The following is a 144179-nucleotide window of genomic DNA, read 5'->3' as shown; positions in this document are numbered from 1 at the left end:
ACATATTTGGTAATGTTATACACCGAGGTGACTTGTCATCGTTGCGTTGGTTTGAGGGCCCCCTTAATCCTGAAGATTGTGAAATTAAAATATGCTATTCTTCCATTAATTTCCGGGATATAATGCTTGCTACGGGCCGTCTTGCTGTGGAGCTTTATGGTCAGGATCGAATAAACCAAAGCTGCGTGTTAGGTTTCGAATATTCAGGAATCAATACAAAGACTGGTAAACGTATTATGAGCATGGTCGTCAAGGGTGGTGTCGGATCTTATGTGGAAAAGCCTTCGAAACTTATATGGGAAGTTCCGCCACACTGGTCCATGAAAGAAGCGGCCACCGTTCCTGTGGTATACATAACAGTTTACTACGCATTCTTTATGTCGACTGACATACGAAAGGGCAAAACTATACTGATTCATGCCGGTACTGGAGGAATTGGTCTAGCTGCTATTCGTACAGCGTTAGCCTATAACATGGAGGTATTCACTACTTGCAGTACACCCCAGAAGAAGAAATTCCTATTGGACACATTCCCCCAACTGAAAGGTTATTTTTTACTCTAATCAATGAAAGCATACTGAAATTAGCTTTTCTTTTTTTCCAGAATCTCACATCGGCAACTCTCGTGATACATCCTTTGAGGATATGATCCAACGTGAAACTGATGGCAAAGGTGTAGACTTTGTCTTGAATTCCCTGTCCGAAGACAAGCTTCAGGCTTCAGTTCGCTGTTTAGGTCAGTGTGGCCATTTCTTAGAGATTGGAAAATTCGACATGGCTAATGACAGTAAACTGGGCATGAGCTGTTTCCTCAAGGAATTGACATTCCATGCAGTCTTGGCAGATCGTTTATTAATTGCTCCACAGGAGGAAATTGATGTAAGTAAGCCTCTGCCAGTTCTAAAACATGTCATAAAATATTTTAAATTGTACGTAGCACCTGAAAAGTCTAATGGATGCTGACATTGCCAATGGCATTATTCAACCCCTGCCCTCTACTGTATTCCCGGCTCATGAAATTGAACAAGCATTCCGTTATATGGTTGGCGGCAAACATATTGGTAAAGTTTTGATCCAAGTAAGAGAAGATCCAGAGTCCGAATACACACTGCCAGTTAAAGTGCTGAAGCAGGTGTATTTCAAACCAAATCTAAGCTACATAATCCCTGGTGGTCTTGGAGGATTTGGTCTTGAGTTGGCAGATTGGATGGCAACTCGTGGTGCCAAGAAAATTGTATTGAGCTCAAGAAATGGATTGACAAAGGATTACCAGTCATACAGAATTGCGTAAGTATAGACAGACAACTTCCAACAGTCGGAGGTTTAAGAACGTGGTATTCTCTTATTTTTCTACTATAGATTATGGAAGACATATGGATGTGAAATTCACGTTTGCACAGAAGATATAACTACTTACGAAGGCTGTGACAAATTGCTGGCAGAAGCTGAACACCTGGGACCAGTCGGAGGTATTTTCAACCTGGCTGTTGTTTTACGTGATGGAATCTTTGAAAACCAAACCAGGGAGATGTTTGTAGAATCATTTGGACCCAAGGCAAGGGCAACGAAGTATCTGGATGAACTTTCTCGCGAAAAATGTCCCGAACTCGAACACTTTGTAGTTTTCTCTAGTGTATCCTGTGGTCGAGGCAATGCTGGACAGACCAATTATGGCATGGCCAACTCTATTATGGAACGAATTGTAGAGCAACGTATTAAATCTGGCTACCCAGGAAAGGCAATACAGTGGGGCGCTGTTGGAGAAGTGGGTTTGGTTGCAGACATGGCGGAAGATAAAATTGACATGGAAATTGGAGGCACTCTTCAACAACGAATTTCATCATGTTTACAAGAATTGGATACATTACTTAATGCCCCTGATGCAATAGTGTCCAGCATGGTGGTGGCTGAAAAGAGATCTGCGCGGTCAGGTACTGAAAGCATTGTTGAAACCGTTATGAACATAATGAGTATTCGTGATATAAAATCGGTTTCCATGGGTACTACGCTATCTGAGATGGGAATGGACTCGCTAATGGCAGTTGAAATCAAACAGACATTAGAACGAGACTTCGATTTGGCTCTGTCACCGCAAGACCTAAGATCCTTGACGTTCCAAAAATTGACGGAATTCGACGAAGCTCGCAAACGGGATGACACCGAAACAGTAAAAATGATTTTCACTTCAGACAGTCAAAATCAAGGAATTGATATGTTGCTAAGAAACTTGGGTGACGAATCCCACTGTGACAAAGTAACATTATCTTTGGATACAGCGGCAAATGCAACGAAACTCCAAATGCCGCCATGTATTATAATACCAGGTTTGGAAGGCACTGCGGGCAATTCATGGTACAAGATAGCCAGTGTCCTAAACTCGAAAGCACTGCTTTTACAGCTACATAGCTATGCCGAAATGACAAGTATCGATGACATTGCAGAAGCTGCCTTTGAACACATCAAGGTTGTGTTGAAAGTCAATGAGCCATTTTACATTGTCGCTTATTCCTTTGGATCTTACGTGGCTTTGAAATTGACTGCTCTTTTGGAAAAATCTGGTTTCCGTGGTAAATTAATGCTCATAGATGGTGCACCACATTTCCTTACGAAGTTGACGCGACTTCAAATTGGCGAAGACATTTCGGACCTAGAACTTTACGATTACCTCTTCTCTATGATAATATCTCAGATATCCCCGGATAATCTAAAAGAATCGATTGGAGTAGAATTCCATCAACTACCAACATTGGAACAGAAGATGGATAAATTCTTGCAGTATGTTGAACAGCAGGACCTGTACTCCAAAGAGTATTCAAAGACCATTGTGCATGCCATGTTCCGACGCATACGTATGTGTGGCTCATTTGATTTAGATTCAATTGAAAAGCTGAATACGCCAATTACGCTTATACGACCCGCTGAGGTATCATTGCAGGATATTGATGAAAACTATTGCCTGGATACCATTACCAATGATAAGGTGGTTGTGAAGGTAATCGAAGGAAATCACACTACCATGTTGGATAATCCACTGCTTCCTCAATACATAAATGACTTTGATCCCTCAATTGACGATGACAAGAATTTCGAAGGTTATATTCGCGATACGAAATCAGTGAAAATAGTGTAATATTCGATTTTGAAAATCAAAACAATCTATTTACGTGCGAAAATATTGCTTTTTCGATTAATATATAGTGTATCAGAATAAAATGTAATACCTTGAAAATAAATCTATATCTATATGAGAAAAAGATAATTTTTTTAGTTTTCCATCGAAAAACAAGTGCAATGACTCTGATATTTTAGCATTAAGGCCAAATTTGGCGTTTATGTAATGCTCAGAATGTCTACATTAATACAGGTCAATTTTGTTGAATTGCATCCATGTACATCGTCAGTACAACTCAAATAAAAAATGGAAAAGTGGGATGTACGCCAACTTGTCTTGCATCATTATAAGTGTGATATTTTCTCCTTCCATTGACAGGCTTTGTCGTTGGAATACCCCTAGTAAAAGAGGAGATATTCGCATAAGAATAAGACTTTAAATTTTCTCCACATACGTTTTTTGCGCATTCCGAACCCTGAATATTATTCGACCATCGCTAAACTCAATGTGCTTCTTCCTTTCTGGTACCCTTCTCTGGTACCCCTATTCGTGCATTATAAACAAGTGAGCCAAGGCTATAGGCGGGTCGGGGCCGACTATGTGATACACTACACCACTACCCCTGTGCATAAGCTTTTGACTGGTAAAATTCAAAATATTAAAATTGGGATAGCTCAGGTCAATTTTGTTGAAACGCATTTAAGTACATCGCCAGTACAACTTAAATAAAAAAATGGAAAAGTGGGATATACGCCAACCATTAATAGTCTTCTTTATTTGTGAGACCCCCACCAACCCCCAACAATTTCGTGAGGATCCGATCAAAATTCCGACCTGTAGTGTGATTGCACAAAAAAGGAAAAAGGGATGCATTACCGACTATTGCGATATCTCTGTTGTTTGACAACCTTCGACAACCTACTTTACATCGTTGTAAAGGTGATATTTTCTTCTTTCCTTGTCAGGTTTTGCTTTTGATATACCTCTTACAGAAACAGAAATATTCGCTTTGAAATAAAACGTTGACCTTTTCTCCAAATAAGTGTTTTTTCAAATTCCGACCCCTGAATAATATCCGACCATTACCAAAATCAATAGGTTTTTTCCTTTGTGGGACCCCCATTAACACCCAAAATTTCGTGATTACAAAAAAATTAAAAAATGGGATGTATTACCGACTATTGCGATATCTCCGTTATTTGGCCACCTACGCCAACCTGCTTTACATCATTGTAAAGATGGGATTTTCTACTTTCATAGTCAGACTTTGCTTTTGAAAGGTCCCCAACCAAAGCTGTGACATTCGTAATTATTGTTAAAATCGCAAAAGTGAAAAGTTGTGTTCTATTAGTGGCTATTGCGATATCTTCGTTGTTTGACCACCTACGACAATCTACGTTACATCGTTGAAAGTGTGATATTTTCTACTTTCATTAGCAGGTTTTGCTTTTGGTGACGTTGACTTTTTCTCCAAATATTATCCGACCATCACCAAAATCAATAGGCTCTTCCTCTGTAGGATACTAAAAAACCCCCAAAATTTCGTGACGATCCGATCCAAATTGCGACTGTAGCGTGATTACAAGGTTTAGATGGACAGACATAGCCAGATCGACTCAGCTCGTCGAGACAATCAATCAAAGCAACTTATAATACCCTTCCCACATAGTGGTGTAGGGTAGGGCTATAAACCAAAAAATAGCACGTCAGTACCATGTGCGGAATATTGTCCTGATAACGAAAAAGCGTGTTTTAGTTCCATTCGGTGAAAAAAGTTTCCGCACCAACTGCGATTACTAAAGCCCTTTTGAAATTTTTTTCTATTTAAAAATTTAAATCTGTTTTGTTTGAATAAATATTTATAGGAAACAAATACAATTCTCACAGGCAAAGTCATTAAAAACAGCCTGTATCTTTCGCGAATTCGTTGCAAATGACCACATATTGTCTTGTCCGATGGGTATAATAAATACAAACATAAAATTCGCGAGTTTATGAAGAAAAACAAAAAATTACAATATTGTCAAAGGGTCATTGCTCTGAAATGTCGCGCTTTGATAAAAAATTGGTCCGGAATGGTTTGATATTGGTTTTAAATTAGATTAAAACTATTAATAAGTTATTACGAAAAGCGTATATGTCACCATAATAAATACAATTAAATAATGCATTACTGAACTTCAATGTATTTGGTGCGGAAACTTTTTTCGCGATAGAGAAAACATGACATCGTATTTCATAGTAGTTTTTCATTCTCTAAACGGCTATGCGGGGGTATTTTTGATATTTGCAAAAATTGCAAAAAAGTTATAACCCTAGTGTAGGGTATAAAAATGGAAATATGGGATGTATTACTGACTATTGCGATTTCTACGCCTACTTTGCATCAATGTAAAGGTTATCTTTTCTTACTCCATTGACAGACTTTGCCGTTGGAATACCCCTACTAAAGCCGAGATATTCGCGAAAGAATAAAACTTTGAATTTTCTCCACACACGTTTTTGCCCATTCCGACCTCTGAATATTATCCGACCGTCACCAACATCAACAGACTTTTTTCTCTGTGAGCCCTTAATCAACCGCCAAAATTTCGTGAGGATCGGATCAAAATTCCGACCTGCAGTGTGATTGCACAAAAACTGGAAAAAGGGATGCATTACCGACTATTGTGATATCTCGGTTGTTTGACCACCTATACTTTACATACTTTACATCGTTGTAAAGGTGATATTTTCTTCTTTCCTTGTCAGGTTTTGCTTTTGATATACCTCTTACAGAAGCAGAGATATTCGCTTTGAAATAAAACGTTGACCTTTTCTCCAAGTTTTTTGGCCATTCCAATCCCTGAATAATATCCCATCATCACCAAAATTAGTAGGCTTCTTCCTCTGTGTGACCCCCATTAACCGCAAAAATATCGTGACGATACGATCAAAATTGCGACCTGTAGCGTGATTACAAAAAAATTTAAAAACGGGATGTATTACCGACTATTGCAATATCTCCGTAATTTGTCGTGATATTTTCTACTTTCCTTGTCAGGTTTTGCTTTTGATATACCCATTATAGAAACGGAGATATTCGCTTTGAAATAAAACGTTCACTTTTTCTCCAAATAAGTTTTTTGCCCATTCCGACACCTGAATATTATCCGACCATCACCAAAATAAATAGGCTTCTTCACCTCCGGGATCCTCATCAACACCCAAAATTTGGTGACGATCGGATCAAAATTGCGCTCTGTAGCGTGATTAAAAGTGTGTGGACGTGTTTTGATTTCGCTCCTACAAAATTTCCTAATATTTGAATAACAGTCGCCAAAACTATAAACAGGACGTTCTAATCTGTAAAATAAAACACCCTGTATTAATAAGTGCTAAAAAAAGCTTTGTTCAAAGTTTTTCTGTGCTTCTAATTCAAATTACAGTTGAACCTCGATTATCCGTGAATCGATTATCCGGAAACCTCCATTATCCGTGATAGAAAAGAAGTGTTGGACTTTTTTCCATTTCTTCTATTTTTTGTTATAAACTTCATTACCCGGGAGCAAAAACACACTTTGCAATTAATTTGATTAAGCAAACAAACGAAAACTGGAGATTCTCCCGTATTACACAATTTGTGTATTTGTAGTATCACCAAAACTATGGGACAAAGCCAATTCAGATGAATCTGATGATGATATTATGTATCCTTCTAAAATTTGGTGGATTACCGTAACAAATTTAATAAAAATTCCAGATTTTCATATTATTGTACAATATTATGCCATTTTTATTTAAAAATATGTTCAATAACTGCATAAAAGCATTGCCTCCATTATCCGTAATGCCTCCGGTCCCGACCATAACGGATAATCGAGGTCCGACTGTACATTTCTTATTGATAATTTGTCAAAGAAAATATAAAACAAGTAAGAAAAGTCTATAGTCGGACGGAGCCGACCATGGGATTCCCTATACCACTATCCCTGGACAATCGATCTCCACGGAACTTCTTTTCAATGATTGTGAAAATTTAATTATCAAATATCAGAGATGTAATGTATAATACTTATGACCAAAACAAAAAAGTTATCTAGCATGACAAAGACATTTTTGTAGCAGGAAAGGAAAATTTAGTTCACACAAACTAAAATGTAATGAAACCCACTTAGGTAGTACTACTACTTCCGTTAGTGAAATTTTTACCATTTTCACACAAAAGTTTCAGTCCATTTAACCCGCTAAGTATTATCTGACCTTCACATTGGTTTGTACGCTTCTTCTTCATCATAGACTCAAACTTTGTTTAAAATTTTGCGGCTTATTATTTTGACCTACAGAACCGCTACAAAATTGGTTAAAATTTTGTTTTTGGTCCATTTCATCCCCTGAACATTTCACGATCATCACCAAAAACTAATCATTTCTATTCCTGCCCGAACCCGACCTCCTTAAAAAATTCGTTACAATCGGTCCATAATTACGGTCTTAAGCTTGTTTACAATTATTAATGGACGGACACACATCGCTAAATCGCTTTATCTCGTCGAGATATGAATTTTGGCATACCAAATAAGGGGACTAGGACGAACATGTCGTAGTGTTACATAAACTTTTGGAGAGACAATATGTAGCATGGGATAAAAATGCGGTTCTCTACACATAACCCATTATATATTAGGCAGTAGGCCCGTTATCTAGCAAACACTTTATTGCAATTTGCATCAGAGGAAAGGTCAGTAGTTTTTTTCCATTAGGCTACTTTGCGTAATATATATGTCCTCTAGGAATTAAAATATGGACCAAAAATAAAATTTTTATATTTTTCATACAAAAGTTATGGTCCATTTCATCCGCTTAAGAATATCAGATCATCATTCACAATTGTGGGCATCTTTTTCGACCTATACTCTTACCCGGTGCAAACTTTCGTGACTATTGATGTATAATTGGGACTTCTAGCGAGTTTATTATTACACTACAAACAAATAATGGAATACATTAGGCTGTAACTCTGTTATCTTACCATGTACACCAACATAATTTGCATCAATTGAAAGGTCAAGCGCTCCACTTTCAAATATATCTCACTTGTCCGGAATGTCACTTCCAGGAATTAAGATATAAGCTGTATATTAAAAATTTTCACAATTTTCACACAAAAGTTTTGGTCCATTTAACCCTCTAACCATTATCCGATCGCCATCTCAAATTGCAAGCTTCTCCTTTGTGGTATACTCTTACCTTATTTAAAATTACGCGTTGATCGGACTATTATTGAGACCTACAGAGCCGCTAGAAAATTGGATAAATATTATGTTTTTGGTCCATTTCACCCCCTAAATATTTCACGATCATCACCAAGAAGAATAGGGATCTATTCTGATCTGAACCCAACCTCCATACAAAATTTCGTGACGATCGGTCCATAATTGCGGCCTGGAGCGTGTTTACAAAATATAATGGACAGACGGACGGACGGACGGACGGACGGAGGGACGGACGGACACACATCTCAAAATCGCTTTATCTCGTCGAGATATGAAGATTGGTATACCACATTGGGGGTCTCCGACGAATATTTCGCGGTGTTACATGAATTTTTACCAAAACAAACTTATAATACCCTTTTCCACATTGTGGTATAGGGTATAAAAAAAGAAAACCCAAATACAACACAACAAGAAAAAAACAAGTAAGAAAAGACTATAGGCGGACAGGGCCGACTATCTGATACCCTACTCCAGTACCTTTGCATGATCTTTTGGCGAATAATAATACATTTTTTAAACAAGGATACTTTTTCAAGCATCCTCACACGGGTTAAGATGCAGGCAACATATAAAAAATTGCGTGTACTTTAAATTATCTATACCATATCGACCACATTATTGACATCATTTGTATACAAGACCGATCACATACTTTACGTTGAGGGGTCAAAAGTTCCTCTTTTATATAATTTAGTTCCACAGAACTACAATATACCGTTTGAAATGTATCACACAAGATGTATAGTCCATTTGACTCACTAAATATGTAGCTCATGAGCAATATCTAAAAGTAAGGTTCGTCCTTGTCATAAGGTCCCGAATTCCATGCGAAATTTTTTGACGATTGGTATATGATAGCGTTCTGAAGATTCATAACAATTTATAATAAACATACGGGCCGACAAACATATAAACCCAGGTGGGACCAATATTTACTATTGAATAAAACCAAAAGTAGCATAAAAACTTTAAGACGCTGTAGATAAATTAAAATCTTGGATTTTCTCTGTCACGATTCCGACAATTTCTTAACATCTTAAAATGACAATTTGTCGGATGGAAGAAAAAGATATTTCTTTAACAAGTAAGAAACGACTATAGATGGACGGGACTGGCCATGTGATACCCTATACCACTATATCTGGGGACTATATCTCCGCGGAATTTCTTTTCCATAATTGCGACTTGTTGCTGCCGTCCGGTAATATATACATAACATTTTGTACATTGTCATTACTAGAAGGTCCAAGAGCTAAATGGTGTATTCTACACAAATTAAATGAAAATTGGTACCACCCAATGTGTGTCTGGAACCAATATTTCGAGGTGTTAAATGATTTTTTTTTTGTGAAACAAACATAATGCCCTCAACACATTATGGTGTAAGACATGATACATAATAAGATATGGAATGAACTTTTCTGCCAAATTCAGGATTAAGAATTTACGAATGAGTTGTTTTATCCATGTGTGACAGTAATATGATTTATTTACTCGAAATATTAGGAATGCTATACTTAGGCACCAAAATTTCAAGGTATAACATTACGATTGAGCAAAATCAAAAATTATGCAGAAGTTTAAAGACTCCGCATCACCTAGATTATTCCAATTTCCTTCAATGTAAAAACGTAGAATTTCCCTGTCGTGGTTTCTCCACCATGATAGCGACAATTTCTTTATAATGAAGGCGACATTTTGTAGTATGAAATAAAAATGTAGGTTTTTACACACAACAAACAACTAATGCATTATAACAATGAGCAGAAAGTAAAATATCAAGAATTAAATTTTAATTAAGTTAATGGTATCTTCATTGACCTAAACTTTTACCTAGTGCAAAATTTTGTTTGCATTGAACTATAACTACGACATTTTCCTGATTCTAATACACTACGCACTGTGAGATCCCTTCATACATTAGGCTGTAACTCTGCCATCGGACCAACTACGTCGACATATATGACATCAATGGAAAGGTCAATAGTTCCTCTACAAAATATCACTTACTGGACAGCAATAGGTCTTCCAAGAAAAAAGATACAGGCTGTACATTAAAATTTTTTACAATTTTCACAAAAAAGTTTTGGTCCATTTAACCTGCTAAATATTATCTGGTCATCTTCGGAGATTGCAAGCTTCTTCTTTGCCATGAACTCAAACCCAATTTAAAATTTCCCGTCGATTGGACTATTATTGCGCCCTACAAAATCGGGTAAAAATTTTGTTTTTGGTCCATTTCACCTAAATGTTTCAATGTCATCACCAATTAAAATAGCGATCTACTCTGATGTGAAGCCGACCTCCATACCAAATTTCGTGACGATCGGTCCATAATTGCGGCCTGGAGTTTGATTACAATTTATAATGGACAGACGGACACACGGACGGACGGACGGACGGACACACATCGCTTTATCTCGTCGAGATATGAAAAATGGTATACCACATTAGGGGTCTACGACGAATATTTCGCGGTGTTACATGAATTTTTAGCAAAACAAACTTATAATACCCTTCCCACATTGTGGAGTAGGGTATAAAAACAAAACAGTGAGCATTCACCATAAATAAGGAGAGCAAATCGGTGAAATACAGTGAGAGTACTTACATTGAAATCTCTCGCGCCAAACGTCAATAATAATCGACGTTGAAATAAACGCGCTCCTCTAAAAAGGCTTTTTTTACGTTCATAACACATTTATGCCTAAAAGTATACTATCGAAAGCAATCAATATCGATATTACCCAATAGAAAGTGTCATTAAGACAACATTGATGAATCGTGCACGACATTTCTAATTCGTTCACGACCCTTTGCAGACAGCCCTTTAGGATCTTTGACGACTTTTTCACACAAGTGTCCCAGTATTCATGCACGACAACTTGGGCGACAAGGTAAGCGAAGCTGTCGTCGATGACGACTTGGAAGACAAAAACCCGTCATTTCGTTGACGCCATTGTCTTGCTATTTGTCATTAACGACCCTACTAAAGACAATTTCATTTTGTTGTCGTGTGTCAATTTTTTATTTTTATTGAATTATAAAATACATGTACTATGTCAACAAATTTTATCTTAAATTAATTATACTTTATTCCCTCATGTTCTGCATGTCACCACCTTCTTCCAGCTTTACCATGCCTCACTTCTTCCCCAGCCCACTGAGGGGGCAATCTCCTTGACTTTGTGGATTCTGCAAAAAAAAGGATATTATAAATGACTGTTGTAAATAACCACTGATATATTCAAAAATCTTGGGTGCCACCGTGGTGCAATGGTATGCACACCCGCCTTGCACGCAGAAGGTCGTGGGTTCGATTCTCCGGCTAGGCAACATCAAATTTTCAACGGTGGCAAAATACCCCTCAGTAATGTTGGCGACATTTCCTGAGTATTGCAGCCATATAAAACTTCTCTACAAGTGGTGTCTTAAGACACGCCGTTCGGACTCGGCGATAAACTGTAGGTCCCATATCACTGAGCTAATATGAATCGGTGTGCACTCATTAATATGAGAGAAGTCTCCCTTGTTCCGACTAGGATGTTTGTGGAACAATTATTATTATTCGAAAATCTTACTATATACCACGTGCTTCATATTGCGATTTTCAAAGATCGTCATGCCTTCAACCTAAATACACGTATTTAAAGAATAACTACAATTGTTGTTAATGGAATTTAATCTACTTATTCGTACTTACCATTTTTAGTTAATGCACTTTGTATGAATAATAATTGTATACGTCGTGATGCGGTTTCCAAATTTTTTGGTTTTGTAATATGTATTAAATTTATTACAAATAGAAAATTGAATATTTTCATAAATATATGTGCAATTATTTCAAAGCTCGCTTTTTTAGCATTTTTTGAGTTTGTTGCCAAGACACAATGCAAGACATGGTCATGCAAGTTGTCGTACATGACAATTTCATAGATTTCGTCAACGAATCTTCGACGAAAATGTCATCAACGATTCGATTTTCTATTGGGTACCTATATTCAGTCACACACACTTGTTAATAATTACAAAATGACTGAATCTAACGATTTAAATATTACGCAGATGAATCTCTTTGTAGAAAATGAGGGCGTAATAAAGGACACAAGAGCCCCTAAACGTGACAGAGAGAGCTTAAATCTACTTTCTAATGGCAATTGTTCAAAAACACCGAAAATATCCGATTCGCCTTTTCGCCTGGTCCAAATTCTTGATGAGCGTTTCACGAAGTTGAGTGATAGATTAAAGAGTGACGTTAAAACGATGCTAAGAGACACTGAAAATCGAATTCTGGAAGAATTTAATAAGAACTTATCTGTCATCAGAGCCGACTTGGATGATGTCTTGTCGAGAGTCTCAAATCTTGAAAAAAAATCCTGTGAATGTGAGGTCATCAAAGCGGAAATAGTCACGCTGAAGACGGAGTTGCTAAAGCAAGAAAATTCGCATGTGGCCTGCGAAATAAGAGTGAACTGCATTCCATTTGTCAAAGATGAAAACCTAGCCCTCGTCTTTGATAGCATCTGTCGATTAATTAATATCAACACTCCTTGCACAAAATACATTCACCGCTTACAAAACAAAAATAATACCAAGAATGTAAATTCTCCGGATGGTGTTATCATAGTAAAATTTATGTCGCCCTATGATAAAAACTTCTTTCTGAAGTCACTTGCAATCTTCAAGGAAGCCAACAAAAACAAACTTTTCAACTTCAAGATGCTATTCATCTAACAAAGAAGGGGATGATTCAATCAGCATATACATTTCGGGGCCTGGTTTACATCAAAGGTCCCAACTGCAATGATCCAATATGCGTGTATGATCCTAAAATACTTGATCAATTTCGTACAACAGAAACCTTGTCGAGTATGGTGTCGCAAAACCAACAATAATGAAATCCTTACGCTATGGAGATGTTTTTATATTTTCTCTAATATTTTATTAATTTACAAATTTTCAATCTTATTATTAATTACATTTTTACATAAAATATTTTATATATATCAATGTTTATTCTCTTATTCTTCAACATTTTTAATTTCAAAACTTTATTATTAGGGTGGGGCGATTTGTGTGGAAGGAAAAAAACCTTAATTAGCCCTTCGCGTTTCCGATTCCTGGGATTGAACTGAGAAAAAAAGTCCACTGGACCATATATCTACCGTGAAAATCGAGCCTCCCGATTTTGACTTTAAGTTTTTTATTGACGTTTTTTAGATATTTTGGCATATAACAGCCAAACCATTGAGATTTTCGATTCAACACAAAGACAAAAATTGTAGCCAAGACAGTAATTGAAAACTCTCTAATACATTGCAAAAGCACTGGAACGCTCCCTCAGGCAGTTTTGGCCTTGAGAAGGTGCAAACTTTTCGAAAAATGTCGATAAATGACACTGTGCTACCAAAGTGGACCAGAAAAAGATTCAAGTGTTCTGATGCAAAATTATATCGTGTTGGGATGCATGGACAACGACAATGAATTTAGTTCGTTGGGATCACTTCGTTTTATTTTTTTATAACGGTAAAAGTAGTGAAAATCTGGGTTTCTTACATTTTCAAATTTAAACGGACATATCTTCTTTTTTTCACAACGGATTTCTAGTGATCCTTCTTCCTTTTAAAGGGTGAATAACATCTTTAAAACAAGTTATTTGTTTTAATTGGTTAACAAATGGCTAAGTTATAGTGGTTTAAGTCTGAAAACCCCCTCAAAAATACTATAAAGGAAATTCTCATAATTCTGTAAATAATTATTGAACAAAACAAAAAAACATTATATTTTTGAAAATTATGAGAATTTCCTTTATAGTTTTTTTTGAGGGGGTTTTCAGACTTAAACCATTATAACTTAGCCATTTGTTAACCGATTTAAACAAATAATAACTTGTTTTTATGATATTATTCTTACTTACTTACTTAGCTGGCCCATTACAGAACATTTGTTCTATAGGCCGAACTAAGAAGAGATCTCCATTCCTCTCTATTTGTTGCTTTGCACTCTGGAATACCGCGCCTTGTCATCTCATCATCCACTTGTTTGCGCCATCTATTCCTTGGCCTGCCAATTCTGCGTGCACCGCCATGTGGCATGTATTCATACGCCTTTTTAGCGGGTTCATCATCGCTCATTCTTATGATATGGCCTAGCCAACGCAATCGCTGCATCTCGATACGTTTAACAATATTGATGTCGTTGTATAGCAGATACAGCTCGTGGTTCATGCGACGTCGATATTCACCGTCAACGCAGATTGGTCCGTAGATCTTTCGAAGAATTTTTCTCTCAAACACACCAAGCACTGCCATGTCTGCTTGCGCAAGTACCCAGGCTTCGGAGCCATACATCAGCACGGGTAGTATCAGTGTTTTGTAGAGCGTTATTTTTGTTTGACGAGATGTGGCTTTGTTTTTAAACTGCTTACTTAATCCAAAGTAGCATCTGTTGGCCAATACAATTCTTCTTTTTATTTCACAACTGATGTCGTTTGTTGTGTTGACGGAGGTGCCGAGGTAGACGAAGTCTTTTACTACCTCAATATTATAGGAACCAACTTCCACAGTCGGTCCGAGCTCAATGGACGCATTGCGCGTCGACACCATCAACTTGGTCTTCTCACCGTTTACCGCCAGACCCACTTTAGCAGATTCTCCTTCGACCTTTATAAAGGTATCAGTTACTTCTTTTACTGATCGACCCATGATGTCTATATCATCAGCATAAGCAAGTAACATGTGACTATTGGTGTAGATTGTGCCACTTCTTTTGACGTTTGCCTCTCGTATAACCTTTTCTAGCAGGATGTTGAAGAGGTCACACGAAAGGCTGTCTCCTTGTCTGAAACCTCTTTTGGTACCAAACTCTTCGGAGAGGTTCTTTCCTATTTTAACTGAGGACCTCGTGTCAGTTAAAGTCATTTTACAAAGCCGGATGAGCTTTGCGGGAATACCAAATTTAGACATGGCTTGGAATACCTTTGAGCGCAGCGGACTGTCGAAGGCTGCTTTATAATCGACAAAAAGGTGGTAGGTGTCGATCTGCATCTCTTGGGTCTTCTCCAGGATTTGCCGCAGGGTAAATATCTGGTCAATGGTGGACTTGCCAGGTCTAAAGCCGCATTGGTATGGTCCAATAATCTCGTTGACCATTGGCTTTAGTCGTTCGCACAATATCCCTGACACGATCTTGTAGGCAATAGGGAGTAGACTTATGCCCCTATAGTTAGAGCATACAGTCTTATCTCCCTTCTTGTGGACGGGGCACAGGATACTCAGGTTCCAATCGTCGGGTACTCGTTCTTCCTGCCAGATGGTGCTAACTAGCTGATGAATACACCTTATCAGCGTGTCGCCTCCGGTTTTGAACAGCTCTGCTGCCTTATTATTCTTCAGCCGATTTATTGCTGTCTTTACCTCATCTTGGCTGGGCGGTATACATTCAATACCATCTTCTGGGATTGGGACTGTGGTATCTTCGTCGTCTTCGCTGCTATTGGATACCAACAGATTTGAAAAATGTTCTTTCCATATCCTGAGTACACTATCTGTATCAGTTACCAAATTACCTTGCTGGTCTCTACAGGAGGATGTGCCTGTACCAAAGCCATCAGTTTGATGCTTGACTCTTTGGTAGAATTTTCGGACTTCATTCTGGCTCCTGTACATCTCGATTTTTTCACACTCCCGCTTTTCCATCTCTCTCTTTTTCCTGCGGAAAAGACGTTTCTCCTCTCTCCTTTTCTCCCTGTATCTCTCTCGTGCGCTACGCGTTGCTACGGATTGTAAAGTAGCCTTATATGCCGCATTTTTCTCTTCGGTGGCAGCACGACACTCCTCATCATACCATGGATTCCTTGGTGGAGGTCTCTGGTATCCAAGTATGGATTTTGCGGCTGTTTGCATGGAGTGGGCAATGCTTTGCCATTGCGCTGATATGTTATCGGGATGAGGAGGGCTTTGATTAAGCAATTGGGCTAGTTGAGTGGAATATGCTGTGGCTATCTGTTGTGATTGCAGCTTACCGATGTCTAACTTTCGTGTTGTGTCTGTTCGTACTTTGTTTGCTACGTTTAAGCGGGTGCGTACCTTTGCTGCAACAAGGTAGTGGTCCGAATCAATGTTTGCGCCTCGGAACGATCGTACATCCAACACGCTCGATGAATGTCTTCCATCTATCACAACATGATCAATTTGGTTTCTTGTTTTCTGATCTGGAGACAGCCAGGTGCCCTTATGAATATCGAGATGATTAAATCTGGTACTGCTAACTACCATGTTTTTTGCAGCTGCAAAGTCTATCAGTCTCATACCATTGTCAGATGTTTCACTGTGGAGACTGAATTTCCCGACTGTTGGGCCAAAGATATTCTCCTTTCCAATTTTGGCATTAAAATCGCCTAGAATGATTTTAATGTCATGGGCAGGGCAACGTTCATATGTTTCTTCTAAGCGCTCGTAAAATATATCTTTGGTCTGTTCATCCTTTTCTTCAGTGGGAGCATGAGCGCAAATAAAGCTGATGTTGAAGAATTTAGCTTTTATTCGAATTGCAGCAAGTCTTTCATTCACTGGAGTGAAGCTGGATACAAGATGTTTTAGTCTCCGACTAACTACGAATCCACAACCAAACTCATGCTTTACGTCATGGCAGCTATAATACAGTGCGTCACCTTTAGGTGTTGTTGTGACGCCTTTCCCAATCCATCGTATTTCCTGTATGGCAGTAATATCGGTCTTGTACTTTTCAAGTACGTCTGCCAATGCGAAGACTGCACCTTCTCTATAAAGAGTGCGAACATTCCAGGTGCAGATTCGCAGATCATGGTCCTTAAAACGTTTGCGGGGTTCGTCAACTATAGAGGGGTTTGTTTTTCTTTTCTTTCGTTTTTTCATAGTAGGCTGTTTTTTCTAGGGGAGGGTTACTAACCCGACGCCCAAACCCAAGTTTTTAACGTTCTTATGGGTGAACGCGCGGCACATGTTAGCTCACTACCTTTAACGGGTGTTAAAGGCAGTTCCCCAGGTGACACCACGGGGAGGTCAGTGTCCACTTGGGATGAAAGAGGGACCAAGATAAATCCTGGGCTTTGCCATGTTAAAACCGGTCAGGACCGTTCCTTGGTATCTTCCATCCCCTACGTCATGATATTATTCACCCCTTTAAAAGAAAGAAGGATCACTGGAAATCCGTTGTGAAAAAAAGAAGATATGTCAGTTTAAATTTGAAAATGTAATTTTCACTACTTTTACCGTTATAAAAAATAAAACGAAGTGATCCCAACGAACTAAATTGATTGTCGTTGTCCATGCATCCCAACACGATATAATTTTGCGTCAGAACACTTGAATATTTTTCTGGTCAACTTTTGTAGCACAGTGTCATTTATCGACATTTTTCGAAAAGTTTGCACCTTCTCAATGCCAAAACTGCCGGAAGGAGCGCTCCAATGCTTTCGCGATGCATTAGAGAGTTCTTAATTACTGTCTTGGCTACAATTTTTGTATTTGTGTTGGATCGAAAATCTCAATGGTTTGGCTGTTATATGCCAAAATATCCAAAAACGTCAATAAAAAATTTAAAGTCAAAATCGGGAGGCTCGATTTTCACGGTAGATATATGGTCCAGTGGACTTTTGTGCTCAGTTCAATCCCAGGAATCAGAAACGCGAAGGGCTCATTAAGGTTTTCAAATCGCCCCGGCCTATTTATTATATATCTCCGCCTTTTTACGTATGTAGATAATTTTTATCACATTTTCCAGTTATACACAGTGCTGATTTCTGCCCCTCCGGTTTATTTAATAACGATGCAATTGGGTAGATCAAGAAGTAATTCCAGAGACGTAAGTTATAACTTAGTTAGAATCCTAGCTAAGCAAAGAGAAGGATTAAATATATGCCATTTTAATTCACAGAGTCTAGTGAATAAGACTGACAAATTTAAGTACATCTTTGAAAACTCAGGCATAGATATACGGGTATGTGATGAAAACCGAATCGACTCGATTTGCAGAATCGAAATGGTATATAATCGGAGCGCCGTTTATGATATATATAGTTTTGCTTCGCAAAATCCCATTATTTGAATAATATTTTTAAAATCCATTTTCAATTTCATTAAAATATTCACTAAAATTAGAGATATACGATTTTGATTTATGGCAAAACGAGTCGAATCGTTTTCCATCACATACCCGATAGTGTGTGTTTCCGAAACTTGGCTCAACTCTTCAATTCCTTATTCCCGAATCGGTTTAGATGGAAATACTATGTTCCGTTCAGATAGAGAACGTCGTGGAGGAGGTGTAGCTATGCTCTCCAAAAACAATGTTAATGCCAAAGTCCAATGACGGCGATAAAATTGAGCATGTGTTTATTGAAGTCAAATCTGAAAACAAAAAAATTTTAATTGGTTGTATTTATATATCGCCCAAACAATAATATCAGCCTTACCATTCTCTAAGATACTCTTCGAGAGTTAACACTGGGTTATCACGATGTTGTAATCACATGTGACTTAAACTCGAATATACTTGTAGATTCCACTTTGATCAACAAAATGACGGAATTAGGCTTATATACTGCGAATAAAACCACCCCTACCCATTTTTCCTCTACTTCCAACACCCTCCTAGACTTATTCTTTACTAATAATCCCCCTAATATCCTCCTCTATGACCAAGTTTCTGGACCTTGTTTTTCAAAACATGACCTAATTTTTCTCATCTACAACATTGATACTCTCCCTTCTGAACAAATCTATTACTATCGTGACTATAATCGATTGGACTACACGGTGTTAGATAATAAGTGGCATCAAATTAACTGGAATGAAATATATAACTTAAATTCAGTTGATCAACAGCTACAATTCATTCAACAAAGTATTATTTTTCTTTACAATGAGGCCATACCTGTAAAAACTGGTATGGTTCAACTCAGATATTAAAACTCATATTGCAGATAGAGATAGATCATATTACAGGTGGAAACGTTATAAGACATCTGAACTCTATGAGGAATTTCGTTCAGCCCGTAAGAGATTAAATTACCTCATTAATCTTGCCAAAACGGAATATTATTCAACTAGGTTCAATTGTGCATTAGATTCCAAGAGTAAATGGAGAATTATTAACGAAATTGGAATTGGTAAGAACAAGGCGTCTACTCCTTTCCAAGGTGATCCTGATGACCTCAACAAATCCTTCGTCAATATACGCACAATACCTGCTAATCCTTCTTTTCATAACACTCATAACAAAATATCTGATGATAATATACTTGCCGATGGATCTTTTGTGTTCAGATACGTTACTTTCGATGAAGTAATCCGCATTGTTGGAAATCTTAGGTCTAATGCTATTGGCTCAGATGGCATTGATCCAAAGTTCATACATCTACTACTGCCTAACCTTTTACCTTATTTAACCTTTTTCTTCAATACTATTTTGACAACAAGCAATTTTTCCGCCCTTTGGAAACTTGCCAAAATTGTTCCTGTTTCGAAATCACCTAGTGAATACCAGCCTTTTGCAATTTTGCCTTATATATCAAAAGTCTTTGAGAAACTTCTACATATACAAATATCTGAATATCTTAATAGAAATTCATTGTTATCTGATGTGCAGTCAGGATTTAGACACAATCACAGTTGTATAAGCGCGTTACTAGAGGTATCGGAGTCAATAAGGAGTGATATCGACCAAAACAAGACATGCTTTCTTGTCCTATTAGACCATTCCAAAGCCTTTGATACAATCGACCGGTAACCTCTATATTAAATTCCAGCGTTTTTTCAACTTTTCTAATACATCAACAAATCTTATCAAGTCGTATTTGTCTAACCGGTCGCAATCAGTTTACTCCAGATAATCTACATCCAAACCTCTACCTGTACGCAGGGGTGTTCCACAAGGATCCATTTTGGGTCCTTTACTATTCAGTTTGTATGTAAATGACCTACCCAGTCAACTAGACCACAGCAATGTGCACATGTACGCAGATGATGTGCAAATTTTCTTAAGCAATAATGAGTACTATGTAGATCACTCCATTCATAAACTGAATGGTGATCTTGACAAAGTCTGTAAGTGGGCTAGCGCAAATGGCCTTCTCCTTAACCCAAACAAATCAAAATGTCTGCTTATACATAAGAATAAAAAACAGCAAATGGAAAACTTTGATATACTAGTAAATCAAGAAAAAATTGAAATTGTTTCGAGTGCAAAAACCTGGGTGTAATATTTAACTCTGCGCTTAGCTGGTCAAATCACATTAATCAGCTGGTGGGACAAACATTTTCAAAATTACGTGCCTTATGGCTAACGCACTCCTATACCCTCTTCCATATTCGACGACTCTTTGCTAAAACGTTTCCGGTACCTGGCTTGATATACGGATCTGAACTTTATTCAAACTGTGATTCCGTTTGCAGACGTAAATTAAATGTGGCTTTCAATAGCATTATACGTTACGTCTATGGACTGAGAAGCATTCAGCATATGTCCCAGTACTCTCGTTCTCTTTACGGTATCAGTTTCAACTCCTTTCTCCATATGAAATCTTTATTATATCTTCACAAAATTATTGGTAAAACAAATACCATTATACCTTTTTAACCGAATACAATGTGCAAGATCCGATAGGGGAAAGATAATCACTCCTCTTATATGGAGAAGTAGACAATCACAGTGGCATTTCTTTATCAGAACAATCCATCTCTGGAATACCCTACGCCATGATCTGCAGTGTATCAGCAGTGTGTATATCTTTAAGGAAAAGATTTATTGCTATTTTCAACGATTGGATACAGTCGCCTAATATACTTTTTTCGCTATCAATGTATTCATTTATATTTAATTAATATGTTAAATTACCTTTTTCTTTATATAAATTGCATTCAATTCAAATTAGATTTTGTAAAATATTAAGCTGGATATGTATCTTTTTAATTGTAATCCTGCATTTTAATTTATAAGATATTTTCTTGTTGTGCAGGAAGAAGAAATAAATAAATAGATGTGCAGATGGATGGGCAGACAGACGGACACACATAGCCAGATCGACTCAGCTCATTGAGACATTCACTTTGGTATATACACTCTGTTTCATGTCAATAGCGCATTTCAAGTTGTTTTTTGTTACTTGAGTTTAGTCGATATCCGTGGAATAACCTCTACAAAGTTTATATATCTTGTTTTGTAATTATATGAAGTATCTTTCAACAGAAAGTTTGGCTTCGATAACGTACCGTTATATATTTTTTTAATTTTCTTTCAAAAATCCCAAAAGTTGTACGGTTTAAATTGTTTCATCGGAATAGCACATGTTTTAATAACTTGAGTAAAAATGTAAATTTTGAATGCTACTGTTACGATTCTTTTAAATTGGAATAAATAAAAGCTATTTCAAGTTTAAAACGCTAAAATTGGTCGAATTATGACTTTAATACCGGGGAAACAAGACCTTATTGAAAGATGTGGACTTTAATTGTCCATAATACGTTAACGCATAAATTGGCAGTTTCTTCGTAGTTTTATAAAAACTAAAGAAAAACGAAGGATTGAAGAAGGATCTTGCAAAATAAACTTGAAATTCTACTGAAAATGGGGTATTTTTGATCGAGAAACTTCAAATTCCTACGACTTCTATTCCATAATAAGGGTCAATGATGGCATTAAGATAAGTTAATCATTAAAATATCAGGTGATTGTTATCGCTCTGAGTCTGAGCGAACATACTATAAAGAAAAAGCGAGGTCTTTTCTATACACAGAAAGAAACAAAGTGGAATTTCTGTAGCAGGTATAATCTATATATAAAAGAGTAGTGAGGTGAGTGACTGACTGACTGACTGATTCATCAACGCCCAGACGAAACGGCTAAATTTAGTACAATTTGGATTTGGGTGATAGAATAGAGCTGGAATCCTGAAATTTGGAATGAGGGTCACTGATGAAGATTAACAAAGATGGACCAAAGTCGAAAATTACTAAATAGTACTAAATTTAGTACAATTTGGATTTGGGTTAACGGATAGAGCTGGAATCCTGACATTTGGAAAGAGGGTATCTGATGAAGAGCAACAAATATGTTATTGTACATTCAAACCATACGTTTACGAAAAGTACTAAATTTAGGACATATTGAATTTGAGCTGGAATCCTGAAGTTTGGAATGAGGGTTACTAATGAAGAGTAAGAAAGATGTTCCAAAGGGTTTTTGGAAATTCGAATCATAAGTTTACGAAGTGTATTATATGGTACAAAATTAAGTACAATTTGAGTTTGAGAGAACGGATAGAGTTGTTAGTTAGTAGTTTTTGATATTTATTTATACGAGAAGTTCTAAATAGTTCACTAATTTGTTTTAGGGGAACAGATAAAGCTCGAATAGTAAAGTGCGATTGGGATATAGTTGGGATATAAATAGGTTCTTTTTTGAAACTTAAACTTATGTGTAGGAAAAGTATTACATTTGGTACTACTTTGGTATTGTATAAAAGGATTGGATTTAAATTCCAAATTTGTGTATAAGGGTCAATGTTTTTGTTTAGGTAAGGAGTTTTTAAATGCGTACAAAATCTGAAATTATGTAAGGACGTCGCTGAAATAAAGTCCTGAGTTTGAAAAATGAATATTGTTCCATTGATTATATGTTCACAGAAGGCGGTTTCTAAATAATGTACTGAAATCAAGCAGTCAAACGTGAAGTATCTTTTCAACAAAAAGTTTTTTTGTTTTAAACGTTTTAGGAAGTTAAGGACCACGTCTATGCGACAATTTTATGTTGTCAGGGGAAACAAGAGGCCTAAAAAATTTACATTTATGTATATGTTAAGGCATGCACATTAAGCAAATTTTTTTGAAACAAGTTTTCAAAACTTTCATTGTGCATATTCCGAAAATACAGCTGCTTCGCATGCAAAATATGCATACAATCTTCAAAATGCTCCAAATCATCAAAATGTACGTCCTAATAAATGTGAGAGAATTCAAGGTCAAAATTTAAAACATAAAAATGGGAAACTATAGGTATGTTATATTTCTAAAATTCCCAAAGTCGATATGTAGATATAGAAAACGTGGATTTCTATGACCATTTTGAATACCGAAAATTTTACGGGCCTATTCGCGTTCGAAACCGCTGAAAGTAGAACCCTGAATTTTGAATGTACGCTATTGTTATGAAAGGTTAAGATAAAATTTAAATTTTATTTATTTATATTTTATTCCCTTTCCGCATACGAAGTAGCGGGTATTTGCTAGTGAATATTATAAGGAAAAACCAGTAGACAATTCCCGAGCAAAATAATCATTATCTCCAGGTTCTCGATGCCAGAAACTTTCACTTCTTGGTTCTACTGGAAGAGAAGAACTTAATAGACCATCTGTTTTGCCGAGGTGACCGCCTTATGGAATCGGAAAGTACAAAATATTGCAGTACAAAGATAACCTATCTCCAGTTTAGGTCTGTGTAAGAAATCTGACCTATTTTCTTTCTGTGTATGGGAAGGACCTCGTTTTTTTCTTTATAGTATGTTGGCTTAGACTTAGAGCAATAACAATCACCTGATATTTTAATGATTAACTTATCTTAATGCCATCATTGACCCGTATTATGGAACAGAAGTCGTAGGAATTTGAAGTTTCTGGATCAAAAATACCCAATTTTCAGTCCTTCGTTTTTCTTTAGTTTTCTTTTATAAAACTAAGAAGAAACTGTCAATTTATGCCAAATTGTTAACGTATTATAGACAATTAAAGTCCACAGCTTTCATAAGGTCTTATTGCCCCGGTATTAAAGTCATAGTTCGACCAATTTTAGCGTTTTAAACTTGAAATAGATTTTCTTTATTCCAATTTTAAAGAATCGTAACAGCAGCATTCAAAATTTACATTTTTACTCAAGTTATTAAAAAATGTGCTATTCCGATGAAACAATTTAAACTGTACAACTTTTGGGATTTTTGAAAGAAAATTAAAAAAAAAATTACAGCGGTACGTTATCGAAGTCAAACTTTCTGTTGAAAGATACTTCATAAAATTACAAACCAAGATATATAAACTTTCTCGAGGTTATTCCACGGATATCAACTAAACTGAAGTAACAAAAAGCAATTTGAAGTGTGCTATTGATATGAAACAGTGTGTATATGTATGGGTCTACGACCATTATTTTGATGCGTTACAAACTTTTTGGCCAAAGCCAACTTATAATACCCACCTCACATAGTGGTGTAGGGTAGGGCTATAACCAAAAAATACCACGTCAGTACCATGTGCGGAATATTGTCCTGATAACGAAAAAGCGTGTTTTAGTTCGATTCGGTGAAAAAAAAGTTTCCACACCAACTGCGATTACTAAAGCCCTTTTGAAATTTTTTTCTATTTAAAAATTTAAATCTGTTTTGTTTAAATATTTATAGGAAACAAATACAATTCTCACAGGCAAAGTCATTAAAAACAGTCTGTAACTTTCGCGAATTCGTTGCAAATGACCACATATTCTCTTGTCCGATGGGTATAATAAATACAAACATAAAATTCGCGAGTTTATGAAAAAAAATACAATATTGTCAAAGGTACATTAAATGCTCTGAAATGTCGCGATTTGATAAAAAATTGGTCCAGAATGGTTTGATATAGATTTTAAATTAGATAAAAACTATTAATAAGTAATTACGAAAAGCGTATATGTCATCATAATAAATACAATTAAATAATGCATTACTGAACTTCAATGTATTTGGTGCGGAAACTTTTTTCGCGATAGAGAAAATATGACACCGTATTTCATAGTAGTTTTTCATTCTCTAAACGGCTATGCGGTGGTATTTCTGATATTAGCAAAAATTGCAATAAAGTTATAACCCTAGTGTAGGGTATAAAAATGGAAAAATGGGATGTATTGCTGACTATTGCGATATCTCCGTTATTTGGATACCTACGCCAACCTGCTTTACATCATTGAAATGATGGGATTTTTACTTTCATTGTCAGACTTTGCTTTTGGAAGGTCCCAAACCAAAGCTGTGATATTCGTCATTATTATTAAAATCGCAAAAATGAAAAGTTGTGTTCTATTAGCGGCTTTCGCGATATCTTTTGACCACCTACGTTGTTTGACCACCTACGACAACCTACGTAACATCGTTGCAAAGGTGATATTTTCTACTTTCATTAGCAGGTTTTGCTTTTGATATACCCCTTTTAGAAGCGGAGATATTCGCTTTGAAGTAAAACGTTGACTTTTTCTCCAAATAAGTTTTTTTCCCTTTCCGACCCCTGAATATTATCCGACCATCACCAAAAGGCTTCTTTCTCTGTAGGATCCCCATTAACCCCCAAAATTTCGTGACGATCCGATCAAAATTGCGACCTGTAGCGTGATTACAAAAAAAAAAAAAAAATGAAAAAATGGGATGTATTGCCGACTATTGTGATATCTCCATTATGTGGCCACCTACGCCAACTTACTTTGCATCACTGTAAAGATGGGATTTTCTACTTTCATTGTCATACTTTGTTTTTGGAAGATCCCCAACCGAAGCTGTGATATTCGTCATTATAATTAAAATCGCAAAAATAAAAAGTTGGGTTCTATTAGCGGCTATTGCGATATATTCGTTGTTTGATCGCCTACGATAACCTACTTTACATCGTTATAAAGGCGATATTTTCTACTTTCATGACCAGGTTCTGCTTTTGGTATACCCCATATTTAAGCTGAGATATTCGCTTAGAAAAAAAACGTTGTCTTTTTCTCCAAATAAGTTTTTTGCCCATTTTGACCCCTAAATATTATCCGACCATCACCAAAATCAATAGGCTTCTTCATCTGTGCGACCCCCATTAACCCTCATAATTTCGTGACGATCCGATCAAAATTGAGACCTGTAGCGTGATTTCCAAAAAAGTGGAAAAATGGGATGTATTACCGACTATTGCGAAATCTCCGTTATTTGGTAACCTACGCCGACCTAGTTTAAATCATTATAAAGATGGGATCTTCTACTTGCTTTGCTTTTGGAAAGTCCCCAACCAAAGCTGTGATAATCGTCATTATAATTAAAATCGCAAAAATGAAAATTTGGGTTTTATTTGCTACTATTGTGATATCTTCGTTGTTTGATCACCTACGAGAACCTACTTTACATCATTAGAAAGGTGATATTTTCTACTTTTATTGTCAGGTTTTGCTTTTGATATACCCCGTATAGAAGCCGAGATATTCGCTTTGGAAAAAAACGTTGTCTTTTTATTCACATAAGTTTTTTGCCTATTCCGACCCCTAAATATTATCCGACCATCACCAAAATCAATAGGCTTCTTCCCCTCCGGGACCCCCATCAACATCCAAAATTTCGTGACGATCCGATCAAAATTGCGACCTGTAGCGTGATTACAAGGTTTAGATGGATAGACGGACAGACGGACGGACGGACACACATAGCCAGATCGACTCAGCTCGTCGAGACATTCATTTTGGTATATATAAGTATGGCTCTACGACCATTATTTCGATGCGTTACAAACTTTTTGGCCAAAATCAACTTATAATACCCTCACCACATAGTGGTGTAGGGTATAGTCACAAAAATTAAAAGCTGGGTTCTATTGGCGACTATTGCGATATCTTCGTTGTTTGACCACCTACGACAACCTACGTTACATCGTTGTAAAGGTGATATTTTCTACTTTCCTTGTCAGGTTTTGCTTTAGATATACCCATTATAGAAACGGAGATATTCGCTTTGAAATAAAACGTTGACTTTTTCTCCAAATAAGTTTTTTGCCCATTCCGACACCTGAATATTATCCGACCATCACCAACATAAATAGGCTTCTTCACCTCCGGGATCCTCATCAACACCCAAAATTTGGTGATGATCGGATCAAATTTGCGCTCTGTAGCGTGATTACAAAGTTTAGGTGTGCAGATTGATGGACAGGCGGACACACATAGCCAGATCGACTCAGCTCATTGAGACATTCACTTTGGTATATATACATATGTATGGGTCTACGACCATTATTTCGATGCGTTACAAACTTTTTGGCCAAAACCAACTTATAATACCCTCCCCACATAGTGGTGTAGGGTATAAAAATTAAAAAAAAATTAAAAAAAGTGAGCAAAGGCTATAGTCGGGCCGGGGCCGACCATGTGATACCCTACACCACTACCCCTGTACATTTCTTTTAGGGAATATAATCCGACTACCACCAAACATAATATGCCTCTTTCTCTCTGGGACCCCCCATAAGCAACCAAAATTTCGTGACCATCCGATTAGGCTTATATACTGCGAATAAAACCACCCCTACCCATTTTTCCTCTACTTCCAACACCCTCCTAGACTTATTCTTTACTAATAATCCCCCTAATATCCTCCTCTATGACCAAGTTTCTGGACCTTGTTTTTCAAAACATGACCTAATTTTTCTCATCTACAACATTGATACTCTCCCTTCTGAACAAATCTATTACTGTCGTGACTATAATCGATTGGACTACACGGTGTTAGATAATAAGTGGCATCAAATTAACTGGAATAAAATATATAACTTAAATTCAGTTGATCAACAGCTACAATTCATTCAACAAAGTATTATTTTTCTTTACAATGAGGCCATACCTGTAAAAACTGGTATGGTTCAACTCAGATATTAAAACTCATATTGCAGATAGAGATAGATCATATTACAGGTGGAAACGTTATAAGACATCTGAACTCTATGAGGAATTTCGTTCAGCCCGTAAGAGATTAAATTACCTCATTAATCTTGCCAAAACGGAATATTATTCAACTAGGTTCAATTGTGCATTAGATTCCAAGAGTAAATGCAAATAATTTCAGATCATTAAGCTTAACTCTAAACGAGAAAATTAATAAAATCATTAAAAAAAAAAAAAAAAAAAAATGATCTTCGCCCTAACAGGCAAAATTTCAAAAAATAAAAAAATAGGCTGAGCCCGGCTGGGATTTGAACCCACGTCCTTGAAAACATATCAAAAAAATGTTGTCACGGCGTGTTAGCGTTCAAAGCCAAAACTCATAACTTCAAAGGCATCGCAAAAAGCGGTTGTTGTGAAGAAAATACATTTCAAACGGCCAAATATCCGTTAATGTATAAAAACACATTTGCATTTGAAAAACGATAAGTTCTAGGACAGAGAAGCCATTACATAGTCGATACGTCCGAAGATTTGCTTTACCACCAATGAAACCAGGTAACGTAATTTGGTGACTATGTGGGTTCGAGTCCATGGCTTTCCTTTTTCACTTGCAAATAATTTCAGATCATTAAGCTTAACTCTAAACGAGAAAATTAATAAAATCATTAAAAAAAAAAAAAAAATGATCTTCGCCCTAACAGGCAAAATTTCAAAAAATAAAAAAAGTAAATGGAGAATTATTAACGAAATTGGAATTGGTAAGAACAAGGCGTCTACTCCTTTCCAAGGTGATCCTGATGACCTCAACAAATCCTTCGTCAATATACGCACAATACCTGCTAATCCTTCTTTTCATAACACTCATAACAAAATATCTGATGATAATATACTTGCCGATGGATCTTTTGTGTTCAGATACGTTACTTTCGATGAAGTAATCCGCATTGTTGGAAATCTTAGGTCTAATGCTATTGGCTCAGATGGCATTGATCCAAAGTTCATACATCTACTACTGCCTAACCTTTTACCTTATTTAACCTTTTTCTTCAATACTATTTTGACAACAAGCAATTTTTCCGCCCTTTGGAAACTTGCCAAAATTGTTCCTGTTTCGAAATCACCTAGTGAATACCAGCCTTTTGCAATTTTGCCTTATATATCAAAAGTCTTTGAGAAACTTCTACATATACAAATATCTGAATATCTTAATAGAAATTCATTGTTATCTGATGTGCAGTCAGGATTTAGACACAATCACAGTTGTATAAGCGCGTTACTAGAGGTATCGGAGTCAATAAGGAGTGATATCGACCAAAACAAGACATGCTTTCTTGTCCTATTAGACCATTCCAAAGCCTTTGATACAATCGACCGGTAACCTCTATATTAAATTCCAGCGTTTTTTCAACTTTTCTAATACATCAACAAATCTTATCAAGTCGTATTTGTCTAACCGGTCGCAATCAGTTTACTCCAGATAATCTACATCCAAACCTCTACCTGTACGCAGGGGTGTTCCACAAGGATCCATTTTGGGTCCTTTACTATTCAGTTTGTATGTAAATGACCTACCCAGTCAACTAGACCACAGCAATGTGCACATGTACGCAGATGATGTGCAAATTTTCTTAAGCAATAATGAGTACTATGTAGATCACTCCATTCATAAACTGAATGGTGATCTTGACAAAGTCTGTAAGTGGGCTAGCGCAAATGGCCTTCTCCTTAACCCAAACAAATCAAAATGTCTGCTTATACATAAGAATAAAAAACAGCAAATGGAAAACTTTGATATACTAGTAAATCAAGAAAAAATTGAAATTGTTTCGAGTGCAAAAACCTGGGTGTAATATTTAACTCTGCGCTTAGCTGGTCAAATCACATTAATCAGCTGGTGGGACAAACATTTTCAAAATTACGTGCCTTATGGCTAACGCACTCCTATACCCTCTTCCATATTCGACGACTCTTTGCTAAAACGTTTCCGGTACCTGGCTTGATATACGGATCTGAACTTTATTCAAACTGTGATTCCGTTTGCAGACGTAAATTAAATGTGGCTTTCAATAGCATTATACGTTACGTCTATGGACTGAGAAGCATTCAGCATATGTCCCAGTACTCTCGTTCTCTTTACGGTATCAGTTTCAACTCCTTTCTCCATATGAAATCTTTATTATATCTTCACAAAATTATTGGTAAAACAAATACCATTATACCTTTTTAACCGAATACAATGTGCAAGATCCGATAGGGGAAAGATAATCACTCCTCTTATATGGAGAAGTAGACAATCACAGTGGCATTTCTTTATCAGAACAATCCATCTCTGGAATACCCTACGCCATGATCTGCAGTGTATCAGCAGTGTGTATATCTTTAAGGAAAAGATTTATTGCTATTTTCAACGATTGGATACAGTCGCCTAATATACTTTTTTCGCTATCAATGTATTCATTTATATTTAATTAATATGTTAAATTACCTTTTTCTTTATATAAATTGCATTCAATTCAAATTAGATTTTGTAAAATATTAAGCTGGATATGTATCTTTTTAATTGTAATCCTGCATTTTAATTTATAAGATATTTTCTTGTTGTGCAGGAAGAAGAAATAAATAAATAGATGTGCAGATGGATGGGCAGACAGACGGACACACATAGCCAGATCGACTCAGCTCATTGAGACATTCACTTTGGTATATACACTCTGTTTCATGTCAATAGCGCATTTCAAGTTGTTTTTTGTTACTTGAGTTTAGTCGATATCCGTGGAATAACCTCTACAAAGTTTATATATCTTGTTTTGTAATTATATGAAGTATCTTTCAACAGAAAGTTTGGCTTCGATAACGTACCGTTATATATTTTTTTAATTTTCTTTCAAAAATCCCAAAAGTTGTACGGTTTAAATTGTTTCATCGGAATAGCACATGTTTTAATAACTTGAGTAAAAATGTAAATTTTGAATGCTACTGTTACGATTCTTTTAAATTGGAATAAATAAAAGCTATTTCAAGTTTAAAACGCTAAAATTGGTCGAATTATGACTTTAATACCGGGGAAACAAGACCTTATTGAAAGATGTGGACTTTAATTGTCCATAATACGTTAACGCATAAATTGGCAGTTTCTTCGTAGTTTTATAAAAACTAAAGAAAAACGAAGGATTGAAGAAGGATCTTGCAAAATAAACTTGAAATTCTACTGAAAATGGGGTATTTTTGATCGAGAAACTTCAAATTCCTACGACTTCTATTCCATAATAAGGGTCAATGATGGCATTAAGATAAGTTAATCATTAAAATATCAGGTGATTGTTATCGCCCTGAGTCTGAGCGAACATACTATAAAGAAAAAGCGAGGTCTTTTCTATACACAGAAAGAAACAAAGTGGAATTTCTGTAGCAGGTATAATCTATATATAAAAGAGTAGTGAGGTGAGTGACTGACTGACTGACTGATTCATCAACGCCCAGACGAAACGGCTAAATTTAGTACAATTTGGATTTGGGTGATAGAATAGAGCTGGAATCCTGAAATTTGGAATGAGGGTCACTGATGAAGATTAACAAAGATGGACCAAAGTCGAAAATTACTAAATAGTACTAAATTTAGTACAATTTGGATTTGGGTTAACGGATAGAGCTGGAATCCTGACATTTGGAAAGAGGGTATCTGATGAAGAGCAACAAATATGTTATTGTACATTCAAACCATACGTTTACGAAAAGTACTAAATTTAGGACATATTGAATTTGAGCTGGAATCCTGAAGTTTGGAATGAGGGTTACTAATGAAGAGTAAGAAAGATGTTCCAAAGGGTTTTTGGAAATTCGAATCATAAGTTTACGAAGTGTATTATATGGTACAAAATTAAGTACAATTTGAGTTTGAGAGAACGGATAGAGTTGTTAGTTAGTAGTTTTTGATATTTATTTATACGAGAAGTTCTAAATAGTTCACTAATTTGTTTTAGGGGAACAGATAAAGCTCGAATAGTAAAGTGCGATTGGGATATAGTTGGGATATAAATAGGTTCTTTTTTGAAACTTAAACTTATGTGTAGGAAAAGTATTACATTTGGTACTACTTTGGTATTGTATAAAAGGATTGGATTTAAATTCCAAATTTGTGTATAAGGGTCAATGTTTTTGTTTAGGTAAGGAGTTTTTAAATGCGTACAAAATCTGAAATTATGTAAGGACGTCGCTGAAATAAAGTCCTGAGTTTGAAAAATGAATATTGTTCCATTGATTATATGTTCACAGAAGGCGGTTTCTAAATAATGTACTGAAATCAAGCAGTCAAACGTGAAGTATCTTTTCAACAAAAAGTTTTTTTGTTTTAAACGTTTTAGGAAGTTAAGGACCACGTCTATGCGACAATTTTATGTTGTCAGGGGAAACAAGAGGCCTAAAAAATTTACATTTATGTATATGTTAAGGCATGCACATTAAGCAAATTTTTTTGAAACAAGTTTTCAAAACTTTCATTGTGCATATTCCGAAAATACAGCTGCTTCGCATGCAAAATATGCATACAATCTTCAAAATGCTCCAAATCATCAAAATGTACGTCCTAATAAATGTGAGAGAATTCAAGGTCAAAATTTAAAACATAAAAATGGGAAACTATAGGTATGTTATATTTCTAAAATTCCCAAAGTCGATATGTAGATATAGAAAACGTGGATTTCTATGACCATTTTGAATACCGAAAATTTTACGGGCCTATTCGCGTTCGAAACCGCTGAAAGTAGAACCCTGAATTTTGAATGTACGCTATTGTTATGAAAGGTTAAGATAAAATTTAAATTTTATTTATTTATATTTTATTCCCTTTCCGCATACGAAGTAGCGGGTATTTGCTAGTGAATATTATAAGGAAAAACCAGTAGACAATTCCCGAGCAAAATAATCATTATCTCCAGGTTCTCGATGCCAGAAACTTTCACTTCTTGGTTCTACTGGAAGAGAAGAACTTAATAGACCATCTGTTTTGCCGAGGTGACCGCCTTATGGAATCGGAAAGTACAAAATATTGCAGTACAAAGATAACCTATCTCCAGTTTAGGTCTGTGTAAGAAATCTGACCTATTTTCTTTCTGTGTATGGGAAGGACCTCGTTTTTTTCTTTATAGTATGTTGGCTTAGACTTAGAGCAATAACAATCACCTGATATTTTAATGATTAACTTATCTTAATGCCATCATTGACCCGTATTATGGAACAGAAGTCGTAGGAATTTGAAGTTTCTGGATCAAAAATACCCAATTTTCAGTCCTTCGTTTTTCTTTAGTTTTCTTTTATAAAACTAAGAAGAAACTGTCAATTTATGCCAAATTGTTAACGTATTATAGACAATTAAAGTCCACAGCTTTCATAAGGTCTTATTGCCCCGGTATTAAAGTCATAGTTCGACCAATTTTAGCGTTTTAAACTTGAAATAGATTTTCTTTATTCCAATTTTAAAGAATCGTAACAGCAGCATTCAAAATTTACATTTTTACTCAAGTTATTAAAAAATGTGCTATTCCGATGAAACAATTTAAACTGTACAACTTTTGGGATTTTTGAAAGAAAATTAAAAAAAAAATTACAGCGGTACGTTATCGAAGTCAAACTTTCTGTTGAAAGATACTTCATAAAATTACAAACCAAGATATATAAACTTTCTCGAGGTTATTCCACGGATATCAACTAAACTGAAGTAACAAAAAGCAATTTGAAGTGTGCTATTGATATGAAACAGTGTGTATATGTATGGGTCTACGACCATTATTTTGATGCGTTACAAACTTTTTGGCCAAAGCCAACTTATAATACCCACCTCACATAGTGGTGTAGGGTAGGGCTATAACCAAAAAATACCACGTCAGTACCATGTGCGGAATATTGTCCTGATAACGAAAAAGCGTGTTTTAGTTCGATTCGGTGAAAAAAAAGTTTCCACACCAACTGCGATTACTAAAGCCCTTTTGAAATTTTTTTCTATTTAAAAATTTAAATCTGTTTTGTTTAAATATTTATAGGAAACAAATACAATTCTCACAGGCAAAGTCATTAAAAACAGTCTGTAACTTTCGCGAATTCGTTGCAAATGACCACATATTCTCTTGTCCGATGGGTATAATAAATACAAACATAAAATTCGCGAGTTTATGAAAAAAAAAATACAATATTGTCAAAGGTACATTAAATGCTCTGAAATGTCGCGATTTGATAAAAAATTGGTCCAGAATGGTTTGATATAGATTTTAAATTAGATAAAAACTATTAATAAGTAATTACGAAAAGCTGTATGTCATCATAATAAATACAATTAAATAATGCATTACTGAACTTCAATGTATTTGGTGCGGAAACTTTTTTCGCGATAGAGAAAACATGACACCGTATTTCATAGTAGTTTTTCATTCTCTAAACGGCTATGCGGTGGTATTTCTGATATTAGCAAAAATTGCAATAAAGTTATAACCCTAGTGTAGGGTATAAAAATGGAAAAATGGGATGTATTGCTGACTATTGCGATATCTCCGTTATTTGGATACCTACGCCAACCTGCTTTACATCATTGAAATGATGGGATTTTTACTTTCATTGTCAGACTTTGCGTTGTCTTTTTCTCCAAATAAGTTTTTTGCCCATTTTGACCCCTAAATATTATCCGACCATCACCAAAATCAATAGGCTTCTTCATCTGTGCGACCCCCATTAACCCTCATAATTTCGTGACGATCCGATCAAAATTGAGACCTGTAGCGTGATTTCCAAAAAAGTGGAAAAATGGGATGTATTACCGACTATTGCGAAATCTCCGTTATTTGGTAACCTACGCCGACCTAGTTTAAATCATTATAAAGATGGGATCTTCTACTTGCTTTGCTTTTGGAAAGTCCCCAACCAAAGCTGTGATAATCGTCATTATAATTAAAATCGCAAAAATGAAAATTTGGGTTTTATTTGCTACTATTGTGATATCTTCGTTGTTTGATCACCTACGAGAACCTACTTTACATCATTAGAAAGGTGATATTTTCTACTTTTATTGTCAGGTTTTGCTTTTGATATACCCCGTATAGAAGCCGAGATATTCGCTTTGGAAAAAAACGTTGTCTTTTTATTCACATAAGTTTTTTGCCTATTCCGACCCCTAAATATTATCCGACCATCACCAAAATCAATAGGCTTCTTCCCCTCCGGGACCCCCATCAACATCCAAAATTTCGTGACGATCCGATCAAAATTGCGACCTGTAGCGTGATTACAAGGTTTAGATGGACAGACGGACAGACGGACGGACGGACACACATAGCCAGATCGACTCAGCTCGTCGAGACATTCATTTTGGTATATATAAGTATGGCTCTACGACCATTATTTCGATGCGTTACAAACTTTTTGGCCAAAATCAACTTATAATACCCTCCCCACATAGTGGTGTAGGGTATAATCACAAAAATTAAAAGCTGGGTTCTATTGGCGACTATTGCGATATCTTCGTTGTTTGACCACCTACGACAACCTACGTTACATCGTTGTAAAGGTGATATTTTCTACTTTCCTTGTCAGGTTTTGCTTTAGATATACCCATTATAGAAACGGAGATATTCGCTTTGAAATAAAACGTTGACTTTTTCTCCAAATAAGTTTTTTGCCCATTCCGACACCTGAATATTATCCGACCATCACCAACATAAATAGGCTTCTTCACCTCCGGGATCCTCATCAACACCCAAAATTTGGTGATGATCGGATCAAATTTGCGCTCTGTAGCGTGATTACAAAGTTTAGGTGTGCAGATTGATGGACAGGCGGACACACATAGCCAGATCGACTCAGCTCATTGAGACATTCACTTTGGTATATATACATATGTATGGGTCTACGACCATTATTTCGATGCGTTACAAACTTTTTGGCCAAAACCAACTTATAATACCCTCCCCACATAGTGGTGTAGGGTATAAAAATTAAAAAAAAATTAAAAAAAGTGAGCAAAGGCTATAGTCGGGCCGGGGCCGACCATGTGATACCCTACACCACTACCCCTGTACATTTCTTTTAGGGAATATAATCCGACTACCACCAAACATAATATGCCTCTTTCTCTCTGGGACCCCCCATAAGCAACCAAAATTTCGTGACCATCCGATCAAAATTACGACCTGTAGCTTGATTGCAACAAATGGAAGAATTGGATGCATTACCGACTATTGTGGTATCTCCCTTGTTTGACCACCTTCGCCAATCTGCCTTACACCAATGTAAAGGTAATATTTTCTTCTTCCATTGACAGGCTTTGCCGTTGGTATACCCCTACTAGAAGCCGATATATTCACAAAGAATAAAACTTTGAATTTGTCTCCAAATGAGTTTTTCCCCATTCCGACCCCTAAAAATTATCAGACTATCGCCTAAATCAATAGGCTTCTCCATATGTGGGGCCCCCATCTACCCCCAAAAATTTCGTCACCATCCGATCAAAATTCCAACTTCTAGCGTGATTACAAAAAATGGAAAAATTGGGTATATTACTGAATTTTGCAATATCTCGGTTTGCTCACTTACGCCAACATACTTTGCATCAATATAAACGAGATATTTTCTTCTTTCATTGACGGGTATTCCTTTTTGGAATACTCCAACCAGAAGCGGAGATATTCGCATAAGAAAAAAAAACGTTGACTTTTCTCCACATAAGCTTTTCGCTTATTCCGATTCCTGAATATTATCCGACCATCACCAAACTAAATAGGCCTCTTCCTCTGTGGGACCCGCATCAACTCCCAAAAAATTCGTGACGATCCGATCAAAATTGCGATCTGTAGCGTGATTACAAAAAAAGCGGAAAATGGGATGCATTACCGAGTATTGCGATATCTCTGTAGTTTGAGCAGCTACGACAACCTACTTTACATCGTTATAAAGGTGATATTTTCTACTTTCCTTGCCAGGTTTTGCTTTTGATATACCTCTTAAAGAAACAGAGATATTGGCTTTGAAATAAAATGTTGACTTTTCTCCAAATAAGTGTTTGCCCATTCCGACCCCTAAATATTATCCGACCACCACCAAAATCAATAGGCTTCTTCGTCTGTGAGACCCCCATTAACCCTCAAATTTTCGTGACGATCCGATCAAATTGCGACCTGTAGCGTGATTACAAAAAATCGGAAAATGGGATACATTATCGACTATTGCCATATCTATGCTATTTGACCACCTACGACAACCCACTTTACATCGTTGTAAAGGTGATATTTTCTACTTTCCTTGCCAGGTTTTGCTTTTGATATACCTCTTAAAGAAACAGAGATATTGCCTTTGAAATAAAATGTTGGCTTTTCTCCAAATAAGTGTTTGCCCATTCCGACCCCTAAATATTATCCGACCATCACCAAAATCAATAGGCTTCTTCGTCTGTGAGACCCCCATTAACCCTCAAATTTTCGTGACGATCCGATCAAAATTGCGTCCTGTAGCGTGATTTCCAAAAAAATAGAAAAATGGGATGTATTACCGACTATTGCGATATCTCCGTTATTTGGCTACCTACGCCGACCTAGTTTGCATTATTGTAAAGACGGGATCTTCTACTTTCATAGTCAGGCTCTGCTTTTGGAAAGTTTTCAACCAAAGCTGTGATATTCGACAAAATAATTAAAATCGCAAAAATGAAAATTGGGGTTTTATTTGCTACTTTTGTGATATCTTCGTTGTTTGATCACCTACGAGCACCTACTTTACATCATTAGAAATGTGATATTTACTACTATCATTGTCAGGTTTTTCTTTTGGCATACCCCATATAGAAGCTGAGATATTCGCTTTGGAAAAAACGTTGTCTTTTTATCCACCTACGTTTTTTGCCCTTTCCGACCCCTAAATATTATCCGACCATCACCAAAATCAATAGGCTTCTTCCCCTCCGGGACCCCCATCAGCGTCTAAAATTTCGTGACGATCCGATCAAAATTGCGACCTGTAGCGTGATTACAAGGTTTAGATGGACAGACGGACAGACGGACGGACGGACGGACGGACTGACGGACGGACACACATAGCCAGATCGACTCAGCTCGTCGAGACATTCATTTTGGTATATATAAGTATGGGTCTACGACCATTATTTCGATGCGTTACAAACTTTTTGGCCAAAACCAACTTATAATACCCTCCCCACATAGTGGTGTAGGGTATAAAAATTAAGCTACATAAAAGATTTTTGTACATGGATTGAGAAAAAAATCCCACTCTAAAATCCGTTCGAGATACTAATTTCGATTATTGCGCGCAAAAGTTACTCAGCGCTACTAATTATATTGATCAAACGTGTCAATATTTGGTATTGGTATTTGCTGTATCGGTTTTTGTGGAAAATAAAATTTTCTGACTCTGTCGGATACATTGAAAGTGTTGTGGGGGAATACCAATACGCGAATATTTACACTGCAAATAGTGGCAGTGGACATTGGAATAGTTGAGACAAGTGCGTGGTTTTTTGGACATCGAGAGTTTTTTGTTTTGGTTTGGCAGACTTGGAATACCCTTTTGATAGTGACGCGGATTTTGTGCCTGGACACTGGTAAGTCTTTTTGTTTTTTATTTGGTTGTTGGAAATGCCTCCTATGGTGGCGGCGCCTTCTAAGGCGAAGCCGAAAAAGGCAAGTGGGGGGAATGTTGGGGGGTCAAACGATCCCTTGGCCGGCAAATTAGCTGACGACGTTGAGATGGTCCGTCGTGAGAGCATTGTGGAGTCTGCTGTTAGGCGTGCTGCGGAGGAGATTTGATTTGATCTGTGATTTGATCTTGGCCAGTAGATCGAAGATACTCGTATGCCAATAAGAGCAATTGTCGAGAATGAGGGGCTGAAGGTAAGGTTGGAGGCCTATGTGCAGGCTCCAGGTGCGGTTGCGACGTCTGCGGTGCCTTCTAGGCAGGCTGTGCCTGTGAGTGCGGCTGTAATGGCGCCCTGCTGTGCCGTTGGCTGGTGCGCCTGCTGCTACAGTGGCGTAACCGGTGGAGATTTGGTCTGTGGTGGTAAGATCAAAGAAGAAGGACCTTCTGGGCAGGAGGTGGAGAAGACGGTCCACGATGTGAAGCCGACCAAGGATGGTGGTGCCGTGATCCGTACACCGTCGGTTGCGGAGCGGATTGCTGCAATAACCAATTTTTAGAAGGTGGGTTTGGAAGTGTCTGTAAACGACAAGCTGGGTCTGAAAGTTGTGGTCCAGAGAGTCCTGGCATGTATTCCTGTAGACGAGTTCATTGAACAATTATACGTTATGAATTTTAAGGAATGGATGTCACCTACTGTTTATAAGAAGACTGTGCGCTTGGTTTCTTGGACCGTAGGGTGCGAAAGTGTCGCCTACAGGAGGATGTCTGTCGCAGATGTGGTGGTACAGGCCATTTGGCCTCGTTGTGTCCGAATTCCATTAATTGTAGGAATTGTGCATTCCGGGGACTTCCTTCAGGAAATCTGATTATGTCCTTGGAGTGTCCTGTGCTTGCATCCTTGGTGGTCAGGGCGAACGCCCGACATTAATATGAGGGTCATCCAATATAATTGTCAGCGGTCGGCGAGTGTGACGCAGGAAGTAGGTCAGGTATTACTAAGTCTGAGTGCTTCCGTGGCCTTACTACAGAAGCCATCTCTACGGCTGTGTGAGGGGATTACCGGGGGATATGCGGGTCTTTACTGACGGGACTGTACTTTTCTTTTAAGCCAATGAGGGGTTTGTATGTCCGTAGGGTGGGCGGGGGAAAGGTGTTGTTGACTATTGTGGATTTAGCTTGCCCCTGGAGCCTTATCTTGGGTATATGGATGTGGTACTACTCCTTGATAGTAGTTGTCCGCTAATCCTAGGTTTAGACGCGAATGCAACCTCCTCTTTGTGGTTCTCAAAGATGACCACTCATACATCTGGCCAACAGAACCACACAAGAGGAGATTTGCTAAGTGAATGGGAGTTATCGAGGGATTTGGCGGTATTAAACGAGCCCTCGGATCTTTATAACTTTAATGGTCCATATCGTATTAACGACATTGACGTGACGGTTGCAAATGGGGCAGCAATGAATGCTTACCAATTTAGTTGGCAGATTTGTGAAGACTGGGCTATTCGTGACCATAGTCTCATTGAAATTATGGTCACGCCATGGGGACGGACGCGGACTTCAGGGCACTGACGTTAGATGACCAGGTCAGCAATTTGAATGAGTGGATGAGTAGCGTCAACGACGTACTCCTTGGGAGACGTCGTCAGGTGAAGCCAAGTAAGGTCAAATGGTAGACCAGTGAGCTGGGTCTGATGCGGAGGGGTGTTGCGCGCCTGAGGAAGCGTTTCCAAAGGGCAAGACGTACCAATGCGGAAGATCTGGCTCAGCGTAAAGCTGAGTTACCTGCTGCTCTTAGGAAGTGAAAGGACGATCTATCTAGGAGTAAAGAAAACGATAGGAGGAGATTTATACAGAAAACAGGGATGATCCCTGGGGAAAGGTATACCGTGTGTGCCGACATGATGGGTCTAAGCGTCAGGTTGACCTACAGGCGTTGCGTACCAATGCGGAAGATCTGGCTCAGCGAAAAGCTGAGTTACCTGCTGCTCTTAGGAAGTGAAAGGACGATCTATCTAGGAGTAAAGAAAACGATAGGAGGAGATTTATACAGAAAAACAGGGATGATCCCTGGGGAAAGGTATACCGTGTGTGCCGACATGATGGGTCTAAGCGTCAGGTTGACCTACAGGCGTTGCGTTTTGGCTTCACGTCGACTTCCTCTTCTTTCTTTCCAAGGTCGGAGACCCATTCACCTCCCCCGCGTGTGTAGGAGCTGGGTGAGCCTCCGGACTTGGAGCGTAATGAAGTTGCGTTGGAGCGTAATGAAGTTGTATCTGCCGAATTAGAAGAAGAAAATCAGCAGGTATTGACGGTATGACCGGAAGGATGTATAAAGCCATCTGGAAGGTCATGCCTGAGTATATTGACTCCGTTTTCGGTGGTTGCATTAGCCAGGGGTACTTCCAGCGTGCGTGGAAGTAAGCTCGCGTCGTGGTGCTCCTTAAGTCGATTGATCGGGTGAGGAGTAATCCTTGCTCGTGTCGGGGCATAAGCCTTCTCCCAGTGCTTGAAAAAGTGCTTTAGAGGATTATGGTGGCAGGGCTTGGAGAATGCCGCGGAGGCCATGGGCATCGTGGGACTCTGGAGTGACCGAGTGGGTGTTGAGGTGTCTAGGGAGAAGACTGAGCTAATGCTGCTGAAACGATATGTCAAGCAAGTCAGGTACCTTGGAATAACTATGGCCCAGAGGAGGAACTTCCTGTCGCACTTTGATCGTTTGAAGGACAAGTTGACTGCTGTTGCTGGTAGTATGGTCAGAAGGGTCTCCGCATCATATATGATGGAATTTTTGTTGCCTGTGCAACACATGAGGCACCTGTATGGTGTGCCGCAGCAGAGTCTGCTGTTGGACGCAGGAAGCTCTTGTCGTGTCAAAGTGTGGTCATGTTAGCATGTCTGCTAGTGTGTCGCACTGTGTCTACGGACGCAGTGCAGGTGCTACTTCGCGCCCTGCCCTTTGAACTGGAAGCGAGATGTAGGACTGCTCTGTATAAGCTGAAGCGTGGCTGTATAAGCTGAAGCGTGTCTGAGGATGATTGGCTCGGGCCTTCTGATTTTGTGAATGGGGATGTCAGAAGGCGCAGTGCAATCCTTCGTGAGCGTGCTGCTGATATTTGGCGGACTAGGTGGACGGACAGCGACAAAGGGAGGCAGGTTGCTGGCCTGGCAGTTGGTGTTGGGAAGCAGAGCGGTGGCTGCGGTTAAGACCCAAATCGCGGGGAGAGCTTCGGCTCGAGTGTGAAGTTGCACTTCAACCGAGTGCCTAACCCAAAGAAAGGTAGGTAGGTAGATAGGCTCCGCTCCTAACCAAGGAGGCGATCACGTCCATATACGTGTGAGTGAATTGGTACTCGTACTTTTTGTGCGGGTCGTTGGTAGACGCATCGTATTCACCCGGTGTTAGGAGCACTGTGGGGTATGCCGCATCGCAGGTACCATATAAAACACTACGATGTATGCTATATGAGTAATGAGGACCCATAACTTTAGTCAAAAAGTTGTGAATTTTCGCGGAAATTAAGAAAAAATTCAAAAATGATAGTTTGTAACATATTTTAATAAAATTCAAGCTGTTTATGCATCTTAAAACATCACGAAGATTCAAATGAAACCAAAACTTTAGAAATCTGTTTAGCGGTTGGCATATTACGAGTATAGCAAGAAAAACATAAAAATATTGAGCAAATTTAAAAATGTTTGTAAGAAGAAAATATTTTTCGAATTTATTTTGTTAGTTGAAGAAAATATAGGAAAATAGGTCGGAGTTATTCATCTATTTCAGATAAAATTCACGCGAAAACGCACATTTATTATTGTGCGGAAGATATGGAAGACGTTTAAATAAATTTTGGGTCCTTTTAAATATTGAAGGAAAACTGTATCAGGTAATATAAATTTTGAAATACGTGTAAATCGCGAAATCCTCAAAATCACTTGATGCGCATTCGGTTTTCCGATATAACGAATTGTTTTTTTTTTGTTTTTATACATTTACCAAGATTTACTTTGGCGGCTGCGATGTAGCATCGTCTATAGTTTAGTGTGGACAAAACTGTATAAAGCTTATAATTTGCATACACTTTTTATGCGCATCGGATTTCACTATCAACCGCGAAAAAATACATCGATCTAAACCTATTTCAATAAATTCCATCATGAACGGTAGATGTACATTCACAATCAATTTTTGGGATAAATCGGATACAGATCCCATACCGCTAAACTTTTTGAACCTCTGTTTGCGCAAAAAACGTGAGTGGTGCGTCTGTTTCTTAACTTAAAACGAAACGATCCACAGAAAACGCGAATTAATCCGCTATATTTTCAAAAATGTTATTCCCAAAATTTTCAATTTTTGCAGTAGCCGTTTCCGCCGTTCTAGTGGATGTATTTTCCGACCTATGATTTATATGATCCGGTCCGTCGAAAAACTAAAATATCGCGGGGTACCAGCACACTCAAAAGGATATTGTAAATACTGTACCCAAGAAATTGGTTTTTTAGAAAAAATATCGCACTAAATTTTGGCCTTTGGTAGTAGATTACTGTGATGCTGTGTTGGCTACATAGTCAATATACATATCAAGTAATGCCTAATCGCGAATACTTTAATCCTATTGTTAAATTTTTGAAATACCCGAACGCGCGTCCCAGTTAAATCAAAAATACAAAAAACACCTAAAATCCGGCTTCAAAATGTCAGCATCCATAAGAGGTGGATGCAGTGGAAATTTTGAAAAATTATACATTAGAAGTGTAATCTTCATTTTGTATTCTTCAACTTTTAATTTAGACATATGTCCGTCATTTGAATGGTTTAACCAGCAATCGAATAACAACGTAAAAAACCTCGTTAGCTTCAACATGTTTTACCTATTTTATTCATTTACGCGGTCATAACTTCCACGCAAATTAAATTTTTTCGCCAAATTTTTGAGTTTTGCTCAAAAACATTTACTTTGGTGCAGCAATAGTCATATTTACTGGTAAACTAAAATAGTTCGCGTATTATAATAGAACAAACCTTGGCTTCATGGAAACTAAATTTTTCTGTCCTTCACTCATCACTCATATAGTTACATATGGTAAATTTCAAATTTCTTTTACAATTACATAGAAAAAAATTAAAAACTTTTTTGGCGAGCACATCCGCCATTTTTGGTACATGGGTTACGAAAAAAATCGTGGTTTCAAATCTATTCGCGTTCACAAAATTGGATGCTGCACTCAAAAGTTATATGCGGTTTTACTCTCTTGTAAAGAAAAAATATTTAAAAATTCCTATTGTGTTGTAATATGAACATGTATATATGAATCGTTAGCAGCATTTGATATCTATCCGTAGATGCTAAAATAGTTGCTAAATTTATTTTTATTTTCGCGGAAAACCAAAAAATATTGAAGAAATCTTGGAATAAATTTTATTTATTCTAAATCAGAGTCCAAAAAATCTCTAAAAAAATAATTTAAAAATACGTAAAGAATCTAGACAACGCGTAGAAAAATGTGAGACCAAAATTATAAAGATCGCGTTTATAACTTGCATATTACAGCAACAACAAAGAACGGAAACTTATTGTTGGAAATTCTTTCAAAAATATATATTTGGTTAAATACGAAAAATTTGAAAAATAAATGTTGGGAGTTATTCTATTATTTCGCTAAATTTCGATCCAAATCCTGAAGTATTTTGCTTAAACTTGTACGAGAAAAGTAATTAGTCATCGTGAAAGTATATTTGCTTTCTGCGATAAGCAATAGAAATAAGAAGTAGAGAGTAATATTGAAATTACAATCAAAGAAAAAACATAGAAGTTAAAAACCGAATAATTCGCGAATTGATTTAAATCGGTTGAAGTGCATGTGCTTTTCGAATACAGGGAGTCCATGTCTATTAATATGCATGGATTTTCCCATGTTTCATTCAGCGGCCAAAGTGTGCCATCAGTTGCATCTTACTATTCAAAAAACCTTCAAGTGGGCAAAAATTACGCGATATGCGTATGATATAAGGTGCATCCGATTTCAATGGCCTATTAAATAGCCCTATTAAAAATACGTCAATATAAATTATTTTATACAGATTCGTCAAGAACTGCGGATGAGCCACCGCATTCTATTTTGGGATAAATAGGAATATTACTCCCGAATCTTTGTAATTTGTGAAACACCTTTTTGGAAAATATTATAATCGCGTATAAAGGATTACATTTATGTAAAAATAATCAAAGAAAGTCGCGGTTCAATTCGCGGAATTGTCAAAATATATTTTTGCAGATTTTCCCAATTTCAAGGTATCTATATCCGGCGTTTTAGTGTATGGATTCGACCGCGGAAGAGCTCATTAGATCCGGCAGGTAAAAAAAACTAAAATCGCGCGGGGTTCAGGGGTACCTGTACGACAGTTGTAAATTTTAAAGCCAAAAAATAGTTTTTTTTCAGAAAATTTACGCACCAAATTTTCGCCTTTGGACTCCTATTACTAGGAAGCTGTACGGAGCACACTCATGACATATACATCGAACGACGTGGAATCGCGAGTTCTACAATCCTATAAACTAGTTTGGATTATTATCTAGTTGCACCCTCTAATTATAAGAAAAATTCGAAAAACCCAGTTTTCAAAACTTCAAAATGTCAGCATCGATTTTAGGGGGATACAGTGCATATATCGAAAAGTCATACATTAGAACCATGTTGCCCAAGGGGTATTTATCAATTCTTTCTTTCAGCTTATGTCTGAATTTTCCGTGGTTTGACCAGAAATCAAGAAAGAACACAAAAAAAATTGTAAACTTCAACACATTTTCACCCATTTTTTAATATAACCACCAACGCAGCTTCCACGAAAATTATTTGTTATGGTCCATATTATGAGATCGTGGCTAAAACACTTCAATTAATATAAATATATTCATATTTTATAAAATATATTAACAGTTCGCGACTTATTAACTGGTGAACCTCAACTTCAACGATTGAAAAACTTTTTTGAATATTACCATATATAAAAGCAAATGGTGTTAGTTACTACGCTTATAACTCAAGAACCGCTTAACTGATTTTGAAAATTCGCACCAATTCGGAATGGTCTCATGGCAGAAAAGAATAAAACCTAAAAATCGCGAATATCTGCAAACATATTTTTTGAAGTAAGTAAATTGTTCCACACATTTCTATCGAGCTTCGCGTTTGGAGTATAACGTGACACGATTTTTGAAAAGTTTTTGGCAAAAATTGTATATGCACCAACTGTAAGGGTCCACTGTACGCCTCCGTTTTGTTAATTTTTAAAAGTTGTATAAAATAGAATATAGAATATTAACAGCGAAAGAAATGGTTAAAAGTAGAAAGTTTAGTTTAGAATTTGTAAAGATTGGTAGTTGTTTCCACAGTATTGAGGAAAAACGTACAAAGTCCACAAAATTGATGGGTTATTTAGAAAATCAAGAGCTCGGAGGTAATTTCATTAGAAGTGAGGTTGTGACATATGCATATGTATACTTTAAAACCTTCCGATTTATGTAGTACTAGCAAAGAGCCCGCTACTTCGTATGCGGAAGGATATAAAAGACAAATAAACCATATTTTTTGTGGAAATGGTGAACACTGCAAATTTTGTTGTACTAATACAAATTTTAATTAATATTCGTACCACTTTAGTTCGATTATTAAAAAATCAGCCGTATCTCGCCCCTGCACATCAACAGCGAGACACATTTTTTAGGTATTTTAAATAAGGGATTTCTTCCCTCAGAAGGTTATACATTTTTCTAAAAAAATACACCCAAGACCAATTTTAACTCCAATTATTACTTTTTCGTAGCTTTATAGTAGGTAATTTCAATACGATTTCAGCCATCAGCGACCCTCATACCAAATTTCAGAATTGTACGCATTTCAAAAAAAAAAAAAAAGATTAATACAAAACAAAACCAAACATCTTTTTATTTTCAATGACCTAAAGCCGAACCAGACAATCAAAATAAAAGAGAATTAAATCAGGTCAACAATAAAGAACAACGAGATACTAACTATAAAAGATGGAAAAGATTTAAAATACCAAAACTGCATAGATAATTTAAATTATCGAGATATAAAATCTAATGCGGAGGGAATGGATGATATAAACCCAAAGCTCTTAAGAATAATGCTGCCAACACTGTTGCAATATATAACATATGCATATATGAATTCAACTCCATTCTTTCAAAATCTGTTTTTTCTGATAGTTGGAAACAAGCAAAAATTGTACCACTTCCCAAACCAATGGATCGATCCGCTCCGGGAACTAGATTGCCCAATTCCAATAAATGATCAGCCGGAAGTACAAAATTACTGTCAATTTCACAAGTATGCTGATGATGAGCAGTTGTGTATTGGATTCAACCCAATAAATGTGAGATGCATACAACAGAAAGTTAATGATGGCTTAGAAAGAGTGAACAGGTGAGCAAAAAATAATAGTCCTCACATAATAACAAACCATAAACGATTCCACAATTTAGAAAATTTAATGATAAATGGTTCAATAATCGAGTATGTAATCTCTACTTGTAATCTTGGAGTAGTTTTCAATGATAAGCTATCATAGTCAAACCACATAAATGTTACGGCGGGTAAAGTACGTGAAAACCTTTGGTCAGTCCAAGCCACAACGCTACTAGAAATACGTATGCTGCTAGCAATGACCTACCTAATACCAACTTTTGTATTCAACTTTGATGTTTCTGATAAACATAAACTAAAGGTTACTTGCAATAATATAACAAGATATGTATTTAATAAAAATCGAAGTGACAGAATATCTGCCTATGCCTATAAAGTTTTTAACATGAGTTTTGATAATTGCCTCATGTACAAGAGCCTCTTATTTCTACACAAAGTTATAACGAACAATAAACTCAGATATATATTTGAAAAAAGTTGAAATTTGCAAGCTCTAATCGAGGAAAAAGATTATACAATTCAAATTCGAAGCCTCCAAGTCTGAAAAGCAGTACTTTATGCCAACAATACGTATTTTGAGTATTAACCGAAGAAATGAATAAATGAACTCAAAATGCAAAATTACGGCCAAATCGGTTAGGAAATTTTGCTAAAATCGTCAAAAAACCGAAAATCGGGTGGTACATTTCAATGCGGGCTATACCAAAATGTAGACCTACAGTGAGCGTCAAAATAAAGTTTCCACCTCTCAACATTTTTTTGATTGCATTATTACACCGACATAGATATATTATACGTATAACATATAAATGTAACTTTTTAAGTATTTAGTGGTGAATTAAAATCCAGAGAATATTAGGCCTTTCCAACGTTTCATTAGGGAAAAACAATGTTTACACTTTTGCCAAACGCAAGAATTTTTTTATTTCTTTAACAAAATGATGGGATATTTAGCGGTGAGAATGATGTATAGTCTAGAGGAATGGGGCTAATACCAAATGTTTACGTGGCAATGGGCAGGGATCTGAAGCATACGCCCATATTTATGAATAACATGCTGCTCTATGTTACACCTATGTATATCAGATCAATCATTGAAGTCTCTAGACTACAAATCAATCGAGTACTTGCCGAAAAAAAATATACAGAAGGTTAAATAGACGCATATTTTATGCCAAAATTACACGAAAGCGGTACCATGGGTTCAATGAAGGAAAATATCACCGGATTACACCAAGACACTCGTTTATTTATTGTTTGGAGGCTCGAATGTAATAGAAAGAAATTCAAAAGCGAAAATGTCTCTTAATTTTGTTAAAGAAATAAAAAATTCTTGCGTTTGGCAAAAGTGTAAACTTTATTTTGTCGCGTCAAATTTTGGGTTATTTTGGTAATCTGCATTTATTCCCTAACGAAACGTTGGAAGGGCCTAATATTTTCTGGATTTTAATTCACCTCTAAATACTTTAAAACGTTACATTTATATGTTATACGTATAATATCTCTATGTCGGTGTAATAATGCAGTCAAAAAATGTTGAGAGGTGGAAACTTTATTTTGACGCTCACTGTACATCTACATTTTTTCTATCTTCATGGCTCGTTATAAATCTATGTTTAAAATTTCGAGGCTGTAGCTTGATTGGGACTGTTTTTGGCACTCCTTTCCATAAAAGTGGGTCCACTGTGCAATGGGGTAAATAATTACGATAGAGGAAGTAATATTTAATGTATATGTTTTACATGACCAGCCGGGTGTATTAATGATTTTTACAAAATATTTTTTTCTTAAATATTTCTTGGCATCAGAAATTGTGTCTTAACAGACCCTTTTTACTTATCAATTAAACTGACAATAACAACGACTGTGCAATTGTTTTCTGTGCGTCCAGCATGTAAGTAAATAGATACATACAAATAATTTACCCCCGCTTCCACTTCATTTCCATTCTAAGTGGCATATAAATATATTTGATAATACAATTTAGTTGTTTGTGAGAAGCTCAAAGAGAGTCATTGTCTCTTGAATTTCAACAAATCTCAACCTCTGAATGAACGCGTCTTTGGTCATTGATTCAGTAGCGGAGACGGTGTCTAAGCAAGTTAAGCTGGGTTCGCAATCGCAACGTGAGTAGCAGTAGTGAGCGCTTTGTAATTGTCATATGCGTGTTTCCGTATATCGAAAGTGAATACTTTTCGGCAGTTTGGACAATAAAACGTATTTACCTGGTTTGTTTCCAATATAATTAAAGTTCAAGTGTGAGTATATATTATTAATAGCTCACTTGAAATATTAGTCACCAATGCCGGATGTAATCGAAATGTAAAATGCATACATATGTATGCAGTATGGAAATGGCCAAATAAACAGGGTTGAACTTCTCCATATAGGCAAAATTTTAACAGTGCTTACTAACCACCTGCTAATTCATTGACAGATAAATTAGAATTTGTTATAAATAATACACTGTTTACACCTATTTGTTAAAAATTTTGAAAAACATTGGATGATTAGAACTATAAAAATTATTTTTAGAGTTTTGGACAAACATTTTTAATATTTAAGTTTTTAATGGTAGATCATACAGACTTGAAGACTGTTTCAAATCAATTGTTTTTTGGTGACAGCTGTTGCCCTAGCGTCAAATTTTCCAATAAATTGACCATTTGCTGCCAATTCATTGAATTTTACAAACAACCCATTTGCAAACTATTTGATACTCTTAATGTTACCTCGAAAAATTTATAATGATTGTCATCTCATAAATTGTGTGTTCTGATCATACCCTGCAAAAATTCGGATTAGATTCCGTTAGTCATTATGGAACCCATTGCAAAATATGTAACAAGCTAAAACTACTTACTTCACTACTTACTAAGTAATGTGTACGGTGGCACAGAGCATGTGTGTCCGACTACAAATTCTAGGGTTATGTGTTCAACGCTCACCGTCGTGTAGTACCCGCGAAGAGTGTTCGGCAACTGATCTTTTATAAAATGTTAGGCTTAAAGTTGAAACTTCTATCGGAATATGTTAAAAAATCTACACCCTTGGGAAATAAAAATCAAACGATTGGTACTACCTGAAAAATTCTACTCACAGCTTAAATGATGCACCCTATTTAAATGAGTCCATAATAGTAAATAATACCATATTTTATAATATTAATCAGATTAAGAACTTCATGGGGTCTCCCTTTTTGAACCAGAATAGCAATTAAGCCTGATATATGGACAGTTACGTGAGTAATAGGTCTATAATAGCCCATATGGTCCCATACCTCAAGAAGTGCACTATTGAAGTATAGGGGATTTGAAATATCGTGAGTTTTTATATTAGGTTATCCGGTAGACCATCTATATTCAATAAAATTAAAATCTGGATCAGTTTGTGGAACTTCCCAACAGTGTTATTGTATCCAGAACTTCACAACGTCCGGTGCCTGGTTGGGATCAACACAGGGATAATATCTTATTGAGTCTATAATACCCATTTTTTATATACCCATTATATTAGACTTAAACTGATCAAAAAAATTATTTCCTTCTATATTTACCACACACCTATTATATGTAGTACCAACATTCAATTTAGCATTTCGCATGTTAATGTTTATTAGTACAGTATAACCTGACTTTTGCATCCATTTTGCAACCATAACTGCAGATATCGTTGTCCAAAGATCAGATTTTTTGCGCCATAAGATATTATTTTGGGGTGCTTCTATCCCGATTTTCAGCTATTTATTTATCAGTTTTTCTCTATATGATTTGATTAGCCCTCTAACTACCTAAATTAAGCAGTCCCTACATTTATCATTAATGTTTTTCATACTAATGTTGCCAAATTTTAAAATTTCCGCTTTTCACCAAAGCTGCGCTAACGCATGATGGAATTTTTACCACAAAAAATAGTGATAAGTGGAGGAAATCCCTTAAATAAATGTCCTAATTTTTAAACTCCACCGTAGCAATTCATATAAGGGAGGTGGAACACGATTGATAAAAAGTGTTTTGGTTGAAATGTGACAAAACGTGTTCCATGTGACAAAAATTGCCAAAAACATGAAAAAAAGATTCCATGGAACAATTCAGAAAGTTTTTGCAATTATAAAAATTTCTAGACTATCACAGATATTTGACTAAAATAAACTACTGATATATTCTTTGAGTTTAGTTAAGTAGAACTGAGCTCTTAATGTATTGGATTATTGCACAATTTTTATCCTGTATGACCTTAAACATTAACTTGAGTTTTTCTCGAATCAGGCAAATGGCGTATGGAACACTTAAGCATGACACCGACGATATGTCATTTGGTTCCAATATATGTAGGTTTTTATACATCATATTTCTTTATCGCCTATTCCAATCGTTGTAAGAATATGCATCAGTTTATCAGGAAGGACAATATCAAAGGCCTTTTCATAGTCAATGAAACAAATCGTCGGTGTCATGCTTAAGTGTTCCATACGCCATTTTCCCGTTTTGCGATAATCGCGTTTTAATGTTTGCGTCACAACTGCTTGGAGCTGACTGAAGAAAATGTTTATATTTTTGACTAAATTTATTAGTAATAGTATATCGTCACCATAAATGCCGAAAGACGTAACCTACATGAAAATCGACATTAGTTTTTTGATGGAATTTGATACATAAAGCTAAAATACATGATCCGGCAAAATTTAAAGCATCCACGTTCAATAACGATCCTACCCAAGAAATGGCATTTCGTAAAATGGGATAACATTGCAGATTTTGTTGTAATGACGGATCCCAAAACCAAGTTTTTTTCGCGGGTTTGCGTTTATTTTTTACTTCCATTCGTACGTGAGTGATAATACCCCAAAAACTCCCCCTCATAATATTGATATTGTATAAAACAGTTTTTCATTTTTTAACGTTTTTTGCTTCTCATGTAAAGTTTTGTTTATGTGGGTTAGAACACCTTTGCCAAAAGTTAAAGAAATATCTGTTGGAATAAAACAGTTATAGAGAAGTTTTTAAAAATAGAATTTTTGTCGAGTTGTTCCATATCCACACTTATGATACAAATGCAAAATATTGTAAATCACATGGAACGAAGTGACAAAAATTTTTCCCATCATTGCACAGTGGATCAACTTGTATGGAGAAAGTGGCCGAAAATATTTAATGTGTAAAAATCAAGCCAATGCGCCGGTTACAGCTTTGTGCTGCTGCGAAGAGTGTTTTAAGAAACCACGAGCGCAACATTCTCCCCCCTTTCCCCTCTGGATGGCGTATACGGTAAGAATTGTTTGATGATGTTAATACAAAATGACATGAAAAAAGGTCCCGATTATCTTATGTTGCAAAAATAGGTTTGGGGAAACAAAACAATCTTCAAAACAACATAAAATGCAGCCAATTTAGCGGATAAAAAAACAACATTTTTGACTGAAAATTGGTAAAATTTTTAATATAGGTCTTATAGCGTTCTTTCTGGAAGGCACGTACCGCCAACGTAAGACAAATTTGGAAAAAGATTTCTTCATCTTGCCACTGATGTCAATTATATTAATGTACGTGGTCATATAACAGAGTTATACGCTAATATATCCATAGAAACCCTATTCTATTTAAGTATATGATCGAATCGGCATTACAAAATACACTAAGAAACTATGCAGCTAACTAGAATTCCACAACAAAATAGGTAGTACTCACAACAAAAAATATTAGTCAAATTTTCCGACTTTTGAAGCAATTCTTAAGAAGATCGCGGTTGAATGAATCAAACACTAATATATTTTTAAAAAGGTCCATGTCATAGCTGTCAGATTTGCCAGATGTTGTACCAAAATTTTGACATTCATTTTTTTATTTTTGGCCAATGGGTGGATCCACTGTGCATTGCTTCAATAAATTCAAACCTTCCAAATAAAAATTAAAGTTCTGATTTTTGGAATGTGTTTTTAAATTTGTAAGTTATTAAAATATTAATTTTACACCTGAAATGAACTTATGCTTTCGGGCCGAAACGTGGATATCTTGGAAACTGGAGCAGATAGGAAAAAGCCGGCCAGAAATTCAAAAAGAGCATACGAGAAAACTGTAGAAATCACCTATATCTTAAAAAGTAAAAGTGGCGTATGGAACACTTAAGCATGACACCGACGAAATATAGACATCTTTATGTACATCGCGGCATTTCTGTATTAATATTTGAATGCTTAGTAGAGCTTCCCTTGTTCCCATTTCTTCCTTAAAACCGAGCTGAGTGGCTCCCATTGACAATTCGCACTTGGAGTATACACGTCCATTACGCGTAGAAATATTTATAATGCATGACTCATAATGCTTATTCGCCTAAATTCTTCGCATCTTTTGGCATTGTTATTTTTTGGTATATTAATGAACCTTGATTTATGTCAGTCTAACGGGTATTTTCCAGTATCATATACATGGTTGAAGAGTTTTACCAGTAGCTGTACATACCCTGTAGGAAATGTCAATAGTGAATCTGTACTGACTTACTACTGACATTGTCAACAGTACTACTGACAAACTGTAGACAACTAATGTAATTTCCTATAGACATTTTGTATGAACGTGTCATTCGAAAGTCAGTACTGACAATGGAACTAGTATGTCAATAGTAAGTCAGTAGTTCCTGAGGAACCATGTGTTGACATTGGAGGTAGTGAGTCAGTATAGACATTGGAGGTAGTAAGTCAGTAGAGACATTGGAAGTAGTGAGTCAATAGAGACATTGGAGGTAGTGAGTCAATAGTACATAAAGGGTCATATGGAGACATTGGTACCAAATTGTTCATTATTAAGTTTTTTGGCCTATTTGAAACTTTTTATAGATTAAAAGCATGGTAGAACAAATATAAGGTAAAGTTAATACTACAACAAATACAACTCGAACAACAACCACAAAGGAATTTGTTTTTGTTTGTAACGTTACTGCCAGTTGTATTTGTAAACACAACAAGGAAATGTCTATAAATTATTGGAATTTAAAAAACTAATAATTTTTCACATTTGGTTGAATATTTTGGAAACATGAATGGAAATTCGTTACATTTTCACTTTTTATGTTTCCACATCATTCCACTAAATGCATATATTCTCGCAGAAAGTAGAATTCTTTCAGAAAAGTTTGAGGTCGCTGGAAATTCATAGAAAAAGGAGAAGCTGTTTCAATGTTTTGTTTTAGAAATCAAAGAAGCACATGTTTGTTAGGGCTTTATTTTTTTAAATTTTTACAAAATACCTCACATATTAACAAACGTTGTATCGCCTCTACAAGCGGGGATTTACTGCGCAGCTTGTAGTTCGAACTTGGAGGAGGTTACTTATCTTCGATATGAAGAAGTCTTTGTGGGAAATGGTTTTTTCGGAATGATATTTTTTTTTCTCAAAAAATATATGTCCCTAATGTACATCGAAATAGAAATAAATGTATAAAATGTCATATGAAATTTGACACTAGCGTTACAACCCAGTTCAGTCAGCTGTGTATTGCTGCTACCTTTTCTTATTCTACCATGGATTAAAAGGCTATATAGTGTTTTTTATAAGACGATGAACTTATACTTTTGTTTAAGTAGTATATTTTATTAATGAATAACATATAATTATGAAAATAATAAAAATTACAAATTGCGTATTACAGTCTTTTTATCTTTATAAAAGGCTAAGCCCAAGATTCCGCACATAAGCACAAAATTAGTAAATAAAGCCAATGTTTTCAAGGCTGACTAACCAATAATAAAAAAAATCGTTTTCATTGTCAGAAATATCATCGCCTAAGAATTGGTGTGATTTATCTGCTTAAAATATTTCCTCTTCTGCTGCACTTCGCTTTTTATTAGGCGATTCGCTGAATATTGATATAACATCTAAGAATTGAAAAGAATAAACATGTATAAATTAGCATAAACAAAATGTCCTTAAATTTTCTTACATTACAGCCGTATAAACATTGCAAAAATCTCGCAATCAATTTTTGCCAAATAACCCTTCAACATTCTAACTCATTATTATGCCGTGTCCAAATATTAGATGTAAGTTGCGTTCATCATTTTCAACGAGACGGGACAATATTCGTCATCTTCTCTAAAGATTCCATAAAATGTCTAATAATCGAAGTTTCACCACAAATGTTGTCAGCCGCCTCAGAACCTGCATTTTGATATAGAATTGTCCATTTTTTCATTTGTCTGTTATTTTCCTTTGTTATTAAAATTATATATTTTATTGATTTTTCACAAAAACACATTATTTTATGCCAAACAATTAAGAAAATGAAGAAAAAATAAGATGCTTCGTTGGGCTATCAGTTTTCACTATAAACAATGCTTCTTCTTATCAAGGTAAAAGTATCAATTGTTGACAACCTGTTGACTTTGTCACCATAATTGTAGACAAAGTGGTGACATGTCGACACATGTCCCCATGCTTCCTACAGGGTATATCTTTCAATACCTCTGATGGGATTTCATCAGGGCCTGAAGCTTTATTGTCCTTAAGAGCGTTGAGTGCGTATTCTGCCTCGTTCTTAGTTATCAGTGCCCCAGTTGTTTTGTTGTATTTCTTCATAGGGGGTTCTTACTTCATCATTAAATAGGTCCATTACATATTTTTCCATACCCTTTTATTTTATGACTAGCAAAATGCCCGCTACTTCGTATGCGGAAAGGGGATTAAAAGCATAACTCCCAATATTTTTTTTAGTTTCAAAAATATTTTTTTGTTGCTTTCGATATTTGCAATTTTTTTATTGAACTGTTATAAATTTTAGAGAAGAAGTAAGAATTGATGCTGAATTATACATTTGAGTATATATAATTTTCGTACTTTTTCGTTTCGTTTTTTAAAAAATAGTATTTGCATATTTTATGTCATTTAGTACTTTTCGTAGCCTTGAAGTACGTATTTCCAAAACCACCTTCAAACCTCAGCCATACCACACCCCATCCCACAGCAAATTTGCAATTTGTGAGCATTTCATATCGTTTATGCAAATCCATGATGGTACCAAATGTAGCACTATTCGTAGACCTAGGTATAAGCCTCAATAAATATCTCTGGAAGAAGCCTATTGATTTTGGTGATGGTCGGATAATATTTAGGGGTCAAAATGGGCAAAAAACTTATTTTGGGAAAACGTCAAGGTTTTATTTCAAAGCGAATATCTTCGCTTCTATAAGAGGTATACCAAAATCATAACCTGTCAGTAATAGTAGAAAGTATGACCTTCACAACGATGTAACGCAGGTTGTCGTGGGTGGTCAAGCAACGGAGGAATCGCAATAATTGCTAATCAAACCTAACATTTAATTTTTGTTGTAATGACGAATATCAAAGCTTTGGTTGGGGACCTTCCAAAATCAAAGCCTGACTATGAAAGTAGAAAATCCAATCTTTACAATGATGCAAAGTAGGTTGGCGTAGGTGGTCGAACAACGGAGATATCGCAACATAATCACGCTACAGGTCGCACTTTTGATCGGATCGTCAATTGCGAGTTGATATGGGGTCCCACCGAGGAAGAAGCCTATTGATTTCGGTGATGGTCGTATAATATTCACGGGTTGGCATGGGCAAAATCTCATGTGGAGAAAAATTCAATTCAATCAATCAATGGAAGAAGAAGATATCACCTTTACATAGATGCAAAGTAGGTTGCCGAAGGTGGCCAAATAAGTGAGATATCACAATGCATCCCATTTTTCCATTTTTGTAATCACTCTACAAGTCGCAATTTAAATAGGATCGTAAAGACATTTTAGTTGCTAATGGGCATCCTAGAGAGGAAAAACCATATTGAGTTAGGTGATAGTCGGATAATATTCCAAAAAAGAAATGGTTACCAGTGAAAATGTTTACCAGGGGTAGTGGTGTAGGGTACCACAAGTCAGCCTCGTCCCGACCATAGTCTTTGCTCACTTGTTTAGTAAATACATACTCTTTCAAACTCTTATCCTAACATTTAAAAATTCCAGCTTGAACCCTTTACGTTATTGTGTAAGGGGGTTGTGAAAGGGGTTAATTATACCACATTCTGCACTTTGCAGTACTTTGCATAGTACCATCTCCATATCTTAACCCCACACTCCTACAGTGACTCTAAGACCAAATTCTAGAATTCCAGATCTATCAATACACACAATATCAAATTTTGAACGATTTAGTATTTTTTTAATATTTATGGTACATATACCTTAAATCAATATACCAACGCTACACACCAATACTGACCTAGACTCAAAAATACAGATTTCAGCTCTATCCCTACACCATATAATAAATTGAGAGCCATTAGTACCTTGTAGTACTTTTCGTACACATATGTAAGTACAAATTTCCAAAACTACCTCAATTCTTTATTCCAACAGTAATCATAATTCCAAATTTCAGGTTTCCAGCTCTATTCGTTCACCCAACTCAAAATTTTACTAAATTTAGTACCATTTCGTACACATAAGTACAAGTTTCCAAAACTACCTGAATTCTACACCCCAACAGTAATCTGAATTCCAAATTTAAGGATTCCATCTCTATCCATTTCCCCAAATCCAAATTGCACCAAATTTAGTACCATTTAGTACTTTTCGTACACAAAAGTACGAATTTCCAAAACTACCTCAATCCTATACTCCAACAATAGTCTTAATTCTAAATGTCAGGACTCCAGCTCTTTCCGTTCACCCAAATCCAAATTGTACCAAATTTAGTACCAGTTAGTACTTTTCGTACACATACGTACGAATTTCCAAAAATACCTTCATATCTCCATCATACACTTAAACAGTAATCTTATTTCAAAATGTCAGTATTTTAGCTCCATCTGTTCTCCAAATTCCAAATTGTAGCAAATTTAGTACTATTTAGTACTTTTCGTGCACATATGTACGAATTTCCATATATAACTCAATCCTTTAGTTCTACAGTAATCACAATTCCAAATTTCATGATTCCATCCCTGTCCGTTAAACCAAATGCAAACAATACAAGTTTAGTACCATTTAGTACTTTTCGTACACATAAGTACGAATTTCCAAAACTACATCCATATCTTAATTCTACACTCCAACAGGAATCCGTTCACCCAAATCCAAATTGTAGCAAGTTTAGTACCATTTAGTACTTTTCGTACACATAAGAACGAATTTCCAAAACTACCTCCATATCTCTATTCTACACTCTGAAAGTAATCTTAAATTCAAATTTCAGGTTTCTAGCTCTATCCTTTCACCCAAATCCAAATTGTACCAAATTTAGTACCATTTAGTACTTTTCGTACACATGAGTACTAGTTTCCGAAACCACTTCCTTTTTTAAACACCACTTCCCAACCTTGATTTCCATAACAAATTCCAAGATTCTAGCTATATCTGTTCAAAATATACAATTGATACCAAATTTGGTAACCTTTAGAACTTTTCGTACACTTATAGGTCGAGTTTCCAAAACCCTTTGGTACATCCTTGTAACTCTCCATCAGTGACCCTCATTCCAAATTTCAGAATTCTAGCTCTTGCCTAATTTAAAGGTTATAAAGGGTACCCTATTTAGTACCTTTTAGTACTTTTCGTACCCTTCTAGTTCGAATTTCCAAAAACCCAGCCTTACCTCACCCCTACACACCAACAGCAACCCACAGTCCAAATTTCAATTTTCTAGCTTCAGAGGTCTCGTCTGTGCGATGATATGTCAGTCACTCACTCACTCACTCACTCACTAAGCTCTTTTATATATAGATATCTCAAATATGGGTTTATTATTATTTTCGTCGAATAACACTGATGTTGTAGTCTGTTTATATACTCCAGCTGCTTCTTTCAGTTTTTTGTGGCAATTTCCTGGCATTTTTTATTAAGGCATTTTTTATTATTATTTTATTAAGTAGGTTTTTGCAGCCCTTGTGACAGTTTGTATTTCCTTATTTATTTCCCAATGCATTTCCTAGTTGATGCTTTTGTATTGGCTTCGCAGTAGCCGCAATTCCTTTATTTCGCTCGTGATCCATTTATCCATATTTATATTGAGAGGCTTAGCATTAATTTTTATCTTTTTCGATTCACTTTGGCAGTTTTGTTTAGATTTGTGTTTACTTATTATTTTTAAAGTAGGCTAGCTTAATCTCATATTTGTTGTTTTTAAATTTAAAAACAACAAGTTTGTAAAGTGGGTGTAGTTAAAATTGATTTACTTTAGGGCAGAGTCAGGCAACGGTGCTCTCTCCACACACACAATTCAACTAATTGAAAAAGCATGCACTCACTCAATGACACCCCCAAAAGTGTCATTGTGTGAGTGCATGCTTTATGGCAAAGAAGGCAATTTTATAACGACTCGAGCTCAAGAAGGATAACACTGTGGTTTTCCTACATAACGACATAAGTCTAAAAATAAAAATTTTCAGGAGAGCGAAAACAAAATTTTTTTGTAATATTTTCTACATGCCCATGATTTTGTTTTAATTTTTTCTTACATACGGATAGAGCATGTCAAAAACAATCGTTATGAATAAAAAAATTAAAATTTTTTTTATAAATGTGCTTTTTATTAAATTTTTTTAAAAACATATCTTTGCGTGTTCGTCTTATTTTTTCACAAAATGACATATTTATACTTATGTTGAATTCTATGGAAAAGAGGGGGAAAATGGATAACACATGTACAATTGTGTTGTTTTTCTGTGAATATTTTTTTACAAATTAATACCCAATCTTAATACAAATAAAACACATTTGTTAAAATTTGAATTAAAAAAATTATTTCAAAGTGACGGGAAAAAAACTAAAATAAAACCAAACAATTCTTCATATTTTAGAAATGGAACGTTATTATAAGTTATTAATTATCGACATATAGTACGTTTTTAGCGTTTGATGATACTTTAAGACTTTTATAGAAATCATGTTATACATCGGGGATAAGTGGCAGTAAATCCATCAAATCTTTTTTTTTCAGGCGAAATAGAAATTTCTTCATTATTTTTCTGCTCTGGATTGTAATCCATTACGGTGTTATATGTGATTTTACTACTTTAACAGGTAAATGAATGACCTGCCTTTCTTGCTGTGAGGCTTGCATCTCTGTTTCATTGAATTTACGTAAGGGGACTTATGTTTAAGAGTAAACGACATAAAAACAGAAAATGAAGATAAAAGAGCATGCAAAAGAGCACATTCAGTTTTACGTGGTTTTCTCTTGAAAGAGAATCAACAAATATTTTAATTATTATTACATACAAAACGACCTAAGTCACCTTGTGTTCTTTTTTATGAATATGTTTGCGATATACTGCAGCAAATGTCGATATAATAAGTTTATTATGACAAATATTTTGTAAAAAGGCCCACTTACGTAGTTTTGCCAAAAAAATATATCAGAAACGGTACATTTTTTTCGAATACGGAGTAGTGATATGAAAAGCTCTCAGAATGAACAACTACGTGGTGCCAATAACTCAAAATTTACATAACTCGACTTATGTCGTTATGTAGGAAAACCACAGAACAGTGGGAGTAGTTAATTTGGTTTGCATATTCTGCTACGAGAGTTTTTGAATGTTTCTGTTGAATTCGCATTTAAACGAATTCGTCGGTCACATTTATTCTGGAGTTCGAGTCGCCATAAAATTGGGAAGAGTTCTTTGCTTCAATGGAAAGAACTAAGAGAACTGATGAGTCCAAGTGGCCTTGGATGAAACTAGTATTCTCTGCCTTTCCCTAAAGTAAATCTATTTTAACTACACCCACTTTAAAAACTTGTTGTTTTTAAATTTGAATACATTAGCTTTTTAATTTGGGAACATATCCTATAACACATTCGCCTATATGGCCTTTACTTATAATCTTTCCTTCTTTTCTTTCTATGCTGTCCAGGGGCACGCAACATTTTTGCTGCAACGAATTGACAAATTACGAAAAAATGGTAATGAAATTAAAAAAATAGTACAAATTTAGCTATATACATATATCAGAATACATATGTATAGATCCATAACGTAAAAATACAGCCAAGTCGGTTGGAAAATGCGGTCAAGTCATTCACAATTACTTAAATTGGGAGGGGCGGTTACATGGGGGCTATATTAAAACATTTACCTTTCTTCAAAATTTTTGGTAAGCAGGCTTTCTATTCACTGAGAAATCTAAATGCGGGATTACAAATGTAGGTAAGACACCAAAAATAAATGCCAAAACTTGACCCATTATTGCCTATAATAGCTCCAATATTACCAAAAGATACACACTGCTTATTTTTAAAATTTCAGCTATATATATCCATTAGTTTCGAAGTTACTAATTAATCGCTGATCACTGATTTCGACCACGGTTTGCATTCAACGTGAAATTTATGTTTTTAATGTCTCTAAGTTATTTGATGTTGCCTTTTACAATCCAGCCCATATCAGAAGGTTAGGGGCCAGTACTGTAAAGCATCACTTAAAATTGGAATTTTAAAGTCGTTGGTAAATTAGCAGTTCACTATAAAACTAATTAAAAGGTAAACCTGTCTTGTTATTATTTTACATCTGTTCTTACCAGGGTTTCCTGGGATTCCTATACCACTACAAATAAATAAAATGTGCACAAATGTTTAACTTTTTCCTATATTTGGGCCCACATAGGCTAATATGTTGGTTTTTTTCAAGAAAGGACATTAATACTCAACTACAGAACATAAATATGAAGTAATATCCATAACTATATGGTTTCTACTGAATCTTACATTGAAAAATAGCAACAAAATACAAGTTATTCTGAAAGGAACTCTTCCCCTTGAGAAAAATCTTTAAGTTTTCAAAATATGTGAAAAAAAAATCATAAGGACTGTATGTGGTAAAAATTATAAGCAATCAATGACCAGGTTTTAAAGTGTATGTAAGCCAACATTTTAGAGTGCTTCGGGAGCCAGCTGAAAAGTCATTTTTCACGATATTTTTAGAAAACTACGAAACTTTTTTTTGTAGATTTTTTCTTCTTTTGAAAAAGCATTACTTAATCTGTTTTTGGAACTTTTTTGTTAAATGGTCGTATACGAAATCCTGTTTTTATAAAAGCGTTTTGTGGTGCCAACTCTTCCTCGAAAACTAATCAACCGATTGTCATATATTTTTGTGGTGATATCAAGGACATCAAAATCTAGTTTTTCATCGATCGGTTTTGTAAAAAATATTTCGTTTTACGGAAATAGTGGACAAAAAAAGCCAACATTTCAATTTTTGGTTTAAAAAATTAGCTTTTTCGGTCATAAAACGGGCAATTTCCAGGTTTTGATGTCTTTACTAGATTTTTATCGAATCACCTAATAATTAAGATTTTATCTAATTTTATGTAAAAGCTCTACAAAATACGATAGAGGAATATGAGGTTGATAAACATTACGAACCCTAGTAACCATCCGAATTTTATACATAGTTAATAGCTTATACGATAATAATAATTTATACTGATAAAGGACAATGAAAACCTGACAATATAGATTTCTTGGATGTGGGAAATCTACATAAAATTTTCGCAGCAACATTCTTGTAAAATTTTTTTCATGTAGAAAATCCCATCATGTGTTTCATTCTTTTCCAAAGGTAATTTTCCACCTTCAGACCTTGACTTCCATTTCGTGTCACAGTGTAATCAGTAGGATTTCCATAGAGACCGGTATGTCTTTCATAGGAGTCCAACAGGTCCTTTAATAGAACACCAGGATGATTTTACACAAAAGACGAGATGAGAACACCAGTAGGCCTTTGGAAGAAGACCAGTAGGTCTTTTGACGGAAGACTTGTAGGACTTATATAGAAGACGTTAAATGTACAGTTATAATTCGATTGTCTTAGAACTTTACTTTTGCTTGCAAAAAATTAAAGGACAATTAAACCCAAAAATTATTCTCGACATGCATTTGGTGATCAAAATAGAGATGAAATGACTAGACTTCAAAGGATAGTAAAGGATAAATCGTCCTCTTACTTAGTATAATACACCGTTTGCTTATATGTTTTCTTATAGTTTTTTTATTAATAATGATTTTAAAAAAAAAAAAAATTGTGTTGTCCAGAAAAAAATTTCCCGGAGTCGAGTTATTTTTTCAACTCAGCAAAATTTCTCCACTCCGAAACACTGGTTGTTACCAGCTGGTTAGAGTAACGGGTATAAATTGGTTACTTATCTGTGAGCCTATTTCGAAGATTGATCCCTTTATTCTGTTACACACTGGATGCACCAGAAACAACCTATATGATAAGGCAAATATTGTCAAAATGTTAGCATAGGATTAGAAGAAACATACACAGTTCCAATAGGAAAAAATAAAATTTAAGAAAGAAATTACAAATGTTCTTCCAATTGTAAAAGTATATATTGGTGTATAGTTAATTACGTGTAAAGTTTGTTTATCACTGTAATCACTGTATGATACCATAGAATTTTTTACAAAAATACCCGTACTTAATATAAAAGAAAAGTTGTACTGCATTGAATAAACATTTGAACTTGAACCCAATTTGTGACGACTGTGCAATGATTTAGTTGCTCGTATAGAATTTTGATAGACTTGTTCTCATGCGCTTACATATGTATGTATGTATGTATGTATGTAGATACATGTGTGTATACATATGCATGTAGGTATTTTATTCGAACATTCTGTGTGTTGTGTTTTATAAAAGCACATAGCACAAGTATGAATCAGAGCTGGCAAACTATCGAGTATTGTTTTGATTGTTGTCGTAAAACAAAGATTGCGTCGGCCACCAAAACAAGTTTTTTCGGTTGACTGTCGTGAATTTTTAAATTCTGCAATGAAAAAGAAAAATCGCAAAAATTATTTCCTGTTGCACGAATGAATAAACTTAAGTCTACTTATAACTAAAATAACGTTTATTCCATTAAATTATTGAAACAGGTCATGCACAAACAATTTTGAAAAAAATTGAAGTTTTATTCTTTGCTTTTCAAAATAGTCAGACTTAATCCCATAGTCGTTGTTTTATTATTTTATTAAAACAACTTTAATTTATTAGTGGGGAAAAATGTTTTATTCTTTGTAAAAAACAAGTAAGCCAAGGCTATAGTCGAACGGCCGACCATGTGATACCCTACACCACTACCCCAGGGAATTAGCTTTCTAATAACTTTGTGGATTCTGGCACCGTATCACACCAAGCTTAAATAATAATATAATAATTGTTTCACAAACATCCCAGAAGGTACAAGGGAGACTTCTCTCATATCATTAAGTCAGTGTACCCCCATTCATATTCGCTCAATGATATGGGACCCACAGCTTATCTCAGAGTTTGAACGGCGTGTCCTAAGACACAGCTTGTATAATTTTTTACATACAACGTTTTTGTAGGATATAGGGGGCCTCCCCTACACATACCTGGCTACGCCTATGTCTCCACCTGTTGACCACCTACGCCACCCTAGTTTGCATCAATGTAACAGAGAACATTTCTTCTTCCATTGATGGGCTGTCCTTTTTGAATACTCTTCTAGTAAGAGTAGTAGAAGATAGAGCGGAGATATTCGCATAAGAATAAAAATTTGAATTTTCTCCACATACGTTTTTTGACAATTCCGACCCCGAATATCATCCGACCATCACCAAACTCAATAGGCTTCTTCCTCTCTGGAATCCCCATTAACCCTTAAAAATTTCGTGACGATCCGAATTGCGACCTGCATCGTGATTTATTGCCATATCTCCATTATTTGACCACTTACGCCAATCTACTTTACATCATTGTAAAGATGAAATTTTCTAATTTCATAGTCAGGCTTTGTTTTTGGAAAGTCCCCAACGAAAGCTGTGATATTCGTCATTATATTTAACAAAAAATATTGTTCCAAAACATCCCACACGGAACAAAGGAGACTCAATGATATTATATATTTAGCTCAATGATATGGGACCTACTGTTTATCGCCGAGTCCTAACGGCGTGTCTTTAAACACCACTTGTGGAGAAGTTTTTCAATGCTGAAATACTCAGGAAATGTCGCCAACAGTACTGAGGTATATTTTGCCATCGTTGAAAATTTTTTGATGGCCGGGGAATCGGGAAACCGGTAAACCTTCTGCATGCAAGGCGGACGTACATACCATTGCACCATAGTGGCACCCGTCATTATAATTAAAATCGCAAAAATGAAAAGTTGGGTTTCATACGCGACTATTGCGATATATTCGTTGTTTGACCACCTACGACAACCCACTTTACATCGTCAGAAGGTGATATTTTCTATTTCATTGTCAGTTGGGTTTTTCTCCACATAAGCTTTTTGACCATTCCGAGCGCTAAATATTATCCGACCATCACCAAAATCAATAGGCTTTTTCCCCTCCAGGACCCCCATCAACAACAAAAATTTGGTGAGGGTCTGATCAAAATTGCGACCTGTAGCGTGATTACAAAGTTTAGATGGACAGACGGATGAACGGACACCCATAGCCAGATCGACTCAGTTCGTCGAGACAATCATTTTGTCATATATAAGTATGGGTCTACGATTATTATTTGGATGCGTTACACACTTTTTAGCCAAAACCAACTTATAATACCCTCCCCACATAGTGGTGTAGGGTATAAAAAATGTCCACTTGTGTTAAAAAGCTATCATTTATTTGACAAACGATATGGAAAAAACACATATTTGTACCCATTTAATTTCAAAAAATTTAAATCATCATACTGTGAAAACGGAACTTTGTTCCAAGCTGTTCCCTTAAAGTTCTAGTCCGCTAAATTTGTAATTTCACTAAAATTTAGTACCTGAGAAAAAAATAGCTCACTTCGTGTAAATGCTACGGTTGTTTATTGAAACAGTTCTTAAAGACAACAATCCTAAATACATAACAAAAAACAATGAACACAATATCTGTTATAGGATAAGAGAAATAGCTACTTCTTTCTCCAGGAATTTGCAAAAATTGCGTATTTTCCAAAATTGCAAAAATATTTTTTAGCAGCATGCCAAGCCCACACCTTTTAATATTTTGACCTAATTTTTTAGTTCCCTTAGTTTCAATATGTTTACTACCTAATCCCATATAGAAATTAACAATCGGTGACGACAAAAAATTGGGGATTTGGCCAGGAAAATCGATTCCTGAACCACTGTGCGTCGGCAAACAATTTTTTGTTGGCAAAATTACGAAGAGTTGGTGGTGCACATTACAGATGGCAATCCCGAACCGGGCTTTTCGGGATTTCTCAAATCCCGAGATTTACTTCTTCGGCGTCTCGGGATTAGTCAAAGTACTTTTGATGGCTTTTCATTTATATAGGGAACAATAAACATCACCAAAATGGATTAGAAGAAATATAATTTATCAATTCCTCCATTAAGAGTTTAATTTTAATAAACAAATTCTGCCATTCGGAGAGTTTTTACAAAGTTATGTGACCCACAGAAAGTTCATTAAAGAAAGTTTATGAAGAGAATTAGAAAATATTGTTTTTCAGAGAAAATTTAAAAATCAAATTAAGAGCCCGCAACTGTGATCTGCAATTTAGGCGTTAAGTAGAATTAATCAGGCGCATACACCAATGCTTACTTACTTACTTACTTAGCTGGCCTTTTACAGAACATTTGTTCCATAAGCCGAACTAAGAAAAAATCTCCAATCCTCTCTGTTTGCTGCTGTATTTTCCCAATCTGGGATGTGTAGCTTTGTGATATCTCGTTTCACTTGTTCGCTCCAACGAAGCTTTGGCCTTCCAGATCTGCGAGAACCTCCATGCGGCCCGTATTTATACGCCTTTTTAGCGGGTTCATCATCACTCATTCTTATAACATGGCCTAGCCATCGCAATCGTTGTATCTCGATTCGTTCAACTATATTGATGTCATTGTATAGTTGATACAGCTCGATGTTCATACGACGCCGATATTCGCCGTCAACACAGATTGGCCCATAGATCTTTCGTAGAATTTTTCTCTCAAACACACAAAGCACTGCCTTATCTGCTTGAGCAAGTACCCATGCTTCGGAACCATACATTAGCACGGGTAGTATCAGTGTTTTGTACAGTGTTATTTTTGTTTGACGAGAGGTGGCTTTATTCCTAAACTGCTTACTCAGCCCAAAGTAGCACCTGTTAGCCAACACTATTCTTCTTCGTATTTCACAACTGATGTTATTTGTTGTGTTTATGGCGGTGCCGAGGTAGACGAAGTCCTTTACTACCTCAAAATTATAGGTACCAACATTCACAGATGGTGCAGTGTTTATGGACATATTACGCGTCGATACCATCAACTTGGTTTTTACGCCGTTTACTGCCAGACCAACTTTAGCAGATTCTCTTTCGACTTTTGCAAAGGTGTCAGTTACTTCCTTTACCGATCGACCCATGATGTCAATGTCGTCGGCATAAGCCAGTAACATGTGGCTGTTCGTGTATATTGTTCCATTTCTTTTGACCTTCGCGTCTCGTATGACCTTTTCCAGTAGGATGTTAAATAGATCACACGACAGGCCGTCGCCTTGTCTGAAACCTCTTTTGGTAGTAAACTCTTCGGAGAGGTTCTTTCCAATTTTAACTGAGGATCTCGTCTCAGTTAATGTCATTCTACAAAGTCGAATGAGCTTTGCAGGAATACCAAAATCAGACATGGCTTGGAACACCTTTGAACGTATAGGGCTGTCGAATGCTGCTTTATAATCGACGAAAAGATGGAAGGTGTCGATCTGCATTTCTTGGGTCTTTTCCAGGATTTGTCTCAAGGTAAATATCTGGTCAATGGTGGATTTGCCAGGTCTAAAGCCGCACTGATAGGGTCCAATAATTTCATTGACCATAGGCTTTAGTCTCTCACACAATATGCCAGATACTATCTTATATGCAATAGGGAGCAGACTTATGCCCCTATAATTGGAGCACACAGTCTTATCACCCTTCTTGTGGACTGGACATAGGATGCTCACGTTCCAATCGTCGGGTACGCGTTCTTCCTGCCAGATGGTGCTAACTAGCTGATGCATACACCTTATCAGCGTGTCGCCTCCGGTTTTGAACAGCTCGGCTGGTAGGCCATCTGCTCCTGCCGCCTTATTATTCTTCAGCCGGTTTATTGCTGTCCTTACCTCATCTTGGCTGGGCGGTATACATTCAATACCATCATCTGGGATTGGATCTGTGGTATCTTCGCCGTCTTCAATGCTATCGGATACCAACAGTTTGGAAAAATGTTCTTTCCATATCCTGAGCACACTATCTGTATCAGTTACCAAATTACCTTGTTGATCTCTACAGGAAGATATTCCTGTACCAAAGCCATCAGTTTGATGCTTCACTCTTTGGTAGAATTTTCGGACTTCGTTCTGTCTCCTGTACATCTCCATTTGTTCACACTCCCTCTTTTCCATTTCTCTCTTTTTCCTGCGGAAAAGACGTTTCTCCTCTCTCCTTTTCTCCCGATACCTCTCTCGTGCGCTACGCGTTGCTACTGATTGTAAAGTAGCCCTATATGCCGCATTTTTTTCTTCGGTAGCTGCACGGCACTCCTGGTCATACCACGGATTCTTTGGTGGAGGTCTCTGGTATCCAAGTACTGATTTTGCGGCTGTTTGCATGGAGTGGGCAATATTTTGCCATTGTGCTGATATGTTAACGGGACGAGAAGCGCTATCATTAAGCAATTGGGTCAGTTGAGTGGAATATGCTGTGGCTATCTGTTGTGTTTGCAGCTTGGCGATGTCCAACTTTCGTGTTGTGTCTGTCCGTGCTTTATTTGCAACGTTTAGACGGGTACGTACCTTTGCTGCAACGAGGTAATGGTCCGAATCTAGGTTTGCTCCTCGGAACGATCGTACATCCAACACGCTCGATGAATGTCTTCCATCTATCACAACGTGATCAATTTGATTTATTGTTCTTTGGTCTGGAGACAGCCAAGTGCCCTTATGAATATCGAGATGCTTAAATCTGGTACTGCTAACTACCATGTTTTTTGCCGCTGCGAAGTCTATCAGCCTCATTCCATTGTCTGATGTTTCACTATGTAGACTGAATTTCCCAACTGTTTGTCCAAAGATATTCTCCTTTCCAATTTTGGCATTAAAATCGCCTAGAACAATTTTAATGTCATGGGCAGGACAACGGTCATATGTTTCTTCTAAGCTCTCGTAGAATATATCTTTGGTCTGTTCGTCCTTGTCTTCGGTTGGGGCATGAGCACAGATAAAGCTGATGTTGAAGAATTTTGCTTTAAATCGAATTGTAGCAAGTCTTTCATTCACTGGGGTGAAGCTGGAGACCAGATGTTTTAACCTCCGACCAACTACAAAACCGCAACCAAACTCATGCTTTGTGTCATGGCAGCTATAATACAGTGCGTCACCTTAAGGTGTTGTTGTGACATCTTTCCCAGTCCATCGTATTTCCTGTATGGCAGTAATATCGGCTTTGTACTTTCCAAGTACGTCTGCCAATGCGAAGACTGCACCTTCTCTATAAAGAGTGCGAACATTCCAGGTGCAGATTCGCAGATCATGGTCCTTAAAACGTTTGCGGGGTTCGTCAACTTTAGAGGGGTTTGTTTTTCTTTTCTTTCGTTTTTTCATAGTAGGCAGTTTTTTTCTAGGGGAGGGTTACTAACCCGACGCCCAAACCCAAGTTTTTAACGTTCTTATGGGTGAACGCGCGGCACATGTTAGCTCACTACCTTTAACGGGTGTTAAAGGCAGTTCCCCAGGTGACACCACGGGGAGGTCAGTGTCCACTTGAGATGAAAGAGGGACCAAGATAAATCCTGGGCTTTGCCATGTTAAAACCGGTCAGGACCGTTCCTTGGTATCTTCCATCCCCTACGTCACCCTACGTCAATGCTGGACAATTAAAATACCCGTCAGAAGCGGAAACCCTTATGGTTTTACTGAAAACTTTATATAAGGTAATTTTTTTGCGGGAAGTCGTTTCTTCCACTGCGCTATATACATATATATATATTAAACACCTGCATGGATACAACTGTATATATCAGTTCCGACATTTTTCAACATTGAGTGAGTATGGATATGTAGAATGTAGTTTCAGTTACAAGTTGATACTGATACTTTTTCAAACAGGTATGATATGAGTTGGTATAGACAGAAAAAAAGGAACATATTTGTTTATATCTGGTTTGTACAAACTGATATAAATGGATATTGGTGTGATACAATAAATATTTATTGTATGTAGCCCAAACAAAATAGGAATTGAAATAGAAAAATTCCCACAGAGCTGAATTTTGGTTGAAATGTAGGATTTGTCATTACAAATGAGGTCCTAAAAATCTCTGTTGATCTCATGCGTGCAAAGAAACTTATCCATGGTCATAGGTCATATTTTTGGGTTTTTTTATATATGTCAAAAACTGTGAGCTTTACCAAAAAGTGACAACGACCGTAAAATTCTCTATAAGATATGGCGTTCCTAAAAGTCACATAATAATGATATGCACATATAAAGCACCTATAACTTATTTGACCCGAAAGTAAGGATACAAAATCTGGTTAGACCTGGTGCTACTGGACCGAGTACTACAAATCAAATCAAAAATGTGAATTTCGGTTTTCTTCAGAATCATTCCATGGACCAATAACAAATTCTGCATTATGAAAACCATTAGGAATAACAAAATCGTTTAATTTGTAATGGAGGGTATATTATGTTTGTCATTCTGTTTGTAACTTCTCGAAATAATAATTTAAGATCATATAAAGTGTATATGTTCTTTATCAGCCTGCTTCTACACCGATATAGCCATGACTGTACTTCTGTGGAAATGACTTTAATGTCCGAAGTATGTATGTGGATAATACTTCGGTAAATGTATTGTACGTCCATTCAGCTTGGACCAACCCCTACCTTACAAAGTGACGGGTCGTTTTAAGGGCTTTTGAAGGCATTATTCTCCTAAGGTCAATCCCTGACCAGAACACCAACATTTTCGGCGGTGGTGGCCTGAGTATTTCATGAAAACTTATTTACAAGTTGTGTCGTAAGACACTCCTTTCGGACTCGGCGATGAAAGTAGGTCCCATATCATTGTGGCAATATGCAACGCTGTGCACTCATTGATATGGAAGAAGTATCCCTTCTCCCTTCCGAACAACAATAGGAAAGCAAATATGTTACTCTCTCCATCTCCCTCTCTGTTTAATCACCACCACACCAATTTAAAAATGTAACATGCTAACACTTCCCTGCGGGAAATAAATTGGTTTAAAGGTATTTTAAACTTAGTTTTGAAATAACCACAAAAAACGCTTCAATATAACAAAAATATTTGCAATAAATATTTGTAATATAATAAAACTATTTTTGATAAATATTCGCGTTTTCATTATTAGTTCGGAAACTTTTCTAGTAGCCCTCGTACATTCAACTCACTAAACCCAGAAAAATATTCAAATTGATGCGTTCAGTTGTAATGTCATGTCTTTAATATTTATTTATCCCCTAAATAATAAAAATGTTGAAAAATTTTAGTTTTTATGAAAGTTTCCTTTGAAGTTATTCACACAAGCCTGTAACACCTATAGTATCTGTTGGTATCTGTAGTATTTGAAAAATATCTGTTGTGCAACAGATACTTGAGAACGAAAAACAAATAAAGTTCTCACTCGTTCATATACAACACAGAACTGTTTCTAACAGTTATGTTATTGTGAGTATACACAACCCAAACAATATCATAACTGTTACACTCATTCCCACATTTATATCATATCATATCTGTTATGTATATGATATATCTGTTTTGTTGATACAAACAGTTATACCATTGCACGTGTTTAATATATATATATATTTTTAAATATTTGTGTGAGAAATATTTTTTGATATTTATACTTCAAGTTTTTTGTTGTAATTATGTAGATTTTCAGAACATTGGTGGCATTTTTATTGGGATAGATGTTGCAATTTTGTTTTTGCTTTTAAATAGCCTGTCTTAATCCCATTGAGTTAAGTTAAATATTCAAATATAAAAATATTAAATCTTTGCATACTTGTCTTTAGCCGATTCGTCATTGTATATTGTTAAAATAGCCTCATGGAATAAAATAAAAATGAATAATGATTACAAATATATGCAATAATTATTAGTTTTATAGTACTGCTTTTCCCGTTGCAATATTTTATTGTCACCTCAAAGTAGTAGGTAATTCTTATTTTAGTCTGTATTTGTTATAAATCGAAAATAAACTTTGTATATTTTGACGAAATATTTCTTTGAGAGATTTGCACAAAAAGCCGTATAGTTCAATATTTAAATGGAATAAAAGTTTCTTTAATAGGCAAAAGGTAATACATTCGTGCAACAAGAAATATTTTTTGAGACTTTAAGCCGATTGTAATTTTTTATTATAACAAATATTTGAAATAAATAAAAATAAAATAAATAAAATTGTTTGAAATTTTTTATCATTTCATAGTATTTTGTCACGAATATATAATTTGAAAGTGGTTTATGCGGAATCTTTTATACTACTTAAATGGAATGAACATTATTTTAGGCAATTATAGGTAAAAGTTCGTTCATCCTCGTTTCAGGAAATCATTTTTGAGGAAAAAAAGGCCAAAAATAACTTATTTGACTTTTTTTTTCAAATAATTACACTTGGCTATTGCCAACAACGATTACCGCCTATTTCATTCCTACATTTGAAGATAATAAAGTATGTCAAGGTCAATACTCAATACTCAAAAATCCCATTACCAAATAATGGGTTTTATTGTTCTATTTGTTGGTAGTCGTAATTTCTTACAAATTAACTTACTAACCTATTATTTTGACAAGATCAAGTCGCACTTAATAACTAGTTATTCTAAGGCCACTAGAGGTTGAAAATAAAAAAAAACTATATTTTTGAAAATGTAACTTAGTTGAAGCCAAGGTTTACCCTTTTATAACTCGCGATGTCTATTATACAAATGGATGTATATTATACAAATTAAATGCCTTTGGATAAAATAAAATGTTTTTAGACTTGGCAAAAAATATTGGCCTTAAAAGTTAATTTGCGTGGAAGCTGTGGCTATATTTATGTTAAACAAGTGAGCAAAGGCTATAGTCGGGACGGGGCCGACCATGTGATACCCTACACCACTACCCCTGTGCATAAGCTTTTCACTGGTAAACATTTCTTTTAGGGAATATAATCCAACTACCACCGAAAATAATATGCCTCTTTCTCTCTGGGACCCCCATAAGCAACCAAAATTTCGTGACCGATCAAAATTACGACCTGTAGCTTGATTGCAAAAAATGGAAGAATTTGATGCATTACCGACTATCTCCCTTGTTTGACCACATTCGCCAACCTGCTTTACACCAATTTAGAGGTAATATTTTCTTCTTCCATTGACAGGCTTTGCCGTTGGAATACCCCTACTTGAAGCCGATATATTCACAAAGAATAAAACTTTGAATTTGTCTCCAAATGAGTTGTTCCCCATTCCGACCCCTAAATATTATCCGACTATCACCAAAATCAATAGTCTTCTTCCTCTGTGGGGCCCCCATCTACCCCCAAAATTTCGTCCCTATCCGATCAAAATTCCAACTTGTAGCGTGATTACAAAAAATGGAAAAATTGGGTATATTACTGAATTTTGCAATATCTCGGTTTGCTCACTTACGCCAACATACTTTGCATCAATATAAACGAGATCTTTTCTTCTTCCATTGACGGGTATTCCTTTTGGAATACTCCACCTAGAAGCGGAGATATTCGCATAAGAAAAAAACGTTGACTTTTCTCCACATACGCTTTTCGCTTATTCCGACTCCTGACTATTATCCGACCATCACCAAACTAAATAGGCTTCTTCCTCTGTGGGACCCGCATCAACTCCCAAAAAATTCGTGACGATCCGATCAAAATTGCGACCTGTAGCGTGATTACAAACAAATCGGAAAATGGGATGCATTACCGACTATTGCGATATCTCTGTTGTTTGAGCAGCTACGACAACCTACTTTACATCGTTGTAAAGGCGATATTTTCTACTTTCCTTGCCAGGTTTTGCTTTTGATATACCTCTTAAAGAAACAGAGATATTGGCTTTGAAATAAAACGTAGACCTTTTCTCCAAATAAGTTTTTGCCCATTCCGACCCCTGAATATTATCCGACCATCATTAAAATCAGTAGGCTTCTTCCTCTGTGGGACCCCCATTAATCCCTAAAATTTCGTGACGATCCGATCAAAATTGCGACCTGTGGCGTGATTACAAAAAAATCGGAAAATGGGATGCATTATCGACTATTGCCATATCTCTGTTATTTGACCATCTTCGACAACTTACTGTACATCGTTGCAAAGGTGATATTTTCTACTATCATTGCCAGGTTTTGCTTTAGATATACCTCTTAAAGAAACAGAGATATTGGCTTTGAAATAAAATGTTGACTTTTCTCCAAATAAGTTTTTTGCCCATTACGACCCCTAAATATTATGCGACCATCACCAAAATCAATAGGCTTTTTCATCTGTGAGACCCTCATTAACCCTCAAAATTTCGTGAAGATCCGATCAAAATTGCGACCTGTAGCGTGATTTCCAAAAGAATTGAAAAATGGGATGTATTACCGACTATTGCGATATCTCCGTTATTTGGCCACATACGCCGACCTAGTTTGCATCTTTGTAAAGATGGAATCTTCTACTTTCATGGGCAGGCATTGCTTTTGGAAAATTTTCAACCAAAGCTGTGATATTCGTCTTTATAATTAAAATCGCAAAACTGAAAATTTGAGTTTTATTTGCGACAATTGTCATATCTTCGTTGTTTGATCACCTACGAGAACCTACTTTACATCATTAGAAAGGTGATATTTTCGACTTCCATTGACAAGTTGTACTTTTGGTATACCCCTTACAGAAGCTGAGATATTCGCTTTGGAAGAAAATGTTGTCTTTTTATCCACATAAGTTTTTTGCCCATTCCGACCCCTAAATATTATCCGACCATCACCAAAATCAATAGGCTTCTTCCCCTCCGGGACCCCCATCAACATCCGAAATTTCGTGACGATCCGATCAAAATTGCGACCTGTAGCGTGATTACAAGGTTTAGATGGACAGACGGACAGACGGACGGACGGACGGACTGACGGACGGACACACATAGCTAGATCGACTCAGCTCGTCGAGACATTCATTTTGGTATACATAAGTATGGGTCTACGACCATTATTTCGATGCGTTACAAACTTTTTGGCCAAAACCAACTTATAATACCCTCCCCACATAGTGGTGTAGGGTATAAAAACGAAAGAATAGAAAAACAAACCCCTCTAAAGTTGACGAACCCCTCAAACGTTTTAAGGACCATGATCTGCGAATCTGCACCTGGAATGTTCGCACCCTTTATAGAGAAGGTGCAGTCTTCGCATTGGCAGACGTACTTGAAAAGTACAAGACCGATATTACTGCCATACAGGAAATACGATGGATTGGGAAAGGCGTCACAACAACACCTAAAGGTGACGCACTGTATTATAGCTGCCATGACGTAAAGCATGAGTTTGGTTGTGGATTCGTAGTTAGTCGGAGACTAAAACATCTTGTATCCAGCTTCACCCCAGTGAATGAAAGACTTGCTGCAATTCGAATAAAAGCTAAATTCTTCAACATCAGCTTTATTTGCGCTCATGCTCCCACTGAAGAAAAGGACGAACAGGCCAAAGATATATTTTACGAGCGCTTAGAAGAAACATATGACCGTTGCCCTGCCCATGACATTAAAATCATTCTAGGCGATTTTAATGCCAAAATTGGAAAGGAGAATATCTTTGGCCCAACAGTCGGGAAATTCAGTCTCCACAGTGAAACATCTGACAATGGTATGAGACTGATAGACTTTGCAGCTGCAAAAAACATGGTAGTTAGCAGTACCAGATTTAATCATCTCGATATTCATAAGGGCACCTGGCTGTCTCCAGATCAGAAAACAAGAAACCAAATTGATCATGTTGTGATAGATGGAAGACATTCATCGAGCGTGTTGGATGTACGATCGTTCCGAGGCGCAAACATTGATTCGGACCACTACCTTGTTGCAGCAAAGGTACGCACCCGCTTAAACGTAGCAAACAAAGTACGAACAGACACAACACGAAAGTTAGACATCGGTAAGCTGCAATCACAACAGATAGCCACAACATATTCCACTCAACTAGCCCAATTGCTTAATCAAAGCCCTCCACATCCCGATAACATATCAGCGCAATGGCAAAGCATTGCCCACTCCATGCAAACAGCCGCAAAATCCATACTTGGATACCAGAGACCTCCACCAAGGAATCCATGGTATGATGAGGAGTGTCGTGCTGCCACCGAAGAGAAAAATGCGGCATATAAGGCTACTTTACAATCCGTAGCAACGCGTAGCGCACGAGATTGATACAGGGAGAAAAGGAGAGAGGAGAAACGTCTTTTCCGCAGGAAAAAGAGAGAGATGGAAAAGCGGGAGTGTGAAAAAATCGAGATGTACAGGAGCCAGAATGAAGTCCGAAAATTCTACCAAAGAGTCAAGCATCAAACTGATGGCTTTGGTACAGGCACATCCTCCTGTAGAGACCAGCAAGGTAATTTGGTAACTGATACAGATAGTGTACTCAGGATATGGAAAGAACATTTTTCAAATCTGTTGGTATCCAATAGCAGCGAAGACGACGAAGATACCACAGTCCCAATCCCAGAAGATGGTATTGAATGTATACCGCCCAGCCAAGATGAGGTAAAGACAGCAATAAATCGGCTGAAGAATAATAAGGCAGCAGGGGCCGATGGCTTACCAGCCGAGCTGTTCAAAACCGGAGGCGACACGCTGATAAGGTGTATTCATCAGCTAGTTAGCACCATCTGGCAGGAAGAACGAGTACCCGACGATTGGAACCTGAGTATCCTGTGCCCCGTCCACAAGAAGGGAGATAAGACTGTATGCTCTAACTATAGGGGCATAAGTCTACTCCCTATTGCCTACAAGATCGTGTCAGGGATATTGTGCGAACGACTAAAGCCAATGGTCAACGAGATTATTGGACCATACCAATGCGGCTTTAGACCTGGCAAGTCCACCATTGACCAGATATTTACCCTGCGGCAAATCCTGGAGAAGACCCAAGAGATGCAGATCGACACCTACCACCTTTTTGTCGATTATAAAGCAGCCTTCGACAGCCCGCTGCGCTCAAAGGTATTCCAAGCCATGTCTGAATTTGGTATTCCCGCAAAGCTCATCCGGCTTTGTAAAATGGCTTTAACTGACACGAGGTCCTCAGTTAAAATAGGAAAGAACCACTCCGAAGAGTTTGGTACCAAAAGAGGTTTCAGACAAGGAGACAGCCTTTCGTGTGACCTCTTCAACATCCTGCTAGAAAAGGTTATACGAGAGGCAAACGTCAAAAGAAGTGGCACAATCTACACCAATAGTCACATGTTACTTGCTTATGCTGATGATATAGACATCATGGGTCGATCAGTAAAAGAAGTAACTGATACCTTTATAAAGGGCGAAGGAGAATCTGCTAAAGTGGGTCTGGCGGTAAACGGTGAGAAGACCAAGTTGATGGTGTCGACGCGCAATGCGTCCATTGAGCTCGGACCGACTGTGGAAGTTGGTTCCTATAATATTGAGGTAGTAAAAGACTTCGTCTACCTCGGCACCTCCGTCAACACAACAAACGACATCAGTTGTGAAATAAAAAGAAGAATTGTATTGGCCAACAGATGCTACTTTGGATTAAGTAAGCAGTTTAAAAACAAAGCCACATCTCGTCAAACAAAAATAACGCTCTACAAAACACTGATACTACCCGTGCTGATGTATGGCTCCGAAGCCTGGGTACTTGCGCAAGCAGACATGGCAGTGCTTGGTGTGTTTGAGAGAAAAATTCTTCGAAAGATCTACGGACCAATCTGCGTTGACGGTGAATATCGACGTCGCATGAACCACGAGCTGTATCTGCTATACAACGACATCAATATTGTTAAACGTATCGAGATGCAGCGATTGCGTTGGCTAGGCCATATCATAAGAATGAGCGATGATGAACCCGCTAAAAAGGCGTATGAATACATGCCACATGGCGGTGCACGCAGAATTGGCAGGCCAAGGAATAGATGGCGCAAACAAGTGGATGATGAGATGAAAAGGCGCGGTATTCCAGAGTGCAAAGCAACAAATAGAGAGGAATGGAGATCTCTTCTTAGTTCGGCCTATAGAACAAATGTTCTGTAATGGGCCAGCAAAGTAAGTAAAGTAGTTAGTTTTCCTTTCTAAAATTGTTGGTTTTGGCCAAAAACGTTCTTTATTATATAAAACTCTAATGACGTTCGTACATTAATCAAAAACTTGACCAATTTATAACCTATTTGTTTCGCGTTTGTCGTAAAATGTTTATATTTATCCATACTTTTTTTTTAGATATCGCGCAAAATCCGCGAAAATTTGCAAAAAATATTTTGAAGAAGATTAATTGTTTCCTCACATTTCGTTGAAGACTTTCGTCAACGAGTTATTTATTTCCATTTTTTTTTTATTTTTTAGCGAAAAGCGTATATGCGCAAACTGTAATTGACATATGTTTTGGTTTTATCAATATTTGAAAGTTCTAAAACATTATTTTATTTACGAGTGTTTAGTGGTTTCGAGTGATGCAATTATTTTAGGTTTATTATTTGGGGAAGTAAATACATTCCGGTGTTAATTTTGTGACCGTAAGTAACGACAAAAATGCCTTTTATGTGGTTGTGTTGTATCTTCTATCGTATTCCAGTAACGAGAGTCAGAAGATCGAAATTACGCCAATCAATGAATACACACAGCGCAGTGTTGACTTTGGCGTGTTTCGTGCTTTAAAACATGTATCATTATCAGTTTTTTTTTCCATAAGAACTGTTAATAAGACCAAATATCAACATTTTTGAGGCTGAGCTCCAAAAATAGAGCTATTGGGCGGTGTCGTTCTACGGGTGCTATGTCGAACATTTTCGGTAAGAAATATTTTTGAGCCACCCTGTTCATAGAACTTTGAAACGTTAATTATAATGTCCGCTGAACAATTTGATACTACTCACAATAACATGGAGCTTGATAACAATGCCGCCTTTCATATTTCACGGGCTCCTAAAAGAGATAGAGAAAGCATCATACTTCGATCAATCGGAAACCTCTCAAAAACACCACGCTTAACAGACTCACCACTACGTCTATTTCAAATGCTAGATGAACGGTTCGCCAAACTTAGCGATCCTCTAACGGCAGAAATAAAGTCATTGCTGAGGGAATCTGAAAATCGTATTTTAAATAAACAAGATATAAGATTCTGTAAACTAAAAACCGAATTAAACGATGTTGGTGACCGAGTCTCACAGCTGGAGATACAGTGAGTGTCAAAAATATTCGGTTTTCAATTTCACCAATAGTAACACCTCAGTATTTTAGAAGCCCATACCCAATATTCAAAAAACCAAATACTTAAAAAAATGTTGGTCCTGTGGCAATTAAAAAATGTATGTAACATGGATCCATGGCAACCCTATAAGCGAGAATAACAAAGAAAACGTTGTTAACCCTGTTTTATATGAGTCACAAATATTCGGTTTTTGTAACTTTTGTTAAATAATTTGGCAAAAAACCGGTCAATATCGAACTTTTTCTGCAATGTTAGTATAAATTTCAATAATTGCGAAAAGAATCATTGTTCCTGTGTGCAAAAATATCATATTTCATAGCAAATTATCAAAATTTAGGGCTATGTAAAAACGCTATCCTAGAAACGAGAAAACTGTTTATATTTTATTATAAAAACGACAGAAATAAAGGGATTTTTTGCTAATTTTTGAATATTTAGTCGAATATAGTTTAAATAATTTGCAAAAGTCACGAAAACACAGAAATAATCGATTTCGTGAAACACATAAGCCAGCCAAACCAAGGTCTGGGAGGGAAGGTAGAGGAATCTTCTGAAAAATTACGGCTAAACCGCCCTTAATTTTCTTGAAATTAGTCACCGAGCCCTAAATGACTTTCAGAAGATAGAAAATATGTACTTACTTTCCAAAAAATCTTAAGGATAAAGCCTTTCATGGCCTTGTAACAGATCACACACCATCGGCTTACTTACATAACCAATAATCTAGTATAAATTTCGCCTTGATGTACCTTCAAAACTTGATGTACATCTGAAACTTGGTGAAAAGGAGTTAGTTTTGAATGTCTAAGCAGGAAAATCAGTATACCACCAAGTTTCCGGCCTTTCTGTGTACTCCAACACAACAAGTACGAAGGAGCTTCTAGGAGGCATATATTTATCAATGACTTATGATGTGTTACAAGGCCATGAAAGGCTTTATCCTTACGATTTTTTGGAAAGTAAGTACATATTTTCTATCTTCTGAAAGTCATTTAGGGCTCGGTGACTAATTTCAAGAAAATTAAGGGCGGTTTAGCCGTAATTTTTCAGGAGATTCCTCTACCTTTCCTCCCAGACCTTGGTTTGGCTGGCTTATGTGTTTCACGAAATCGATAATTTCTGTGTTTTCGTGACTGTTGCAAATTATTTAAACTATATTCGACTAAATATTCAAAAATAAGCAAAAATTCCCTTTATTTCTGCCGTTTTTATAATAAAATATAAACAGTTTTCTCGTTTCTAGGATAGCGTTTTTACTTAGCCCTAAATTTTGATAATTTGCTATGAAATATGATATTTTTGCACACAGGAACAAGGATTCTGTTCGCAATTATTGAAATTTATACTAATATTGCAGAAAAAGTTCGATATTGACCGGTTTTTTGCCAAAATATGTAACAAAAGTTACAAAAACCGAATATTTTTGACGCATTGAAAACAGGGTTAACAACTTCTTCTTTGTTATTCTCGCTTATAGGGTTGCCATGGATCCATGTTAAATAAATTTTTTAATTGCCACAGGGCCAACATTTTTTTAAGTATTTGGTTTTTTTGAATATTGGGTATGGGCTTCTAAAATACTGAGGTGTTATTGTTGGTGAAATTTAAAACCGGATATTTTTGACACTCACTGTAGCTGCTGAAGATACTCAAATCATGAAATCTGACTTAAAAGACCTCAGAATGGAGCTTCTAAGACAAGAGAACTCCCATGTTGCATGTAAGATACGAATAAAGGGAATTCCTCATTATGAATACGAGAACTTAGAAGACATTTTTGGCAGAATTTGCAGGTCCATAAAGGCAGTCGTTCCATGAATTAAGTTCATCCATCGACTTCAAAACAGGAACAACACTAAGAAAGTGAATTCTCCTGAAGGCGTTATCATAGCCAAGTTTATATCGCCTTACGATAAGAACTTCTTTCTAACTGGCTTCCGAATAATAATAAACTTGTCCCGAGTTCTATTGGGTACCAATCAAACAACCCATATTATGTCAACGAAAATATCTCCAACACCAATTTTCAACTTTTACAAGTTGCCCTTCACATAAAGAACAAGTAAGAATGGAATTATGTTCAGCCAGGCCGAACTTGTTATACCCTCCACCACAAGTTATATTGAAGTAAAATGGAACAATTAGTTTCCTTTCGTTTATGAAGAAGACTAAATACCAATTTACAGCAAGTTCGGCCAAACCATGTGGCTAAACTTCACAATACCGAAATTCGGGAGTCACCGTTCCGTGGCGGAAAGTTTTTAGACTCAAAGAAAACTAAATACCAAATTTCCGATATTTCGGTAAAACCTTCAAAATACCGAAAATCAAGAGGTAAGCTTCTATTTCTGGAATATTTCTTTTCTGGAATATTTTATAACCCCATTGACGTCACAACCTTCAGAATTACGAAAAAAAGGGAGGTACCGTTTTATGGGGGCTATACCGAAACGTGGACATATACCGACGAATTTCAGTCAGAAAGGCTTTTACCTCAAACAAAGACTAAATACCAAATTTCAGCCATTTCGGTGGGTTGCTGTGGCCGCAAACTTCAAAATACCGAAAATTGTGAGGTACCGTTCTATGGGGCCATAAGAAGGCGTGGACCTATACCGAAAATTTTCTGGGACCCCCAACGAAGACTAAGTACCAAATCGCAGCCATTTCGGTGTCATAATGAGGCTAAACCTTCAAAATAGCGAAAATTTGGGTGGTACCGTTCTATGGGGGCTATATGAAGGCGTGGACCTATACCGACAAATTTCATATGGAACGTTTAACACCCCCAGTGAAGACCTTCAGCCATTTCGGTGTTATAATGAGGCTAAAACCTTCAAAATACCGAAAATCGGGTGGTACCGATGGTGTTATTCAAACGGCATATACCTTTCGTGGGCTTGTCTACATCAAACGCCTCAACAGCAATGAACCCATATGAGTCTACCATCCCATCTCATTGTGCGCCAGGATAAGTCTCAACTTCTTTAACATTATATGTGTATCCCGTAATATATTTTTGTTTTCTATCTTTATACCCTCAGCCTTTAGGCTAAGGAGGGTATATACACTTTGATACGATGAAAATGTGCCTCATCGAAATAATGGTTTTAGACCCCAAGTATGTTTGGACGAAATGTGTTTCGGACAATTTGGAGTCGATCTAGCCATGTCCGTCCGTCTGTCTGTCTGTCCTGCTGGCTGGAGCGCACGATATCTCTCGAACCGATGAACCGATTCGGTTCAAATTTTGGCTTTCGTAATATTTTGCCCAAACTTAGTTTAAGTTCAAAGATGGGCTATATCGGTCCACTCCTTCCGGTACCTCCCCCACAAAAGTTCGAAAAAGTTCGGAAAATTTGTGCGCACGATAACTCATTAAGGGGGTAACCGATTTGGTTCATACTTTGCTCATCGTCAAATATGTACCAGACTTAGATGAGGTTCCAATATGGACTCAATAGGTCTACTCCTTCGGGTACCTCCCACACAAAATTTCGGATAAGTTCAGTTTAGGACCTGCTCTCGAATCGCTTTGGTTTTTGTTTTAGCAACTTATATTCACTGCCCCCCATACGACGGTACAAGTTTCAGCAGGGGCAAGTCCAAACTTCCTGAGAAAATAGCTTGAAAGTTTCACAAAACCCCTATGACACCGTGTGGGGTGGTTGGAGCGCAAGATAACTCTCCAGCGGATCTGCTGATTGGGTCCAAATTTTGGCCTTAGTAATATTTTGTCCAAACATAGTTTAAGTTCGAAGATAAGCCATATCGGTCCACTCTTTCAGGTACCTCCCCACAAAATTTCAAAAATGTTCGGAAAAATTATTCGTACGGTAACTTTTGAAGGGAGTGGCCGAATTAGTCCATACTTAACACATCTTTTTTCAGGGGCAAAACTACACTTCTTAAGCAGACAGCCCAAAGGGAGTAAAACCCCCCTATGGCAACGTATGTAGTGGCTGGAGATCGACTTCCATAATGGTCAATGTCGATCCATTCTTTTAAGTAATTCCCCCGCAAAACTTCTGCTCTTTAATCTAATCAACATATTTGTCGGTTCATGCGTTCAAAATTTTTAAAACCCTCTAAATACCTACGTTTGATGGGAAAAAATTGTTTCAATATATACAGGCTGAGGGTATATCTCTGTCGGCCAAGCCGACTGATACTTTTTTTACTTGTTATTAATAACATTAATCAAACAATATGTATTTATCTTCATACTCACTCTCTAATTTTTCTTGCTATGACCTCTTTCTGTAATGCTATCATTTATAATTTTCATATCTGCTGCTGGTACTCTCAAATTTTTTCCTGCCCTAAATAATGAGCCAAATGGGTAGTACATATGTAAATTCTATGGACGTAACTAAGAACTTAGTATCTTAGTCAAACAAAAACGGGTCTAAAGATATGTCACATCAATGCCCAAAGTTTGGTGAACAAAACCGATGAGTTTAAGTTCATTTTTGAAAATTTCGGTGTAGACATTGCATGTCTTTCTGAAACATGGCTCCACTCATCAATTCCAATTATAAAAATGACGGGGTATACAGTATTTAGATCCGACAGAGAACGTGTAGCAATCTTCGTAAAAAAGCGCTAAGTGCAAAGTTTTGTACTAAATCAAGTGTTGGTGAACTGATAGAATATGTGTTTATTGAACTAAAATCGCATGGTAATAAAATGTTAATCGGTTGTGTGCACAGGCCTAACATAATATATAATTGTTCCACAAACATCCCAGAAGGGACAAGGGAGACTTCACTCATATCAATGAGTGCACCCCGATTCATATTAGCTCAATGGTATGGGACCTACTGTTTATCGCCGAGTCCGAACGGCGTGTCTTAAGACACCACTTGTAGAGAAGTTTTACAAGGCTGAAATACTCAGGAAATGTCGCCAACATTACTGAGGGGTATTTTGCCACCGCTGAAAAGTGTTTGATGTTGACTGGCCGGGGAATCGAACCCACGACCTTTAGCGTGCAAGGCGGGTGTGCATACCATTGCACCACGGTGGCACAGGCCTAACAATTGCATTGATATTGGCCTTCTTCATTATATAGTACTAAATGTAACGTTGGGTTACAATGACATAATCATCACAGGGGATTTCAACTCAAATATTCTGGTTGATCCCACAATCTGGAAACATGCAAAAATTATACCAGATCCAAAATCTAATTCCGAGTTCCGTCCCATAGCCATATTGTGCTACTTTTCTAAGGTGTTCGAAAATGTTATACACACACAAATTTCCGAGTATCTTCTACGTGAATCATTGCTAAGCGATATGCAGTCTGGGTTTAGAGTTGGTCATAGCTGTACATCGGCTTTAATCGAGGTCACAGAGTCAATAAGTAGTGCGGTAGTAGTGCGATTCTGTAACTCCTTAACGACGAATGCCGGTAGTTAACGGTAATTTTCGGTAAGTGCTATTCTGTGTACCAATTTGAACGATTTTGTCGGTAAATTAATAAGTCAGGTATACAAGATAAATTCCGCATTATTGATCTATGTTAAAATTTTTCGTGGGTATGTTTCGTGTCCACTGGGAACATTAAACGTCAAATAACAGGAGGTTGCGTTAAAAAGTAGTTAAAATTCTCAAAATACCTAAAATCGGGAGGTACCGTTATATGGGGATGGAGATGTTTTGCGACCACTGGGGGCCTCAAATGTTAAATAAAAGGTAGTTCGGTCCTAAAATGTAGATAAAATCCTCAAAATTCCGAAAATCGGGAGGTATCGTGGAACCGCGAGCATCCCAGAAAAGGGGTTAACTCATGACGAATTTTGAACCTCAATCTTCGTCTAGTTCTTGTTTTTATTGCCAACCCAAAATATGGAAAAATAACAACTGCGCTTTAAATACATGCATATAGGATATCCCTGCCAGCAATTGGAAGTGAGTTTCGCACTCCCTCGCCTAAGAGGTCACTCCGGAGACACGCCAAGGAAGATCGTTGGTGAATTACACAAACAATTTCCATAGCCTTATTGTGATTACGTTTTATCGCGTATGCCGACACTTCGGAGTGACTTCTGAGTGACTTCCAAGGCGATTGTTTATATTTATTGAGACTTATATGTTTCAGTTTTTCATGCCTGATGGACCGTTGAACCTCACAATTTAAGGAAATTTGTAAATATATTATTCTAAATATATTATTCTTGATCAGAATCTCAATTTGCAAGCCGATGCACTCTTAAGTTTAGCAAATATAGCGATTAGAAAACAATAGGCCTCGAAAATTCGCCTACAAATATATAGCATTTTGGACCACGGGACATTCCTGGACATTTTTTTTTTTAAATTTCATGAAATTTGGTTCAGTAGCTTTGGAAAAATATGTATCGAAAAGAGTGGATGTGGCAATCAGTTTTCTATATATAACATATTTATTTTAGCTCCAAATCATAAGTTTGGCTTATACATATAGCGTTTTTAAGAAAGGCGTGGGAAAGATACCCTACCTCAACATTCGTAATTTTTGCAGATATGAAATTTTGCAAATGTCGTGATATTTATTTATATAGATATAGCATTTTTTAAGAAATAGGGTATAGAGGAAGTACCCCGCCTCTTCCGAAATTCAACTAAATGTGTAGCCTATTTTAACCGTGGGAAATCCCCGTATATTCCCTGACAATTTCAGGAAATTCGGTTCAGTAGTTTTTGTAGAAAAGATTAAAATTTACAATTTAAAAAATTGGGCGTAAAAGTGGGCGTGGTCAAATTTTCTTTGCATAAAAGCCAAAGTCGGGTTCTGGCGCACATTCTACAGAAATAATTTTCGAAATCGTTCCAGCCGTTCTCAACTGATGTCATTACCAACGAACGACATTTGATTTTTATTTATATAGATATTAAAATATAATATTTGACAATTTGTCTCTCTATCGATATTCGTGGGTATGTGCTAACGATTTCTACAATAGGTAACATTAACTTACATAATAGCGCATTCGTTAACTCAACCGATTATTTTCGTTAATTACCGATGTCGATTCGTTATTAAAAAAGTTACAGAATCGCACTACAGGTCTCTTTTATACTTATTTTTCATTCCACAAAATGAAACAGGTTTCCAACACACAAAATTTCTGTGTGTGTTATAACCATTTACATACTACTTTTAATTAAAATATATAGATTTTGCCACTATCGATCACTTTCTTCTGACTTTTATTTTCATTTTAACAATTGCTTTTGCAAATAAACAATTATTCGGGTTCATGGTTATTTTATCATTTATTGTACGGGTATTTATCAATTTATTTAAACTCATGACAATATTATGACAAAGATCGGATCTTTCACCACTTCATTTGCACACATGAAAATTCAATGAAAAGGATAGGATTTTTCACGACCCCATTCGAACTCATGATAATTCGATGTAAAAGATCGGATCTTTCATGACTTGATTTGAACTCATGCAAAAGAACCAGTGAAATCATGATTTCACATGGAACCACTTCCATGTAATTTTGCTGGGTTACAAAGTACCAACAACGTTATTAAATTCAAAAATAAAAATTGTTCAAAACTTTCTTTAATACATTTGAAGTGATATAATCATAATCTGTTTACGTGTGGTCATAGCATTTCCCACAATTGCATATTTTCCGTTTCCTTATCTTTCTTTTTTAACTTAAATACAATAATATAAAAATGTCCATGATTTTAATTTCTTACTCCTTTTGTCAAAATGTAATTAATTTATTGTCATAATTTTGTTTATATCATGATTTGAATTTCTTACTCTTTTTGTCAAAATTTAATAACCTTTTGTTATTATTTGGTTTAAATCATTGATTTATTTAAGTCGGATGTGTAAATATGCACTATCATTTATAAGATATTTGTCTTGTTGTGCAGAAATTATCAAACAAATAAATAAAATAAATAAATAAAAAAATTAATGTTTGTACCTCTACCGGGTACTATGGACCTATACCGGCAATTTTCTTCAACATAGTGGTATCTAAATTCCGAACCTTCAAAATGCCAAAACTATAGTATTGTTCTTTGGACTCTAGTTTAAAACATGGACCGATAAAATCAATCTTGAATAGCAATAGTACTTCTTCTTTATCTGCCAATCCGTATTCGGATGTTCCTGATCATATAATTACAATTTAGTGTTGTTAAATTTAACTAATTGTTAAAACTATTACGCAGTAAAATTACATTTTTATTAATTAGTCGAAAGGATTCGCTTTCTGGCGGCTTCCAAAAGACTTTCTTCTTCTTGCAGACCCGTTCCAAGCTTAGGGTTTATATAATTTTCGTTAAAAGTTCTATCAACAATTTTGTGAGCTTTGTCCAATTTTCAACAGACGGCGCGGACTGTTGGACCTAGAATTGGTATTTTATGCAGATAAAGAATATGTATACTAAGGTCATAAATTTTTTGTATTTTTTACAAACATCGAAAATACCACATAGCAGTGTAAAACAGGTCCCTCACCGATTGCAGGCAAGTATTTCGTTGCAGTTATTTCTTCTATTTTGTCATCACGATAGAATATCGTTCTTATAAAAGCAATTTTTTATTGAATTTGAATATAATCTATAATAAACAACCATACCACACAAGTCGCTTTAGCTTTGTAACAAAACGCGTTTATTTTAAAGTAAGGATCGGCATTTTTAAACGTAGATTTTTAAATTTTGCAACATGATCTCTTTTACTATTATGTATCAGATTCAATCAGAAAACGAATTCTGATCTTTTTGGAGCAATTATTGTGACGATATATAAAACAGGGTGTCGGAGTCTAGCAAATTTTTCTGGAGTCGGAGTCGTGAACAAAGCTTCTACATTTTTTTCAAAGGAATTTGTATTTTACTTTTATATGAGCTATGTGTGTCTGTCCGTCCGTCCATAAAAATTTTAATCAATCCAGGCAAAATTATAGACTTATCGCCACGAAATGTTGTATGGAGGTCGTTTTCGGATAAGAATATACAATCACTCACATTGAAAGTGAACCACCGTCATTACCAAAAATGTTTTCGGCCTAATTTTTGGCGTTTTGCTGAAGTTAGGTGCTTAAAATCTTTACATAATATTTTTGCCACCTGACTGCCAGAGAGTTCCTGACATATAAAATATTATGTAAAGTTTTCAGGCACCTTACTTCAACAAAGTTCCAATAACACTGTGCTACAGTGAAAATTTGCAGGGATTCTGATGCATAAATTCGGTATTGTGGGAGTCCATGGAAGACGAAAATACCTTTGGTTTCTTTGGGTCACTTCGTTTTTTGATTTTGGGAAGGAAAAACCAAAAAGTTTAAACACTAAAGATGACATAACTCATCTATTTTTCAACCGATTTCATTGGTTTTCCCCATTTTGTAAAGCTAAATAAATTTTCTTCTTGGCAAAAGTAAATAATGACGCAGGATGGTGTCTTCTACGCAGCCTAGAGCGCCAGGAAAATCATTTTCCAGTTTTTTGATGCGATTTGTCACACTTAAATCACTACAACCTAATCATTTGTTACCCTATTTTTAAAAATTATGGCTTGTTCGAAAGACAAACCGTTTTGAGTTGAAAATCCAAGAAATCCCGTTTTTCACTACATTTACCGTTATAAAATCAAAAAAACGAAGTGACCCAAAGAAACCAAAGGTATTTTCGCCATCCATGGACTCCCACAAAAAAAAATTTAGGCACAAGAACCCCTGCAAAAATTTGTTGTCAACTTTTGTCAACTTTAAGCCGATAATATATTTTTCTTACAATAAGCACCGTTTACATGTATAGCAGGAGCATTGGCATGCAGTCCCCCCTAATATGCAATTGATCTCTTAGAATCGATGCCAAATGAATAATACTAAAATTTTCTGAACAAAAGTAGTCCTGTCGAATGATCAATAGTACTAAATTTGGTCTTCATATATCAAAATTACATTATGTGCACAATAAATTGGGTTCAGAGTGTAGTCCTTATCAATCAAACTTAGAACTATACAACATTTAAAATATACTTTTTAATATAATTTAAATGCCAAACATTTTTGGACATAAAGTTTGTTGACTATCAGTGTGTGTCAATGTAGTTACTAGGGATGCTCGGAAAGTATTTAGGGGGTGAAAAGGACCAAAAACATAATTTTATTCGATTTTGTTGCTGTTGTGTAAGTCGCAAAAATTGGTAGTTCAACTGGTGTTCACGATAAATCTCGAATATTTTGATAAAATTTGCCTTTCCACCCTTTCGGGTACATTTCCACAAAAATTGAAAATGAATGGTCTTAAGTACTACAAACTTTAAGGCCAGTAGGCCTATTCTGTAACTTTTATCGATTGAAAAGTTGTGAAAATTTCTTTTGTTTTTGTAACAACTACAAAACAAACAAATGAAATTGTTGTAAAATAAACAATGAGTAAAGTTGTTAAAAAGTTAGAGAATAGGTAACCTGGTCTTGAATTGCTTACATTTACAAGTTTTGTCATTTGAGAAGTGCATTAAAAATTCAAAGAAGATTTTGTTCTCATATCTCATATTCCCGAACAAACACCTGCCTATTCAGAACCTCTTATAGATGGATTAACATTTTGATGAAATATGCAGAGGAATGATTGCACGTAATGGTGATCTCTCCTTACATGTTAAATAATCATCGAATATTTTGATAAAATTTGCCTTTCCACCCTTTCGGGTACATTTCCACAAAAATTGAAAGTGAATGGTCTTAAGTACTACAAACTTTAAGGCCTGGTCTTGAATTGCTTACATTTACAAGTTTTGTCATTTGAGAAGTGCATTAAAAATTCAAAGAAGATTTTGTTCTCATATCTCATATTCCCGAACAAACCTATTCAGAACCTCTTATAGATGGATTAACATTTTGATGAAATATGCAGAGGAATGATTGCACGTAATGGTGATCTCTCCTTACATGTTAAATAATCAGGCTTTGTCTTTAAAATAAATATAAAGTCTGTTGCGTAGAGAACTTCTAACATAGGTTCAAATTTTTATAGCCCATTCATTTTGATATATTTTATAAGTTTATAGATTTTTCTCATGGGGGAATTATATGACGTTCCTCCCAGTCAAACTTAACGTCAGTTCTACTTGTTTTTGTTTTAAAATGATAATCTGAGGGTATATACTTGTACATATATTTCGGCAAAATCGACAGAAACTTACTTCTTTCTGTTGCTACTTTTCGATATAAAATACAGCAGATTCAATATGGAATACGAATTTCACATCATATTGCTTTACAAAATACCTTAGGGAAAACAACAGATAATCATATAGGGTCCAAGTATAGGAAAAGTTGAAACATTTAGCATATATTATTAATTTTTAAGTGGTATAGAAAATTACCCTCCGGAGACGACTGGAGTCGGAGTCGAATGAAAAATGGCTCGACTCCGAAGCCCTGATATAAAATTTTCAGTTTGAAAATTCTACTGAAAAAAAATACAAAAACAAATAACATCTGGAAGAATCAATACTTACATTTTTTAGGTAGGATTTGATTACTAAAAAACTCGGCCGAGAGCCAGAGATAGTATACAAGAAGGGCACAAACAACTGGCCAGCAACGCGGCCCCGAGTCAGCTAGTAAGTTATAATGATAGGCTACAAGTATTAAATATCATACACATGTCTTCGAGACTTGTTTAGAGGGATGGGCGAAGAAATAATAGTTACATATATTTTACCTTTGACATATCTTAATCATTATTGGAGTAAAAATTATCAATACAAGGGGGGTTATTCTATGAGTAATTTAAGCTGTCGCAATAGATAGATATATGTATATATGCACTTGCAAAAAATTACTCCCATGAATAAAATAAATGACAACTTCACTCAAACTTCTTGTTATTCCTAAATAAAGTCTCTTCTTCAAATGGGAGATAAGGCGCAGGTAGATCTTCATTAGGGCTACTCACAGAGAACAAGATGCCACTTAATAGAAATTGGGAAAAATATATTTTTGAAAGTTTCTTTCGATAGTTTATTCATTTTTGAACTTTATTGTACTCAAAAAACGATGCCTATAATAAACAAATAACAAATAAAAAAATTAAAATATGCACTTATTTGTTTCAACAAAAACCAAAAAAGAATTGTAATTTAGTTGGATAAACATATGGGAAACTGCGCGCATTGTGGCTTACGTACTCGTTTATCACTCCCAACATAAGATATCTTTTGGCGAACTGTCCTGGTGTCTGGTCTCTTATGTGGATGCGAACTGCGAAAAATGACGTCATAAAGATATGTTTGAATTTATGAAAAGGCTTCTACTTTTTTGTTGTATTTTGGACAACCAGTATTCCCACCCAGGGGCAACACATTTTGACACTACAATTAATAAAAACAAACATCAATTAATATGTATGTATAATGTATGTCTAATTATATGTAATATTACTGTTGAATAGGTTACGAAACAAAGATTAAAAAAGCGACTACGACAAAAATTTCTCTAACTATGGGAATTTTTGAGATTATAAATTCATAGTATACAAACATACATACATTACGTTGTATGAAAATATGAACGTGCAGCAGTATGTTAATAGCATGTGATTTAAATGTGGTATTCGGCACTGGGATTAAAAAAGTAGAGGCAAAATACTCATAATTCATTACTGTACCCTCCTCCGTAAAAGAGGGGTACAAGACTTTTAAAATATTCGTATACTACCTGAATAAAAATATACAGTGGTGCACAAAATAATGATGGGGATATGTTTCGATTTTTTCAAGTGCTAAATGTTGATCCTTAGTATGGGAAGAAACAGAGAAATTGGGCCTTAATATTTAAATGACAAATCAAACATCGGCTACTGTTAGGTGGTTGAAATTTCGAAGTCTTTATGTCGTTATCATCCTTCATTTGGTATCATAAGCCAGGGAGGCGAATAAACTTCCCTATAGGAAATTTCAATAGTGAATCTTAACTGACTTACTACTGACATTGTCACAAGTATAAATTGTAGATAACTCTATATTCAGTTTATATGAACTTGAAGTCACTAGTGGCATTGAAACTAGTTTGTCAGTAGTTAGTCAGTATAGATTCACTATTGAAATTTCCTGCAGGGAAATTCAAAATTGTTGATAATGGATTTGATGAATTGATGACAATGGTAGATTCAAAGATTTATACAATCGAAAGAAGATAAAGAACTAAATTTATGTTTTTAAGTTGAATGTCTGATTTGGTTTATGCTTATTTGTAATATTTTCTTAAATTTAAGCCATTCGGTGAAGTCCCCAGTAGTCCCTATCGTGACAGAAAATTACGCGATTCTAGCCTAAAGCATAAAAGCAGTGAATTTAACGTTGTTCAAAACGTTATTCGATTTACATTACGGATTTAGTGCGAAAGATTAGAATTTCTGAATTCAGAATTTTAAATAGAACAGTCAAATTAATGTCACAAATTGATAATCGTTGAATATCTATAGGAATATAATTCACAACCTCATAAAAGACACTTTCGTGGGTACCTTCTTAGGGGGGCCAATACAAAATATTTGTCACATAATACCATGAAAAAGATCTTCAATCACTCTAATTTCTGCCTTTTTTCCAATTTTAAATACAGCACTTTTTCTATATCTTTGGCCATTTTTTCGTTAAATCGGAGTTGCCTGATGACTGTCGAAAATGAACGGCCATACCTGCAAGCAACCGATTATTTAACCAAAACTGACAGTCAAAACTAATCGTGTGTACCCAGCTTTAGAATTTCCGGGTTCCGAATCTCACTAGCATCCATACAAAACTAAAAAGATCTGTGATAAACGAAAAAAGTTAATATAAAGTGAGTTACGCGCGTATAGCTATATAGGGTCCAAAATAACTAAAATTGGCCTATCGAAGCTACACCAAAATTCGATCCGATTTTAACAATTTTCTGTAGGATTAGTTTTTTGACCACAACAATGAACTGGTAAACAATTGTCATCGATTGGACAATAAAAATGCACCCTTAGCCCCATACAAATTACTATGGAAACAAAGATCGCAAGGTGCACGGGTTAACCTTAACCGATCGCCATAAAACTTTACATATGTATAAGGTCTTTGGATCAAATACAAAAAGTCAAACAAAAAGTTTGATACAAACCATTTTTTTATTTTTTTAATCACGCTACAGGTCGCAATTTTGATCGGAAGAAGCCTATTGAGTTTGGTGATGTTTGGATATTTTCAGAGGTCGAAATGGGCAAACATTGTTAGCCAAACAACGTATGTAAAGAAAATTCAACGTTTTATTTTTATGCGAATATCTCCGCTTCTAGTAAGAGGACTATTAAAAAAGGAAAGCTCATCAAGGGAAGACGAACATTTCTCTGTTACATTGATGTCAAGTGGGTTGGCGTAAGTGGTCAAACAAAGGAGATGTCACAATAGTCCATAATGCATTCAATTTTCAATCTTTTTTTTTTTGTAATTTCGCAACATGTCGCAATTTTTATCGGATCGTAACAAAATTTTGGTGGCCTAAGGGGGTCCCCGAGAAGAAGCATATTGAATTTGGTGATAGTCGGATAATATTCGCTAAAATGAATGTTTAGCAGTGAAAAGCTTATGTACAGGGGTATCACATAGTCGACCCTGTCCCGACTATAGCCTTTGCTCACAATCTGTATGTATATTCAAGTTTTTAAAGGCGTTTTTCGATTCAAATGAACCAATTATTACTTGAATTTTGACTTTATTTTGTTGTAATTTCTTATATAAATCAGATATGAATACGAATCAATGATTGAGTTTATTCCAAATAAATTAAACAAAATACAAAAAACTTCAACACTTCATATTTTGTATAATTTGGAAAAAATTTATGCTGCAAAAATTGGTAGGGGGTTCTATTCAATTGAACGTTAGTGTATATCTCTCGTTAACTTCGTTGCATTACTTCAAACGCTATAAAATTAAATTTTACTCAGGAAATGTTCTCACCTTGTGAAAACTTATTTTGTTTAGTGGCTAAAGCGACTGGAATGAACATATTTAAGTCGTATTAGGCCAGATTCATTGCTGTGGCGGAATATCTTCTATGGAGAATCTCTATAACATAATACTCTTCTAAAAATCGACGTTAAACATCAACAATCTTAATTTACAAACCCTTTAAAGATTTTTGACGATTTTGTGACAATTTTTCAACTTCAATTGACAATTTTACGATTTTTATGACCGTTTTCGGTCAAGAACTGTTTGCATATTTTGCATGTTTTTGATATGACTCCAAATATCGAAAAATTAACCCTTAAAACATCTAGATCCAAAAACGGATGAGAAATTAAAAAAATTCAAAAATCCAATGTCTAATTATTAAAAACAGAAAACTAAAATAAAATTTATTTCCAATTATTTTCAATCATTTAAAATCTAATAAGTTATACATTAAAATATTTAGTTATTAATGTTCATATTCAAATACGCCAAATACTCTTGTTAATAAAATATTTTACAAGTTTGCTGGTATTAACAGTCGCTTCACGCTTACTTGTGTGTTTGGTATTGCCCAGCAAAAATTCGGATTCGTTAGTCATAATGGAAACAAAAATTTACTATTTCACTCCTTACCAAGTAATGAGTACGGTGGCACAGAGCGTGTGTGTCCGACTACAAATCCGAGGGTTGTGTGTTCAACGCTTACCGTCGACATGCTGGTTTTTTGTTAACAGCATAAAAAACAGTTGGTGGTGCACATGTAAGCGTTTAAACAGCCCTTAATGTTCGTACGTTGGTACAATGTATGGAGCGTTCGGCTACAAATCATCGCATGATCACCAGTAAGAACGGATTAAGTTCAGCCATGCCAAACTTGTTATACCCTCCACCACGAGTTGTATTGAAGTAAAATGGAACAATTAGTTTCCTTTCGTTTTTAAAGAAGACTGAATACCAATTTTCAGCAATTTCGGCAAAACAATGTGGCTAACCTTCAAAATACCGAAGTTCGGGAGACACCGTTCCATGGAGGCTATATCAAAGCGTCGATCTATACCTACAAATTTCTGGCGGAAAATTTTTAGACTCAAAGAAAACTAAATACCAAATTTCCGATATTTCGGTAAAACCTTCAAACTACCGAAACTAAAGAGGTACGCTTTTATGGGGAATATAGGAACCCGCGGACCTATACTGATAATTCTTTTCTGGAATATTTCATAACCCCATTGGCGCCACAACCTTCAGAATTACGAAAGTCGGGAGGTACCGTTTTATTGGGGCTATATCGAAACGTGGACCTATACAGACGAATTTCAGTCAGAAAGGCTTTCACATCCAACAAAGACTAAATACCAAATTTCAGTCATTTCCGTGGAATACTAAGGCCACAACCTTCAAAATACCGGAAATAGGGAGGTGCCGTTCTATGGGGGCTATACTAAGGCGTGGACCTATACCGACAAGTTTCTGGGGGCAAGTTTTATACCCCTAAGGAACACTAAATACCAAATTTCAACCATTTCTGTGGAATATTCAGGCCACAACCTTCAAAATACCGGAAATGGGGTGGGACTGTTCAATGGGGGCTATACCACAACGTGCACCGATATTTGCAATACCAAATGTCCTAGGAGTAATACCAAATTACAAAGGTCTATCTTAAAAATTGCGAGCTGTATCTTGATTTCAACGACGGACGGACAGACGGACATGGTTAAATCGACTTAGAATATATATGCTTTATAGGGTCTCCGATGAATATTCGGATGTGTTACAAACGGAATGACAGATTTAATTATACCCTCCATAATATGAAAATGTGTGTTGAAGTGTGTTGAAATTGAGAACAAATTCTATCTCAATTGTTCTAAAAATAGAACATATGTTTTTATACCCTCAGCATTTATGCTAACGAGGGTATAATCTATTATATAAAACTCAAATGACGTTCGTACGTGAATCAAAAACTCAACCAATTTACAACCGATTTGTTTCGCGTTTGTCTTAAAATGTTCGTATTTATCCAAGGAAGGATCTGGCGTATTTTATTTTTGAGATATCGCGAAGAATCCGCGAAAATTTGCAAATATATATTTTGAAGAAGGATTGTCAGAGAATATTGTCTCAAAATATTCGTATTTATCCAAAGAAAGATCTGATGAATTTTATTTTTGAGATATCGCGAAAAATTCGCGAGAATTAGCAAAAATATATTTTGAAGAAAGATTGTCAGACAAAATTGTCTCAAAATGTTCGTATTTATCCAAGGAAGGATCTGGCGTATTTTATTTTTGAGATATCGCGAAAAATCCACGGAAATTTGCAAAAATATATTTTGAAGAAGGATTTTCAGAGAATAATGTCTCATCGCCTGAAAGTAAAGGTAAGGTCACATTAGGCAAATATTTGCTCCAGCGACCGGCATTGTGCGCTTACTGAGATCAAGTGGGTGTTAATAATACATTGAATTTATGCTCACTTGCTCTCAGTAAGCGCACACTGCCGGTCGCTGGAGCAAATATTTGCCTAATGTAACTCTACCTTAACATTGGATGTATCTATTATATAAAACTCAAATGACGTTCGTACGTGAATCAAAAGCTCAACCAATTTACAACCGATCTGTTTCGCGTTTGTCTTAAAATGTTCGTATTTATCCAAGGAAGGATCTGACGTATTTTATTTTTGAGATATCGGGAAAAATTCGCGAAAATTTGCAAAAATATATTTTGAAGAAAGATTGTCAGAGAATATTGCCTCAAAATGACCTTATTTATCCAAAGAAGGATCTGACGTATTTTATTTTTGAGAAATCGCGAAAAATTCGTGAAAATTTTCCCAAATATATTTTGAAGAGAGACTGTCAGAGAATATTGTCTCAAAATGTTCGTACTTATCCAAGGAAGGATCTGATGTATTTTATTTTTGAGGTATTGCGAAAAATCCGTGAAAATTTGCAAAAATATATTTTTAAAAAGGATTGTCAGAAAAAATTGTCTCAAGATGTTCTTATTTATCCGAGGAAGGATCTGACGTATATTATTTTTCAAATATCGCGAAAAATCCGCGAAAATTTGCAAAAATATATTTCGAAGAAAGATTGCCAGAGAATACGGTCTCAACCTGTTCGTATTTATCCATTGAAGGATCTGGCGTATATAATTTTTCAGATATCGCGGAAATTTGCAAAAATATATTTTGAAGAAAGATTTTCAGAGAATATTGCTGTATCGCCTGAAAGTAACATTGGATATATAAATTTTTGAAATTCTACGTTGAACTGGAGATACAGCATCGGGATCGGAGGTATCTACAAAAAATTTAAAAGTTGTATGCGGATATCTATTGAACGGTAATAAATTTAGTCTCCAAAAATTGGGTCTGTGGCGGAAAGTAATTTAGATATAAGTATACCAAATTATATTGAAATCGGCTCAAATTTCGGTATAGCTCCCATATATATGTTTGCCCGATTTTATATATTTGATAAAACAAACTTGCTATGTATGTCCAATTTCATTGAAAATTGGAATGTGGTTTAAAAATATGTATGTCAATTATCTTGAAATCGGTTCATATTTGGATATATGTAGCTACCATATATGTGGCGCTCAGCGCCAAAACGACCTATCCCTCATGACCACAAAAATCAAACAGGCTAAAAAGATCTAAACATAACCTATTGAAATGTCTACTAAAAAACTGCATATTGCATTGAATAACACTAGGTTTTACTTCCTTCTAAAATATGGAATTTTTTAGAATGTATTTCAAAAGGTTCCCGTTTCATCTTTATAGACAATTCAATTTTTGGGGATGTGGGTTAGACCGCACAGTGTCCCGACCGTGGCCAACAGTGGTAAAAATCAAGTACTTCGGAATACAAATTTATTGATGTTGGCTATAGCGCGAAAATGAATGAACCGATCATCATATATTTTTGTGGACTTATTAAGTATACTTAACAACATTGCTTTAATACGAGAGACTTTTAAAAAATGGTGAACAGCGAAAGTCAAAATTCGATTTTTTACAAAAAATGGACCGTTTTTTACCATAAATCGGTGAAAACATTTTTTAAAGGAAATGTCTCATATATAAAGACAAGAGTTTGATGTATTCAATATGTTTTAAAAACATATGAAGACCAAACACTAAATTTCAGTCATTTCGCGTGGATTTTGAGGCCACAACATTCAAAATACCGAAAATGGGGAGGTACGGTTCTATGGGGGCTATAGGAAGGCGAGGACCTATACCAACAGATTTCTGGTGGAAAGTTATAAGCCCCCAACGAAGACTTAATACAAACTTTCAGCCATTTCTGTGTGCTAATCAGGCGTCGAAAATACCGAAATTCGGGAGTTACTTCCTATAAGGCCTATATGAAGGCGTGGACCTATGCACGATATCAAAATGTGGACCTACACCCACAATTCTCTTTTGAAATGTTTTATACCTCTGCCGAAGACTAACCACCAAATTTAAGTAGTTTCGGTTGGTCATTATGCCTAAAACTTTTAAAATCCCGCAAATCGAGAGGTACGGTTCTATAGCGACTATATCAAAACGTGGACCGACCATCCCAATTTTTTATCCTGTAGATTGTAAGTCAATAATAGGTATGTGTACCAAAATTGATGCACCTACGATAACTCCTTCTATTTTTGCCACAGTTAATATGAACTCGCGATACAGTGGGCCGTTTTCGCGCTGAGCATCTCGTATATTTTAGATCCAGTTCATGTATTTGATGCACTAAAAACGTAGCGTGTTTATCCAATTTCAGTGAAATTTCAAATTATATTGAAATGGGTTCAGATTTCGATTTCATATATATTTTCGGTCAATTTGATGTATTTGACACGCTATGTATGTCCAATTTCAATGAAATTCTGAATGTGTGATGGATGCACCAAACACGCTAAACATGTCCAAAAAATTTCCCAAAATATATTGAAATTGAGTCAGATTTAGTTGTAGCTCCCGAACATATTTTAGGCCGATTTCATGTATTTGATCTATCAAACTCGCTATGTATGTCCAATTAAGTTTGACAAATTATATTGAAATTATTGTCAAAATTTGTAAAATATGTGCAAAATTATTGTGAAATCAGTTCAGATTTCAGTTTGTTCTTTTATTAAAAAATATCACATTCCAAATTTCAATCAATTGTCAGTAAGAATTTAGTCAGAAAGAATTTAACCAAGACTACATTTGCTAAATTCCACATACTAAGTACCACATACCACATAAGAGCACAATTTGTAAATGTGACCTACGTAAGAGTATCTATAGTCCGAAAGGATATAAGAGGAGCGTTACCGCCTGCACCATACAAAAATATCATGTTAAGCTCCATACATAGCACTGAACGTATAGAAAACGCCGTCATCCTATATTTATGCATTGAAATATTTAAAAAATTTTACAATTTAAAGGGAATTTAATTATTGGCATTGTTTTATTCTGTACCTTATTCGGGGTAGCGAAGCGCACCGGGTTAAGCTAGTATAATATATTATACACTTTCATACGGGCAAAATGTGCCTCATCTAAATAATGGTTTTAGACCCCAAGTATGTTTGGACGAAATCCGTTTCAGACAATTTGGAGTTGATTTAGCCATGTCCGTCCGTCTGTCTGTCTGGCTGGAGCGCACGATAACTCTCGAACGGATCAACCGATTCGGTCCAAATCTTGGTTTTCGTAATATTTTGTCCAAACTTAATTTAAATTCGAAGATGGGCTATATCGGCCCACTCCTTCAGGTACCTCCCCCACAAAAGTTCAAAAATGTTCGGAAAAATTGTGAGCACGATAACTCTTGAAGGGAGTGACCGATTTTGTCAATACTTTACATATCCAAATATATCTACCAGATGTAGGTCAGTTTCGAATTAGGACTTTATTTGTCCACTCCTTCGGGTACCTAACACACAAAATTTCGGATAAGTTCACTTAAAGGCCTGCTTCCGAATCACTTTGATTTTTGCTGAAGCAAATTGCAACTGCCTCAATTATGACGGTAAAAGTTTTTTAGGGACTAGTTCGTACTTCTTGAAAAAATAGCCCGAAAGGTGTAAAAAACTCCTATGGAACCATATGGAGAGAGCGCGATAACTCTCGAACTGATCAACCGATTTGGTCCAAAATTTGGCCTTCGTCAGTTTCCGTTCGAAGATGGGCAATAGCGGTCCACAGCTTCCGGTACTTTCCCCAATATTTAAAAATGGTATGCACGATATCTCTTGAACGGGTCAACCAATTTGGTCCAAACTTTGGATCTCCTAAATTTTTTTCCAAATTTAGTTAAACTTCTAAAATGACCGACATCGGTCCTCTCCTAAGGATACCTCCCCCACAAAAGTTCAAAATTTGTGTCTAAGTGCAGTTTAAGGTCTGTTCGAAAATCCTTTGGAAATGTATACCGATAGTCCATGTTTTCAGGGATACTGTTCAAATTTCCAAAAAGGGTTTCAATTCACATGGGTTGTAGATTAACTATTTATTCAGTGCGACATGCCCTTGTTAAAATAATGGGTTAGTACTACTACCAAAAAGTACTATAAAAACCCATTATTTGGTGATGATTTTTTTGCTGGACTGCTATTGTTGTAAAAATATTGTTTTATTTTTTTCAATATTCGATGATATTTTCGTTTATTCCTAGTGAAAATTAAATTAGGATATTACTATCGATAAATCTATGGCTTGTTCGATACAATATTCTGCCCTTTCAAGGAAAATATAGACTGTAGAAATCCATTGTGGAAAAAAGAATATATGCCCGTTTAAAGTTGAAATTCCAAGAAACCCCGATTTTCACTACATTTTCCGTTATAAAATCAAAAAACGAAGTGAACCAAAGAAATCAAATGTACTTTCATCTTGAATGGACTCCCAAAAACCGAATTTATGCATCAGAAACCCTGCAAATTTTTCGTGTAGCACAGTGTAATTGTCAAATATGCTTCTAGTGCATCTTCTGTAATGCTCTATTATGTCATGCATGTTGTACGAAAAATGTATAATATCAATTACCTATAGAAAAACTTGGCTTTAAGAAGGAATAACAGGAATACCTTTACAAGCCCAAATGCATGTAATTAACTGCTTTATACAATTTGTTGCTCTCACAAATAGTTGTTAGAGATCTTCAAAAATATAGCGATGAAACAACGTTTGGCGTTAAAAGCAATATCTGCCAATTCAATATCATGCCATTCGGACTCTGTAACGCTCTGGTTGCCTTTGAAAGGCTGGTGGATCGTGTTTTATAAAGGCTGCAGCTATTGTCTTCATGTCTAAAGCTGAACCCGAAGATGTGTAGGTTTTCTCACCGAGAAGTGAAGTTCCTGGGGCACCATGTGATGACAAGTCATGGACATGTCGACTGATAGCGAAAAAATTCTAGCCTTAAAAGACTGGCCGCAGCCCCGAAATCTTCATGAGCTGCGGAGCTTTCTGGGTGTCAGCATTGCGCAAGCTTTTTCCAATTAAATGTATGACTACTACGGAATTAAGAAACCCAGGACAACACCCCTACCTCCATAATCAGATGGTATAGTGGTAGAACATCTACGGGAAGTGGTTGATAGTGGCTAACGAGACTGGAACGTAATCAAAAATTTCTACTGGCCCATAGATCGGACCAGTAAAAGAAGTAACTGATACCTTTATGAAGGTCGAAGGAGAATCTGCTAAAGTGGGTCTGGCGTTAAACGGCGGGAAGACAAGTTGATGGTGTCGACGCGCAATGCGTCCATTGAGCTAGGAGCAACTGTTGAAGTTGGTTCCTATAATTTTGAGGTAGTAAAAGACTTCGTCTACCTCGGCACCGCCGTAAACATAACAAACGACATCAGTTGTGAAATTAAAAGAAGAATTGTATTGGCCAACAGATGCTACCTTGTCTTAAGTAAGCAGTTTAAAAACAAAGCCACATCTGGGCAAACAAAAATAACGTTTTACAAAAAACAGATAATACCCGTGCTGATGTATGGTTCCGAAACCTGGGTACTTGTGCAATCAGACATGGCAGTGCTTGGTGTGTTTGAGAGAAAAATTCTTCGAAAGATCTGCGGAGCAATCTGCGTTGACGGTGAATATCGACGTCGCATGAACTACGAGCTGTATCTGCTATACAACGACATCCGTATAGATAAACGTATCGAAATGCAACGATTGCGTTGGCTAGGCAGTATCATAAGAATGAGCGATGATGAACCCGCTAAAAATGCGTATAAATACGGGCCGATGCAAGCAGAATTGGCAGGCCAAGGAATTGATGGCGCAAACAAGTGGATGAAGAGATGAAAAGGCGCGGTATTCCAGAAAGCGATGCAATAAACAGAGAGAAATGGAAATCTTTTCTTAGTTCGGCATTTGGAACAAATGTTCTGTAATGGGACAGCTAAGTAAGTTAGTAATAGATCGGTAATTCATGATTCTACATTTCGCGCCCAAGCCAAAATTCTGTTCAGAAATTACTTGACTAGTGACTTAATATACGGTGCGACCCCAAACGCCAAAATGAATAAGGATGCAGACAGTCGAAACTTCTTCAGTGAAGTCCACCATGCAGTACGCCATCGAATATAAATGGTGACCAACCGCCAAATTAAGGCAAGGCACGACCGAACCGTGAATACTGCTGGGTTCCAAAAAGGGCAACTGGTACTACTGTTCAACTTATAATTAAAACAAGAACTTTCCCCTAAACGACAACCGCACTTGGAAGGCACCTACAATCAAGTCAGAAAAATAAATAAAGATGAAGGTAGTACATATAGAGCGGTTGGCCTCCTACGGACCGGGAAATGTGCCTATTCGGGACGAACAGGCTAAGGCGAGTGGCAATGTTACAGATGTAACATGATAAATTGTAGCTACTTTAGATGAATTTCTGTTTATTTATGAATTGCCAGATATTTGTTTGAATTAGTTTTATTTTACAATAACATACACTGTAGAGATGTTTCTACAATAGCCCCGGAACCGATTTCAATATATATATCAAAATCAGAACAGATTTCAATATAATTTGGCAAACTTTTTTCTCGACCAATTCTCAAACAATTGAACAAAATTTATTTATTAAATACAGATTTGGATACGACCGATCTAAAGTATTTTGGGGAACCAATCTATGTCCAATTCTGATTAATTGTGGTTCAGTTTTGGATATAGCTCCCATATATATTTTTAGATTGATGCACTAAAAACGCTATATATGTTCAATTTTGTTGAATTTTGAAATGTGTGAATTTGTTCTTGTAAAACGTTTGCCATATTATATTGAAATCGGTTCAGATTTGGATATAGCTCCCAAATTGCACTGCATCAAAATAATAAATAAGTGAAAACACGACTACACGATTTCCAATATATTTGCTGGGTATACATAGCCCACATTGAATACAGAATTAGTGCAATGTACAATTAACAATCCAGAGAAAAATTTTCTAGAGAAATAGGAAATTCATTGTAGCCAAGCACGTCCATCGATGTTTAATCTCGCTTTTAGCTAAGCTTGTAGTTAAGACTATGAAAGTGATTATTTTCAATCAGTCTCTCAAGTTGTTTTGTTGCTGAAACACTACGTGTCATAATTATATTTTTCATTAATTTCGATTATTGCCTGATCGGTAAATATATCTTGGATTGATCTTTTCATTTGAAATAAGTACGAAGCCATCGTCTAGTCGACTAAGATAAAACGTATATAAGACAAAACAAATAATTTGTATTATATATTAGTTTACAATCCATTATAAAATACATATGTATGTATGCATGTTTGCGGATATGATTGCGTCATTTGTATTCATAGATTGTTGAAATAGATGTACATATTTTTACTGAATACATTATTATTAAGTTTTATTGGATTTTTTTTTTTGCAATTCGCAGGTGATTCATTTGTGTTGGTGATCTCGGGGTCCATGCAGACATACTCATACGTACCTGTTTATACATGTGTGTATCCAACAAAAAACAACTATTAAATGTCGAGATAACTTTCATCAGCACTCAACATGATTGTTAACAGTGTTCTTATCACAATTGTGCTGGTTATTGTGGTTGCCCCATTATCATCGGATTGTATCTGGTAAGGTTTATTTAACAGGTCACGTAAAGAGCAACATCAAAAAGACAACAACATCAAGAAAATCCTACAAGTTGTCAAAATGTTTGTTTACGTTTTCATACAATTAATTCACAATAACAACGAATTTGAAAAATTGACATCAATCAGCTGTCCGTTTAGCCACCTTATTATTTCATCATTGTATATTGGGTAAGCAGTGTTTATATCTGACCACAGACACACAATGGAGTGAGATCTCAAAAAAAAAAAAAAACGGAGATAAATTCAGAAAAGCAATTGGGTGGTCTAATGTTAATATTTTTCAAGTGTTTGCGCCTCAATAAATATAACGGAACACAATTTTGGTGCATATTAAGGGATTGAAGAGGTATTTTCGAAGCCCTCATAAATGGGTATTATAAAGAAAATGAATTGTTTTAACGGTTTTGTCTACATTTCATGTTTGTTTAAGCTAAAATCTTTTAATATGTTCAATTATTGGTAAAGGTAATATTTCGCAAAAAATTATAAAGTTAGGAGGGTTGGCGTTTTTTGTTCGGGATGACGACTTCTATTTTGTTTTTCAAAATAGTCAGGCTTAATCCCAAGCCTGACTATTTTGAAAAACAAAATAGAAGTCGTCATCCCAAACAAAAAAACGCCAACCCTCCTAATTGTGAGACCGGGCACCGTCAAAATGTTGTTTATTGCTGTAGTATGCAATACCAACAAATTAGTTATGTGCTTTTTCGTCGAGAATCGACGAACGCATAGCAGTGGAAAAAATTTGGTTTTGTTTGCAAGTGAAGTTGCTAGAGTTTAGGTAGTGCCAAAGAAATTCTCGATCAGAGTGTTTCTTTGCGCACGTATCTATTTGAGCTAGCAATTGACACTTGGGTATAAAAAGTTTCTTGTTGAAAAACAAGAAATAAGGGAACTGATGAAGATCTGTGGCGAGATCTGAAACTATAATATTCCCTGCCTTACCCCTTGGTAAACATTGCCAATTTTTTCCCACTAATAAATTAAAGTTGTTTTAATAAAATATTAAAACAACGACTATGGGATTAAGCCTGACTATTTTGAAAAACAATTATAAAGTTAGCTCAATGTTTTAATGTATATCCTTTATAAGAGTACCTATCGATTTTATGCATTTCGAGGGTATTGACCCTTTTTTCAGCATTTTTTTCTGTAAATTATGATTTATAGTTTTGATTGCCTAAGAATTCATCAGGCGAAAAATTGTCAATATATGTACATGTGTAGGTCAGTGTTTTGGTATTGCCCCCATACAGACAAATTTGGGGGTTTTTGAACATTTTAGGCATATTTTGCAACTAAACTTGCTGAAATTGTAAATTTCGCAGTTTGAAGGGATTGGAAATATTTCTATCAAACATCGTCCTCATATATTCTTGTTTTGGAATAACCACCATATACCAGAGCAGAAAAATGTGATATGCCTTTAGGGGAATTTTTACAAATTTTGCTCAAGATAAATTTAAAGTTACACATTATATTATAATAGTGCCATAATAACTGTACAGCCAAATATATTTCAACGTTTTTGAGAAGTATATTTAGTGGTCCTACGTACATGAAAGGGATTACTTTTTAAAAATGAATTACCCTAACTTTCCATGCATAACATTACCATGACTATCCATAATACTTTGTCGTACGTAGAGTAAAAACAAACAACACGACGCTGAACAACGAATACAGTATAAAAATAACAACCATAACTCCAATAAAAAGGATAAAATGTATTGAGTATCGCTACCGCGCTACTTTTCAAAAATATGGAAAATATGAATAAATCTTAAATTAATTTTAAATATGTTCCTTTTTTATTATATTTTTCTAAAATGTTGATAACTACCTAACGTTCCATTTTATAACACTGTGCAACATATTTAAGGTGATCTTGTGCAAACACTTCGAACCGAGAATTTTTTGAAAGTACAGACCCAAACGACAAGAAACCCTAGTTGGGTTTTGTTGTGTCAGATCCAGCCCGGATTTTATGGCCCCATCTAACCATGGTTAAATATTAAGTTTTTAAAGAAACTCGGGGCTATATCTCTGAAACCAATGCGAATCTTCTTCTGACCTCTGAAGCAAATTTGTAGGTAAGGACAAGAATAAAATATTTGGAAAAATATTGAACTCGAAAAACTACATTTATTGCCTCAAATTTCAAAATATATGCAAAAATTCCACATATTTTATACATTTCGCACCGTATCTCCAAAACCGCTATTTTTTTCTGAATATTTTCTTTTAGAAATATATTCCCTGGAATGTAATACACAACTCTTCAGAACATGTCATTGTTGTAAAATGCCTCTATGTCGTTGTTTTCAGTACATATTTCAACGACGATTTAATAAAAATGTCAATAGTGTAGTGAAATCCGAAATGCGAGAATAAACTGTTGGTGTTAACTGTGTTTGAAATACGTGTTGTAAAAGATATGATGCAAAATACCGCTGAAACAACATGAAGTAAGCATTTTAGAGTTTCAGAATTGTTGAGAACTTTATTTGGAAGATTTTTGCAAAAGGTTACTTGGTTCAACTTCCAACAGTTTAGCCGATACTGTATTGTCTGCAATTGTCTATATGTTATAGGTTTTGATGCCCTAGATGGAGTTTTTCTTATGTGATCTGTTCTAAAGATAAGTTTTTCTAGTTCAGGGCTACAATATTGCTAAAGACAGCACGGCTAAATTCCTATTCGTTTCTGAGATAAAGGTCTGATAAATTCAAAAAAGTGTCGATTTAGCCCGGTTTAGATGACGCCATAAAATCTGAACTGGATCTGACAGGACAAAACCCTACTAGGGTTTTTGTAGTCTAAATATGTACTTTAAAAAAATTCATACTAGAAGTTGTTTGCATTTTCAGTGTTGCATAGTGTAATGGCCACTTTTGACGCGTAAAAAAAGTTATACCTGAAACCGAATTTCGTTTATTGATTTCACCCCTCTGTGGTGCGGTAGCAACAGTAGTAGAGCCAGTAGTGATCCAAATAAAGACCGTATTTTGTGCTATTAGTGATATGATAGACAGTAGTATTTTCGAGGTGAAAAGTTAGCGGGAAATGCGGAAATTTCAGGGGCGGGAATTCCCCATGAAGATGTTAGCGATCCTATGATATTGGCGTGAGTACTCTGTTGCATGATCCAGTAAAATATCAATTGGGATCTGCCAAACGTAGATTTGGCAAGTGGAAAAACAATGTCAGTATAGACTGTAAAAGAATGCAGATTGCCCGAAATGGATGTCAGAATTAAGGCTGTTGTATTCATTGAACGCGATGCATCCAATAGAGAGCTAATACTAAATGAACATAAATTGCGCGACGTGATCGATTAATACCAGAAATGGAAGGTAACGTTTTAGTGGCTGTTACAATTAATGTCCTGGCAGGGTACGTGGTACCACAGTGAACGATGTTCACCATTGCCGTGCCTAATAGGACATTCCTTATTTGTGCATTATGAAAGAATAATCTGGTCTAACCCCTGTTGCAGATGGTTGATCAGATGAAGCTACACTCCTATTGTTGGATGTTGCTGTAGTCGAAGACGAACCAGCAGTTAAATTGTACCTGCACGCAGAAAAATATATGTTAGAAATATGTTTGGATCCAAACAAATATTTGTTTGGGATTGGTTGCAAACAAATATTTGTTTGTGTCCAAACAAATATATGTTTGCAACATTTTGTAACATATCTCAATTTTATTTGTTTGGGTACCAACATATTTTTTATGTTATAACATATTTTTTATGGGTGGAAAGAGAATTTTGTCAATGAGAGTAAAAACAGGGCTCTCACGGATGCGGAATGCTGTTTTATTACAAAGACCTGTGTGTATGGTGTAATAGGAGACGCAGAAGCTTTGGTTTCGTGCTTTGTTGTTGTTAACCAACGTAGCAAGCGAAGAGGAAAAGACAAAAATTAATTATTTTGTTCTTTTTTAAGTTATCTAAATAAAATCGTTGAGTAAAGACGGTAATGTGAGTGAATAAATCAGTGTTTTGTGTTTTCTTAAAGAAATGGTGTTTTTAGTAAATTGAATGCCCAATACATTTTATAATTGGACATTTTATAATTGAATCCAGAAAGGTGAATGGAAATATTCTGTGGGACAAAGAAGAAATCGCATTTAATATTGGTAATAATATCAATACATATATGTATTACATATATCTATTACATTTATAATCATTTAATTCCAGATGCCGATTTCCCACTGATGATTTCAACTTTTAGGAAAATGTGTTTTATTTCACAACTAAGGATAACCGTTCGTTTATCGATGTTTCTATATATTTATTTCTTTTTAAAAACTTTTTATAAATTATTTCTGTCCGTTTTTCTTTTATGAAAGTCTGTTATGTATTTCTTTGGAATTTTTTATGTACCTATGTGTCTGTTGCTGCTTATTTTCATGCGTTTCAATAAACAACCACCATTGTTTATAAATGTGTGTATATGTTACAGATATCAAGTGAGCGCTTATTGAGAGCAAGTGAGCATACATTTCAATGTGTTTTACATTCAAATTTACGCTTCCTTGCTCTCAGTAAGCGCCCACTGGTGCATGTGTTTGATTTTTGTGCCTTTTGGGTTCGTATTTGTTTGCTGCAAAATATGTTTGGGACATATGTTAGAGAGGCCTTTTTTTCTGTGTGTGTGTAACAAAGCGTGATGTCTTTTATTACATTTACTGCAAGTGTATGGAGTTCTGCGTTGATTAACTATATGCTAGGTGACAGACAGTTTAACACGAATTATGTCGCGTAATTATATTTATTCTTTAAGGAACTGAAAGTTTTGTAGATTTTTGGCATGATCTGATGTCATGCGTTTGTCGTGGACAAAGAACACATGTTCTACTTGAGGCGGCATGAGAGGACCTAGTAGAAGAAAGGGAATTTCATGGAGAAATTGAAGTGTATGGGTTCGTTTCAGCATTCGTAATATGCGGACGAACTTTTTTTACTAGTGCGTGCTTTGCAAGTACATATCTCTACCCCGAATGTCAAGTAGACATGTAAGAGTTTGGATTCATTCTTCCCAGGAAGAAAACGCAGAATTGTCTTTAACACTTTGTTGCCAAAGTTTCACAATTTATTTAGGGATTCTCTGATGACATTTTAACACTAGGACTAGGATAGGTCCCAGTCTTCAATTGAGACATCATAATTGGTTATGACAGAAATACATCCATTAATAACCCTCTGTAATTTGTTAAACCCTGAACTAGTTTCATTGTCTGAAACGAAATCCGATCTGATTTAAAAAAAATTTGTAGGATTCGGTTTTTAGCCACAACAATGAACTTGTAAAATATTTTCATCGGACCATAATTGCGGGCTTTAGACAATTTTCGAGAAAATGCACCATTGGCCCATACAAATTACTATGGAAACAAAGATGGCTCGGGTGGCACGAATAAACGGTAACCGGTAGCCATAAAATTTCATACATAAGGTTTTTGGATCAAATGGAAAAATTTTTGTTCCAAAAAAACGAAAAGAAATTTTGTTTTTGTTGTTTTTTTTTGTCGCCCTATTGTACATTAGTCTGCTAGATGAAGTTCTACTACACCATTTTCAACTGTATTTTAGAAAATACCAGTTGTAATTCAGAAATTCCTTTTGAAATTCAGATATTTTATTCATTTTAATTTCAGAAAATGTCAATTGAAATTCCATTTGAAATTCAGATATTCCATTTCAAATTCAGAAAATATCATTTGAATAACAACTGCTATTTTCTGAATTACAGTTGAAAATGGTGTAGTTAAAATATGAAAATAAATATTCGATCAATTTTTTAAACCAAAAACACACATTTTTTATAAAAAAACGAATGAAAATAAACAACTACGTTTGTATTTTTGTAGGCATTCAAATACCGATGAAAATTCTAATACCTTAGCGGTAAAAAGAAACAAAAGAGACGACAATGAAGAAATTGGGTGGTCAACAATAAACGAGGAGGTTGACACTGTAATTCCTTTGCTACTCCAGCATTTGCAGAAATTGGGAATCGAACACCTGCAGTTGCCAGATATAAATGAAAATCTAACTGTGGTAATGTATACATATGCGAGAAAATTTACATATGTACTTCTTTTAACACTACATCTTTCAGAAGCCTCTGTTAATAACGTATGAAGCCGGGCTATTCCTTACAAATGGCATTGTTTACAACTTAGCAGGAATACAGCGTTATGGTCCAGCCTATATGACATATAAGGATAAATCATTTTTGACACGATTTTATCTTAATATCAAGAGCTTACAGGTTTGTTATTGTGGCAAACGCATTTTTAATGAAAACAACCACTCTGGTTGTTTTTTAAACAAAGACATAAATATACATAATAGGATAGGACATTTCATTTGATTATACTGAGGTGGCGTCAAAATTTAACATAATGTTATGTCACGGTATGGCGACATAACGGGATTTTGTCTTTCTACCGTTTTAACTTAAGGGAGAAAGTGAAAAACCTCAGAATAATCCCCAACATAAAAATGATTTTTATACGTATTTAACCGATTTTAACTAACAGGTAAACCCGAAACCGGTTTTCACAAAAAACGTCATTTTCGGTTAACTAAAAAACCGGTTATTTGTGTTGGTAACTCGGTTTTAAGAAATTAGTAATATTTTCAATATTTCATTGTCATTGTGTTCTTTAAAGTGAAAAATTCCTGATGATGTTTACCTTTTTTATTATGATCAGCCGAATTACTTGAAGTGTGTACACAATTAACGCGACGAATGGGCAACGTTAAAAATGCACTCATTCTTCGAAAATTTGGGGTTGCACAGCAAGACTTGCAATCCAGGATTAAAAAAATGCAAACTTAATTATTTTGGTACACAATTATACTTAAAATTCTATTTCAATCTTCATATTAGTGTCCCCACTTCGAAGTTGAATGTCATATACATATCTATGATTTTATAAAATAAGTATACGATAACAAAGTCGCCCTCTACATTTGCGCTAAAGCGAGTAAATCGATTTACAAAATTTGACAATTCGTGTGAGAAGAATAAATTTGTCTATAAAAACAGAGGGTTAGCCTACTAATAACAAAATAACGTTTGTTCCATTCAAATATTGAAAAAGGTCTGCACTAACCACTTTGATTTTTTTTTTTGTTAAAAATTATATCTTTAAAAAAGCGTTTACGACAATTTTATGATTGTCCGAATTAAGTCCATATTTACATTATGCAATTTTCCTTGCGGAAAATTGTCAGTTTTATGGAGAGAGGGGTGAGGCATATGGTAACTCCTTGCCTCTCAACACCCTCTCTCACATACAAACTGACAATTGCCGCAAGCAAAATTGCCTAATGTAAATATGGACTAAAGAATATTAATGAAAAACATATGTTATGTCAGTTTGGTTATCTCGTGTGGCTCTAAAGTTTATTTTCAATTATATATTTGCTTACAGTGACTTCAAAAATTGTCCATAATTCTGATAAATTCAAATTTTTAAAATCATTTTGTGCGTGATGTTTTTTCACCGAATCACCTTATAATTAAGATTTTATGTGATCTTATGTAAAAACTCATCACGTTGATACACGGATATAAGGTTGTAAAAAGGCATAACCCTAAGGTCCACACTTTGATATAGCCGCCATGTAAAGGTACCACTTGATTGAACTCATTTTTTAGATTAAATTAGATAATTTAGGCAGTTGTGGTATCCGTGGTCGAAAAATTAAAATGCACCTAAAATTTTGGACGGGCGAGGAAACTAATTATTTCATTTAAGTTAAGAATATTTTATGGTGGAGGTTATAAAAAGTTCGGCCGAACTTAACGACTTTTACTTGTCTTAGTTATGACACTCTTTGAGTAAATGAGCGATATTTAAAAAATTATAATTTTTCGTGACATATTGTATATAAATCTTCTTCTTAATTCTTTATTTGATATACTTTTTACACAATTTAAGTTTGAATACAACTTTCTACTCAAATTGATGGCATTGGAAGGATATGGTAAAGTTATCGGATCCTTAGAAGATACAGTTATTTATGCTGAACTCGCAATAGATATTGCAACTTTCAAAATGAAGCTTTACGATTTCCGTGTTATACAATTCAGGTAAGCTATAGAAAACACTAGTTTTACATACACATGTATATATGTATTAGGGTGTGGCGATTTGAACAACTTAAGGGGCGCTTCTCGTATACGGTGAAAATCGAGCCTCCCGATTTTGATGTGAAGTTTTTTGTCATAAATTTTTCCCTTTTTTTGATATCTTGGCATACAGCCATTGAGATTTTCGATCCAATACTAAGACAAAAATTGTAGCCAAGACGATAATTAAAAACTCTCTATAACATCGCAAAAGCATTTTTGAACATTGTTCATCCCTTAGTCGATGGTCAGACTAGCAAGGTTTCTTGAAACCTTTATTTTATCACTCGCGTTTGTTGTGTTTCTCATACAAAAAAAAAGCAAACATATATAAATAAACTAAAAAACAACACAAAATAATTAACATTAACCATGCTACTACGTTAGAAAAAAATCACATACGCTATGTTAGGGTCATTTTATGACCCATTTATTGAAAAAATTATATATGTAGTATACATTTTTAAAAGGTTTTTAAGGCGTGGGATAATAGCTTGAAGTGTTTATTAGAGAAATTTTTTGTCTGATCACTAATAAATTCAATAAAGAACTAAAAATTTACATAAATTCGATGTCAATATTATCGGCAAAAAATCTGTCACTGAACTGAAAGCATTAGGATTCGTTGTTATTGAATGTAAAAATTACAACAATAAATGTAAATTTTTTGTATTCTTTATTTATTTTTTGTTTTGTTGTCATCTAAAACAACAAAAATATGTAAGGAAAATGCTAAAAAAATAAAATTAAATTTTGACATGCACGGGGTCATAAAATGACCCTAACATGTTATGTGTATACACATGCAATAAATAGCCTTCTAAGCACAAAATATTGTTAAAACTAATTGATTTCAGTATATCTCAAAAATTTATGCACTGAGTAGTAAGGACTTTTAATTATATCCCACCAGTAAGACATACGGTGATGATAAATACGATTTGGATCATCAAATGACCCCAACGTAATAGCAGGGTTAATCGTTCAATTTTCACTATTTCATTAATTAAATGTTTTTATTAAATCTTTTTGTGTTTGTTTTGTTGTTAACGTTTGCTTGAGAAAATAAAAATGAAAGGAAATGGAAGAAAAAAATCTTGCAACGAATAACAAGAAGAGGCAACACAACAAACACAGAAAACCATATACATGGGTTTCACTACTTCATACCCCTCGCCTATAAACTTGACGTCGCCATGTTGAAATCGTGCTAGTCTGACCATCAACTAATTTGTTATTTTATGATCATTAGACATCGGAGATTTGCATATTTTTGAAAATTATAGTGCAAATACTTCGGTTATTAAACAATAGAAGCTGAAGCTTTGTGCGCATTATTGATTATTTTCAATATGACATCGAAATTGTATCATTGAAATGATATAATTCTATATATAATAACGTAGTTACAATTGGTTAAAATTTCAAAAATATGCAAAAATCCGATGTCTAATTATTATATATTTATGGAATTGTGGAATTTTATCCCCACCGGCGTATGATTTATAAAAACTATTTTATTTATGGTATGGTAGTTATACGCTAGGGGGTATAACTATAATTAATTCAACATATTTCAGAAGCATTTTTATGATTTGCTTGTAACTTTCATGATAATATATAGTACTAGCTGACCCGGTCCGCGTTGCTGGCCCGTTGTTTGGGTTCTCCGTGTAAACTTTAGTTATCTATCCAGTATTGATACACCCATAATTAGACATTCCTCTAGAAACTTCATCATATAAATCAATGTTTTGACATAAATTCCATATAATGATATCCCCCAAATTTAAGATATAAAATCGCTTTTATTATACCCTTCACCATAAATCGACAGTTTAAAGCACTTTGTGACCCACATATAATGGTCGGTGCACGTCAATTAACATTGCTATATATTGGATTGTTGGTCTCGGTTGGGGTCGTAATAATTACTGCAGAGAATTGTTAGTATAGGTCCACGTTTTGATATAGCTCCCATAGAACGGTACCGGCTGATTTTCGCTATTTTTGAGGATTTAACATCATTATCACACCGAAATGGCTGAAATCTGGTTTATTTTAAAGAGGAGAGCATAAATATTCGCATCGACCGAAAGACTCGCCTTTTATAGCTTCCATAAAACAGTACCTCCCGATTTTCGATAGTTCAGAGAGAATTTTCAGTATACGTCCTCGTTTTGATATAGCTCCCATAGAACGGTGGCGCCTGATTTTCGCTATTTTTGGTGGATTTAACCTCATTTAGGCCGATCGAACGTAACGCTTTTTTCTTCGCGCTCTATATGCAATAGTGGTAAAATACCCCTCAGCGAAATGTATGTTCCTTCGGGATATGTATGGCAACATTTATATAATTCATAAAAAAATTACTTCTATAATTTGTAGTTGTTATTATCGAGATTTTGCTGTATTTAAAAAATGTATCTTTACCTAGCTATTCCAAGGACTGAAATCAATGCTCATGAAGTTTCACTTCCCACATTTTGAGATTTTATTCGTAATTATAATATTTTCGAAAATCGAACACGATCGCGGTATTCTGATTCCAATGATGATATTGTATTGTATATCAATAACTTTGTCTGATTTCCAATGGATCTTTCTGGAATTTCGATCTTGTGACATCTCAAGTTATCTGGATTTTACTGTATTCCAAAATGTGGAGTTGATCGCGCTGTCCCACTTATTGTTTAGTGTTCAGCGTTTATAGCGTTTTTTAGGCACGCTTACAAAATTATGTATATTATCTGAAATAATAAATGTTTGCAAATTTTGTGATGACCGCGATATTTCACTTTTCGCGATATTTCACTTCCGCGAAGACCATTCAGGGTCAAGACAGTAATTACAGTAGTATTGCAAACAATCTGTAAACAATACGTTCAAACATATCATGGACTTCAGACTTAAAAAAAAAAAAAAATTTTGAAGGAGAACCTCCGGTCACTACACTTAGCCGTATTAAAATAGCTCACGACCGCGCTATCCCACTTGTTCAAGCTAGTGTTAATATCATTTTTGTGTCACGCTTACTAAAATTATGTATATTAATTGAAATAATACATTTTTGAAAACTTTGTGCTGACCGCGATCATTCAGGGAAAACAATCTGTAAACATTACAGCTTACGACAGTTCTGATTAATTGAAATAATACATTTTTGAAAATTTTGGGATGACCGCGATTTTCACTTCCGCGACGACCATTCAGGGTCAAGACTGTAATTACCATAGCATTGCAAACAATTTGTAAACAATATATTAAAACGTATCTTGAATTTCGCGGTTTTCTTAAAAAAATTGTGGGGAGGACCACCGGTCACTACACTTAGCGGGATAAAAAAAATAGATTACGACCTATTCTCAGACATAAAAACTCCACATACAAAATTTCATAAGATTTCCCAATCGATTTTTCGGAATTTCTATACAGTGACATCTCAAGTCATCGGGATTTCACTGTATTCCAAAATATGGCGTTGACCGCGTTATCCCACATATTGAAGCCAGTGTTTTAGCGGTTTTGTAGTCACGCTTACTAAAATTAGGTATATTATCTGAAATAATACATTTTTGAATAATTTGGGATGAACGCGATATTTCACTTCCGCGACGACCATTCAAAAAAATATATAGCCTATTTTCACCACCGGTGTTCCCAGTACATTATCTGAAATTTTCAAGAAAATCTATTCAGCCGTTTTTGAGTCTATTCGGAACATACAAACATACAAACATACAAACATACAAACATACAAACAAACATACTAACATACACACATTGCCTTTTATATATTAGATTATTATATTTTGGCCGACGAAATGACATTCAGTTGTTCAAGTCGAAATCGGGAAGTTCGATTTTTACCGTAGACATATGGTCTAGTGGACTTTTTTTGCTTAGTACAATCCTAAGATTAGGAAACGCGAAGCGCCCGTTAAGATTTTTTTCCTTCCATATAAATCGCAACATACATACATAGATTAAATAAAATTAGTTAATTGAAATTAAGAAAATTTATTCAAATACAAATTTTTCATTATTTTTTGCTCTCCACAGAAATATACAAGTTCAATTGAATCAAACACGATTTATTCGTCACCTGACTGGTGTTATTCTAAGTCCCATAACGAATATGTTTAAAGATCGTATAACGACTTCAATATCAGATGGACTCAAGGAACAAATGCAGACAGTAATGGATGATTTTAATAATGAGGATCCATTGGAACTTAATAACTTTGTTAAACAAGTTCTCGGCGGTTTGACGGGAAATAAAAATTAAGCCATTTGAAAAGGTGTTAAATACTACCGAGTCGATGATTTTCTACTCTCTACTGCGGTAAAAATAAATGTGAATGTAAAAATGGGATTTTTATGTGGAATGTGTATTAATTTTGATATGAATGTTTGCAAATAGCTGAACCTTATTACTACTACAGAAATTAATTTTATTTAATTAAAACTGTAATGTAGTTTAGTAATCGAAATATTGATTTTTTACTACATACTTAGGCCGTTCCTAACTGAACATTTCACCAATAAGACGAACTACCATGTTCTCACAGACAACTAATTGTCTGAGGAATATAACAGTAGTAAAGAATTTGTCGTTTGTGCAAACAAAAATATAAATATGAATATGAAATTTCCCAGACCCATTGTAACGATGAAAGTCGATGCAATCCGTAAATGTATTTTTTATTGGTATTTGTTAAATTTAATAATTGTTACAATTTAAATTTACGAATTGGTATACATGTGTTAAGAAAGTATACTTATTCAACATAAATACACGATTCTTAACTTTTAAAGCTACCCTCCTACTTTTTTACTAAATTCGTTCAAATGTTCATCAGATTGCTGTTAGGTTTATTGACCAAATAAACCAATGGCACTCCGTGACAATAGAACAACATACAACAAACATGCAAAGCAACATAACAACGGCAAATAGGCATCAAAGCTGCATATATACGAGTATACTTTATAGGGTCGCAAAAGATTATTTCTCGAGACCAAGGATTGTCAACTGAGCGACAGGTGAGCAACACATGCCAGCGACTTTGCTCGCCATCTTATTAATCATCGCAGGCAATCAACGGAATCCTGGACCTAACTCTAATGAGGTCACGATATGTTCAGGGTGTCACGCGAAAATCACAACTAATGTAACCCACGCGCGATGCAAGGTTGTCACGAGTGGTGCCATATGCGAAGGTGTGCACGGACTTGTCTAGCCATAGGGACTGTACCAATTCATTTGTGGTAAACAGATGCTTGAGGCAGCGGAGCAGCAGAAACAGTATTCCCGCCAACAACATTACCAACTATAGTCCAGTAGTACTATTCTGTAACTAGTTAACGACAATTATCGATAACTGGATTTTTTTATTTGCTTATAATTTCAATAATTAACGAAAGTTGTCGGCAGATCACCGACCAAAATAAAGTAGTCGCTAACGCCTACCGATACCGCAAGTGTTGTCAACTTTTCATTCATAATTTTGCGTTTTAATGTTACCGATTTTTGTAGGTAACGGCAAAAAAGTTACAGAATCCCGCTACAGAACACCAATACACAATGCGAATTTTTCGTCTGCCACCACGCTACACACATAAATATTGTATCTGTTCGTTGTAACGGCTGCGGTTCTAGGTGCCACATGAGAAAATACGCCAAATAATACAAACTCTTTCGAACAAGCTATTAAATTTTGAAATCGGTGAACAAATGGTACCCCAATTTCAGATATTTTGACGTTTTTACTAAATTTTCAGAGCTAATTTTCTGTAATTTGGCATTTGGGGTTTCCAGTGATCAGGCAACTTCTCCACCAAAAATTATGGACATGGGTCCTCGTTTTGTTCAAAAAACGTCGAAATACCTAAAATAGGGCAGCACAGTTATATAGGGGTAATTCCAAAACGTGGACCGATATAGTCCATCTTCGAAATTGACCTGCCTGAAAACAAAAGACCCATTTTTCCAAAATTTCAGCTTCCAATCTCAATCAATTTTGTGGATGCTAGAGTAATTACCAAAGACGGACGGACGGACGAACTTGCATAAAAAACCCAAAAGTAAAAACACAAAAAATTCCATAACTTATCTACTTTTCAACCGATTTCATATTTTAAAAACATTTTTGGTAATAATAAATAATTATACTGTTTGGTATCTTCTAAGCAGCCTGTAGCACAAGGAAAATCATTTTACCGTTTTTTGATGCGATTTTTTGCACTTCAACCACTATAACATAGCCATTTGTTAACCGATTTCAAAACTTTATAGCTTGTTCGAACGATATTATGCGCCCCTTAAAAATAGAAAACCAATAGAAATCCGTTGTGAAAAATAGAAGTTATGCCCGTTTAAAATTGAAAATCTTAGAAACCCCGTTTTTTAACATTTACCGTTATAAAACAAAAAAAGAAGTGACCCAAAGGAACCAAAGGTATTTTTGTTATCCATGGACCCCAACAGATAGAATTTTTGCATCAGAACGCTTGAATATTTTTTTAGTCAACTTTTGTAGCACAGTGCAATTAATATTTTATCTAATTTTATGTAAAAGCTCTTCAAAATATACCTTTCTGACAGAAGACTTGTAGAACTTGTACAGAAGACGTTAAATGCCCAATTAAAATTCGTAAATATCATAGAATTTTACTTTTGCTTGCAAAAAAATTAAAGATTCTATTGGACCATAAAATATTCTCAACATGCATTTTGTAATGAAAATAGAGATGAAAAGATTTGTCTTCAAAGGATTGTAGATATGCGTACCGTTTGCTTAATTGTTTTCTTATAGTTTTGTTTTAAAATAAATAATGATTTTTTGAAAAAAAATTGGTGTCCCGAATTTAGTAATATATTTCTATAATGTAGAAAAAAATTGCCCGGAATCGGAGTCGAGTTATTTTTTTCGACTCAGATTCCGACTCCAGCAAAATTGCTCGACTTCGACTCGTAGACCCCGACTCCGTACCCTGGTTTTCAAACTCTGCGGTAATAAAACTTGATAATACGGAAAAATGTATGCAAGCTTTTAGTCATGGGAATTCATGGGAACTCGATCTAATGCCCGTAATTTCTACGCGTAGTTATCTATGAGTTCATAGATATCTCCCGTGTAAGCAAACTTTCACAATTTCAATCGATAGGTAACGTTACCGGGTCGAAAACGGCCGTGTTACTTACACAAAGGATTTTGCCTGGTTGATCGTTGCCAATGTGTTAAAAATTGTAAAACACTTATATGTGGCAATGTTTTTACGAAATTATGAATGAAAATCACCAATGTTACCACATGTTTTCAAAATTTACACGCCTCGGTAAATGGCACGTAGAAGTTACTAAACGCGTAAGTAAAGATAGCTAATAGGTAGCTACCTACCCGGTTACCTAGGGCTTGAAATTACGGGCATAAGAACGCCAAATTTCATGATTTTTCAATTCAAGCACGCTTGTATGGGCTGGGGTTTATTTTATTACATGTTTTAATTTTGTTTCACTATTCCAGAATATTACACTTCTATTTTTCTGAACACTTGAGCTGGTTGGCTGGTTGAGATAACTGCCCAAAATTGCATTTTATTTATTCCGGGATATTTCGCTATGGCTTGCATGTTTATAGCATCTTAAGACTGCATTTAAATTCAATCCAAAAAACTGCATCAAATGCCGAGATTTGGATCGAAAATGAACTGCATCCTAGCTGTGTGCTGTGGAAGCAAAATGGAGTGCATCATAGCTGCGGGCTCTCTTGCAAAATTCATAAGTGAATTCATTGGAAAAGATGTACTCCAAAGGCAAATGTACTGTACACTTGTACTGATTAACCTGCATCCACGGATGCAAACTTTTGCTGGGAACGACACTTGTACTGTACACTTGTAGTGATTAAACTGATTTCTCAATAAAAAATTGTTTAAAAAAGTCTCTCGCTTAAGGACAAGTTTTTATATATATATAATAATCCCACAAAAACATATGAATATCGGATCATCCGTATTCGAGCTGCAGTGGGAGTGAATCCTAGCTGCGGGCTCTCTTCTAAAATTCATTGGAAAAAATGTACTCCAACGGCTCTTGTACTGTACATTTGTAGCGATTAAACCGCGGATGCAAATTTTTTGCTGGGAAAGATTGGACAAAATGAAAATGCAGTTTAATTTTACTATTAAACCCTTGGTGGCTTTTGCGTATAACAGAAACAAAACGGAACGATAATTTTATGTCACAATATTTTAACATAAAATTAAGTTGAACAGCGCCATCTACACTTCTATAATAACAATGAAACGTCCTATGTCTTTGATATTGGCTTCAGCTTGGTGTGTAACTGTACTATTGTTGATATACGTGGCACCATCTACAGGAGTATAGTAATAATAATGTTATTCGCCATCCAACTGTCAGTAGTAGGTGGCGCTAAATATTATCCCAAATACATACAATTTAGACGATTCGAATTCAAATTCGTTCGAACTACAATCAACCTTCTTTTTTTGAACTTTTATTTTATTCATTTTTGTTTTCAATCAAACAGAAATTTTCTTACAATAACAGGAGTTTGGTAGTGATTCGAACGAGGTTTTATCATAGACAAATAAATTTATAGACGAAGAAATGCCATAGACTAATGAAAACATAGACGAAGTATGCTCTCACCGAGTATGTTCGAATTGAGTATGCTGAAAACGCAACTCAACCATAGACTAATAAATTTATAGACATTTATTTGCTCTCAGCATTTATCTTCGAAATCAAAGACATACAATCTTAAAGATTGGACATCATGCAAAATTTTTTAAATTTTCATATTCAAGCATAGAGGGCGTTTATGTATAACATACAATTAACAGAAACAAAAGCGTACACCAATGTGAACTATGTTAAATATAACATAATTCATGTCACCATATTGTAACTTCACATTATGTTAGACCACCAGTACCATCTGCCGATGTATAGTAGCAATGGAAATGTCCCATCTTGTAATATTGTATATCTTTGTCGAAATTTTCGAAAATTGGTAGATGGCGTTAGTAGTTTTATTTAGAGTTACTATAGATTTTAAACTATTTATTCTGATAAAAGATAAAATATGGATAATCTTTGGCCAGATCAACATCCTCATATAAACAAATCCAAAAAAATATTGTAATTTTCCCAAAACATTGTGCAATTGTGTGAAAAGATTAGGTACTTTGCATACCGGCGACACCTACAAAAAAGAAGCACACTACAATTCTCTTTGTCTATACGATTTATTAGTCTATGCTAATAAATCGTATAGACAAAGAGATTGTAGTGTTTTCTTTTTTTGTAGGTGTCGCCCGTATGCAAAGTGCCTAATCTTTTCATTCAATTGCACAATGTTTTGGGGTAAGTTACAATATTTTTTTGGATTTGTTTATATGAGGATGTAGATCTGGCCAAAGATTATCCATATTTCGTCTTTTATCAGAATAAATAGTTTTAAATCTATAGTAACTTTAAATAAAACTACTAACGCCATCTACCAATTTTCGAAAATTTCGAAGATAAATCATAGACTAATCATAGACTAATGAAAACATAGACGAAGGAATGCTCTCACCGAGTATGTTCGAATTGAGTATGCTTACAGAGGTACTCAAAATAAAATGCCAAAAAATACAAGTTAATAAATATTTTGTTTTGGGAAAAGGCTACATGGGGTTAGTTTTTGATGGGAATAATATCCTCATACAAAAATATCCATGAAAATATTGCCATTTTCCGCAAAAATCGTCTTCGAACTTTTTTGAGTTTTCGTGTTTGAGTAGGTTTACGGCGCAAAATTGAGTATTCCTTCGTCTATATTTTTATTAGCATAGACTAATGAAAACATAGACGAAGGAATGCTCTCACCGAGTATGTTCGAATTGAGTATGCTTACAGAGGTACTCAAAATAAAATGCCAAAAAATACAAGTTAATAAATATTTTGTTTTGGCAAAAGGCTACATGGGGTTAGTTTTTGATGGGAACAATATCCTCAGACAAAAATATCCATGAAAATATTGCCATTTTCCGCAAAAATCGTCTTCGAACTTTTTTGAGTTTTCGTGTTTGAGTAGGTTTACGGCGCAAAATTGAGTATTCCTTCGTCTATCTTTTTATTAGTCTATGTTTATTAGTCTATGCATAGACTAATGAAAACATAGGCGAAGGAATGCTCTCACCGAGTATGTTCGAATTGAGTATGCTTACAGAGGTACTCAAAATAAAATGCCAAAAAATACAAGTTAATAAATATTTTGTTTTGGCAAAAGGCTACATGGGGTTAGTTTTTGATGGGAACAATATCCTCAGACAAAAATATCCATGAAAATATTGCCATTTTCCGCAAAAATCGTCTTCGAACTTTTTTGAGTTTTCGTGTTTGAGTAGGTTTACGGCGCAAAATTGAGTATTCCTTCGTCTATATTTTTATTAGCATAGACTAATGAAAACATAGACGAAGGAATGCTCTCACCGAGTATGTTCGAATTGAGTATGCTTACAGAGGTACTCAAAATAAAATGCCAAAAAATACAAGTTAATAAATATTTTGTTTTGGCAAAAGGCTACATGGGGTTAGTTTTTGATGGGAACAATATCCCCAGACAAAAATATCCATGAAAATATTGCCATTTTCCGCAAAAATCGTCTTCGAACTTTTTTGAGTTTTCGTGTTTGAGTAGGTTTACGGCGCAAAATTGAGTATTCCTTCGTCTATCTTTTTATTAGTCTATGTTTATTAGTCTATGCATAGACTAATGAAAACATAGGCGAAGGAATGCTCTCACCGAGTATGTTCGAATTGAGTATGCTTACAGAGGTACTCAAAATAAAATGCCAAAAAATACAAGTTAATAAATATTTTGTTTTGGCAAAAGGCTACATGGGGTTAGTTTTTGATGGGAACAATATCCTCAGACAAAAATATCCATGAAAATATTGCCATTTTCCGCAAAAATCGTCTTCGAACTTTTTTGAGTTTTCGTGTTTGAGTAGGTTTACGGCGCAAAATTGAGTATTCCTTCGTCTATATTTTTATTAGCATAGACTAATGAAAACATAGACGAAGGAATGCTCTCACCGAGTATGTTCGAATTGAGTATGCTTACAGAGGTACTCAAAATAAAATGCCAAAAAATACAAGTTAATAAATATTTTGTTTTGGGAAAAGGCTACATGGGGTTAGTTTTTGATGGGAATAATATCCTCATACAAAAATATCCATGAAAATATTGCCATTTTCCGCAAAAATCGTCTTCGAACTTTTTTGAGTTTTCGTGTTTGAGTAGGTTTACGGCGCAAAATTGAGTATTCCTTCGTCTATATTTTTATTAGCATAGACTAATGAAAACATAGACGAAGGAATGCTCTCACCGAGTATGTTCGAATTGAGTATGCTTACAGAGGTACTCAAAATAAAATGCCAAAAAATACAAGTTAATAAATATTTTGTTTTGGCAAAAGGCTACATGGGGTTAGTTTTTGATGGGAACAATATCCTCAGACAAAAATATCCATGAAAATATTGCCATTTTCCGCAAAAATCGTCTTCGAACTTTTTTGAGTTTTCGTGTTTGAGTAGGTTTACGGCGCAAAATTGAGTATTCCTTCGTCTATCTTTTTATTAGTCTATGTTTATTAGTCTATGCATAGACTAATGAAAACATAGGCGAAGGAATGCTCTCACCGAGTATGTTCGAATTGAGTATGCTTACAGAGGTACTCAAAATAAAATGCCAAAAAATACAAGTTAATAAATATTTTGTTTTGGCAAAAGGCTACATGGGGTTAGTTTTTGATGGGAACAATATCCTCAGACAAAAATATCCATGAAAATATTGCCATTTTCCGCAAAAATCGTCTTCGAACTTTTTTGAGTTTTCGTGTTTGAGTAGGTTTACGGCGCAAAATTGAGTATTCCTTCGTCTATATTTTTATTAGCATAGACTAATGAAAACATAGACGAAGGAATGCTCTCACCGAGTATGTTCGAATTGAGTATGCTTACAGAGGTACTCAAAATAAAATGCCAAAAAATACAAGTTAATAAATATTTTGTTTTGGCAAAAGGCTACATGGGGTTAGTTTTTGATGGGAACAATATCCCCAGACAAAAATATCCATGAAAATATTGCCATTTTCCGCAAAAATCGTCTTCGAACTTTTTTGAGTTTTCGTGTTTGAGTAGGTTTACGGCGCAAAATTGAGTATTCCTTCGTCTATCTTTTTATTAGTCTATGTTTATTAGTCTATGCATAGACTAATGAAAACATAGGCGAAGGAATGCTCTCACCGAGTATGTTCGAATTGAGTATGCTTACAGAGGTACTCAAAATAAAATGCCAAAAAATACAAGTTAATAAATATTTTGTTTTGGCAAAAGGCTACATGGGGTTAGTTTTTGATGGGAACAATATCCTCAGACAAAAATATCCATGAAAATATTGCCATTTTCCGCAAAAATCGTCTTCGAACTTTTTTGAGTTTTCGTGTTTGAGTAGGTTTACGGCGCAAAATTGAGTATTCCTTCGTCTATATTTTTATTAGTCTATGGTCTACGGACTAATGAAAACATAGACATTTATTTGCTCTCAGAATTTATCTTCGAAAATTGGTAGATGGCGTTAGTAGTTTTATTTAAAGTTACTATAGATTTAAAACTATTTATTCTGATAAAAGACGAAATATGGATAACACTGCTCAACAAATTTGAAAAAGTTGAATGTTTCAGACGAAGTTGCAGTTGTTTCTAGATGAAATCGGCGAGTTATTTTCAAATCCGGTCCCGGTTTTTCTCCATCAGCTCTTGTTTTTGAGATATAGCTCAAAATCGGTTTTTACGAGTTTAACCCAGACTTTCGTTATTTTCGGATACAAACAAATATTTTTTGTGGGTTTTTCGACATTAATATATTAAGGAGATGTTGTACGCTCGATACAAATCCTTTTTGAAATAGTTATGGTGAGCATATATCAAAAAAATATAGAAAATATACGACGGACGGTAGGTCCACTCCTTCAGGTACCTCCCCCACAAATGTTCAAAAATTGTCGCAAAACTTGTGCGCACGATAACTCTTGTAGGGAATAACCGATTTGGTCCATACTTTACACATCGTGTAATTTCTACCAAACTTAGATGAGGTTCCAATATGGACTCAATCGGTCCACTCCTTCGGGTACCTCCCACACAAAATTTCGGAAAAGTTCAGTTTAGGACCTGGTCTCGAATCGCTTTGATTTTTGTTTACGCAAGTTGTATTCGCTGTCCTCTATACGACGCTGTAAGTTTAATTAGGGGCAAGTCCATACTTCCTGAGAAAATAGCCTGAAAGTTACAAAACACCCTATGACACCGTGTGTAGTGGTTGGAGCGCAAGATAACTCTCGAACGGATCTGCCGATTCGGTCCAAAATTTGGCTTTCGTAATATTTTGTCCAAATTTAGTTCAAGTTCAAAGATGGATTATATCGGTCCTCTCCATCCCGTACATCCCACACAAAATTTTGGAGTTCACTTTATGACCTGCTATTGAATCACTTTGATTTTTGTTGAAGCAACTTACATTCGCTGCCTCAATTACGATGGTAAAAGTTGTTTCAGGGGCAACTCCATACTTCTTGAGAAAACAGCCCGAAGGGTGTAAAAACCCCCTATGACACCCCCATGGTCTATGTCGGTCCATTCCTTTAAGTACCTTTTCCGCAAAATTTTTGAACTTTAATCATACGACCAAAATTTTGAAACCCCCTAAATACATAATTTTTTTGTGAAAAAAGTGTTTCAATTTGCACAGGCTGAGGGTATATCTCTGTCGACAAAGCCGACTGATACTTTTTTACTTGTTTGAGGTCACTTTAAGCCAGCGACGACCACAGAAATACAACCAAAGCGAAGACATGTATGAACGTATGAGTGAAAAAAGCAACAACCACATTATGTTTTTGTTTGTTTTCATTTATTTACACTGTACGTGAGAGAGAGAAGCAAATGCAAAAACAACTCAGTGGGCGCCCTCACTATACGATCTAAGCAAAGAAGCTCGTCCCTGCTTTAAGCAGATATACAATTGAAAATAAACTTTAGAGTCACATGAGATAATTAAACTGACATAACATTTATTTTTCACTAATTTTCTTCAATTCTGAGAATCGTAAAAATGCCGTAAACGCTTTTATTTAAAAATACCATTTTTTAACAAAAAATTTAAAATTTTTTCAAAGTGGTTTGTGTATGACCTTTTTCAATATTTGAATGAAATAAACATTATTATAGTTATTAGTAGGCTTATATTTATTCATTCGTGAAACAAAAAATAATTTTTGAAAAAAAAAATTTTTTTTTTTCATTTCATACATTTTTTCAAAAAATTATTTTTTTAAAATCGATTTGTGCGTGAACTTTTTTTATATTTCAATGGAATAAACGATAGCGTAGTGATTATTAAGCAAAAGTTCATTCATCCCTTCTACAGGAAATCATTTTTGAGAAAAAATGTCAAAAAGTCATAACCCTAATAGACATAGACTAATGAAAACACAGACGAAGGAATACTCAATTTTGCGCCGTCAAGTTACTCAAACACGAAAACTCAAAAAAGTTCGAAGACGATTTTTGCGGAAAATGACAATATTTTGTTGGATATTTTTGTCTGAGGACACTGTTCCCATCAAAAACTAACCCCATGTAGCCTTTTGCCAGAACAAAATATTTATTAACTTGTATTTTTTGGCATTTTATTTTGAGTTTCTTTTTCAGCACACTCAATTCGAAAATACTCGGTGAGAGCATTCCGTCGTCTATGTTTTCATTAGTCTATGGTATAGACTCCATACATTCATTAGTCTATGGCATAGACTAAAAAAAGGAGATTAATTCAGGGAAGCATTTGGGTGGCCTAATGTTAATATTTTTGGAATGTTTGCGCCTCAATCAATATAACGGAACACAGTTTTGGTGCATAATAAGGGATTGGAGACATATTTTCGAAGCCCTCATAAATGGGTACCATAAAAATATGACGTGTTTTTCTGGTTTTGTCTACATTTCTTATTTGAGTAGGGTAAAATCTTCTAATATTTTCAATTACTGCTTAAGCCAATATTTGGCTATGAATTATAAAGTTAGATCAATCTTTTAATGTAGCTGCCATATAAGGGTATCTCCCGATTTTATGTATTTCGAGGGTCTTGACAACATTTTTTAGTATATTTTTCTGCAAATTAGGATTTATAATTCTGAGTGCCTAAGAATTCATCGAGGGACAATTTTTCAATATAGGTCAATGTTTTCGTATAGCGCCCATGTAAATGTACAATCAAATGTTGGGGTTTTTGAACATTTTAGCTATATATCGAAACTAAAGTAGCTTAAACTGTAAATCGTGCATTTTGAAGGGATTAAAATTATTTTTACGAAACATCGTCCCCATATAATCTTTCTTTGGAATAACCTCCATACACAGGAGCAGTCAAATTTGACATATTTTGAAGATCTTGCCCATTCCTTTAGGAGAATGTTTACAAATTTTGGAATAGATATTGTAAAAATGATTGTTAAACGGTTTATTATAGTGGTACCCTAATAAGTATGCAGCAAAATATATTTCTTAGTGTGTGAAAAGTATATTCAGTGGTTCTATGTACATAAAAAGGACTACTTTTTGAAAGAAATTTATCGTAAATTTCCAAGAACAATATCCACCTGACGATCCATAATAGCCTGTCGTACGAAGAGTAAATACAAATAAAACAACGCTAAACAACAAATACAATATAATGATAGCAATCATAGCTCCAATAACGAGCACAAAATATATTATGTTCAAAATTTCCAGATTTTTAATGAATGACTATTTTCACCATTTCTTCAATAAAAAAATAACGACAAAAAACGCGCTACCTCGCGCTACTTTTTTTAATACTCTATATACTTTTCCAAAATAGGGAAAATATGGATACATTTTAAATTAATTTTATATATGTGTCTAAACTAGTTTTGCTATAATTATATTTTTCTAAAATTCTGATAACTACCTGAAGTTGACGATTCCATTCTCTAATGGCCACTATTGATGCACAGAAAAAAGATATTACACTTTAAACACAAGAAAAGTTAATTTTTTATGTTATTTTTGAAATTGTTAAAAATTCTTCAACTTTAACAACGTGTAACTGTAAAAGTAAACAACATATGATCTTGACAGTTCAAATAGAGACGTGCAATTTTATACCCTATAACCATGTAACAACAGTTATACCAAAAACTGAATTTCATTTTTTGAATTAATCTCCGTTTTTGAGATTTCACCCCTCTGTGCGGCGGTTTACTCAATTTTTCCGCGGTCAAGTAATTCAAACCCGAAAACTCAAAATAGTCCGAAGACGATTTTTGAAAAAAAACAATATTTTCTTGGATATTTTTATCTGGGAATATAGTTCCCATCAATAACTAATCCCATGTCGTCTTTTGCCAGAACAATATACATATCTATTAACTTGTATTTTTTGGCATTTTATATTGAATTTCTTACCCAGCAAAAATTTTGTAAGCACACGTCATTACTTCTTGCATTACCGGGTAATGAGTGCTCATTACACTCCGCATTATCAGGCAGTATATATATAACATTTTACACATAACTAGTTACTTCCTTACTTACTACTTACTTACTAAGTAATGAGTATGGTGGCACAGAGCTAGTGTGTCCGACTACAAATTCTAGAGCAGTGCCGACCAAGAAGAGAGCACACAAAAATGTGAATGTATTAAAAACGTTGGCAATTTATGACAGTGTGTTAGTAAGTTTGTATGCACGCAATCTACAAAACAAAAAAAATCAAAACATTTGCTCTCTCTTGCCCGCTCTTTCTTTGCATTCGGGTCGAGTGTGTGTGATTTGCCGAAAAACTTCGTAACCTCAAGAATACTAAAGAACGGCACTGTTCTAGAGTTGTGTGTTCAAAGCTCAGCGTCGGCATGGGTGTTTTTTGTTTACAAAATTACAAAAACATGTTGATGTACATGGATGAGTTAAACCAAACCCTGTTGTTCGTGCGAGTGGCCTAGTGTGTAGTGTGTTTGGCTACAAATCAGAAGTTCGTGTGTTCAAAACTAGCAGGTATCGATTGAAAAAGAAAAACAAAACACAAAAATGTGTAGTGTTGAATTTGAATATAATTTCACCTCAATTTTTTCTAAAAATAGAACTATGCTTCTTAGCTTCTTTTCGACTGCCGGTATGTGGTTAAGTATGTACTTAAAAAACATATTAAAGGAAGTACTTCCTTTCTATCACATCCCCATGTAAAAATAATGACTTTTACGATATATTTGTAAGTAGTTACTACTGCCAAATTTTACTGAATAAACTCATTACTTAGTAATGACTTTTTTTGCTGGATAGTTACCACACTCAATTCAAACATACTCGGTGAGAGCATTCCGTCGTCTATAAATTTATTAGTCTATGGTAAAATCATCAAAATTGCTATGTTAATGCTATGAAATGTATAATTTACGTCACTGTTCGTGTGTATGGTTGAAGTAAGGAAGGAGGTACTAAATGATACTAAAGTGGGTACTGGGTGCACGGAGATCTGGAACTCTAAAGTTGGGATTTAGATCACTGTTGCTGTGTAGTGTTGAGATATGGAGATGGTTTTAGAAATGGGTGCTATAAACGCTAGAAAGTACTAAATTTGGTATTGAGCGGATGGATATGGAGAGCTACATTTCTGAAATGTGATATTAGCATAGACTAATTAATGTATAGACGAAGAAATACTCATGTTATGCGCGGGGTTGTGACTCAAATTAAATAGCTCATCATTTTTCGAAGACAATTTTTGGGGATTAATTGCAAGACTTTGTTCCACATTTTTATATGTGGATGTAGATCCGGCCAAAGACTACCCAAATATTGTATTTTACCAGAATAAATATTTTAAAATGTAAAGTTATTGACATTTTAAAAAGCGAGTGCATATTAAACAGACACAATTCGAACATACTCACTGAGAGGATTTCTTCGTCTATACATTAATCAGTCTATGATATTAGGGTCACTGCTGATGTGTATTGTTCAGATAAAGCGGTGATTGTGGAAAGTTTACTATAAGTGAAAGTACTTAATAGTACTATATTTGGTATAGAACTGGAATTCTAAAATTTAAGACTGCGAAGGACTGACATGTGGTTTTCGGAATTTGCACTTGTGAGTAGATTAAAAGGACTGAAAGTTGTATTAAGTTTATTGTTTTTGCGTTGTGTCAGGCAGATGGTTTGTGGACAGAAAATCTGAAATTTATTCTTAAGGTCACTGTTGGCGTTCAGATAAGGAGGTGATTTTGAAAATTTGTACCTACAGTGGTGAGCAAAAAATGAGCACATGTTTACTAACATCAACGTATTTTGTAAATAATAACACGTTGCAACGTGAACAATTTAACTATATTCTGACAAAACAGCTTGTCAGAAGACTAAAAAAAGAGAAGATACGTGTCTCGGCATTTTCTCTTATCACATGCACTTTTGACGTTATGGGCCTCCAAAGAGTAGGGGCCTTGATGTCAAAAGAGATAATTTGGTCAGACTCATATCTTCCAAACCGTTAAAATTTTTGATTTCTTTCTGAGGCAGAGATGTAGCTCTTGCCAAGAAGAAGTAGTTTATTGAATTTTAGGTACATGTTTTGATTGGTTGTCTCATTGAGTTTTGAACAATTTGGTATCTATAATAAGTGTTCCACAAACATCCCATAAGGGACAAGGGAGACTTCTCGCATATCAATTAGTACACCCCGATTCGTATTAAGACACCACTTTTATAGAGAAGTTTTACATGGCTGAAATACTCAGGAAATGTCGCCAACATTACTGAGGGGTATTTTGCCACCGTTGAAAAGTGTTTTGATGTTGCCTGGCCGGGGAATCAAACCCACGACCTTATGTGTGCAAGGCAGGTGTACATACCATTGCACCACGATGGTATCTATAGACATCGAAAAAATATGAAACACCTCAATTTTTGTTTTTTATGGCAAGGGCTACAAGTTTTCCTTCGAGAGTAAACCGAAATTCCTAATTGGTTGAAATGTATGAGCCTGAATAAATATTCCTCTTAATATCAAGGCCTCAAGTCTTTGGGCCCATAACAGATTTTGACTTTCAAGGTGACGTTTTATGGATTTATGGTAAGAGTACATTTAGGTTCTTAATGGTTTGGAAGATATGGGCCTGGCAAAAATATTCCTTTTGACATCATGGTTTGGGGTCTGTCGTTGATTTCCGTAATTATTCTTCTTTCAATTCGTGGGGTCACTGTTTTTGGTCTGCCAGGTGACGCCTTCAGCTTGACACTTCATTCTCTCATCGTTTGCAACAAATTAGTTGACTTACTATATCTCCTCTTTTTTGTTATTCTATCAAACTTCAGTGTCAGAATATGGTTAATTTGTTCGTGTTGCATGTTGTTATTATTTACAAAATACGTTAAATTTAGTCAACATGTACTCGTTTTTGTTCACCACTGTACGTGCGGAACTGAAGTGTGGTCAATTGAGTAGTTTTTGTTCTCAATTGTGAATGCAACAAACGAGTAACTTATTCATCAAGTATCAAGAATTAAAGTTATTGTTACTGCCTCAAACTCGTATCTCACTCAATAAAGGCGTTTCTTGCTTTAACAAAAAAGGATTAGAAGAATATTACTACTAGTATGTATAGATGTACTTTATTCCCTAATAACTGCATTTACACTTTTTCCCAAACACCAATGTAATAAAAGATAAATATTTTGTTTATCTCTCCTGAAAAGTTGTATTTTTTATGTAAGACATCGATAATTATAAAACTGCTACACTTCATTGTTTGTATAATTTTGAAAAAAAAAGATAAAAGTACAATTAGTGGGCGCTATTCAAGTGGGTGGCAGTGTGTGTCATTGACATTGGGGAATCTGTGGTATTGAAAATGTTTGCTTGGTCTTCTGTGTGCCATATTTTATATGTACCATTTTAAACACTCTCATTACACTGTGATACAAAAGTTGACTAGAAAATTATTTAGTGGCTCTGATGTAAAAATTCGGTTTTGTTGGAGTCCATGGAAGACGAAAATACCTTTGGTTCACTTCTTTTTTTTTATTTTATGACGGTAAATGTAGTGATAACTGGTTTTTATAAATGTTAAATTTTAAACGGGCATAACTTATTTTTTCACAACGTATTTTTATTATTATTTCATATTATTTATTTCGAACAAGCCATTAAATTCGGTTACAAATACCTAAGTTGTAGTGGTAAAAGTATTAAAAATGCATTAGAAAGCAGTATAATTATTTATTTCCATAAAAAAGAAAATTATGTCGAAAATGAGTTACGCGATATAGTCCATCTTCGAAGTTGACCTGCTTGCAAACAAAAAATTTCAAATTTTAATATCTCAATTTTTGGAAGTATAAAATAGTTTTTTCCATTTTGGAATGCTGACTTCATTTGCTCTTTCGTAGAAATAAATAATTATACTGTTTGGTATCTTCTAAGCAACCTAGAGTGCGAGGGACTAATTGTTATACCCTACACCACATTGCAGTAAGGGGTATTATGTCTTTGTGCATTTGTATGTAACATGGAAAAGGAAACGAGATTGACCCATAGTTCGTTTTGAAGGTAGACACAGAATCACTTTCTGAGTCGATATATGCATGCCCGTCCGTCTGTCCGTCAGTCCATGCATTTTAGTTTGCAATGTACAGGTTGAATTTATTGTAGGATTCAGCTGAAAATTGGGGAACATCTTTTTTATCCATAGTAACAACGCTGTTTATTTTGGATATAGCTCCAATATATACACTCACCCTATTTGTGGTGTTTGGTGCACCAATCGCGCTATGTGTGTGGAATTTTGATGAAATTTGTGGAATTTTTATGGAATTTGCACTAGAAATAAGTTTGCCAAATTATATTAAAATCAGTTCAGATTTGGACATATATCCATATACATTTTCGCCCGAATTCATATATTTAACGCACTAAGCACAAAATTGGAGAGATATTTTGATGAAATCGGAAAATGTGACGCAATCTTATCTAGAAAATTCTCCAAATTATATTGAAATCGTGGAGGTGTAGGGTATCGTATAGTAGGTCCAACCTACTTTGATCCTTTCCTTACTGGGTTTTAATGCGTTTTTCACACTTCCAGCACTACTATAACTTAGATATTTGTTAACAGATTTTTAAAAATTAAGTCATTTTTTACAGTGTTTTTATTACAGTGTTTTATTACAGTGTTTTATTTAACTTGCTTTGGTGTGTGTTTAGTTCAAATCTGGTAACTCATTTTTAACACAGTTGCAGTTTACCAATCGAACTAAAACTTTGCACACTTTTCAGATGTGAATGACAATACATGAATATGAAATCAAAACTAATATTGGTCCATTCTTACAGTGTTTTTACGGTGTCTAACTTGACCCCCTTTTCAAATCTGGTAACTGATTTTTAACACGGTTGCAGTTGACCAATCAAACTAAAACTTTGCACACTTTTCAGATTTAGATGACAATAAATGAATATGAAACCAAAACCAATATGGGTTCATTGTTTCTAATAGCCCCCATATAACGGTACCACCCGATTTCCGGTATTTTGGTTTTCAAATCTGGTAACTCATTTTTCACGCAGTTGCAGTTGACCAATCGAACTTAAAATTTGCACACTTTTTAGATTTGGATGACAATACATGAATATGAAATCAAAACTAATATTGGTCCATTCTTACAGTGTTTTACGGTGTCTAACTTGACCCCCTTTTCAAATCTGGTAACTGATTTTTAACACGGTTGCAGTTGACCAATCGAACTAAAACTTTGCACACTTTTCAGATTTAGATGACAATACATGAATATGAAACCAAACCCAATATGGGTCTTTTTTTCCTATAGCCCCCATATAACAGTACCACCCGACTTTTGGTATTTTGAGGATTTTGTCTTCATTTTTAGCCCGAATTTGCTGTAACTTGGCATTTGGAGTTCTCAATAGTCCAGGAACTTCCCCACTAAAAATTGCGGACGTAGGTCAAGATTTTATATAGCCTCCATATAACGGTACCACCCAATTTCAAGCATTTTAATCTAAATTTTCTGTTCAAATTGACTGTAATTCGGCATTTGGGGTTCTCAGTGGTCAAAAAATGTATTTACTAAAAAGTTAAAAATAAGAAATAATTTTAAAAAATTAAGTTTCAGTGTTTTATTTAGAAATGCACTTAAAACTAAAAAATAATTTGTCGCTTAGCCTCAATAAATATATTCTTTCTCATGATATAATCTCTCAAATAAAACGCTTGCCGTTTAATTTTGCCACCATTTAAATGCAAGCGTTTTATTTGAGCGATTCTATTATGAGAAAGAATATATATATTGAGGCTAAGCGACAAATTATTTTTTAGTTTTAAGTGCATTTCTAAATAAAACACTGAAACTTAATTTTTTTAAATTATTTCTTATTTTTTTTCTCCTCCTTAAGGAAAAAATAATAGAAAAAGTTTTATTCTTTAAATTACAGTTATAAAAACAAAAAACCAAGGGGCCAAAAGCAAAGGTAGTTTCGTTCTCCATGGACCCCAACACGACATAATTTGTACATCAGAATCCTTGAATAATGTTCCGTATAGCACATTGTTATTAAGTTGGGTCGGTTCAACATCGAACCACCAAATCTCTTGTATTCGATTACGTAGCAAAAAAACATTAATACTTATATTACTCATTCTAATCAGATCGATACCACATTACTCTGTCCAACATGGAACAACACAGCGTCACACGGCGTGTTTGAAGTAAATATAAATAAAACACGATCGCACACAATCCCACTTACATACTACATCTATGTATATTTAGCAGTAAACCACCTCGCCAATCATGTGGCAAATATTGTTTGTATTATAATTTAAATAAATAAATGAGAACAGGTAACGGGTTCAACGTATGATCCTAAAATATGTATGTAGTGCTCACGTTGACACAATGCTTAGAGTCTCGTTATATGTATCACACAGTATTGTTTATAAACATCAATTGGCCAAACCGTAATATAATTACGTCAAACTTACAGTAGTTTATACCATAATAGTGAGTAATAAATAGTGAGACTCCTTAATAAGACATGTTTGTTTGTATGGAAATGCAAATGTAGTTGTAAACTAGTATCAGTTACAGAGGAATATACCTTCGATGTACCTATAACCATTCTTAAATTTAACCCATTTTTTAATGTAATGAGTTTACTCCAAACGGGTTTCAATGAAATTTGTCATTTAAATTGCCAAGTCTCTTGACTTAAACAAGTGCTTTAGAGGCTCCACTGTCAATTCTATACTTACGTCTTCAAATGTCGAATAGTTGTAAAATATTGACGGATGTCAGCCTATTGATCGTGAATCCACTGTACATTAATTTGGGTAAAATAGAATGATGAGAGTGGCACATATTCGCTAACATATGTATGTATGTACGTATTTATAAACATTTACGCAGCTAAAGAATCCAAGTGGCGGCGCTCTCATTTCGCTCAATGACAGTCTGAGCAAAACAGATGGCAGGCGAATGTGTGTTCCAATTGCGTTAGTATATTGCGAGAAGCATTGCCGTCTAGTGCTATTTTAGAACGAAATTAATTCATATCCGTCCGCCACAAACACAATAAATTTGGGTATATAAATAAAATGACTACATTTGAAAATTCGCGAAATCCATATTTGAATGAAAATGATGGAAAACAATATAGTTTCGGTTCATCAGACACTGATGATACAGAGAATGAGATTCCCTACCATGCACGAGAGCACGCCAGGCCATTTACGTATGGTAAACTTCCAAAGGGCTTTAAGAAAAGTGATTTGAATCATGTCTCACTGGATGATATTCCCGACACCCCAAAAACTTGTAACAAGCCTGTGCCACCCACAACTTTACCTCCAAGTCCAACGGCTTTAAGAAAAACCCCACGACCAAGCGTTTCCCCTTCTAGGCCAGTTCTAAGAAAAACACCTTCACGTCAAGAATTCGAAGAAATGCTGAGAGAACGTCAAGAACAGTCACTCAGAGATCAAAATTTGGCTTTAAAGGAAGCTCAGAATGCATCCATTCAAAAAGATTTAGATGAGCTGCAGGAGAAATTGAACAAACATGCTCTGCTTCAGAAAAATCCTGTGGATCCGTCCGAAAATACATGTAGGGAGGTAGTAAAACTTGTAGAAACTATAGATTTACCTGATGAAAACACCACTGCTAATGACACAACACCTTCGAATGCGATTATGGAGGCCCCCGAGAAATACGAATCATCGGTCGTAATTGCTGAAACCAAGAGACCAGAAACACCTGCCTTTCCTGTTTCGACAAAGTCATCATTGGAAGATCGTTGCATTAGCCCTTATCAATTGTCAGCTCCCACATCGCCCATTCTTCCACGCGCTAATAAATCTAACGAGAAGAAACGTTCTCCAATAAAAATTCCTGCCTTGCCTTCTATAATACCGTCCAAAACAAATCAGAAAAAACAACAAGAAGTTCCACATAATGTTGAGCCTCACTTGGTAAAATTTGCTCGTGATTCCTCAGAGTTTTGGTACAAACCACACATGACTAGGGAAGAGGCGGTCAAAATTCTTAGACATGCTGAACCAGGCACATTCGTTATACGCAACTCCACAACATATAAGGGGGCATTTGGACTGGTGGTGCGTGTCGCCAAACCGCCGCAGGGCATCTCAATAGCTGAAAACAATAATAGCAGTGATGTATTAGTTCGACACTTTCTCTTGGAGCCTACAACGCGGGGTGTTCGACTCAAGGGGTGCCTGAATGAGCCAACATTTACATCACTTTCCGCCCTCGTATATCAGCATTCAATTAACCAGCTAGCTTTGCCCTGCAAACTTATCATACCCAACAGAGATTTAATGCTTTCAGATGAAGACAGTGAAATGATCCAAAGACAAAAACAATTATTGGAACAAGGAGCAGCATGTAATGTGTTACTTATTTTCACCATGGGTATGGAATCCTTAACAGGCGATGAAGCCATACGTCGGGCCGTTTACGAAATGTACGCTCAATCAGCTTCACATAATCCGATCGAAGTCCACTTTAAGGTATCACAAAACGGGATCACACTAACCGACAACAAGAGGCGCTTTTTCTTTCGCCGACATTACACTCCAAATTCCATATCATATATTGGTATTGATCCGGACAATCGTTTCTATACTGTGCTTGCCAATGACGAGGGATTAAATCGAACAGTTAATAAAACGATATTTGCATTCGTAGCACGACCCGCCGGTAGTCGTGACAACCAATGTCTTGTGTTTTGTGACTTGGCAGCTACACAGCCAGCATCAGCCATTGTGTCCTTTGCCCAAAAAATATTGCATTTAAATAAAAACGCCGATTTACTATAGAAATAATATGAATACTGTTGATTTAAACAAACAAATTTCTGTGTATTAGATTACAGATTTTTTTTTTAAAAAATAGAAATGCTGTTTTGCGATAGAAAAACAATTACATATTTAAAATATTACTGCCAATGTATCGATCTAACGCTACGTTTAATTATGCATAAAATTGTACGCGATGTCAGCTGTTCTCATACTCCATTTGTACGCAAAGCATTTTTGTGAAACAACTATTTAGTTTAGAAGAAAAAAAAATAACGCAAAGGCGCTCCAATAAATATATACACATCCTAATAATAATTGCAATTGATAATAAACATCTATTTCGATTTAAAAATAATATTTTTTATTCTAATTTCCTTAACGCCATTGCATCGTATTAGTACGAGTATGATGGCATGATGTAAAAATCTCATGTTTTATTGAGAAGAAGTTTTTTGCTAAGCTTGCCCAGCTAAAATATTCATTACAAATCGACCTATATTCCCATTATTTTAACAAGGGCATGTCATTAAGAATCAGTAGTCTTTTTTTTTTTTTTGCTATCATACAAAATGTTTAAAACTAGCAAGTGCTCGCTACTTCGTTAACGGAAGATTAATATACATGAAAAAGGGGATAATACATAAATCAACCAAAATGCACAATATAGTTCGGAGTCTACGAGTCTGATTTGAGAACTACTTTTTTCATCTCTATCTAGATTACAAAATTAATGTGGAAAAGCTTGAAGTTCAATTAATCCTCTGTATATTTTTTCAAGCAAATTTAAATTCCATGAAAATCGAGTTAACTTGCGCCTTCAACGTGAATTTTCAAGCTGTACCTTCACGTTCATGGCAAACAGAAACGTGTAAATATTTTGGAATATTTGTTTTAAATGCCACATACTCGTATCCTGATCTAGTTCCACATCTTCTTCTCATACTGCGTCCTGGTCTTCTCATCATTTTACAATTTTCAAATCTTTTTGGCTGAATTTTACATTCGACTGAATTTGAATGTTATTCTCAAGGAACACCTTAGGAAAACCTATCATAAAGGAAATGTAAAACTGTGCCTGTTTTATTTTTTTTTTTTGAGTGGTATTGGAAATTATCCTTAGAGTTGAAACGTAGAGGAAACGTTTCTGATTCTACGGTGAAAAACGAACTTCCCGATTTTGAATTGAACAACTGAATCTCTTTTAGTCGGCCAAAATACAATACGTTGATACGTCCTATAAGGTTTTCCAAGTTTAAAAAGTCAAGATTACAATGGTCTTTGGATGAATGAAACCTATGAAAAATATAAAGGTTAGAAGAAAATCATTAAAAGTGCTTCTGAATTAAGGTGAATTAATTCTAGTTATACCCCCTGGCGCATAACTCCCAAATTATTTAATTTATAATTTTTATAAATCATACGCCAGTGGGGATAAAATACATAATACAATAAAATAAGAAATAAAGGATGAACAATGTTTAAAAATGCTTTTGCGATGTACTAGAGAGTTCTTAATTATTGTCTTGGCTTCAATTTTGTCTTAGTATTGGATCGAAAATCTCAATGGTTTGCTGTTATATGCCAAAATATCCAAAGAACGTGGCAAAGGTCTGATAATAAAAAACTTCAAGTCAAAATCGGGAGGTTCCATTTTCACCGTAGTGAACATTATTGCTCAGTACAATCCCATGAATCAGAAACGCTAAGCGCTCCTTATGAAGTTCAAATCGCCCCTCCATAAAATACATACAGTAGGGCGACCAAAAAAAACTGCAAATATTTTTAAAGGCATACCCCCTAATTTTTTCCTGTTGATCCAAATCGATTAACGTTAACCCACCGTGCCACCTTAGCGATCTTTGTTTCCATAGTAATTTGTCATCGATTGGAAAATAATTGCGGTCTGTAGAGCGATTTCCGAGATCGGTCAGGGTAACAATAACTTTATAAATTTTTGTAGAAATCGTTTTTAGCCACAACAATGTAAAGTTTTTCATCAATTGGACCATAAATTTATTTATTTAATTATCTATTTATTTATTTATTTTTATTTTTATTTTGTTTTTTAAGAACCCTCTATGTTAGCCCTGGCCAAGAAACTACAAAACAATTATTGAAAGGTCATCATCTTAAATTTGTTCCATTTTCGAAAAACCATATACATATATGAAATTTTATTGCTATCGCGCCACCTGTGCGATCTTGGTTTTCAATGTAATTTGATGGGGTCAAAGGTGAATTTTCACCAAATAAATAAATAAATAAATAAATAAATAAATAAATAAATAAATAAATAAATAAATAAATAAATAAATAAATAAATAAATAAATAAATAAATAAATAAATAAATAAATAAATAAATAAATAAATAAATAAATAAATAAATAAATAAATAAATAAATAAATAAATAAATAAATAAATAAATAAATAAATAAATAAATAAATAAATAAATAAATAAATAAATAAATAAATAAATAAATAAATAAATAAATAAATAAATAAATAAATAAATAAATAAATAAATAAATAAATAAATAAATAAATAAATAAATAAATAAATAAATAAATAAATAAATAAATAAATAAATAAATAAATAAATAAATAAATAAATAAATAAATAAATAAATAAATAAATAAATAAATAAATAAATAAATAAATAAATAAATAAATAAATAAATAAATAAATAAATAAATAAATAAATAAATAAATAAATAAATAAATAAATAAATAAATAAATAAATAAATAAATAAATAAATAAATAAATAAATAAATAAATAAATAAATAAATAAATAAATAAATAAATAAATAAATAAATAAATAAATAAATAAATAAATAAATAAATAAATAAATAAATAAATAAATAAATAAATAAATAAATAAATAAATAAATAAATAAATAAATAAATAAATAAATAAATAAATAAATAAATAAATAAATAAATAAATAAATAAATAAATAAATAAATAAATAAATAAATAAATAAATAAATAAATAAATAAATAAATAAATAAATAAATAAATAAATAAATAAATAAATAAATAAATAAATAAATAAATAAATAAATAAATAAATAAATAAATAAATAAATAAATAAATAAATAAATAAATAAATAAATAAATAAATAAATAAATAAATAAATAAATAAATAAATAAATAAATAAATAAATAAATAAATAAATAAATAAATAAATAAATGAATAAATAAATAAATAAATAAATAAATAAATAAATAAATAAATAATTGATCAGTTTTACTACCAATGATATATATCTTTGAAGTATTGCAGTGGTAATAGAAGAGCATAAAATCATTATAAGAGAATCCTATCGACGACAGTTCAAAGATAAAAAACAGAAAAAATAAAGAGATATTTTTCTAAACTATTGCAGATGTAACTACACGATTTAAACCATTTAATGAAATCCATTCTGCAATTGTTTATAAGATGAAGAAGAAAGGATAAAGCATTAAAAAATTAATCTGGCACGGAATGGCTAAGATCGTAAATTCGAAACTCTTTTAAATGATCTTATGGATGTTAATATGGGGGCCAGCAATAAGATGTTAAATTACTGTTCAAAGTCAGTAAGCCAGAAATCGGCTAGTTGCTGGCCCCATGTTGGGCGCCATTTAATTTATGAAACCAACCACCACGCGGGCCCTACTTCCTCCGCAAGTGGCTACCTCCTTGCCCCGGCTGTGCTCAGTCTTGGAGCAGTTCTTTTCCTTCAGAAGTTAAAATAAGGTAGCTCTTATAGAAGAGGGAATAGAAATCAAAATTATAATAGGAACTGGGAAAAGATAAGTGGGTATAAAGAGAAATAATAGTGTTACTATAGAGTGCAGTAGCAGATGATATTCTACTGCTTCAGCATACCCATACTGAATTATAAGCTTTCAGCCCTAAAACACTTCCTTACTTAAACACCTTTACCTTTCGCAAATTACAAATGAACATTTAACAATTCATAGTGCTTAAATTTAAAACTTGATCAAACATTAGCGTATATTAAAATTAGAGTTCATTTAGCCGATATTCTTAGATGGTAGTGCTATTTTTTATATAATTTTATTATAATTTTTTATTATAATAAATATTTGAAATAAATAAATAAATAAAATTAGAGTTCATATAAAATTGAGTAATTATGGAATAATAGTACAATATTGAATCCTTGTAAATAAAATAAAACAAAAAAATGATTCAAGTTCTGGCTATTATCTCTATATAGGCCTGTTGACTTTGAGCGATTCATGCTTTTACCTGCGATTATGTTCAAACGATAGGAATAAGTTTGCTTAGCTCATATGTGGAAATTGAAATAAGTAAGTAAAACCAAAAAAATGTAAGACTAAAATTCAAAATTGGAACTCTAAGGTTATGATTATGTAGCCATCAGATATCACGATAAATAATGGAAATTGTTAGATTTAGGTGGAGAATTCTAATTTCAAAATGGCTTCAATGAATGTTCTCCATATTGAATCGTTACTTGGGAAAGATTGGTTCCCGTTTTAGCGGGATTTGCTTTTAATTGATATATGTAATTCCTTTTGTTGGCTCTGGTTTTATGCACAAAATTGGCAAATCTGGTTCAGCATTATAACGTTAAATCCGTATTTTCTATTATATTCAATCTTCTAAATTCTTGTATATTGTATCCTTTAAAATCAGGAAGTAGATGATACTTTGTAGCACAAAATTGTATATTAGGATTTTAGGAATTGGTACGTTTCATTGAATTAGGATAAGCCACACAGTGGTCGCTGGCCAAAATTAAAAAGTGAATGTCCAATTTTTGGTACCAAATGTGTTCATATCTGCTCCTAAAATGTTAAATTTCTCTAAAATAAATTTGTTATGGATTACTTCTTAATGTACTCGTTGAAAATTGCATCAAAAAAGAGAAATTTTAACAGGTTGGATTTCGAGGTGAATTCAGTGCAAAAGTTAAGTGAAAGTAAAATATTAATATCAAATATTATTATCAAACTAAATGAACTCTATATTGACCAAACTTAATTCGAATACTGAAAAACAATGTACATATTAACTTAATTTTTATGCAATTTTGTGTTTGTTTACTTTTGGGATTAATTATGGAATACGTGCGTTGACTGAAGGACTTTTGTAATGTCATTTCTTCAGAATAATTAAATTTCATGTAAAGTTTTGGTTATTCCCCCCAACGAAATTTTTTTAGAAGATAAGTATTAGTCTATAGATTCTATTTGCAAAATATCAGCTGCGTCTTTCCGCGACTTTGGAACTTGTCCCCAAAATACTAAGGGTAACTTTCAGGGTGTTTTTGGCCAAAAAGTTTGTAACGCATCGAAATAATGGTCGTAGACCCATATTTATATACCAAAATGAATGTCTCGACGAGCTGAGTCGATCTGGCTATGTGTGTCCGTCCGTCCGTCTGCCCATCTAAAATTTGTTATCACGCTACAATTCGCAAATTTGATGAGGGTACCGGAGGGGCAGAAGCCTATTGATTTTAGTGATGGTCGGATAATATTCAGGGGTCGGAATGGGCAAAAAACTTATTTGGAGAAAAAGTCAACGTTTTATTTCAAAGCGAATATCTCCGCATCTATTGGGGGTATATCAAAAGCAAAACCTAATGCTAATGAAAGTAGAAAATATCACCTTTACAACGATGTATAGTAGGTTGTCGTAGGTGGTCAAACAACTAAGATATCGCAATAGTCGCTAATACAACCCAACTTTTCATTTTTGTGATTTTAATTATAATGACGAATATCACAGCTTTGGTTGGGGAGCTTCGAGAAGCAAAGCCTGACTATGAAAGTAGAATATCTCACATTTACAATGATGCAAAGTAGGTTGGCGTAGGTGGCCAA

General features: G+C 35.1%; 3 protein-coding genes across 10 annotated transcripts in view; all 3 read left to right on the top strand.

Annotated features, from left to right (window-relative positions):
* The window catches only part of FASN3 (Fatty acid synthase 3), a 16485-nt gene extending 13231 nt beyond the window's left edge, over nucleotides 1-3254 (top strand). The window contains exons 6-9 of the mRNA XM_073992214.1: nucleotides 1-546; nucleotides 605-879; nucleotides 938-1287; nucleotides 1360-3254. The exon at nucleotides 1-546 is cut by the window's left edge and continues 67 nt beyond it. Of these exons, the coding sequence (XP_073848315.1) occupies nucleotides 1-546; nucleotides 605-879; nucleotides 938-1287; nucleotides 1360-3130 (2942 nt within the window). The 3' untranslated portion in view covers nucleotides 3131-3254. The remainder of the gene's footprint in view (nucleotides 547-604; nucleotides 880-937; nucleotides 1288-1359) is intronic.
* A 45892-nt stretch (nucleotides 3255-49146) lies between these two features.
* Nucleotides 49147-117628, top strand: LOC141406560 (uncharacterized). 8 transcript variants are annotated; one of them, XM_073992227.1, is made up of 6 exons: nucleotides 49147-49385; nucleotides 104429-104627; nucleotides 110532-110721; nucleotides 110783-110935; nucleotides 112617-112768; nucleotides 116870-117628. In XM_073992227.1, the coding sequence occupies exons 2-6, from the start codon at nucleotides 104554-104556 to the stop codon at nucleotides 117093-117095; spliced, it is 795 nt and encodes a 264-aa protein (XP_073848328.1). In that variant the 5' UTR covers nucleotides 49147-49385; nucleotides 104429-104553; the 3' UTR covers nucleotides 117096-117628. The 8 variants fall into 8 exon arrangements, with proteins under 8 accessions (XP_073848328.1, XP_073848371.1, XP_073848349.1 ...); XM_073992270.1 differs by having other exon boundaries at nucleotides 49181-49385; nucleotides 110786-110935; XM_073992248.1 differs by having other exon boundaries at nucleotides 49197-49355.
* An 18752-nt stretch (nucleotides 117629-136380) lies between these two features.
* LOC141390823 (tensin-2-like) lies at nucleotides 136381-138650 on the top strand. Its single transcript, XM_073963784.1, has one exon. It carries the CDS (start codon nucleotides 136577-136579, stop codon nucleotides 138314-138316), a length of 1740 nt encoding a protein of 579 aa, XP_073819885.1. The 5' UTR covers nucleotides 136381-136576; the 3' UTR covers nucleotides 138317-138650.
* Nucleotides 138651-144179: the final 5529 nt, after the last annotated feature.

This window comes from Musca autumnalis, unplaced genomic scaffold (genome assembly GCF_047663935.1).
Source record: "Musca autumnalis isolate F117 unplaced genomic scaffold, ASM4766393v1 scaffold_1, whole genome shotgun sequence".
NCBI classification, from domain to species: Eukaryota; Metazoa; Arthropoda; class Insecta; order Diptera; family Muscidae; genus Musca; species Musca autumnalis.
This window is presented reverse-complemented; position numbering and strand designations above follow the sequence as displayed.

Excerpts from the sequence above, each read along its gene's own strand:
- LOC141406560 (XM_073992227.1), top strand. The coding sequence starts at position 104,554 with ATGATTGTTAACAGTGTTCTTATCACAATTGTGCTGGTTATTGTGGTT. Across the intron at positions 104,628-110,531 it reads TTATCATCGGATTGTATCTG|GCATTCAAATACCGATGAAA; the intron begins GTAAGGTTTATT and ends GTATTTTTGTAG. Across the intron at positions 110,722-110,782 it reads TAAATGAAAATCTAACTGTG|AAGCCTCTGTTAATAACGTA; the intron begins GTAATGTATACA and ends TACATCTTTCAG.
- LOC141390823 (XM_073963784.1), top strand. The coding sequence starts at position 136,577 with ATGACTACATTTGAAAATTCGCGAAATCCATATTTGAATGAAAATGAT.